We start from the raw sequence: 144,179 nt of genomic DNA on the forward strand, positions 1-144,179 counted from the left end.
GCAAGGGCAGCTAGCTTAGTACTAATCTATGAACCAAACCAATTCAAGATAATCTCAAGAGACTATAATTATTTTGCAATCATTCCAAAAGGACTTTTGATCAACAGTGACAAAGCTGCCATGAGGTCAAGTAGGTCCAATGTGAATAATGTCTTTTATCTCACATTATAGACAAGTTAAAAACCTAGCCAATATCACCAAACAAAGCACATCATAATACTATTTTGAGTCTGAAAACAAGAATAAATAGATAATTGAAACCATGTTCTCAAAAACAGAAGTTTATTTTTAAATTTATTTTGGATCTAAAACTACTGCAGTTTTTTTTCTTTCTTCTTGATCTTTTTGATAAGCCAACTAGACCTTTATTGAACTTCTGCAATTAGTGTAATTCATTTTGCTCATCTTGTATACTTTATACGTCGACTTACTTTATTTCACTCATATACTTAAAGGTTGTGCATGTCATAGGTTTGATTTCTTGCTCTTTAAAGGGGGACAGAACATGTTTAAGGCATTTGTTACTATTCCTCTTAAGTGCATTATTGAATTATATGAACTAGGGAAGTGGCAAAATAACACAAAGTTACAAAACAACACAGCAAGATCTTAAAATAGAAATATTTGATGACCGTTTTACCTTTTATCCCACCCCAGTCATAGTAACTAATAACCAATTCTTAGGTAACAGCAATAACAAGGCACAAAGAAAATAACTTAAGCAGTTATGTTTCAGTTTAATTAACCTAGTAAATACAGATTGCATTAGCCATGACTAAGCTTGCCATTTCTAGCATCTGTAGGTTGACTCAACTCACAAAACCTTAAAGGGAAAATGGTGTGGCTTAAAACAAATGACTTAATAACACCAAACTCTGGCATTACTGCTTGAAACATGTAGGTGTGCCTAGCTCTATACAGCTGATTCATGTAAAATGTAAATATATAGCTTGCACAAATAATGCAGTCTGGTTGCCCAATAAATTGTTTTAATACTATGCTGCAAGGTATAACACTCGACTTTTTAATATTTAGCAATAACATGTATGCTGATGTGCTTCCACTGAATGCCCCTAATTATAGCAGTTCAGTTTCAGTTATTTGCATATACATGGAGCAAGAAATTATGTAACCCAAAACACGAAAGCTAAACTAAAATGCTGAACATGATGACCTTCATTTCACCTCCACTAAAGCATTAAATGTCAGTGACCTGGGTAGGATTTTCATCATCTGGGAATACTTCTAGTAAAGATATGGCAAACATCCGCAAAACACATAACCACTCTGGATGAAGAAATAATCCTTGTTCTTAGCTCTTACTCTTCCATTTCAAATCTGACTCATAAAGGCATATAAAAAACAAAAACAGTATTTACTAACGTCATAGGTTCATAGATTCATAGGTCTGTGGGCGTATACTAGTCTAATGACCACAGGGGCCATTTTAAGCCTCGGCACACATCCCAAACATACCTGACAAGTGTAGCTATTTTAAAATTATTCTAAGCTGTACATGTAGGGCTTTGGTGGTTCCCATTAAAATGGAGATTTGGCCCTGAAAAGATTAAACGTGGTTCCTGTTTTATTGTTTATATGTTACAAATGTGCAATATTAAACAAGGAAGCCTCACCAAACTTAGCTCAGCATTAAAGTAATTGGATATCATGGCAATATCATCTTATCATCAAACGTAACCTTGAGATACTGACAGCTAAAGTATAGGTTTAGCTCCGAATTCCCTGGAACATTTCCAAACACCTAAACTCTGAGACATGGATGTTGTGCAGTAATGACATCTAATTCCCAAGAGAAAATGTAGTGCCACTTGTTTCATTAGCCTCCAGAATCAATTTGAACTCCCTCCCTACCAATGAACAAAGTATACCTAGTTTGGAGTATAGATACCAAGCAGAAGACCCTACTGTCATACTGCTGTCAAACCAAATGGCTACTATTCAGAAATAAAGCTGAACATTGATAGTGCATGCTAATTTGCAAGCCACAGAAAGAAACTATGACTTCTGATGTCTATTGTTTTTTTATACAGATGAAAACACACAACAGTCCTGGTTCAGGTTAACACAGAATGGTCAGCCTCAGTGTACTCAGAATTTGCCTCACAAAGCTGCAATCTTGTTATTATGCATGGCACTGAGGACAGCTGTCCTTTTACGTCTTGGAAAAGTCCACATGTAAAGGCAGAATATGCTCCTCTTCAACTGTCCTCATTTCTCACAATTTCAGAATGCTACCAGCCATAGGCTTGATACTGAGAAAGCAGGAATTTAAAATGTATCATTTTGGGTAAGGCCTTGGTGCTTGTTTGTGTAAACTGCAGTAAGTACAGCCTAGACAATGTTTTATTCACTGCATTATACCATTTAGTAAGTTACCACTTTGTTCTGATTCTGTACATGGATTGTGGATACATAAATACTCTTCATAAAAAACAATTAACAACAATTTTTCTTTTAAAGAATGGTGTTTTGTTGAAATATGTACACTTGATATTAATCTTGTTTGATATATTATCACTTGAATATTAGCTATTCATCTTTCTCTCATTAAATTAATTGCTTGTAAATGGGCAATGGTCATTCTGCTTGTGTGCTGCTATATTAATATGCAGTCTTAAACAGTGCCCTATGAACTTTAATTATGATTTGTTTAATGCACAGCTTGCAAATCCCATTGTTAAAATACAGTTAAGTCTTGTAGCTGCATCTTTGCTTTGCTCTCATGTTGTGAGTGAAGTGTTCATTTTGGATAGCACATTAACGAACATAAATAAATAAATAAATAAATCATTATGCCCTTTTCCCAAAGTTAGTGAACCAGATGCATTCTCTGACTGTAGTAAATTAACAAAACAACTGGCTTTGTGGATGCATTTACATTATAGAGGCATTCTTCTCAACTTCCAACGTATTATAACATGCCTGCACTTGATAAAAAGTAAGAACATTTCATAACTTTGATTTTATCTGAACGCAGTCAACTGAAGATCCAGTTTTCCTGCATGTATACATTTATCTTAGGGGAATGAAGCTGTGTTATAACTGAAGTGATTGTCCTCTGTGGTATTATAAGACTGATTTGTTTCATAATTCCTAGGATCGCTGTCCTCCGCATTCCCTCCATGTGCATGCACACTCAAACGCACATACCTTTATGTTTTATACTTTTTTCTTTCCACTATTGCAAACTGGCATACTAGAACAAAACTATATCAAATGGACAGCTTCACCATTTGCATATTTAATTCTCACACCATCATTACCTATTTGAACATGTAAATTTATTTGAAACATCTCCACATGAAATAACAAAACAACGCATTACATTTCCAAACTGAATAAATAACATATAACATAATAGTGAGTAATAATTATATTCATAGGTGACTGCAGAAAAAAAATAAAGTTATTGTAACCAAATCATAATATCCAAATGGTAATTGAAGTGGCAGTAACAAAGACCAAACAATGTAACAGCCAAGTGAAAAAGGAAAAAGTGAATGACAGGTAGAAGTACAGATGAAATCCTTCCAGGCATCACAAGTACTAGCAGAAAAAGGACTTAGCTCATGAAACAAAAGAAGGAAGACTGGGGGGTTAGGAGAAGTATCAGCTGTGGAAAAATAAAAACAAGAACAATGAAATGGAGTTACTAGGTAAGTGCAAATAAGAGGCAGGTTCCTGCCATGTCTAGGAGACAGAATTACAAGGATAAGATAAAAAGGATTAATGTAAAAGAGTAGTTGTAAAGCTTAATAAAGTATAACATGAAGGTTATTGAAACCCATACAGCTGACAAAAGTGTTTAACACAGTATAAAGACATTTACAAAAGACACATTTTATTTTTATTTTTATTGTTTTAGTTCTGCTTCAAATTACAATTACATAGGACAAATAATATCTCTGATTTTATCAGTTTTCATTTAGTAACTACAATTTTTTTATAGTTTATTTGGTAAGTACTTGACTAACTGCCCTTGCTGGCCATTTAAAGCCTAGTCAGTTTCCCTTGTTGTGCTTGAATTAACCTATCCCAGTGGGTTAGAGATTGTCCTTACCCATTCCATGGTCGATAATCATATATTACCCCTAATGAGAGTAACTGGGATCATACCACAGATAACTGGAGGAGACCCATGCATGGGACAAAGCGCTTATGAGCTGCATCTATACATTAGTAGTTCAAGGAGCAGTCCAGGGGTACATTTTCTGTTTCCCATCCACAGATCCAAGTTGTGCTTGAATATGGACAGGGGTGAACTTTGTTTTAAGTGGATGGGGAGTCTGTTCCAGAGCAGTGGTACCCTGTGCAAGATGCACCTGTCCTTTGACACTGTTCAGTTGTTACAGAAGAAGTTTAGATCCATTGACTGAGTATTTCTGATGTCATTTGACATGCTGATGTGCAGTAAATCCATTAGTATTGGGTCGGTGGATGCCTTGTATGTTAGACACAGGTCTCCTTTTAGTAGTCTATAGGATACCAAATATAGTGACACAGCTTAGAGAATTTTTGATTCTTAGAATTTTTTTCAATATTTACCTTTAATAATGTTTAACTTTAAGTTAAGGATATATGCTTACAGTTGTAGGGCTTTTACAAAAAAGAGAATCAGACATATTTTGATTCATGACAATCTTATTTTGGTCTGTAGGCATTCAGTTTGTTACCCCATTCAAAAGACTTAAACCTTGCCTATGATATAAATGGGACCTCCTGGAGAGACAGGTATGTATTCCAGAGACTACCCCTTCTCTGGCTCAGGCTCCCCATCTGTGTGAAGCAGAGTTCCTTTCTAACCTAATTCAAGTGTCACTTGGACAATCACATGGGGAAGAGGAAATTCATCCATGATTTCATCTCCCAAACCCCTGTTTTCACTTATCAAGGGTACCAGAACATGTTAGAGATTTGGGATTCATGGCTAGGCTTAAAAAGGCTCCAGTGGTTGTTAACCTAGTACACACTTATGACCTATGGAAAAAAACTAAGTACAATACTTTATCTTATTTCAGTCCACAGACACTCACTTTTATTGCAGCACCATGACAAATGAACTACAGTGTTTCAAGTTTTATACAAGAAATGAATTATGGCTTATTTACCAACAATATGAAACTTGTTGAAGGTGCATTCATTTCTCACCTTTCAGAGCACAGAGTGCATAATTAATTAAATAAATAATTCTGACAGCCTGAAGAATGGGAAAAGGGCATGCATTCCTGCATTTAATATCACAGCTGCAAGCTGCAAAACGTTTGCCTTCTTGTTAATGTCTTGCATTACATTTTCAAGTTGTTATCCTTTACTGAGCCTGATGTGTTTCATTCGAGAGGGATTATGGAAGAATCAGGGTGATGTTAAGACATTTTCTTCACAGAGAAAGGTGCATGCCTCAGAAATTTAAGCGTGGCAGTGCAATTCCATTATGTTAAATATTGTAGGTCAGCAGCATTGGTTATATGTATACAATAATGGAAACCACTGCAAAAGTGCTGGTTATGCTTTTCACATCATTTCACAAAACGATAGCAAGAAGTAATAAAAATAGTGCAAAATTCTGTAGTACAGACGCGCAGTTTGCTTCAGCTTGAGATGGTTACTTGTTGATGGTATTACACTAAAGTGTATAAATGTTTGCATACGTTAGAGTTCCATTCTGCTCACTTGCCTTTGGACTGAGATTTTCCCAGAACCTTTTGAGAGTCTAGAAAAAAATAAGCAAAATGTACTCAATCATCAACATCAAAATGACAACAGTTTCACATCCATTTAGCTTTTATTTTCATTCTGTCAGTTTAATTATGCTTAGTTCCCTGCTCATCTTACATTTGTAGAGACATATAGGATTACAAACAATCCATATCAATAATAATAATGAAGACGAGATTGAATGGTGACCCAATAACGAAGGAAGTGAAAAACAACAGGCTTCCCTTCAATTCAAAAAGAGAGGGTGGACTCACTGAAGTAACAAATGGCTGATTCAATACCTGCCACATGAACTCCCTAATCACTGTTTCCTCAAAGAAAATCACTGTTGGTACATTTTTGTAAGTATGTGTGTCACGAGTCATTTCCTTTTTCTGTTTTCTCCATAGTTGTACAAACATGGAATTGGTATAGACTAATACATGGGTATAGAGGGAAAAGTCCACACATGGAGATTCAGGGGAATTGCCATCCTCTGAAAATAAAGCTTTCTGTTAAATGCCCACTAAGTACGTGGCAAGAAAAAGGTAAGGCAATTAAGTGTCTAGTCCAGACAATAAAATTTTGATTCGGTGAACGTATTTCACAAATTACTGTCTTCTAAAAAGTAATGGTGCTAGCAAGAAAAACAAACACATTTGTGTGTGTGTGTGTGTGTGTGTGTGTGCGCATGTATCTCTAGTGTGGAATGTATATTGATACTGTGGATGTGTGGAGACAGCATAGATCAACAGCTGGTGACATCAATGTTATTTTAGAAAGTGGAACTACTTGGCCCTGGAAGATTTTCCCCAAACTTTAATTTTCTCAGACATATTTAATTTTTTGATTTTGTTTGCCTATTTACTTGCCAGAGTAACACTTTATGTCATTATTTAATACATGCTAACACACAGCATGAAACGCATTTATTAAAGTGAGCATTGTTATTTACTTTCAAAATATCTGATTTGGTAATAGAATTTGATTACATCCATAAAACTAAATCTCACAATATCTATTACTGATTTATTCCTTAAATAACATTTTGAAGGGATATATATGATATCATCAGGAAATGTATTTTAGTTTTTGGCCCAAAATGTGTCTCACTAAGCCCTGTAGTGAAAGGGCACATTCTAGCAAGAGAGAACTCAAAAATGATCTTGTCTGTAAAGAATGAAACACACATGTACACACACACACACACACACGCACACACACACACACACACACACACACACACACACACACACACACACACACACACACACACAAAGTAATCTCTGACACATTGTCAGTGCAGCCTAACAATGGTCTGCTGTTCAGAATATGCATGAACCAGTCATTAATTAAAATATCCACACCACACTAAAAACATACATAAAATTGCAATGGCCTCATTTCTGTATATTTCTGTTATAATTAGTTCTCTAAAACTAAAGGAAAAAAGATGTTTGTTTCTTACCTTCGGTGTGGGTTCATCAGATGAATTTTCAAGATATTTTGTAAGACTTGATCTATTTTTCTGTGTCCCAACAAATGCTAATATATGGATTAGAGTATATATTCTGTCAAATAAAAAGAAAAAAGAAATTAAAAATAATAGTTATGCTTCTTTGCATTTGCTAGGCAGGTAAGTATCATGTTTTTCACAAATGTTTTAGTTCACTGCAGTACAGCCTAAATGTCTACAGATGATAAAGTAATAATCTCAAAACCTAAGAAGCATTAACTCCCATGATTCTCTTTGACCGTGAACTATGATGCATCTCCCTGACGTCTTACATTTTTCCCCATAGGATGTCAGCTGCTAACATCATTCTATTATAAATCATCAAAATCTCGACATGTACAAGGCTTTTAAACTATCATGTGACTCTCCCAATGGACAGAATTAAATAATAAAAAAAAACTTATTCTACATTACTGCAAGTTTAACAATAATGAAAGGGGTAATATAAAAAAGTGCTCATGAGTGGTATGCAGTTGAATTGCACCACTGCCATTTTTATTTAATGCACTAATTTATGGTATGGTGGCTTTTCTTACATTAAGGGCTGGATTTCAAGAAAAGTTGGGTATGGAATAATATGCCACATTTTGCAGTTACCCCAAAACTGAGACCAAAACCTAAGGGTCTGCCAATCCTCATTTAGCATATTTTAATGGAGACTGTAGAGCACAATGACAGAAAAGGGGAACCTGGAATTTAATGCCAAAACGCATTAGAGTTACACATTGTCACAAACTGGCAGTGTATAACCCTGAATCAATCAAATAGCCCACTGAATTCAATGGGCTGTTTCTATGAAACAACAGCTTCCCCTGTAAGAGAGACTTGGTGTTCCAAGTATTCCATGATGGAAAGCTGCACTGCTTGCAGTAGCAGGTTAAACATACAGGTGGAGCTGTTCTGCCTAAGTGGGGAGCAGTAGCAGGGAGCAGCTGTGAACTGAATGCACAGTTATTGGTGGAAATGCCTTGTACAGATATATTTAGAAACAGATTTAATTCTGTGGTGGGCTAGTGGCTCCCATGCCAGCCTTGGTCTATGGACAGTGAGGATTCAGGTTTTATGGCCATACTACTTGTCATGCGTGGATTCTCCCATCCATCATGCAGATAGCGCCTTTGTGCAAAATGTCCTGGGCATGGATCCTGCTCGTATTATCAGAGCTGTCGAATAGGTGGAGCTGTGGTGCCCAGCAACTTCAGTCTATCTCAGCAGGTTAGCTGAGACCTTGGGTAGTATTAAGAGTAATGAGAATCATTACCACAGAGTGTTTCAGAATCTCATTACCCACTTCTGGTATTGTGGAACTTCTGTACAATCAGTGCCCCAGCATTGTGAAGTGCTGATTTAAGAGTGTCCCTCCTCCATACCGATGTCATTCCTGGGGGGGAGTGAACTTCAGATCTGCAATAGTGTAGCAGACTGGTTAAATCTCTCCACTATGCTACTTTGAACCTTTCAGAATCTGGCCTTAAGTGGCAATAGCATAACTAAGGTGGGGAAAGAGGGTCAACTGCTGAGAGCACAGAGTTTATTTGAGAGGGCGCAATCGGTCAAAATCTGTAATGCAATGCCAGCTTTTAAAAGGCAGTATTACATTTGTGTTTAAACCTGAGTGCTGTAACACTCTGTGTGTGGTCTAAACTGTAGCAACTGCTTGCTACATGCTTAGTATGCAATTTGCTATAATTTAAAAGTAAAAAAAAAAACTCTTTTTTTAACTAAAACCTGAGAACTGTAGTGCTCCATGCAGGCACAGCAAAAACTGTAACAACTGTTTGCTGCATTTGTAGCAAGCAGTTTGCTACAGTTTCTAAGAATTTTTTTTAATTAAAACATGAACACTGTTAGCTCTCCATGTAGGGAGGGTTTTAAAAGAAGAAGAGATTATTATTATTATTTTTTAATAAACCAGCAGATGGTAGGGGGCAGACCACAGAAATGGGACCTTAGTGGCCGGGCATGAGGGAAGAGGGTGTTTTGTGCTTCTAGCCACCTAGCTTGTGAACCAGTAGAAGGAATGTCCATTTTTTTTTTTGTTTTGCTTTTCAATGGAAGAGCTGGAGGTGGCCTGAAGCTGACCACTACAATGTAGCTGTGAGTTAATACAGTAAACTGCTTTTTTAAGAGCTGACGGGGATGGGGTGCTGGTTCATGGTACATGCTTCTGTTAGGTGGTTAATGTTCATTTGTAAATTTTTATTATGCCCAGAATGGCTTGATAGAATTTGCTGTACTGACATGATTTTGTCCTACAGTTTGTTTTTCTTTTTCCAACAGTATGCTTTGTGTCCTCATAACATGACAAGTCCTAGACAGCAACATTTCAGGTGCTTTATCTGTGCATATACTTATAATAACAGCGGCATGTGTCTGTTAACGGTCTGTCTGTTTTACTGATTTGCTGTGATTTTTTTTTTTTTTTTACTGTAAGCTAATGAAATTAACTTTATTCATCACCTAAATCATTTTTTAAGGTAGCATAGCTAAATTATGGAAATAACTCATCTTATTGCACAACCAGTTAAACAGCTTTGTTCTGCCAAGTTCTGTTCATCAAATGTCCCATTTGTCAGGGCACCCATTTTATAAAAATAGTCTATAAACAAGTTTAATGTGGGAGCAGTCTGCAATGTGACATAGTGATGATTCACAGTGTAATGTGCTGTTTTTGCACCATGTAATTAAATACTAGAATTTCTCTTTTCCCTGGCATCAGACCCCGGTAACTACAGCCCCATTAGCCTGATGAGCCTCGTCTGCAAGGCCATGGAATGTATCATCATGGAACTCATAAACAAAAACATTGGAGATCTCCAAACTCTGGACCCCACACAGTTTGGGTTTGTAAAAGGCAGATCATGTCTCCTAAACCTGATAGACTTCTTTGAAGTAGTCACCAAAGCCATAGATGAGGGTAAGGTGGTTCACACAGCCTATCTAGATCTCGCCAAGGCATTCAACACTAGGTATAAATCCCTATGTCACAAGATGGGTTGCCTACTGGCTTACTGAAAGAACCCACACTGTGAAAGTAGCAGACTCCAAATCAGACTTCAGATCAGTGACAAGTGGAGTACCACAGGGTTCAGTCCTGGGTCCTCTCCTGTTTGGTATCTACTTCTCTGAAGTGCAGACTAACACAGAAGGTCTTTGGCTAACTAAATTCACAGATGACTGCAAACTAGGAGCCATAATTGAAACTCCTAATGATGTGGACATCCTACAAAAGGGCCTCAATGAGACAGATGCCTGGTGCCAAAGACATGGTCTCAAGCTCAATGCCAAAAAGTGCATTGTTCCCCTTTACTCATCACTCATTAGACCCATTATAGAGTACAACGCTCCTTTTGTTATGTACCTCACAAGACATCTACAACTGGAAAGGCTGCAAAAATACCTCACAAAGAGGATTACTGGCCTCAAACAGATGCCTTACACAGACCGTCTCAAAAAACTCCAGCTTTACTCCGTCGCATATCGCCTACTCAGAGGCGATCTCTGCCTAACATACAAAGCTATGTTAAACCCAGAGCTGTTGGACATGCTCCACTTAAAGAAATCCCAATCCCTCTGAGCTACACGCTCTAGGGACCTAAACCTTGTCACCACAATAAACAGAACATGCTGGAGGGATAGATTCCTGTCCCAGAGACTTCCCATACTCTGGAACAGACTACTTATCTATGTCAAACAGAGCTCCTCATTAGTACTCTTCAAGAAAAATCTTGATGATTGGATAGGTAATAGGAAATTCACCCCAGGGATCACTTCTGTGGTTCTGCTTGACAGGGGCACAGGAAAATAATTTTCTTGGGTGACGAAAGCCAGGGTACATGTTTGGCTAGGCTTGTATAGGCCCTAGGGCCAATAGCCTAGTACCTACCTATGAACCTATGAACCTAATCCTGCAGTCCCACAGTTAGTTTATATGAGTCAAATGGATAAGGGCTGCATAGGTTCAACTGTTAGGGGGTTGGGGGAAAAGACCACCTGCAAAATGCTTAAGTATTTTCCATTATTTTAGTTGTCGATATTTTTAGAACTGTCACTGTTATATGACTGAGCGTTTGAGTGCAAACCACTTAAGTTTTGCATTTCTGTTGCAGAGTAATTCAAAGTTTGTAAGCGTACATGTTTATGGTGATGGGAATATTTATGTGTATTTTGCAGTATGTTGCTTTCAGGGACCGTGTTTTGTAATTTCATTTACTTTTGGGGATCATACAATCATGGAAAAATGGAACAGTTGGTTTTATATGATTCCAGCTCTTCTTTCTTTATAGTTGTACAGCTGTATCGTCTTGAAGACAGTATAACATGTTATTGTTTAGTTTTTACGTCTGAAGAGACGTTTCCAAGTTTATCTCTTTTTTTAGGTACGATGGTTTCATTACTTAGGTTGGTATTGCTGAGATTCGTTTCAGTGGGGTGGTCTTGCTGAATTGCCTTAAATGCTGAGTTACAGGTGTACTTATGTATCACATTGTGATCATAATTTACACTAATTTTTATCAGGATTCTCCACAGCATATTGCTAACAATTCAGACTTCACACATCCAGTCTGTTAACCTTTCTTCATGCCTTTAGTATCCATTCTAGACTAGTGACTCAAAAGTGTCATTTCAGTTTCAAAAAATAGAGTAGTAACCTGCTATTACTGCCAGTGATGAAAAATAGATTAATTAAGAGGTAATTAATGAATTGCTGAACAAAACTGTCACTTTAAGAAAACATAGGTCTCTTGGATGACATAAAATGGGGATGGAAGGCTGTAGTTGTCATTTACCAGACCTTTCTAGAGACACCTGTTGCTGCATAGCAAGGCTTTTCCTGTGAAAGGTGTGTTGCGTTTTCCAATCAGCAATATTTTACAGACTTCCAATTTGCCTTTTTAGCTAAAGTATCTTGTAGTATACAAGACATTCCACAAAGGCTCCTATTTTACAAATAAGCCAAATATTAAAATAGATGTGTTTGCTGTTGTGTACAGACACAGTTTGCTATCTGCAACTATCATGTAAGTCAGTAACTTGTTCTGATTAATGTCATTTTATTTCATCTTATACTGCATAAAAGCAAAATCATATAAAATATGAAATCCTATGTTTTAGCAAAGGAGAACGAAATAAACAACAAAACAATTTATAAACATTTTTTTTCTTAAAGTACAAATTGTATAATCTGTGTAAGCGTACAATAAGTATGAGTAATCCTTTTGACTGACCTGTTATAGAGCAGTGCAAAGAACTGAATTACCAGCAGCAGGGCAAATGTAACAAGAAACATGAATCCTAAAGGCTCGACATACAGAGGGTCCTTATAGCTTACGGTTCCATTCAGGTAGACTCTAGGTATCTGGACAGAGAGTGGGGTACCAATAACCTGGAGGAAAAATGTGGCTACAATCCACAAAGCGTTCATCAAGAAGAAGAAAAAGGATACCTAAGGAAGCAAAATAAAATGTTTAGTTCAGGTTTGAATTAAAAGATTTCTATGGCCACAGATTTTATTTCTTTATTTATAGTTTCTTAACTGCGTGTATGGGCTGGTGCAAGAACTTTTTCACCCAATACCTGGGCTATAATGCAGTCCTAGCAATAAGTAAGCACAACATGTAAAACAAAGTACAACAAAGTTTAACAAGATAAAAAAACAAAAAGCCAGACAGTAGGGAATCCATCTACAAGATATACATACACACATAAGTTAAGACATAGACATGCACGATATACAAGTTAGCCAGGTCACAGTATTACACAGAAGGTTTCTTTTCATTCATAATGCACTCTTTGGATGGAAATTAAAAAAAAAACTTTAGAACAGTGAATGCTACAATGAGTGATGTTTATCTGTGAGTTTTTGCCTTTGTTTCATAGTTTAATAACATAAATGACACTCACTGTAATAATTTAATAAAGACATCATTGATAACTCTTAGTACACTGGTTGGAAGAGCAACAGGACAAAGCAGTTCATGGGATAGTCCACATGTTGAATATGTACAAGTTGTAATGCATAGTTACAATTTGTGTGTGTGTGTGTGTGTGTGTGTGTGTGTGTGTGTGTGTTTGTGTGCATGTGTGTGTGTGTGTGTGTGCATATATCTATACCTAACTATATATATATATATATATATATATATATATATATATATATATATATATATATATATATAAAGCCATATGGGTAACAATTTGAAAGTCAGTACCCACTACACTGAGTCCCTAAACATAGGGACTGAATGGTCAAAAGAAAGAATATATATATATATATATATATATATATATATATATATATATATATATACTAAGTCTAGGTGGTCATTTCATAAAACATTCTTTTTTCTCAGAGGTATGGTGATTCTGGAGTTGATGTATATAAGTTTGGGGTGGTGGGGATGCTTCCCCTCGTATTTGGGAGGAATGCAGGGGAAGTTGGTATATATATATATATATATATGTATATATATATATATATATATATATATATATATATATATATATATATATATATATATTTCTCCATATGTATTTAGTACATCAGGCAACAAGCACCCTCCAGCAATCATTGCTTCTTGAGCAGGTACAACTTTTGCAGGGTCAGGTTGCTAGCTCAAGGCCCAACACTCACACCTACGGCCAATTTAGAGTATCCAATTCACCTACTGCATGTCTTTGGAATGTGGGAGGAAACCCACATGAATGCAGGGAAGACATGCAGACTCCACACAGAAGGCACCCCAACCAAAAATCAAACAGGAGAATCTCTTGCTGTGAGGCAACAGTGTTAGCCACTACACCACAGCATTATATATATATATATATATATATATATATATATATATATATATATATATATGGTTCCCCTTCACAATCCCGAATTACTGAATGCTCAAAATTCAGTAACTTGACTGTAAAGTCGAAAATGCAGACGTGTGAATCTGCATAAGAGCCTATTCATATATCTTGAATTCGCGCTTATGCATGTCAGCTACGGGATGGGAAGTGTGTGAGTCGGGATGTATTACGGAAGTAAAGGTGAGAGTATGTGTGTGTTTTGTAAGTTGTACGTGTGGGTTAAGTTAGGGAGGTGAGAGTATGAGTGTGAGTGTTGGATGTGTCTATGTATGAGTGATGTGTTTGTGTGTGAAGCAGCTTAAAATGTCTTGTGTGTTTTTTTTTTTGTGGATTAGTGTGATCTTGGAGTTAGAATATATAAGTAGGGGGGTGTCGGGGGCACAGCTCACCATGTGGTGGGTGCAGGGGGGCTTGCCCCCCTGCATACATGTAGTGTAGGGCTTATAGTTTATGTTATGTGAATCGTATGGTGTGCATGTTGTGTGGTGTATGTGTTCTGTATGTTTGGGGTTTTTTGTTTTCGTGCTTGTGGGTTTCGGGATTTTTGTTGGTTCGACTTTATAATTTCGAGTTACTGAATTTCAAGCATTTAGTAAAGGGGAACCATACATATACATATATATATATATATATATATATATATATATATATATATATATATATATATATATATATATATATATATGTGTGTGTGTGTGTGTGTGTGTGTGTGATATGTATGTAAAGTTCAGGGATGTACAAAGCCCTGCAAAAGGAGAAGAAGAAAGCACAGCAATCTTTAAGATTCACTCTGCCTCTGGATTTCTGAGTCTTCTTTTTCCATTATGTCAACACTTTGCATTTTGAGTACTGACCTTTCAGTAATGAACTTGGTATATGTTGTAGCATATGAGCTGGCAGACTGCAGCTCCTTCCCAACACCATCATTTAGTTTTCTTCAAATGAAAGTCTTTGTAAAAGAGAAAACACTTTCACCTCATGTTCAGAAATATCTGACGAAATGAGCTATTTATATGCCATAACCAAAAACTAGAAATGGCAACAATCCTCTCTTCCTTTGTTTGTCAGATTCTTATCCCCTGCTCCTTCCTTTACAGAAGTGCAGCAAAGTACATACTTTGGGAGTGGGTGAGCTTGCAATAAATACAGCCAGCAGAAAATTGCATGGGTGTAATCCTTGGTTGTGTAATTCTATAGAATTATCTATAGTCTCTTTATAGTCTCTTTATATATAGTTGTTTCTATGATAGAATGGGGATATTAAGCATGCAGTATGCATTATATATTTGCAGTTCTTTCTTTAATAGAATGTTGATATCAAGCATGCATTGTGCATGTAAGGTGCATCAGTGTTTACTTTACCTTCTCAATTTTTGCTAAGTCTTTAGCTTAAACCAAGCAAGTATTGCTGTGATATACAAGAATAAGACCTCCCTAGGGCATACCACTCAGTCTGCAAACATTGAAAACAGGAACAAAAGCCCTTGAAAACTAGCTGCATCTAGCCAAAAATCGGGACATCTAATTAGTATAAAATGTGAATATAAAACAGCACGTAAGTCCTACTTCAAATAGGAATGTGGGATATTAGTCAGAAATATGTTATGTTAATAAAACAGAGAGTGGCAAAAACCAAATCTGTATATTTTAATGAACTGTCCTGCAAAATTGTACTATACAATGTCATTTATTTTTAGTTTTGAAAAGGGAGATGTAGGATATATGCCCTCTTTCTTTACGTTATTGGTGCCACTATTAGGCTGGTTATACATGTGGTTTTCTGGGTAATAGACAGCTTTGAAAAACACGTGATGAGGGGAGAGTCAGAAAACTTTGTGAAGGGGTAAATCAACCCTATAAGCAGGGATGTACCTTCAAAATTAGGGAATCTTATGCAGGGGTAAATCAGGCCTGAAAACAGGAATGTTTCTTCAAAATAAGGACAGATAAGAGGAAATGACAAAATATTTCTAAATTCCTGACCCTTTTAAAGCTTATCCTTGAAGCTTTATAAGGTGGCAATCCTTAAATCAGTGAACCTTTGCTATAACACATCAAAAGATATGTGTTCCAAATTCCACCAGTTGAAATGTTGGAAAGATTGACTGCATAACTTCCAAATCAGTCATGCAGTGTATATGTCCTAATGCTTATCATACTAGGAATTTCATACAAAACCAGGTAAATGCCAGCTACAATAATAATAATATTAAGCAAAACCACAGAAATACGTAAAGCTGAACAATGCAATATCTCCTATCTTTCATGAACATGAAATTCAAAGAAAAAACAAACATGTTTACATTTCTACATCTTTAAAAAATTGTAACTGTTTGAGTGCCTTGATCAGGGCAAGCATATCTTTGATATTTATGTGCTTGTGTCTGTCTTTGGTGTCACACATATCCTGCACTGCTATCCCTCCTAAAACTGCTCCCAAAACAAAACCATAGGTGTTTGAAGTGACTAACTGCTTTGGAGCAAGGAGAGAGAAGGGCAGACCTGGGTTTAAGGATATTTGTTATCTCCACCAAATTATTTTTCTTCTGACAACCCCCAACACTGGGATTTGAAAAGACATAGGAAGTTGGTGCTGGGACTAAAGAGACTTCAGATACCAGGGTTTCTTTTTCATTGCCGGGGTATCATGAGAATCAAAGAAGACATGAGACCCACAATCCTGAATATAGATCTATGTTTGTTTGTGGAAGAAAGAATCTTTGAACTGAGTTGTCTAGGTGACATTCCAGGAGCACAGTCTTGTGCAAAGAAGTAAAAAAAAGACTTTTGAATGTTCTCTTGGATTCCCAGCTTGTGTAAGAAAACTCCCACCCAAGGGAATCTGACACTTTGAAAAAGACTCTGCAAAAGACAAGCAAGTCATCTAAATATGGAAAAATGTGGATACCCTGTAGCCTGCAATGAGCTATTGAGCAATAATAACTAGAACTTGACATTTTGTGATCATGGTTGGTGCAGTGGATAGTGCAAGATAGTGCAGAAAGTGTAAGGCAGAGAACTGATAACATGATCCAGACACACAAAACCATTAGAAGCATCTGAAGTCTGGATGAGTAGGAATGTGACGAGAAGCATCTTTTAAGTTTAGTGTTATCAAAAAACTTGAAAGAGAAGAGGAAACAAGTTCTCAAGTTATATGATTTTCAATGTGGGCACTATCACTAACAGGATTAAGAAAGAATGATTCAGTACTGGTCACCAAGCATTTTCTTTCTTTTGGACTAGGAACATCATTGATTAGAACCCGTTCTCTGTCTGGGAAAGATAAATTATTTCTATTATTCCTTGGGACAGCATGTGATAAAGAACTGGGGGAAACAAAAGAGTCTGACCTGGAAAGGAGGAATTTCCTCCCACTACCATCTGTAACCATAATGAATGATTTTCAGAACCCATTTGTCTGAGTCTATCTGTTGCCAAACTGAAAAAATGGAGATTCAGTCTTTCTGGAAGAAACAAAGGGGCCAAGGTGGGAGGGGGTCACAAGATCCATCGAAAAGTCATTCAGACTTGGAATGTCCTTGGTTTTAGGAGGTCCAAGACTTCTTTTTGGAGCCCCCTTGCCATTTCTTCTTAAACATTTGTTTGGCTATACTTTGTTGAGACTATTTATTCTGCTTTTTGTCAAAATTGTTTGAGGAGTTAGAGCATCCTATAAAAATCTGGAAAAGGAGGGCTGAAAAATCTTAGATATTCCCTGGATCATTTTAACACTTTCATCCCACTTTTTTTCACCTCTGCAGCACAGGGGCCAACAAATAAATCTATATTGAAAGGGAAATTTGAACTATCATTTTTAACATCCTCTGGGAGGTTCAGAAAATGTAGCCATGCAAAACTCCTCAAAACTGTACCAGAAGTATCAACAGAGGCACACACACACACACACACACACACACACACACACGCACGCACGCACACACACACACACTCACACACACACACACACACACACACACACGCACACACACACACACACACACACGCACACACACACACACACACACACACACACACACACACACACACACACACACACGCACACACTGTAAACAATGAGTTGTGACTTGTGCATTAGAAGAAATTAAATACTTTAAAGCAGATTTTTCCTCTCAAGAAGAAAGTACAGATAAAACATTCCTCATACTTTCACAATTAGTCAGAATAAACTTTAACATATGACCATGACAATTCAACACCCTGTAAATCAGAGTTGCAGAATTATATACTTTTTCCCATATGTGAGAATAATTCTTCCATCCCAATCAAAAGGAGTAGGAAGAGAATTGACTAAGTGTTTGGCAGCAGTGGGGTCAACTAAAGCTATATCTGCTGAGTCTGGTTTAAGGATAGTGTATGAAAGGTTAAACGGCTGGCAAACTTTATGCATCCTATGTCCCCTTTTAGGGGCAGCTGGCTAACTATCAGGAAAATTGCAGACAGTAACACATACACATCCTCTAAAGCAGACAGGGGGAATGAGTGTAGGGTATAGAAATCCCTTCTGTAACAACTCACACATTCTGGTAATAGACTCTGAGAAAGAAACAAACACAGGGAGAATCAGAAACTGAGTTTTCCTCTGCGTCTGAATCAGAAATTTGAGGAGAAAACCCTGTATCTGTCTCTTCATCTTCCTATACAGATTCAGAATCTTGAATCTCTTCAGGAAAAGAAGCATCCCTCTTTCTTTTACCACAAAGTGCTTTATAAGAAGGACCAATAGCCTGAGTTAATCCCTGAGCCACACCCAATGAACTACTCCTGTCAAAGGAAATTTGAGGAGTTAATACATGCTCAGTTTTCTGTTTCCTTTTGACAGGAAAAATGGGACCCAGCAGTGTTACTGATGGTAACAGCAGCTTCCCCAGATTTGAACACATCATTCTGACACAACAGGGAAGCCTTCCCTGTTCCCTCTCCCTGGACCAACAACAGTGGCTCTTCCTTGCCCACAGAGGAGACCTCAACAGCCACAGAGGATGTGGCTAACACTTGGTCCATAGTTTCTGTAAGTGTTGCACTAAAGAGATCTGAGGTAAAATATGATTGTTGTGAGGTAAAACAAATGGCCACAGCAGAGTCACCCATCTATGGCTGAGGCAAATTGCTAGCCTGCTATGGTGGAAAAGGCTGTTTGCTTAACCTTTTCTTTTTGTGGCACGAAGAAGGACTGGTTGTGGGACTGGTAGTTTATTCTATGGTCAAGCTGAAAATGGTGTCTCTTTCCTGTGGAAGAAAAGTAGCAAATACTAGTAAAAAATGGGTCTATATTAGTTCACGGAAATCACTTTGCAGTGAACATGGATTAATCGACCCTCATTCAGCAAAAATCAGTTCCACAATTTGCTGAATACTCCCAGGGCAAAGAAATACTTGCCCTGCAGCACAACTTTGCCCTTTTCTTCACTGTTGTACGATGTCAGAGTTGGTATATATAGTTAGGACGGGGTGTGTGGGGCAAAGCCCCCCACTTGGGTGGATTAGATTTAGCTAAATGTTGGTCAGTTGTGCTGCTGGATAAGTATTTCTTTGCCCTGGGAGTATGAATGAATCCATGTTTGTTGCAAAGTAATTTCAGTGAACTAATATAGACCCATAAAAAAACTTCATCTTTAAAAGTCACTTTTTTCCAGAAGAAAATAGTAAAAAGCACTTTAAAACAATTTGCCAGCCCCCAAGAAGTACAAAACTTGTTTGTTCTTCTTTTGGCTTTTCCCGGTTAGGGGTCATCTCGGTTGGAACTCTGGTCTGCTAATGATTGACAGTAGATTTTTATGGTGCTGAGGTGCCAGCCCAACACCCAACCTTCAATGAAGACACGCCCATTCATGCATGTCTTTCAAACACCACTCAGCTGCAGGGAGGACATGCAGACTCCACACAGAAGGTGCTCCAGCCAAATATCGAATAGGATAACCTCTTGTTGTGAGGCGACAACACTACCACTGCACCACTGTGGCTTTTGCACAACTTTTAAACTGATAAGAAGTATCATGCAGTCCATTAAAACACAAAACTCTTAGCTTTAAAATAACTTTCCTAAAAAGAAAAGTGATAAAACACAAATAATACTTAAGTGGAAAGTTTTACCCCAGAGAGAACTTATCTTCCCAGGCAAGGAACAGTACCAAGCTGATCGTTGATCCTCAAAAGCCTTACAGGATTGTACTCTTCAGTGGCAGTAAAGCTCTGAAGAGCTTGTTGCCCAAGTTTGTATTTTAGTCAACTCAACTTGAGCTGCCTGATAGTTTTGGCATGTGAAAGGTGCTCTGAAGCTTTGGAAGCTGCCGGCTGTTATATCCTCGGCAAGATATAATGTATATAGCTAAGGCTACTGCAGCAGTGATCAATATTCTGAACATATAGTGACTTCTTATTCTCAATAGCATTACCGCTAATGCAGTCCTAGTGCTGAAAGGCAACTGGTACATTGTGTGTCTTATATGGAGTCACCTGTGACTAACATACTGAATTGTTTAGAGGTTTGCCTTATGGGTTTTTGATATGAGTCAGTGTGTGACTCTTAGATGCATGTTTCACAGTGGGTGCTGCCTGTGATATGTGTATGTGAGATCGCCGAGAGTAGTTGTTTCTTAGGTTGCATTTAGGATGTTTTTGTGTTTTAGGTAGGTTACTTTTAAGTGCCTCAGCATATGTAGGCCTTTGTGAATGGCCTGAGCTGTGTGTAGTTTTTTTAGTGCTAGTTTGTTTGGTACTGACAACCTGCTTGTTATTTGTTGTGGGTTTCTAAGAGAGCTTTATCTCCAATAACCTTTTGTAACAACACCTCTTGCACACTGTGTCTGCTAAACTTATGAATGGAAATCACTTAGTAAATCAAAATTCACAATTTTTCAATAAACATTTTGTCTTTGAAGTCTAGGTCCCAGATATTCATCTACTTTACAAAATACACAACCTCCATAAAAAGGAATAAATTCTAGTCAAAGAAGCTGTGTACTTACGCATTATAAACATTGACCCATATATTTAACAAAGTACACCAGACATTAAATGTTGTGTAGAAAAGTATGACAATTAACATTGTCCAGGTTTACCATGCAGTGTTGGTGTGATTCCCTAAAAACAAACACTAATAGTTCTGCATCATGAAAAATAACACAATGGACTAATGAAAATTCACATTCAGAATCAGACTTGACATACTCTCTAGTTGTTCTTTTTATGTCAGTCTCTTTCTAGTGCAGAATCATAAAGAAATATTTTAGCAAATAAAAACTGTTTAACTCAATGCAAAGAGTAATAAATACTGTTCTCTTATTTTTTTGTCAAAAAGATACATATATGTTTTTCTCTCCCCTATATCTTTTTATATATATATATATATATATATATATATATGTATATGTTGTAAAGTGTATATATGTGTGTGTGTGTGTGTGTGTGTGTGTGTGTGTGTGTGTGTGTGTGTGTGAGCACGCACAAGCGTATTTCACATTCTCAATACAGAAAACTGTATACCATCTGCAACTGTCCATGACAGTACCACAGGCATTTAGTGGCACATGTAAGTGGCTGTGTAGAAACGCAAATCACTACAATGTTCACCTATGAGTTATATACAGTATATATATATATATATATATATATATATATATATATATATATATAAAACTACAAGGTTAGCTAAGTCAACATAAATTGCATTAGTGATCTGGATAAAAAATCTGCAGTGCTAACAATCCATGTGTACTGTATATCACAAATGAACACTGTTACATTCCCCTTTAACTACTCCAAAAAGTTTGGAGTACACAAGTGTAAGGATTTTTGGTATTCCCACTTGTGCATGTGTATGTATAACCATAATGTAAGCTAAGCCAATATTTACTGCATTAGTCCAGTAAATAATATTCATCCCGTCAATATTACTGTTTCTTTGCATATCAAACATGACTACTATTTATTACTCTCCCCTTTTAATTAAACCATAAAGTTCAATTTAGTTTGGCAAATCCCACCCTGAATCTTTTAAATTAGAAGTTCTTCTTTCATTTAAAACAGCTTGTATACGATAGATGAGAATTAACTGTTAATGTTCTAGGATAATAGCATTTCGTTTAATAGTATCGTTATAGCTGGTCGTGTATAATATTGTGGAATATTTCAAAAAAGAGTATAAAAGGTAAGGTCTGCAGTGGCGTATAGTTTTTACCTTGTTTCTTAGACTTTGTAGGTCTTTTTTAACTTTTTCTTGTTGGGTTTTGTCTTCTGCAATGGGTTCCAAATACTTAGATATTAGGCCAACCCAAAAACACGACTCATCCTGCAGGAATAAAGAAAATATAAATAACCTTATCCAGGTCATTTTTCTCTAATTATTTCAACAAGTGACCAGTTAAAAAAAGAAACATAAACAACACCCCCCATGTGAAGCCTGCTCCATCCCCTCATAATTATATATCCTAACTCCGAGATCGCACAATCCTTGGGAAAGGGAATATTCCCCTACCAGGGAGTTGTCAATCTCGCACTCCTGTTGACTGTCTTTATAGTCGACCAAGTACATTTGGTTAAACAGATATCAGCCAAACCTCCTGTCAACCAGACCCCTGGAAGACAGACTATGCCATTAATAGCTGATGTTCTGTTAAATAAATTGCAGTTTCATTAATGTAGAATGCTGACTACATAAAATATCAGAAAAGATAAGCAAAAGTAAACAAATAACAAAATGAAATACAGCTTCCTTTTGCAATCAATAGATAGACAGACAGATAGATAGATAGATAGATAGATAGATAGATAGATAGATAGATAAAATCACAAAAAACATATTGGGGGCTTTCAAAACTCCCAGCCTTGGGGCTCTGCCCTCACACCACCAGCCTACACTAAATGCAGCTACAAGGGAAACATTAAAAAAGGCAATTACTGTTACACGACTTGCTAGATCCTGCTTTCAATAATGAGTGTGTGTGATAGATTGTGATTGCAAAAACAGCTGTCATCAAAATGAACATTTCACAGAATGCTGAAAAAATCATGTAGTTGTTAGAATATAAGAAAAAAAAACAAATTTAGAAGTGCAGTAAACACATTTTCACAGTGTGATGAAGTTTGTTCTTATTCTGGTTATGTCTAAACTAATACAACTAATTATAATGTTCAAAACATTATAATAAGTTAAAAAAAACATGTAGCTGAGCATTCTTTCTCTGAATCAGACTAGGTGAATTGCAGTTTTGCAAGCATCTTATGATAATCACAAGGCAGCCTGCATGAACGTGCAAGAACAAAAGTGAAGGTATGTAAAGTCAGATGAAGCAAAATCCATACGTGACTGTGTAACTGACTATGCAGGGTCAGGATCTGACCAGTGCCAAAGCATGCTATAGCCAGTGCCTGCAAAAGCCCTAGATGGAAAACACATGCATATGCTTAATCAAGTCAGTAATGAGTGCAACAAGGAAAGGGAGTTTCCCTTGTATCAGTGGCACTACCCAGGAGGGCAGGTCTTTGCTGAGCAGAAGCATGCTGACAAGATGATCAGGTTGGGACAGGGACAGAAGGAACAAGACAGAAGTGAGCATGAAAAGCAGAACACCAGTGAAAAAGTGGCTATAGCCTATGATGTACAAACATGCACAACATAAACTGCTTATGTGGCTTTACCAGAGCAAAAGAACATAAGCAGAGATGAAAGCTTCCTTTAAAGATACTGTAGGACATTTCATGAAAGTCAATCACCAACTTCCAAACTACTTACAGTAAAAAAGTGAAAGTATGAAACAGTAAATGAGTGGATGTATGAAAACTTTATGGATATATTTTGTAGCAATGAAATGCCATTCTCTGTCACAGAAACATATTGCACAGTAAAAAATTATTATAAAATAAGTATTTTTCTAGAGTTTTGTATAGTACAGCAGTTTGTTTTGAACAAAACTGGAAACAGATAACATAGAAATGAACATTTAAGTATAATCCAGTAAGCATGATAGCTTCTAGGTAAGGAATACAGTTGTCATGGTTTTAATGTTTGTTTTATTATGGCATACATTTTAACACTTACATCATCCATTATATCTTCTTGAAGCTGAACATATGATGATTTTTCTTTCATTTGGTTCACCCAGTGTTTTGATATTGAAACTGTAAAAATAAAGGAAATACAGTGAAACTTTACTATAAGTAACTCAAAATGCACTTTCCTGCAAAATAGTCAGATGTTCTGTTTGACAGGATTAGTAACCTTCAACAACGCATGAATACTAAAGTCAGCACCTGATATATGGAATTATTATCTTACATGCCCAGAAGTCAACAGCAGTGAGGTTTCTCTGTATCAGTGCTTGATTTTGGCTTAGACTTAAGAAATATCAACATAAGATAATAATCTCTGTATGACTGCTAAGATGTTGGAATTCTAAGAGAGTTTCAAGCCTTTTTAGTATATAAAATAAATGAATATAAAACAAAGGTTCTTCTTTTGGCTTTTCCCAGTTAGGGGTCACCACAGCAGATGACCTGTCCACTCATGATTGGCAGTGGAGTTTTAGGGTGTCAAGTTGCCAACCCACTGCCCAACCTTCCACGGAAAGCGCACACACATATGCACTCACACCTAGGGCCAGTTTAAGGTATCCAATCCACCTACAGCATGTCTTTGGGAGAAAACTGGAGCACCTGGAGGAAACCCACATGACCACAGGGAGGACATGCAGACTCCACACAGAAGGCACCCCAGCTGAGGGTCGAACTGGAGAACATCTTGCTGTGAGGTGGCAACACTAACCGCTGCACCACTGTGCCTGTCAAATGCTATAGTGCTAAAATATGTACCCACACATGAATTGGTTGAATGGTACTCATTTCTAAGGGGACATGATAAGATAAAGTACTTGGGTGCATGGATTAAATGGGACTCTAGTCATACCTCTCAACCTCTTAACACAAACTATCTGGGCAAAGCATAAGGGGGGAAAAGGCTCAAAAAAAATAAGGATACATATTAAATATTGCTCTTATAAACTTAGAAAGTTGATAGAGTAACATGATTTCTATTAGTATGCTTTTTCCAAAGGATGTGATGTCTGAAACTCAAATGTATATCATTTTTTAGTGACTTTAATCCCCAAATCAACCCAATGATTTGTCAGAAAACTACAAATTTTATGAGGAACAGGACAAAAATATGAGGCAAATATCTGGGCATTCTGTGAAAATCTGGACAGGTGAGAGGTATGACTATTATGCCAGCTATGGGTAAATGGGAAGGGAATAAATGCAATGTAATACAAAAATAGAGAAGCTGGAAGCTGTGGCTTATGGGTATGGATAATAAGATACCAACAGTGAACGTGGTTCTAGTCCCTTTAGTTTTGTATACAGGTGAAGCACTTTTTTGTCAACCAGAGGAAAAGTTGTGGTCCAGTAAAGAATAGAATGAATTTCTTTGGAAATGAATGAGGAAAACAGATAAGTAAGTTAAGCTGAGTTTCCTTAAAGAAAAAGGTGGTTTAACACTATCTGATTTGAAGGGGTATTTTAGAGCTAAACAGTTAAGGCTCATACACCTAACACAAGCAGCAGGTTACCATTCAAAGTGAAATGGTATGATAATCGAACAATGGGGGGGGGGGTTCAAAAAAAATGAGAGAGAGAAGGATTTTGGATGCAGGCCTGTAAGGGGACTATCAACAACCATTCCAAATATTCCATTTCTAATTTATAGAAGAAAGAATTTTAATAATTAAGTCAACATCAGAATTGAAAAAGAAAATTTTCACAGTAGAGATGACTGCAAGTAAGGGGCATACAAAACAGGCGAAAGGGGCTGGAATTTTTAGGAGAAAATTAGCAAAGGAACCGAGGTAGTGGGAGCAGGTAACTAAGGAAGGAAAGCTATAGAGTGGGATGAGACCAAGCAGAAGTTTACCTGTAGGTGTTAGGCTGCTTGTCCTACTGGGGTTTGGTCACAGAGTATAGGCAAACAGAAAGGCATAGGGATGCGCTGAGTGAAAGATAGCCCTGCACAAGTTTGTAGTTGAGTCTAAAAGAAAAGTTGCTGTTAAAAAGTGATAACTATTAAGATATATAAAATGCTGCATGGTGATTAAAAATGAAAAAAAATCAGTTAGAGTTTAGAAAAGATTGCGAAGAGTCGATAGGAGGACAATGAAGAAGGCAGCAGTGGAAGAACGTGTGTACGGCTGCAAAGTATGCAACAATGTCTAATAGGTTTAGGAAATGTCTTTGTATAGGTCATTTTATACCCCATGCAGATTTCAGTCAGAGATATTTTGGAACCTCTTTTTGTGGAATGTGACAAGTTGACAAACATTAAAATTACCTTTTACTTTTTCTTTATCAGAAATGCTGGGAAGCAAATAATTGTAATTAAGCAAATTATTCATTTAAGCTGGGATATAAGATCAGAATTGCTTAAGCATAGCAAGGCCTTGCCATGCTTAATGCTATTGGCTGTCAAAAAAGAAATTACTAGAAACTGGGAATCAAAATCAAAATCTGCTGTAACTGAAGTATGGAATATTGTAAAGGAGAGAAAAGAATTGAATATGAGAATTATAGAAAATGGAAACAGCAAATTGCTCAGAAATAAATGGAATTTCTGAGAACAATACATCCAGAATAATGTTCAGGAAGAGGAGTGAAATTTAAAGGAAAGCAGGATTTGAGCAATTTATATAACATAATCATAATTGTTAAAAAAGAAAACATATATGCAGAGCCAGATTATGGTCAAATGGGGACCTAGGCAGGGTAATGGATCGGTGCCACCCCCATACACAGCCCCTTCAGACTTATTACTTGGCTATTTCAACCCAGTTATTATAAACACTTTTTAAACCTGTCAATGTGCATACTGTTTTCTGCTTTATTTCTACAATGCTTACACATATTTGAATTTAATTTAAAACTTTGTCTTCAAATTTTGTACCACAACCACTGAGAGACATTTACTAAACAAAGCAATACAGGTTCATAATGAAAATGGACTTAGCATTAAAACTTCTCTGCCCTTGAAACTCACATTCATTGACTCAGCATCGAAACCCACATTCAAAGAAAATGCATCTGCCCAGTAGTGGACAAAGTTTACCTTTGGGCTGTTTTCAAACCATAGACTCCTTGCCTACATTTTTAGGGCCATGCAGACATGCATGTTTTCTTTGAACTTCCTTCCTGATTGTATGAAATTGCATTCCTTGTATAATACAGCACCACTTAGTGTGTAGTTTTGAACATTTTTCCAGTAAGCAATGAAACAAAATGTTATGAACCAATAATGACAAAACTGCCCAATTCAGAAGATTTCAACTATAAAAGGCCACTCACACATTTGTCATTACAATCCACCAGTATCAGTCAATATGCAATGCGTGTGTGTGTGTGTGTGTGCGTGTGTGTGCGTGTGTGCGTGCGTGTGTGTGTGTGTGTGTGTGTGTGTGTGTGTGTGTGTGTTTATGCATATGTGTCTGAACATTGTATGAGAAGATGAACAACAGAGCTTTACTTGACTTTTCATGTTACTTATCACAATAGTGCCATCTTACAGTGTGCAGCTAGTGATGTCGACAATAAGATGTCAAAATATTTGTAGACTTAGTGTCCATGTGATTTATGTCTGTCTGCAAGGAAATGAGACAAAAGGAGTGACAATATCTTTCTTTTATTAAAGTTTGTTTAGTGATATCTGGTTCAACCGTAACTTACAAATGTATGAAGAAGACTGCAGTTGGTATAAGTAGGTGGGTGTTAGCATATTTGTTTTTCACTTTCTCTAACTCTGTCTGTTCCTGCTTAGTAAACAATATTGCACATTCTGGCTTGGCTTAACATTGAAAATATGTCACATGATAGCACACAGTAGAACAGTTACAAACTCTTCAAGCACAAGCCTTCTAATTTCAGAGTAATCAGTGGCACCTTTAGTAAGGGAATCCACAATTATAGGTGTGATAAAATTAACAGTAGGTCCACATATGTCATTCAATTTAATACTGAATCAAATAAGATATAGAAATGTGATACTGAATATGTACGGTGCAAGGAGGAATGTATGGAAAGGACCGACTTCTGATTCAGAGACAAGCATACAATAGGGTACTTGAAAAAATCTGTAACTGTACAACAAACAGGCAATCGGTATTCAGCACACATTCAAATGAGATAAAAACCATGAAAAAAATGGCAAATTTAATTCAGATACAGCAAGCCTGTATATCATAGCTGCTTGCAATAATTTAGTTGTAATGCAGCTATATATTGGTAGCATTACATGGGAGTCCAATGTGATGCAAACCCCCCCCCCCACACACACACACACACACACACACACACACTCAAAAAACAGTAGGTCATTGTTTCAGCCACATAAAAGTTGGGACTTCATCAGAACAAAAAAATAATTAATAAATAGTGAAATCACCAAATCACGTATGTCAAAAAATTCTGATGATGTCCCAACGTTTATGTGGATGAAAGAGCTTAACTTTGTGTTGACTTTTCAGGAATTGGAATAAACGGTTTATTAATATTTGGGCTACTGATGTGTTTATTCCTGGGGTTGGCTTGCCACTATCTTAATTTATTGGTTACACCTGTGGAAAGCTCTTGAGGAGGGTCTTATTGCATTTTAAATTGTGCATGTGAAACGTGGAAAGGAACAGAATTGTGTGATGATGATGCAAGCACAGACATAAGTGTGTGTGACCGGACGCAAAGAGCATTCTTAAAGAGAAAAAAAAAACATAATTTTTTTTTTGTTAATCAAAAAGTAAATATGACAGTCCCCTGACCAGTGGGTCTTCTCCCAGCCAGCGGGCCTTAGGTGATTGTTTTGGTCACCTAGTCTATATCCAGCTCTACATATATGTATAATGCATGAAAGCCATTGTATGCATTTTTTTTTCATTTATGTAACTGTATGTGTATCCATGTCATTGTTAAAATACTGGGAATTTAACAAAGGTGTGCATTAAAAAATAAGAATACAGTAGCAGAAATCAAACAAAAATAATAATTTGTATTTGCTTAAGCAGCTTTGACTGGTAACCAATAGTAATGTTGTGACCTGCTAGATCGAGTCCCGAAATAAGTAGACTGAATGGCTGAAAGAGTGGACTTACCTATATACTAAGTCCAAGATGCCATTTCTTAGAATATTCCTTTTCTCCAAGGTTTGGTGATCTTGGAGTTCTTGGAGTTGGTATGTGTATATGTGTGTGTGTGTGTGTGTTTGTGTGTGTGTGTGTGTGTGTGTGTGTGTGTGTGTGTGTGTGTGTGTGTGTGTGTGTGTGTGTGTGTATGGTTCCCCTTCAAAACATCTAAAATCCATAACATCTAAAATCAAAACCTCGAGACCAGAACATCTAAAACCCAAAACATCTAAAATCCATACTATCGAATTTCATAACATGTCCCTGTTGTATAAAACTTTATGTACTATTATCACAAGTATACCCTCCTCTGTCACTTCATCTCCTTTATGATCCTTGTGTCTCCTCCCCTCCTTCCTTTCTTGGGGCCGTACTATTTATCCTATGTGGAGATTTTGATCAAGTCTTTATAGTAACAAACATTTTTAAGTAAAACCTAACAATCTATGCATACCAACGATATTGCACTGCATATACCTAACTGTATTAAAATGATATATTCATGTATAACCCATGTAACCTTTTTAATTGAAACTGTAAATGATGTAACTGATGCCAAAGATGTCTAAATAATATTACTGTTGCTCATGAATGAATCTGACTGTACATGATGTAACAATGCAAATAATGTCCATGATGTTTGTATAATGGAGCTTTTCTCACCAGGCCAGCACTGAAAATGGCACTGCTCATTTGGACCTTCTCAGTAAACAAATGACAAATAAATAAACGCATTTTTAAAATTATTCTTCTGTATAAGGCAGACACTCTTCCTTTGTCTGTTTTTGTTAACTCAGATAAGTGGGGATGGCTCAGAATGTGGATATGCAGCAATATGTATTACTAGCCGCATTTATTTCTAATTCATTATCAGTCCAGATTCTGTATGTGGGATCTCCTGCCTAAAGTGCAGTTCACTTCAGTTAGAGGTAAAGCATAGCACTTGTCCACCAATCTTTGCAATCACTCTGGATGGGTGGATGGGTGTACATTTTCACTAGGAATATGTGAAGTGAGTCTGCTTAATGGGGGTACTGTTGGTTTCCTACCAGTACTGGGTGATGTGGCTAAACTTCTTCATGACTTCTTTTGGACATAAGCTTAGTTACCTATGATCCTATTGTTAATGAATGTCTCCAAACTAATTTGGCAGGACATTAACTAACTCAAGTCTGGGAAATTCTAGGAGTTAAAAACTATAGCCATAATCTAACCTATTAAGTAAACAGCATAATCATCTCCTTTTCATGGATGATTTAAAACTGTATAGTTCATCAGAGAATGATCTGAAAGCATAACTACAAATGGTTAAAAGCATACCTCTCAACATCTAAGAGCAAGAAACCTGAACAAATTCATATATAATGGGGGACAAAGGCCAAAAACTGCAGATGGTTTTAACATATTGATCTTACAAACTTAGAAAATTGATAGAATGACTGATTTTGCATTAACATGAATTTTCTGAAGAGTATGAAGTCTGAAACTCAAACATCTGTGATTATTTTCTGACTTCGATTCTCAATGATTTGCCAGAAAACCAAATTTTATAACAGTCCAAAATATGAGGCAAAAAATCTGGACATGATGTGAAAATTTGGACAACTGAGAGGTATGATAAAGTTTCTCAGATGATATTAAAATGAAATTTGGACTTGATAAACAAAAAAAGCAAAATTTATAAAAAGAAAACTGCAGCACCAAGAAAACATTAGTCTGGGATAGGAATGTAATATAAAATAACATAATCAGAAGGGAATGTATAAATACTTGGGAATTTATTTAACATTTGTTTACTGGGAAAGTCCGACTTGGAACAAGTCAATTTTCAGCACAGGCCTGGGGAGAAACACTCTAGCTGCATGTCTTTATAAAATGGAAGGAAACAGGAGCACCCAGAGAAAACTCACACAAACACAGGGAGGACATGCAGACTCCACACAGAAGGCACCTCAGCCAAGACCGGAGAACCTCTTGCTCTGAGGCGACAAAGTTAACTGCTGTACCAATGCACTGAATAGATGAAAGGTTAGTAATAAAACATGCACAAATGAGAATTCAGCTTAGTAAGGAATACTTCAGAAATCTAAAACTAATGTTGAAAACTGCTTTGACATCTAAATCTAAGTAATAAATCAATTTGTTATTTCTGTTCTAACCTACAGCTTTGGTAACTGGCCACAAAAAGCACTGAATCAGTTAGACAAGAAACAATAAACAAGAAAAATACTTCATGCTTATCAAATAATATATACAAATAGTGCATACCACAATTATACATCCCTCATTCTGAAGGATGTGTGGGCCTCCTCAAAACTACCTGCATGCGTAGAGCTTGCAGTTGTGACACTGCATATACATTTGCTTACCCCAGCAGATGTAAACATACATAAAGTTCTAAAGTATGAAGAGAATGATGGTGTACATCCCATGAAACCACCCGTTAACAACAGTTCAAAAAATAGATACAAGAAAACCAGATCTAGTAATTCAAGATAAAAAGAGAAAATAGCACCGATCATTGAAATCGCTGCACCCAGTAATTACAGTGTCTTATGTAGACAGACAGATGCACGGTCATAAAAATACCAGAATGTCTCAGCAGAATGAAAGCATGTGGAAGAAAAGTACCCAAGTAGGTCCAGTAGAAATAAGAGTAACAGGACGTGTAAAAAAGAATGTACAGTCATACTTAAATATGCTACCAATACATGTAACCCCATATCAATGGCAAAAGGAGGCAGTTCTGGACATATTGCAGTTGTTGAGAAGAGCGGTAGGTGAAGATCGAATAAAGCAAAACAGGCAAAAAAATCCAAAAACCAAGCTACTCGCTACAAACACAGCAGACTGGTACAAACACTACTACTGAAAGATGTATATGTTCAAAACTGTAAAATAATAAATGTAGATGTAAAATATGGGTCTGTAACAGTTCCGCGAAAATCCATTACAGTGAATACCAAAAGAGCGACATGTATTAATCGAACCGTGAATACACTGAAAGCTATGTGATTTATCACTCATTAAAGGATATTATATATTTTATATCTACTTTTATTATTTTATAATTTTGTTCATATATATCTTTCAATAGTAGTGTTCATACTGGTGTGCCATGTTTGCAGATTTGCTATAATTTTGTTTTCACTGCAAGCGAATTATCATTTCTACGAACCGTAAAAATGAAAATCCACTGCAGCGAACAACAAAAATGTCGAACATGGAAGTGTTTAATGTTTGAATTTGACATAATGCTATATTGGATTCGCTGTTGTACATTTCTACATTTTTGCATTCGATCTTCCGATTCTACCAAATGGGCCAGTTTGGACTACTGTGAATTGCACAGAGTCCGGTCGCCCATTTGATAGTAAACTGTGTTTGCATCTAGCAGCTTGGTTTTTGAGTTGTTGAGAAGAGAGATCTTTACTAAAATCACAGATTGGAACAATACTCATTTCATGAGCTCTGATCATTCCCTGACCTATGAATGGGGTCCAGTCTTGTCATAATATTAGAAGCCTAAAACACTTTGAGAAATTAACCCAGTATATTTATATTATTTAATATGCATTTAAACATATGAACTGCATTTTATGAAACCAATTTCATTAAGAATAAGCTGTGAGTCTCTAACTCTGCATTTTTCACTGGTGGTCTCCAAACTACTCACACATATTCAAGTGCAATGTAGTTAGACAAGTAATAGTTATTATTGCATCACTCTGAGCTACAATCTCATTGTCACATACAGCAGCTTTTGTTTTGTACATCTATATCCCCTCATCTGTATGTCAGGGAAAGGAATTTGTGCAAGTGAAGAAGCAGATGCATTACCCATATTTATGTATTAGGAAATGGGTGAAGAAAGACACATGGAAATTTCCATGTTAATATATGGAATTAGTGGATGAAAGACAACAGTAAATTAGAAGGAATGACCACATTCTGAGGAAACATTTTTATATGTGTACCAGTTGTTTGCATTGAGAACTCTTGATACTGTGCCGAGTGATACAAATAGCAGGTAGTGAAATTGCACATTTACCATCAGTACTGAGTACCAATGCATTATCTTTAGAACAAAAACAGCTTCGAAGTGCTACTTGAGTAAAAGGTTTTCTTACCATTTTCATAAGCGGAAGGAGTGTCACATGTTCTTGCAGCTTCTAATGCTTCAGATGTTCTTGCAGCTTCTAATGATTTACTAAAAATTGTAAAATGTTACTAAGCTGCTCATTTTGAAATGAAAGCAGACATCATTAAGTGATACAATTAGTATAACTTTTTGCTGTTTATACAAATCTGCGTTAATAACTATTCAGAGGCTATTCGTTCACATGTTGCTAATACAAGTGGGAAATCATATTATTAAAATGCCATGCCATACATGAAATAACCTTCATTCAAAGGATAAGATGTAAAATTAATCGGCCTAACAGAGTGGAAACATCTATTTTAGTGTATGTCCTACCCAAAGCTGTAAAAACAAATGCTCCCCCACACTAAAATAACAGCGATAGATGGAGGGAGAAAGATAAAAAGCGTTCTACTTCATAGGTTGTTACCATGAACTCTGCAGTGTGGATCACAAACAAATCGGATCTAAACAATTATGTAATGGGGAAGACTTGCATTCTATGCATAAATTACAATTTAAAATGTCACCTCTGTTTCCTAGTAGGATAAAGACCTAACTGTGACCAAGGAGGTCTGGGGTCAATTAGTTATCCTAGCAAAGGCTGGCAGAGGGCGAGAGTAGAATGATGAGGCAATGTCTCCGTACAACTTTCTGGGTGAGAGTGGGGCATGCATACCCAGGGTGTATACTTATTATTAGATTTCCTTGGTGCAAACTGCTGAAACATGGTTTTGCTTGTTGCCAGGGTTGACAAGGACTTTCAGGGTTACATCACTCTCAAAAGTGAGGGGTACACTGGACCATTGTATGTTTACTCCTTGAGTATCTGCAGGCATGAAGTGGCTGAATTTAGTAGCACAAAGTGAAAGCTCCAGTCCTCTGCATGTGGGATACTAGTATCTTTCAGAAGATGAAGACGTTCTTCATTGGTTAAGAATGAAAGTGGTTAATTAAACAGAGCTTGTGTTTATACTTTGGCAGTCTTCAGTTCAGTGCCTTGTGTTTGAATATTTATAAACTAGTATATCCTGAGAGGTAAGAACAGTTTGATCAAGGTACCTAATAAACCATAGCACACCTTAATTTGCTCTGTAAGGATTCCAGGATCTGCAGTTTCAAAATCTGACAAGCAAATAAGTAGGATAACGACAGGTTATTTCTATTAATCTCTCACCTTCCGGAAATCATTAAATACACTAATTAGGGTTATCTCCATAATGTGTCCAGATCAAAAGCTGGGCTGACAAGCATGCAATAAGTCAGGTGATTTTAGATACAAGTACAACTGAATGTCGACCACCTTCTCAATAACCTTTTCAATAAATAGAATGTTCAAACCAAGGTGATAATTGTCCACAAAATCCACATTCAAATCCACATTCATATCCACATTCAGTCATTCTAAACATTTCACAAATCCCTGTGCCTCTTCTCTACATATACACACTACAGTACCTCATCCACAAAAATTATGAAAATGCATATATAGGATGGCTCAATTTTGCAGAAATGGAAGGAGGCATTATCTGTATCATATATGAAACAGAAACATACATTTTAAATGTGAGTAAGGCCCACCAGGTCCAAATCTTATGCCCAAATCAATACCCCTGATATGCTGCAGATTCCTTTTTCTGCCATATCAAATAATCGTCTTCAGTCTATCCCATGAATTAATTCCATCACAATTTTTGATATTACATGTTAACAAAATAGCTAATTCAATTTTCTACTTACCATTACCTTGAAAAAAAATCTCCAGTCTCTTTAGATCCTTTTCTATCCTTCATAATATGCTGTGATATTTTCATGTGTAAGTGTAACTGACTATATAGATCCCCTTAAGATACTTAAATAATCCTGTTGCATCTCGCCTCCACCTATTTTTTCAGGACTGAAAGTTAAGCCCTTGTAGACTTTCCTTATATGAGCTTTGGTAAAACCTACGTGCCTGTCTTTGTAATACACTGTCAGTATGCAGTTATATCCTGGTGAAAATATGACCTGTAGAACTACTCCCAGTATTCCCCATGGAATATTACCAGCTGTCTGTAAAGAGGAAGAAGACGAATGTAATGCTCCCTCCTACGCAGGTCTGTACTATGCTGACTTCTTTTCTGCTTTAGCAAAACATAACATGAAGTATGATGAAATTCAATTCATTACGGCAACGTAAGTTTTGCAATATAGCATTTGTGACTTTGTCTTGCTGTTTGTTTGCCGTTATCATGAACAGGTATCTTTTTACTTTAGATGTTTCTGTCTGCATTACAAAACATACTCTTTTTGCATGATGCTTCTCAGGTGCATTATTTTTCATCTAGAACTTATTTTAAGTAGATATGTCTTAGTCAATTTAACCAAGTTTACAAAGTAATTTCTCATTCCTTTTAACACCTTCTTGCATAGTAAACTTCTTACATATACTTATCAGAAAAATACACACTTTTCCAGTGTTCCTGCTATATTACGTGCATACTGACAATGAAAACAATCTGTGTCCCAGTATTGATTTATGCACAACATAATTCATCTTTGTGTGTCTAGTGTTGTATCCACGCTTTCACTATGTGATGCACTGCAAAGCTGTTTATTTTGTTTCAAAATGTTTTATGCAACTCAGTATTGATGTGTCAGCTTCAAAACATGAAAAGAATATGCTTTGAAATTGCTACTGCATATATAGCGAGACGACAGCCTGATGGGCACGACAGCATGTCAGGCTGTACATACTATATAAATCACAACTGTAGGATGTACATTTGTTGGAGAGTAACTGGCTACTATGGTATGCAGAGGAAGCATAATGCAGACTGTAGGCATGGTAACATACCTTTATTTGTAGTCACAAGCATAGGGTCACTCTACTCCTAGTACACAAATGATACGAAGAAAGTAGCAAACTGCATATAAATATGTGGCAAATCCTGAAGTGTGTACACCTGGCATTATCTCAAAAGCAATCTTACAAACAAATATTATCGTGGCTATGGACAACACACCAGGGATAGGGAGCAAAGACACCAGTGGTTCCTGTAGAAGTCATGGAATTAAACTTCTCCTTTATGAGAAACATGTAGGGGTCACTGAGGAGTTAACATGTAGGGGTCACTGAGGAGTTAACATGTAGGGGTCATGGAGGAGTTAATATGTAGGGGTCACTGAGGAGTTAACGTGTAGGGGTCACTGAGGAGTTAACATGTAGGGGTCATGGAGGAGTTAATATGTAGGGGTCACTGAGGAGTTAACATGTAGGGGTCACTGAGGAGTTAAAAAATAGCACATAAATAAAGCTTATTGCTCCTGGTAATGATAGTTAAGGGACCTGACCAAGCACAGTTTTGAATCCTAAAACAAATCTCAAACTCTTTTGCCATTGTTGCCATGTGGTCCCTAAAGTGGGGTACTCATTTGAGTTCCTCTTCCTTGTTCACCTAGCTGGATGTTGCTGTCAACACACGGGGGTACTGCTATGGGTTTACTGAAAAGCTACCTGACAGCTGTGTGATGAACCTGGTTCTCTCCCTCTTCCACCAGGTGCAGGGGGGAAATACTTAGTCCATAATAGCCAAAATCCTTCTCTGTCTACAGGGATGGGATGCTACTAGAGAAGGTATACACCAGAGTGCCCCCAAGGTGATGACATCAGAGGAAAGGCCTATGGAGGAAGCTGGAGGATCTTACTGGAACAAATAATTGTATTACTCATGGTAGCACATGTGACTCAGTACTGGGCTTCATTCTTCTCAGCACCTGACATCTGATATCATTTTCAAGGCTAGTGGGACAGTAAGTTTGCTGATGGCTGCTCATGGCAATAGTTAGTTCACCCTCTAATAATCACTTCAAAAAGTGCTTAACTATGCCAATTTTTGGTGCATTAACAACAGTCTTAATCTGAATGCTAATAAATGTAATGTGGTTCTGTCTGGTAAAGAAACTTTTCCCACCTTTAGTCATATAAATTATTTACCCCTCCAAAATTATACTGTCATCAGGGGCAGGGGTACCTGTGTTGGAAACTTACTATCCTCTGTCCACCATGACTCTACAGTGGTTACAAATGATTGCATCTAGCCTATTTATTTTCAAAAAGGCATCTCATTTAGTGCTAAAGAATACCTGTTTCCCCTGTACTCATTCTTCATATGCCCCATCATTGAATATAATGATCTTTTCAACATGAACCTTTATAAGCATATAAGAGACTTCAGAAATTCATAACTTAAAAAATCACTAGTCTCAGGTACCTTAGTTACCCAGGTAGACTAGTACCCCTCTCTTTGTACTCAGTATCCTACCAAACCCTTTGTATTGACTTTTACTTTGCTTTTTGAGACATGTAAGACCCTGCTGAACCAATGGCTGCACAATTTCCTGTACTAAGGATTTCAACTTACATCAGGAGTGAAACAAGGCTCATCGGTGGTGGAATAGATACCTAGCCAAATGCATTCCATGCCTCAGGAGAAAGGCCCCATGCATGTCATGTGGACCAGTACACTGAATTCTTTCAGAGTTTAATTTGGCAGCCGGATGGCTTGTCATAAACTTTCCACAGGTATCTTGCTTATACCTGCTATAGAGAGGAGTGAATGCCATTGAATTACATAGTATCAATGTATAGATCTATAAAACTATACACTTTATATACTCAATAGGATCAAAATTTACATCACAGAAAGTTTGTTCATGACTCTATCACTTTCAGAAAGAATGGCACGATATAAAACCTATGAATCTGCAGTGGCAGAAGTTCATTAGTCAGTATCTTTAGAAGATCTGCAAATACCGATCCCTGTGTTCTTTGTCTGTTTCCTGTCAGCACTATAAGCTTTACTGACTTGTTCTTCTCAAGTTCAAATTTGACTTCTCTCTTTATGATAAGGTTGACATCATCCTTCCATTCCAAAGTTCTGCATGTTTTTCAGTGCTTCACTGAAGGATTTGCTTATAACATCATTCACAGCCATCAGTGAATTCCTTGAAATACAATGATGAAGAATGGGCTGCCATTTCTTTAAGGTATAAACTGCCAGTATTCTGATATTGCAATACAATGAGCAGTCACAGGACCATTCCTAACCATGAATAAGATGTCTCCTTGCCTCAGAGGACATTCTGTCCTACTTAACAGCATTCCATTGTCACTATGATTGTGCTGTTCACAGTAGCTCTAGTAGCATGTACAAACATGTCCATCCTGATAGCTGGTTAAATGTCAGACCCATGTTGCTAGCACATCCAACAAAAGGGAACATTTGTTCACTCCTCTGTTGTTATCTTCCTTCCTGATATCTGACAGCTTCATTCACAAATTGCATTTGATTTCCATTAATGTAAGACCATCCCCTTCTCATTATAGAAAATGAATATAATCCACATAACATATTTGCTTGTGCTGTTTTCATTAGTGATCTAGACAAAAACATGGAGCTTGTTCTCCATGGTGAGAATTGTATCAAGTTAAACTGCCATTGCTTTCTCAATACACTCATCATAGCCTTTTCCTAGTTACCAATGTCAAAATAATTCATTTTTATTTTTTTAATGGAAGAGTTTACTTTTAAATGAGAGCATTCTTTTTTCTTGTCAGTTTAAAAGTTGTTTAAAATAACTGAAAACCATTTTTGCTGTGAACATTTTGTATTTATTTTACATAGGGGAGGCAAAGTGTTTTAAAGTGCTTTTTGGTATTTTTATGTGAAAAAAAATTACTTTAAATACTTCTAGGTTTTACTACTTCTAGCTGCTTGTTTTCTCTCGGAAAGAGGCACCGCTTTCAACTTGACCATGGAACAATCTGTCAGTTCCATGGTCTGTCCTTCTTCCAGCCACAAAAAGAAAATATTAAGCAAACAGTCTTTGCCAACACAGCAGGCTAGTGATTGGCCTTAGCCACAGGTGGGTGAGTCTGCTGTGGCCATTAGCTGTATCTGAAAGCACTCATCTTTTACCCCTGATCCCTCTGATATACCACCTACAAACAGTAAGTTCTGGGGGTTAGCCGCATCCTCTGTGGCTGTTGGGGTCCCCTCAGTGGGCAAGGGCAGCCACTCTTGTTAGGCCTGGGAGAAGGAACAGGGAAGACTTCCTTGTTTGACCAGAATGTTGTACTCATTCCATGCTAAATTGCTGCACCAGAGCAAAGGTGTGTGGCAGACAAGCTGAGCAGGACAATGGCAGATGCTCACAAATTCAAAGTAGATCAGGGGGTCTTCCAAGATTTGATCCATCTATCAGAAGTTCCTCAAGCAGATCTATCTTGCTCATCTCTGAGCAATCAGCTGGCAAGACTTTACCCCAGGACTCCATGGAAGAAGACATGAAAGACAGATGCCTTTTCTTTTCCTTGGGCAAGAATGTCCCTATATACCTTCCACCCTTTCCACTGATATCCATGCTACTTCTAAAGATTCAGAAAGAATCCCCAAAGATCATTGTGGTGACTGTCTTCTGGCCCAGGCAAACATGGTTCTGTCTTATTTTGGAAATGGCCAGGATCAGTTCCCACAAGCTTTCTCACACAAGAACAAGGGTGTTTGATACACCTTGACCCCAAATCAACTTTAGTTGACTGCCTGTTCTATAAGGTCTTAATTCACTTTAGGCTCCCATTTACTGACGATGTGCAGTAGGTTTTAAAGGAAGTTATAAAGCCTACTACTAGGCAGTCACATATTAGTAAATGGAAAAGGTTTTCTAGTTGTTGTCAACAAGATAACCAGTACCAATTCAAGGTTAGTTGTTTTTTTGGTTTTGCAATATTTGTGTGAGTAATTATTCTATGGCTTTTCTCACTCCTCCATCAAGGTTTATTTGTTTGGCATTGCAGCATGTATGCCTGTGGATCCTCCTCTTTTAATGAAATCTCATGTCAAAATATTTTTGAAAGGGGTTCTGCATAAGAGGCTTCAAAGAAAACTGATGGCATCTCCTTGGAATTAATTTTGCATTAGAGAAGCTAACACTTGCTCCATTTCAATCAGCCAACATGGCTGACTTAAGATTCTTAACATGAAAAATGATTTTACTGATTGCTCTGACCTGTGCAAGAAGGTTATCTGAGTTGCAAGCTGTTATAGTGAATCAACCCTATCTTGTTTTCTACAGAGACAGGGTTTCTTTGAGAACAAGACTTTCTTTATTGCTTAAAGTTTTATCCAAGTTTTCTTTAAGCCAAACTATCCATCTCTCTGTGTTCCTTCCTGAACCTTAAAATGATGGAGAAAGGATACTCCATATCTTAGATGTCCATAGACAACTGAAGTACTATCTTGACAGAAATACATTTTTCAGATCTTTTTCTTGTGAAGGTAAGAAGAAGGGAGAATCTGTGTCAAAACAGACTATTTCCAAATGGTTGTCTAAGGCTATTAACTTTTGCTACACACATAACAACAAAACTATTTCAAGGAGGGTCAAGACTCACTCTACCAGGGCCTTGGCTTCAACTATGGTTTTTTGGAAAAAGTTGGATTCTAGAAGAACTCTAGAAGCTGCAACTTGATCTTCTGTACATGTATTTACAAAGTGCCACGAGGTTGGTTCCTTTTCTAAGTCTTGATCAGGCTTTGCAAGGACCATTCTCCCGGAGCTTCTGGACTCTTCTCTTTCCACCCCCCAATGTAGTAAACTGGGGTCATCTACCATACAGCTAGGGTTACTGCAGCAGTTATCAATATGATGAACATAGTACAGTTGCGTGAGTAATTTTAACACGACAGTAAATGTTCAAATGATCACTGCTGCAGTAGCCATTTCCACCCTCCATCCCTCTTGTGTTTTTGTGTGTTGTTTATGCCAGGGTGCAGACATTTACTTTTTTATTCCCAGCCTCCCTCTTTCTTTTGGCATGAAAGTTTGGAAGGGCTTTATACCCACAGCTGTCTTTTTAGCCAACTCAGTTCAAGCTTCTTGACAGTTTAAGCATGTGGAAGGTGCCCTGAAGCACTGAAAGCTGGCTGGCTGCTATGCAGGATATAACCCATATAGGTAAGGCTACTGCAGCAGAGATCATTCGAACATCTGCTATTATGATGTTTACCTTTAAAACTTTACTTTCACTCTGAAGGGCAGTTTTGTTTTCAGATCTGGGAAATATACTAATTTTAACATTTCAAAAAGTATCAACCTATTAGTCACTGAGAGAAATTTCAGTCATTTTAACAGGTCGCAAGGATGTTTACAAGAATCAGCTAATAGTACAAATCTACAGATTTTATTTACAGCAAGCAGTCTACTATTCATAATATTAATCAATATCCCACAATGTGCCACATTTATTCAATAAGGCATTCAAATAGGCAAACATGGCTTACCATTCTGACAATGGCTGAGGATGAGGATTTAAGATTACAACTTTCCGATTATCAGTGATTTGAATTCTGCAATCACAGCAAAAAAAGTGGCATTGTTTGTTGAAACACTCGTGTAAATTTGTTGTTTCTTCTTGTTGTTGTCGTTGTTTTGGAGTAGCTGATTCTCGGGTACCCCAAGAAACAATGTTCATGTTCACAATTGAATAAATAGTTAACAGGAGGTAGCCACTTGGACTAGCTATAAAATATATAAATGCATACGACAAAAGGTAGAATTCTTGTGGGTGCAGTAGACCAGAAAATAGATAAAGTGTGCTCATTGATAAGAGGAACATGCCAGATGGAGTTATAAAGGTCTTCTCTGCTATCATCTGACCTAGAAAAGAAATTAAAATGTGTGTTAATGGAAAAGGAGAGCTATGTATTGTACTGAGCTGGTCTATATGCACAAATGCTAAACGCAACCACCATACATGTTTTCCTAACAATAGATGTTGCTAAAGTGTATGTACATATATTTTTTTCTGTTTATCACCAACCCACCTTTGCATCCAAGAACTTGTCATCATTCTACGAATGTCATCAAGTCACTGTAACAAAGTATCATTTATACAAAACTAAAAAAAAGCACTCAACTTCACAAACGCAAACACAAACCTTCACATTGAGGCTCTCACAGACAACAGACACACAGGTATACAGAAAACAGAGACACAAATGCATGTGTGAGTGCATATACACACATATACATATACATACACTCTACAACAGAAGGAGCAAACTGAAGCGCAATAAGGTGAAGTCCCAAGAATGGAAAAACTCCTGTATCAGCCTCAGCAAAAAGTTGAGATCCCTCATCAAATCCTCTAAAGCTAGCTATGAAAACATAATTGCAGCAGATAGTAAAGACAACCACAAGGCCTTCTATAGTTATGTAAAGAATCTCCACAGCAATACCCAGATTTGCTCTGAGCTACTGCACAATGGTACCTCCTATACTGAGCCAAAAGATATTCCCAAAATACTGGCCGACAGATTCAGTGCCAACTTTACCCCCCCCCAAGGACCAATCACCATATCAGTAGATTGCCAGGCACCCAGTGTTACTGCTGCACAAGTTAAAACAGCACTGCTCAAGGCCAAGAATGCAGCTTCTATGGGACCTGACAGTATCCCTGGCTGTGTTCTACATGAACTACAGAGTGAACTGGCACCTCACCTGTGTGCCCTGTTCAATCACAGCCTCACCTCAGGCTTTGTCCCTACAGAATGGCACACTGCTACAGTCATCCCTCTCCACAAATGAGGAGCGACTACCGACCCTGGGAACTATCGCCCCATTAGCCTGACAAGTCTGATATGCAAAGCTATGGAACGCATTATCATGGACCTAATAAACAAGGATATAGGAACTCTCCAAACTCTGGATCCCACACAGTTTGGTTTTGTGAAGGGTAGATCATGCCTGATCAATTTGGTCAACTTCTTTGAGTCAGTCGCCAGAGCTGTGGATGAAGGCAAGGTGGTTCATACAGCCTACCTTGATCTGGCCAAGGCTTTTGATACCATTCCCCACTCAGTATCATTGATAAACTCACCAAACTAGGCATCAATCCTTACATCACTAGGTGAGTTGCAAAGTGGCTCACAGGTAGAACCCACAGTGTGAAAGTTGCTGACTCCAAGTCAGACTGCTGACCAGTCATGAGTGGAGTCCCACAGGGTTTGGTCCTGGGTCCACTCCTGTTTGGTATTTACTTCTCTGAAGTCCAGGCCAACATAAAGGGACTCTGGCTGACAAAGTTCACAGATGATTGCAAGTTGGGAGCTATTATTAACTCCCCAAGTGATGTTGACATCCTACAGAAAGGCCTCACAGAGATCAATGACTGGTGTCAGAATCATGGCCAATGGTTTTGGCTCAATGCCAAAAAATGTGTCATCATTTCCTTTGGGAAAAACCTGTTACCCATGAATTACCACATTGATTGTAGTCAACTGAACACAGAAGGCATTATAAGAGATCTGGGAACACGGGTTGACAGCAACCTGTATTTTGACCACCACATTGCCACTGTGGTCAGAAAGTCCTTCTATGTAGTACATCTCATTACTAAGGGTTTTGCATCCAGGAAGAAAGAGGTCATTGTCTCACCCTACTCATCCCTCATTAGGCCAGTCATTAAGTACAATGCCCCATTTGGCATGTACCTCACTAAACACCTGCAACAACTGGAGAGACTACAAATGTACCTCACAAAGAGGATCCTAGGCCTTAAACGTTTGTCCTATATGGACAGACTCAAAAAACTCCAACTATTCTCTGTCTCATATCGCCTACTTAGAGGTGATCTCTGCTTGACTTACAAAGCCATGTCTGACCCAGCTCTGTTAGAAATGCTACATCTGAAGAGATGCCACACCACATGCTCTAGAGACCTCAACCTCATTACCACAATCAACAGAGCATGCTGGACGGACAGCTTCTTAGCTCAGATACTGCCCATGCTATGGAAGAGACTTCCCATACATGTCAAGCAGAGCACCTCACTGGCCCTCTTCAAGAGAAATCTTGATGAGTGGATGGGCAATAGAAAATTCACTCCAGCGATCACTCCAGTGGCTTTACTATACAGAGACACTGGGAACTAAGGTCGGGTGGCACAATGCCAAGGTAATCCTATGGGCTAGGCTTCTAAAGGCTCCAGGGCCATTAGCCTGGTACACACCTATGAACTTATGAACATATATATTAAAAAAAAAAAAAAAAAGTGGTGAGAAAATAAAGTTGGGTGGTGGGGGCACAGCCTCCTATATTGGTGGGTCTGGGGGCATAGCCCATCATATTTTGCAACTAGTTTTTACTGACATTATATGTTTCAATGTATTTTTAATGGATACCCATGTATATAATAGTGCACACACTGCTGTGCCCCCCACACCCCCCTTATTTTATATTTTCACTCCAGGGTCACACTGCAGTGGAGCAGGGGCTATATTCCATTTTCGACCAACTGGAATTCGACCAAATGGGTTTTCAGTGAAATGCATTTTCAGTGAAGTGAACTGCCTGAAATAATTTTTGACCAAATAATATAGTACACCCACATATATATATATATATATATATATATATATATATATACATACATACATATACAAGCACAAGCATCCATGCATAAATAATGCCTGCACTATAAAACAAGATCATACTAATCAAACAATAACTAACGTTTTAAAACAATTTATTTATTTTTATTTATTTGCACATTTGTGAACAGGTCATTTGAGGTGATCCAAGTACCCCTTTCAATCAAAACCATGGCCAAAGGAACATCAAGGAGTATACCAAAATAATATGAAAAGTAATTTTTCAATCTTTTTTCCAATTAATTTTTTATTGGAAGAATTTTAAATTAAAAACAAATCACAAAGCAAAAACTATCTACAGTAGTTATATAAATAGTTGAGTGAAGTTCATCAACTTGAAAAATGAAACATCCACCAGAAGACAATTTGTTTTTACTGAAATGTTCTGCCAAAATGAAATGAAATGTATTTAGTATGTAGTAAAATATCATTAAGATGTCAAATACTAAAGTGTTCTATGGGTATCCTTACAGAAGTCAACCACACTATCTAGATTTGCCTTGGGATGGCTGCATCCATTATTTTATTAATGAAGTAATGGCCTGCATTTAGGAAGGAGATGGTGGAAAGTAGCAATAACTGGGAGAAGAAGAATTTCTTTAATGTTATGCTGATGAACAGCTATTAAGGTTTTATTCTGTAATGGAAATGGTCTGGCTGCAAATTCTTATTTGTAAGTTTTTTGAGAGGATAACTCTCTCACCCCCACTTAATAGGTGGTTGGGCATTAGAAATGTATTTATTTCATAAAATGTAAGGTGTGGATGTAAGGGGTATTACATTTGATCCCCTATTCACTTATGGTTATTATTTCTGTTGTGTTGTCCCAGAAAGAAATGGATCTGCTCTAATTTGATTTTTCAAGCTTCTTTGTTTTAGCAGGAAGAGAATGTTAAGGTACTGTTCATGTTAGGATTAGATATTTTGATATTAGATATTCCGAATTAGTTTCCACCTTTCTTTGTAATAACAAAAGTAATACTATTGGACGTAGTATGCAGAGAAATTTGAGATAAATATATATTCTGACTGGCTTAGCTTGTTGAGGTAACTGGCTTTTTATGGGGATATAATTCTTATAATGAATGGTGGTTGTGAGGTGGTCATTGGCATTATGTTGGATGCAAGGTTTGTGCATGGCCCTTGAATGCATGAGGCTGAATGCTGTGCATTTTATCTGGCTGGTGGGAGGCTTTGTCAGATATTTAAGGAGACAAAAGTAAAGGGATAGGCAATGATGAATATTAGAGATGTGACTGAACTCACATTGGGAATTATCTTTCTGGGGAAATTCCACTTGGTTAATGTCAGAGTCAGCCTTTTAGTGGGAAAGGTTTGGAGTCTGGTGTTTGATTCACATGTTATTGAATGGTGCTCGGAGGGAATTAGTGTGCATTTAATTATTTGTCCACAACTTTAGAGACAGGGAGTAGAAAGAGAATAATGTGGGTAGAGAGAAGGAATATGGTGAGGAGTGATGTGAAAACAAACCCACTGTGGTTGAATAAAACAGGAGAAAGAAGCCGCGGTGGTACAGCGGCTGCATTGTTGCCTCACAGCAAGATGTTTTCCTGTTCGATTCTCAGCTAGTGTATGGGGAGTGCCTTCTGTGTGGAGTCTGCATGTCCTCCCCAAGGTCGAATGGCCTCTGAAAAACATGCGTGAATGGGCGTGCCTTCGCTGAAGGTTAGGCGTCAGGCGGGCAACTCGGCACCATAAAAATCTGCTGCCAATCATTAGCAGACCAGAGTTCTGCTGTGGCGACCCCTAACTGGGAAAAGCCGAAAAGACAAACAAACATAGAGTAATAGATAAAAACAAACAGCATCAGAGACTGCTTCAGTGGGATATCCTGAAAGAAGAATTCTTAGTACTACTACAATACTTCAGTAAGCATATTAAAGAGTTAATGGTGATTTAGCAATACTTTAACAGGGACAGTTTTTCCTAGAAGTGAAGAAAACTTCTCAAGTTAATATAATAAATATTCGTAACAGCTTGCAGTCAGTAAGAGCAATAAATATTTATAGCAGCTTGCAGTCAGTAAGTTCCTTTTAAAATAAACCCTTACCCTGCAGTTTTAAAGTCCCTTTGTATTGATTATATTTACTCTAATTATTTGCTTTATCAATTGCTTTCATAGGTTCATAGGTTGATACTAGGCTATCTGCCCTATGGCATTTACAAGCCTAGACAGAGTGTGTTTGGCTTTCGCCACCCTTCTTAGATTAGTTGACTGTGCCTCTGTATAGTAGGTCACAGAAGATAGCCCATTTAAGGTTAGTTTACCATGCCTCTGTCTAGCAGTGGCACAGAAGAGATCCCAGGGGTAAATTTACGATCTCCAATCCAAACGTCAAGATTCTTCTTGAAGAGGGTCATTGAGGGGCTCTGTCTGACATGGATTGGGATTTTGTTCCAGAGTGAGGGGAGCCTCTGGGATATGAATCTGTCCCTCCAGCATGTTCTCTTTATTTCTGTGCTGAGGTTTAAGTCACTGGAGCGTGTAGCTCTGATGGATTTGGATTTCTTGAGGTGGAGCATGTCCATTAATTCTGGGTTGGACATGCCTTTATACGTCAGGCACAGATCGCCTCTGAGTAGGCGGTAAGCAACTGAGTAGAGCTGGAGTTTCTTTAGCCTAAATACGTAGGGCATCTGTTTGAGTCCCTTGATCCTCTTGGTGAGGTACTTTTGGGGTCTTTCTAGTTGTAGCAGGTGTCGGGTAAGGTACATCCCAAATGGGGCATTGTATTCAATTATGGGCCTGATGAGTGATGAGTAAAGGGGCACAATGGCCTCTCTTGATCTAGATGTGAACCCCTTCGTTATAAGGTGGGCTATATAGAAGGTCTTTCTAACCACTTTGGCAATGTGATTGTTTTGAGATGCATTCATAAAAATAAGAGCTTTCTGATTCATTTTCAGCCTTCTAATAACACTATGAACTGAAACTGAACAGGACCTTAGCTTTTGTATATGACAGGTCCTGAAATCTTGTACACAGCAGCATTTTAAGTGCATTTAGTGTTACTTATATATTTTAACTAGATCTTGTTATGCATGTCATTGTACAGCTGCAAATCTTTTCTATACTTACCTATAACTGAGCAGATGGTTGCAGTCATAAGAAATGCATAGAGAGCACTCAGGAATGCAGCTATAAAAATCTGTGTATCTGGTTTTAACTTGTAGCACACTATGATGTACAGCACAGGTGGAATGACAGATATCACAATGCTCACATCACCCCTCCATCCAAACACGAAACTGAAGGAGCCTGCAAAATACAACAAAGTACAGAAGATGTACCTTTATATTATTAACACAAATCATATCTCTTTATGGCTGTACATAATCTAAAATATGTGGAAAATACAACTTCATAGTGAATGATGAAAATAGAGTTGTAAGCAAAGACTGCATCTATGGGGTCAGTCAAGGAATCACTTGCTGATGTCCCTGGAACATTTATACTGATTCACAGCGAAGGTGAGACACATATCAAATATGGGCTTCAAGACCTTTATATGAATATGTCTTGGCGATGGGGTCAGAAAGGGATGCAATAATACTAATGTCACACTGTATGAATCAAACTTCTGTCTGGCCTTCAGGAATGAGCTGGAATGAAGGCAGTAAGGTCTTTGTTAACAAAAAACACACAAGTATTTTAGGGTGAAATGCTACTGACATTTCTCAACATAAGTGCAATTTGCTACTGAAGATGTGAGTTATTTACACTATTCTCTGCTGAATCCTGAAAATAACACTTGTACATGATGAATGGATGACTTTTGTAAGTACAAACTAATCATGCCAAACATGGATTGACAGGTCTAGGTATGTGAAAAATGAAAAAATACAGTATCATTCTGTGGCACAAATTTCATAATGACTAGTGTATGCTGTTCCAATAACCAACCTAGCAAAAACAGAGTAACAATAGTGTTAGTGTTAGATGTTAGTGTTAGTGTTACTGTTAAGTGTTAGTGTTACTGTTATTGTTAGCGTTACTGTTAGGTGTTAGTGTTAGTGTTAGGTGTTTCTGTTAGTGTTAGGTGTTAGTGTTACTGTTAGGTGTTGGTGTTAGTGTTAGTGTCAGTGTTGGTGTTAGGTGTTGAGCATAACAAGAATGGAGTGAACACACACTAGGTAGATTTTTGTTTAGATGGATAGCTGTGAATCTTTGAATACAATACGATGATATATTCAGCATGTATTTGTTAAGCTGAGATACTTTAACAGTTCAATTATTTTCTTCACAAATAACAGAACATCATAATACAATAACAGGAAGGTGATATTTTTTTCATCATTTTTATGTAGCTAAGGCAAAAATAAACATTGGTTTGAAAGGAACCTGCTGAGACATATTGTTGTGTGGATGTGAATAGCAAAGCACTGCAATGCAATATCGAATACATCAAAGATGACTGTAGATAAATAAAAGTAGTGAGTGGCTTCATGAAATGTCATTGACATTAAGTGAACAAGAGCTTGGAGACAGCAGTAAATTAAAACAGAAGAGTATTATGCATAGAAAGAGAGTGCTGATAAAACCAATAGTGTACTAGGCCCAATAACTGGCAGAGTATTATCGTCTCTGTCCGATACATGCAACCTAGGCTCGAATCCAGTCTGCCTTTATATTTAAGTGACAGTCCATGGAATTACAATTAGTTAGTTCTTTGAATTACAACTAAATAATTTATAATGATTATCTGAATACTATTTCATTGCATAGTGCATTCAGTTACAGACTTAAAATAATGCAAGTTTTTTTGCTTCTTAAACACCATATCAAAAATGAATTATGTTATTTATTTCAGAATAAACTATGATATTAAAAAGTCTGGCTTCTACAAAATAAAACTGATGAAATAGTCTTTTTTCCTGTTCTTATTCAATGTCAGACCTCATTGTGCACATTACTACTGAGACTGTCAGACTGTCATCTTTCTGTCTATTCTTGTTAAATGTCAGACATGACCATGTACATTACCACTCCGGTTTTACCTACTGACTTTAGACCAGTCATCTTTTTGTCTGTTCTTGTTATTATCAGCAATGATTGTACACATTACCAGTGAGATGGTTTCAACTACTGACTTCCAAACATTTCTCATGAGGATGGCTTTCATTCTGCTAGGAAGATCAGTGCATGAATATCCGAAAAAAAATACTGTCATGAGATGGATTTTAGTGTAATGTTTTCTTCTAGTCAGCCCAGGATGTACTTAGAGTAGGACAGCAACACCCATCAGGCAATATGCAGACATACAAACAGGCTGGACAGTACTCCTGGTCTTTTAGGTAGGTGATTTACTGTTGAACCTCATCCATTCCTTTTAATGTTCCTCCCACAGCAAGCACCCATGAACCCTTCCAATGTTCCTCCCACAGCAAGCACCCATGAACCCTTCCAATGTTCCTTCCACAGCAAGCACCCATGAACCCTTCCAATGTTCTTCCCACAGCAAGCACCCATGAACCCTTCCAATGTTCCTTCCACAGCAAGCACCCATGAACCCTTCCAATGTTCCTTCCACAGCAAGCACCCATGAACCCTTCCAATGTTCTTCCCACAGCAAGCACCCATAAACCCTTCCAATGTTCCTCCCACAGCAAGCACCCATGAACCCTTCCAATGTTCCTTCCACAGCAAGCACCCATGAACCCTTCCAATGTTCTTCCCACAGCAAGCACCCATGAACCCTTCTAATGTTCCTTACACAGCAAGCACCCATGAACCCTTCCAATGTTCCTTCCACAGCAAGCACCCATGAACCCTTCCAATGTTCTTCCCACAGCAAGCACCCATAAACCCTTCCAATGTTCCTCCCACAGCAAGCACCCATGAACTCTTCCAATGTTCCTCCCACAGCAAGCACCCATGAACCCTTCCAATGTTCCTCCCACAGCAAGCACCCATGAACTCTTCCAACGTTCCTCCCACAGCAAGCACCCATGAACCCTTCCAATGTTCCTCCCACAGCAAGCACCCATGAACTCATCTTTTTTCCTGCATTCCACTACTTTTATATTAGTTTGTGATATGCTGTAGTCATTATACTTTTAAAAAGGGATTGCATTTTTGAAATCAGAATTGTCCCCTTCCAGCTCTCATCTGTACCCACTACTTCCACATCTGCCCATTCATTCCTTTTAAGCTGGTCCCTCTTTTAAATGCTGATAACTTGGTGACTCTGTCATTTCTTTTTTCATTCAAGGCACGCATCATTAATGCCATCAGAAATCACTGCATTTTATGCCAGTCATCACTCTTAGCCATTACTGTGACCCTCTCATGTAAGCTGTCATTTCAAATGAATGTCTTTATGGCCCACAGAATTGAATACATTGTACTCTATGCATTGTCATAGCAGAATCCATGTATATTACACTTGCATTTGTTGATTCTACCCTGTCTTCATATAACCCAGCATTGGTTAGCTCTCAGCAAAGCTTATTCATAATGAATGACTAAATTGAATGGTGGCACTGTTTTCCTGCTTCATGTCCCAGGTTTTCATTTCAGATAGGGTAGAGGTATTCAAAGAAGAATTAAAGAATTAGGTATGTGCATTACCTCATTTAGCTGCAGAACTTTCTTTCTTTACCTGATTATTTTTAGTAGACAACATTCTGCTTTTATTTCTCTTTCTCTTTATCACGTTTGACAAACAACATTGAAAAAACAACAACTAAAACTCAAAATGTTAATACTAATTGAGCATACTCCAAGGTATAATGCTTTTTGCAATGGGGTATTCCCTGGACCTTAAACACCACCTTCTACTTATATATACCAACTCCAATATTACAAAATAGCAGGGAAAGGGTATATTCATAACATGGATCTTGCAACTGTATAGAAATCAGCTATAGGTTAATAGGTTCATAGGTAGGTACTAGGCTATTGGCCCTAGGGCCTATATAAGCCTAGCCAAAAAGGTACCCTGGCTTTTGCCACCCAAGAAAATTATTTTCCTGTGCCCCTGTGAAGCAGAGCCACAGAAGTGATCTGCGGGGGAATTTCCTATTTCCCATCCAATCATCAAGATTTTTCTTGAAGAGTGCTAATGAGAAGCTCTGTTTGATATAGATAGGTAGTCTCTTCCAGAGTATGGGAAGTCTCTCCGACAGGAATCTAGCCCTCCAGCATGTTCTCTTTATTGTGGTGACAAGGTTTAGGTCCCTAGAGCATGTAGCTTGGAGGGATTGGGATTTCTTTAAGTGGAGCATGTCTAACACCTCTGGGTTTGACATAGCTTTGTATGTTAGGCAGAGATTGCCTCTGAGTAGGCGATATGTGACAGAGTAAAGCTGGAGTTTTTTGAGATGGTCTGCATAGGGCATCTGTTTGAGGCTGGTAATTCTCTTTGTGAGGTATTTCTGTGGCCTTTCCAGTTGTTGTAGATGTCTTGTGCGGTATATTCCAAAAGGGGCATTGTACTCTATAATGGGTCTAATGAGTGATGAGTAGAGGGGAACAATGACCTCTTTTTTCCTGGATGAGAAACCTTTTGTGATGAGGTGTGCCATGTAGAAGGATTTCCTGACTACTGTGGTGATGTGATTATCAAAGGAGAGACTACTGTCCACCTGTGTCCCAAGGTCTCTTATCACACTTTCAGTGTTAAGTAGACTACCAGCTATGTGGTAGTTCATGGGTACAGAGTTTTTATCAAAAGGGATGACAATGCACTTTTTGGCATTGAGCTTGAGGCCATGGCATGCAACTCTTAGGTATCATTAAAATGCAGCCCTGCCCGCTACAAAGATCATTGCTCCCAGTTAAGGAGGAAACATATCCCCTTATTGATAGCCACAATAAATCAAGCCTAGGGATGTAAATAAATAAAAATAAGAATAATCCCATTGCAGTGCTTGTTTTATATTTTCACAAAGGCAAGACTGAGGTTCTGTTTTTAGTGTATTATTTAGACCACCTTTCCAAAGGGAGAGCTTTGACTATAGCAATTTTGGCTTTGGAAAGAAAAAAAAATGAAGGGATAAAACAACGTCACAATTGGGATTGAATCCTGAGTTTAATATTATGACAACTGCTTAACATTATATTAAGAGTGTTTCATCGAGGACAGTGAATATGTTTAGAATGTTTTCTTATAGTTAAGAAAATAAAAAATGGAGCACTCTACTTTAAATTCTTAATTAATTGAGTAATAGATTGTGCAGTATATTTAATGAAGTAATCAAATTATAGTAACAGATCCAAAGAAGGTGAATGAATGAGGTACCAGGTCTTGCTGAATAATATAGTTCTTCATAGCTGTTCTGGTGTATTTATTATTGTGTTCTTGTTTTTGGAGTTCAGTGTACAATTTTATATTTCTTGTGATCTAAGACAATATCCCTAAATTGTGGTGGACTAAGTTTGGTGGACTAAGTTTACCCATGACTGCAAGCTTGGTTCTGTTATCCAATCATCCACTGAAAATTAATTTCTCCAGAAAGGGCTGGAATATGCGCATACCTGGTGTACTGAAAGTAGTCTGAAGCTAAATGCTAAAAAGTACTGCATAGTAGTATTTCACTAAAAAAAATTCATCTCTCATATGTGATAAGTGGTACTCCTCTTCAAACAGATGCAGTCATTAGAGACCCGGGTACTTATATGGAAAACACTTTCTCTGATTCAATCATCATATTTCTGCCATAGTCAGGAAATCCTTCTATCTGGCCCAATTAATTTCCAGGGGAACATCTTTACAATCTAAAGAAGTCAGCAGCACTCTTCCCTTATCAGACCTATCATTGAATGTAATGTCCCCTTTGATATGTACAAAAACAAGCATATTGCTCAGCTATAAAGGCCTCAATGTATTTAACAAAATAAATAAATAAAGAAATAGAGAGATAAACACATAACTACAAGCTTTACATCATTCAAGCTATCCTGGTAGATTTGCACAACACTACTTACACTCAGTAGCTTGCTGGTTACCCAGAGATGACCTGTGCCTCACATTTCATGCAACAAGAGACCCAATCCTATCTGACCTGGTTATTTCTTCTCAAAACCAATAGCTATACAAACACTTATACAGGGATGAGAATTTGCACTAACAAATAAATAAGATTTGCTGGAGGGATAGATTTCTAACTCTGTTGTTCCAGTCTATGGTATAAGTTACCACTACAGGTCAAAGTTACTACTAGGCAGACAGACATACATTTATATCAGGGGTATCATATACAGCCCTACTTGGTTTGGGAGGTGGGAACTAATAAGTTCTCAGAAATGGTGACAAGAACCCATTAATGAGGTGTGTGTGTGTGTGTGTGTGTGTGTGTGTGTGTGTGTGTGTGTGTGTGTGTGTGTGTGTGCGTGTGTGTGCGTGTGTGTGTTTGTGTGTGTGTGTGTGTGTGTGTGTGTGTCTACTTAAACCTGATATAATGAAATGATTTTACATAATTATATTTTTGGACAGTAAGGCACATCTTATCTCTGAAATCTGTCAGACCCATCACTGAATACAATGCCCCCTTTTGTGTATAGAGATCCAAGTATATCCCTCAGCTAGGAAGGCCACAATGATTTTATAACCTTTGTGCTACCTTAATAAGAATGGATGCAGACAAGAAAATACTAGGAGAGAAAGAGCAATAGCATTGTTCCTTACAATATTGTAGGTTTATGTCTCAACACTATGGGATTGTTAAGCAGCTGTTAGTGATAGTTTCCCTAAGCATGTGTAATGTTATAACATGCGGGAATAGCTACATCTCCACAATGCATCATGTACTTGCTGTATCATTCCTGTTAAACATCTGCAGTGTATCTCATGTAGTTGTTGCACTATTCCTGTTAAATGTCTACAGTGTATTTCATGTAGTTGCAGCACCATTCCTGTTAAATGTCTGGGGTGTACTTTTGATCACACTTCACAGAGACAGCCTGCGTTGTATGCACCACCCAGATATAGAGCAATAGACAAGGAATTCGGTTACATTTTTCACTTCTTTCACCAGTCATCTATTGAAAATGTTTTCAAGTACAGAAAGCAATCTACTGATAACACATTTCCAAAGATATTAAGCATTTCATGACTTTATACACAAGTGTGTATGCATCAGCATTTCATGACTTTATACACAATTGTCTATGCATCCATTTGATGCTTTTGTCATGCAGTATTGCTTGTGCTAGACAATACTCTCTACTTGCATATGCACAAATCAAAATGGGTAACAATAGTTCTGTGTAAAAAGTGTCTCCATTTTCCACACTAATGGCTCACTTTCTGCATAGAAAAATATTTTCTCTGCCATCACCTTATAAGTTGTTCCTCTGTTTCCTAGCTTTTACATGTCTCAAACATGTTTCATCACATGTACATGTGTTACTTATTGGTAGCCTTAGTGTCTTGTCAAGTTATTCGTCTGGCACTGTCAGCCATTTTCAAAGAGCAAGACAATTCAACCTTGCCTATTCATGTTCTATGATATAAAAGTACCAATGCATTGTTTAAAACTTCCTTACTATTTTATATGCTTCCTTTCCTTCACACTACCTAATACTTGCTGTGTCTTCTAAAATGAGTACACATATAACATGATTTCTTCAAATTATTTATATCTGAATGCAGCCTGGAAGCTGAATTTCAAACATCTGTACTTTACTGCAGTTCATTATTGGTTAGCATGTACAAAACATTGTTTTTCTACTGAGCATTGCAGAAGACCATATTCTTACCTGCTATCATGAGAGTCATCGCAGCAGGAATCAAGACTGCAGAGGCAGTTATCATAATCAGATACAATATATATGGTCTTGAAATGGAAGGATTGACCTTAGCTGTGCTTTGGCCATTTTGTAGAATATCAAGAGTATTGGCAAGGGTTGAAGGAACCCAGCGTCGCCTTTGATTATAAAATTCTTTGAATTCTTCAGGTGCATTGGTATATGCTTCTGAGGCAGCATTGTATTCCACACGCCAGCCCTGCTGTAACAACAGAGTACACAACCACCGATCTTCACCTTCAATGAGAAAAGCAATAACCAAAGCAATCAGTAAGCTATGATTAGTTTACTAAAATTTTTAGTAAATTACATGCCCTGTTTCCTTTAATGTTGTTTGTCTTTCAATATAGGAGATATCCAGAAGATCTGTTTTTTTTACATAGATATTCTACAGAGCTTTGTAATATAGTGGACATAATTATCATCAAGTTTTAATTTATACAGTGCAGGCATATATCCAAAAAATAATGAAACTTGATTGATACACTACAATTAAATATAGTACATCTTGGAGATAGATGGTGGTGTGTTACATGAGAATATTTTCATTATATGCAATTCCTAGTATAGAGTCATGCTATACATTAAGCAATATTATCAAAGTGTTAGAATTTAAACAGTGAAGTAACTGATCTTTAAATTCTATCCAACAGAAACCAATGCTTGAATGGTACACTAAAAGTAGAATTATTTGGCAATTGCTTTAGCTGTGCTACAGTAAAGGTTATTATGGAAATCATGAAGAAAATATAACGCATTAAACAAAGCAGAAGATAAATCTATTAATCTCAGAAGATATTGTTATGATGATTAAATCAGACTAAAACAAAGATGGAGAAAATGTACTTTATGGAAGATGAAACAGGATCTTGTGCTGTAAAAGCAGAAAGCAGTAAAACAGATGTGGAAGGTAAATTTGATTTATAATGATGAATAGTGTAGCATTATCCCTGAAGAATGTTATACATATACAGATGAAAGCATAAGAGCAGAAATGTTTAGAATATTGAATGTATTAGAATATGAAAATGCCAATAGAAATAAGAGAAAGTAAAATGGATGTATTAGAAGATCATTTCAGATCAGACCCTCCACTAAGACCCATAGTGTCAGCCGACAGTTCTAAAACACTTCCCATGGCTAAATTGGATCTTAAGAAGAAAACATATTTGCAACAATAATAACAAACACATCTGAGAAGATCATGGGACCTGTTAAAGAGAAACATCCGACCTCTTGACCGAGAACCTTATTTTTTTTTGTTGTCAGAATAGATGGTCACAATCTTTTTCTACCATACCAGCAGGGATGAGAGGATTTGAAGATATGTTTTTATGGTTTTTTGGACAAGACCCTCACTGAAGAAAAAGTTGGAACTAATAGGAACTAACAGACATAGTATTGACATCAATCATCACATACAAAGACCATGGAGAATACACAAAAGGACCAATCAGCTCTAGTTTTAGAATTCAATTTGTTTAATACCAAGGTAAAAAAGAATATTTCAAATTAGTGGGACAAATACACAACCTTTGGATATCTCTAAATATAAGGAAAGGATTCCAAAATAGTCTACAAGACAAATGCACGCATCAAAAAAAAAAAACAACAAACAAAAAAACTAATGACACACTTAACACTCTTGACAACACAGAAACACCCAGAAACAACATCAATGGAATAAATGTGGATGTATTAGAAGATGTAAAAAAGAAAATGTAAATGAAAATAGAATAATGTAAAAATATGTAGTAAAGGAAGATCAAATGAAGATAATGACAAGTATTAATCCAGGAAGTTGAATTTAGAATACGATTAAGAGGAAGATGATAACATAATTGAAAGATAGGATAGACAACATTGTAAAAATATAGATATTTGCAATGAAATGTACAGAGACATTCAAAATGATTTTGTCTACAGACTGAAAAAGCGTAACAGTTTAGAACAAACGGAAACATAATGCAACACAACATTAAAGAAGAGGTAGGATAACAGGGGCAATAATGAACAAACAGTACGTTTACCGAAAGCTACAGATTATACTTCAAAATATTTTGCATTTAAACAGAAAAAAGAAAAAAAGTGGGGATATCAATAAATATGCATATAAGACCAGTGACTGATACAGAAACAAAAACAACTGAGGTGAATGACAAATACAAAGATAATTGATTGCAGAAACATGAAAAAAGACACATGATTTGAAAAAAGTAAAAGAAAGTAAGAGAAGGCAACTGAATGAAATAACTCAAAAGGAGAAGGAAAATGAGGTAAAAACTAAGGCACTGATATGAAGTAGGGCTTATTACATTGTAACACTGGGAATTATAGCAGGAAGAAGAAAGAGTGAATTATGTTGGGAAATCCACAAATGAAAAAGAAGACAATATAGAAAGCAAGCAAGAGGATAGAAATATAAGAGAGGAAGAATAAAGAAAATGAAAATGAGGACAGGTTCTGATACATAATAGAGATACATTGTTAAGTAGAATAAATCATATAGTATGGACGAAGATCAACTTAAAGAGGGCCTAACTTGTCTTAGAAAAAGGTAGCAATGAAAATGTAAAGTTCAATAAAATAAAACTTTACACACAACTATAAGTAGAGTCATTGTACACAAATGAATAAGTGACCTATGACACAAATATTCTAGGTTTCAGAAAAATTGTACAAGTATTACAGTCAGTTGCAAATAAGATATTTTTATCTTTTCTCTCAGACTTGGAAAAAACAAAAGAAAACAACAAATTGTAATTTTTTATACTGCTACTGAAAGCAAAAACCATCTATAGCTACCACAGAAAAAATGGCCAGTGATCCAAAACTTGAACAAACTTTTATTAAAATAACAAATAAAAGGTCATCAAACAATGAATACCTCCACCGCCTCAGCTATTATGCCTTTACAGAGTGTTTTTCTGTGGTTGCTAAACAAATTGTAATTTGTCTGAAAAATAGTGTATAATGAGACCTTTTAAACTGAACAATTGAATTATTTAAAATATTATATTATAAGAATGAATTATTTCTAAGAAGGCATCACATGTTTTAAAATAGTTGATATTACAAAGTAACTAAGAAATAATATAATAATTCAAAATATAGTTTTCATTATGGGATAATAGTAAATGATAACACTAAAATAAGATATGTAAATAATGTAAAAAACATTTAAAAATCATTTATAGCAAAAACAATCATTGTAAGAAGAAGAAAAAGGAATCCTATATAAGTATAATAAGAGAAGCATGGTTAGAAGGTGAGCAATGTGGTTTAAATACAACACTGATGTAAGCATAAATATATTATAAGACAGATAAGATGGAAGAATAACAATATACTTATGCAATAAAATTTGTTTTATAAGTAAATAGTTGAACACTCTTGGTAAACACCAAAGACTGAAGCAGAACTAATTTCATGAACTCTAATTGTACGTTGACTTAGGATTAGGGTTCATTCCTATCACAGTATTTGAAATTCAAAACATTTGTAGAAATAAAAAAGAAATCCTCAAATTAACAGATTGTACACATTATCTGTTTATTTATACAAGATTTTAAGGGGATTATAGTGTCAAACACTCATTTTAGGAACAGCTTGAAATAAATGAACATCTGCCCTTGCTTTTGGCTACATATAGACTCATACTGAGAAGTGATTATAAATAGTTGTTTCCTAATTTGTAACCTAAAATGCATGCCATGTGATCTGCAATGATGCCAAAGCTCTACAACCGTTATTATATTTGAATGGTTTAACTGCCCCTTGACTTTTTCATAAACACTGATAAAGTCTATAAAGTATCCATGATTTACTTTTCCATTAATTGATCACAGAAAGTTACTTTTGATTAATGATGTAGACTATAATGAATACATATCGGTCAAAATGAATACATACCTTGGTCATAACGAATATATACCTTGGTCATAATGAATACATACCTTGGTCATAACAAATACATACCTTGGTCATAACAAATATATACCTTGGTCATAACGAGTACATACCTTGGTTACAACGAGTACATACTTTGCTCATAACAAGTACATACCTTGGTCATAATGAATATATACCTTGGTCATTAGGAGTACATACCTTGGTCATAACGAATATATACCTTGGTCATAACGAATCTATACATTGGTCATAACAAGTGCATACCTTGGTCATAACAAGTACATACCTTGGTCATAACGAGCACATACATACCTTGGTCATACTGGACATAATGTTGGGCCTCAGTAGCCTTCCTTGTGTATGTTTTGATGACATTATCATCCATTAGTGCAGCTGCTCTGAACAGACTGAAGCAACCTGGACTGCAAAGTACTGATCCTAAAACATGTTCTGCTGTCTTCTGTAACCAATGACCCACTGCATATTCGAATTTCTGATACCAGACTATTGGACCTTAAAAACAAGATGGTTTTCATAAGGTGTCAGTTTAAATAGCACCACATAGTAAGAACTATAACCAGTTTTAGTATACTACAATATCTTATTTCAGTGCTTTCATTTAGTATTAAAAGGAATTGCAGGAACCAGTACCCACTTTCATGTACAAATTTGTTTGAATAGATAGCTTTTATTTTGACATAAACTCTTAGAAACTGATTCATTCACTAATCAGTGACCATAACACAAACAGTATAATGCAAATCATAAATGGAGATATTTTTCCCAATGCCCATTTTGGGATATAAGTGATTTTATTCATGGGAATCTTCCTGAAAAATGAATATTGCTCAATCCTGTCCAATGCAATGATTCATAAATTATATCAATGTTTTCTATTGGAACAAAGGCCCACTCAGCAACATCCTTACTTTTATTAGTTTTAACCTACAAATATCACATAACAGGAAAAGGCAATTCCTGTTGATTTGTACAGATGGGAATAGCATGCTAAGCCTTGGAAGGATCTGTGATAGCAAAAAATTTCCCACATCTAACGAGAACAGCTGCATTGTAAAGGTTATCTGCTGAGATGTGGGTCAGAATTCATAGACAAATGGCACATAGTGCAGCTATAATTAGTGACCATAGAAAAGGTGCAGGGATTCAAAAACAATTTGTAATGCAAATCTTCTTAGCTATGAGCTACCCTGCGCAGTGACCATAGAATATCAGCAATGAACAAATGTGTAGCACTCATCTATGAATGCAAATCATGAAGGAGCCAAAAAGTCATCAATTCCAATGGAGTAAGAAGAGAAAAAGGTGGATGATATTTCTGTATGTTCCATCTGACCAAATTCCTCCCTATATTTCTTCCATCATAGTAAGGAAACACTTTAATGGGTGGTCTGCCATTGACAGCTGTCCTCAGTGTTTCAGGTGATTTGTTTCTGACTGCTTAACAGAAGGGTTACAAGGGTCATTGTATTATTATTATTATTATTATTATTATTATTATTATTATTATTATTATTATTATTATTATTAATAATTATAATAAACTATTATAATAAGAAAAAGAAGAAGAAGAAAAAAAGAAAAAGAGGTTGCAAATGTTACTCACAGTTTTGTTTGTTTCTTTCGGCTTTTCCCGGTTAGGGGTCACCACAGCGGAACTCCGGTCCGCTAATGATTGGCAGTTGATTTCTACGTACCGGCTTGCCAGGCCTGATGCACAACCTTCAATGAAGGTACACCCATTCACACATGTCTCCATGCAGAAGACGCTCTAGCTGAGAATCTAACCGGACAGCGTCTTACTGTGAGGTGACAATGCTACCGCAGCACCACCACCACTGCATAATAATGATTATTTCTAAGTGTACTTTCCAACTGTATTGACAATGATGTTAACATGCAGAAAGCATTTACAGGATATTTACTATACATCAAAATTGTTCTGTTGAATATACACCGGAATAGCTATAGTGAGACAAAGATGGGGACTGAGAAGTTAAGTGTATGATGACTGTTGTTTATAATGCATTTAGCTTTCATATTATTCATTCTCCTGCTTATTCTGTCACTGCCATGAGTCTGGACATATGTTCAATCAATGGAAGTCAGATAAAATTAATAACATTGACTTAAACACATGTTCTACCTTTTAAAGTGAATTGGTCAGATTTGTTAGCATCTTATTTTTTTACAATTAATTTAATTTCCTGCTGTAATCCTCATCTAAAAGTTGCAAATTATTTTTTTAAATGAAGATTATAGTGTGTTGTTTTATTTGTTTTTTAATTTTATGATTTACTCATTTTTTCTCTGTAACCACATCCACAAAATGATGTCATGATATTTGACAATTATTTGCATATAAATGAAAAGCAAGATGAAACAGTTAAACCAGCCTACATTTTTTGAGAAGCAGTGTATTACTTACATTGTGGTTTCACTACTACATCACATATGATCATGTTCAAACTGAGCTGCTCCACCTACGAAAACTAGTGGACAAGTTGTCTTTCTAGGATGTAAGGAACATATACTGATGTGTTTAGCATGTGAAAAAGAGTAGACTATACGTTAATTAAGGAAGTGATGCATTTTGGGATTAGTCTTTCATGATTTTATGGCAGGGATTTTCAGCTCTGAGAAAAAAAAAAGTTCGGGGAGGGCATTTTTAACAACAACAAAAAAAAAATGCAAAAACAGACTTTTTGTATCAACAATTAAATAATTCTACATGGTGAGGAAGTTATAGCCAATTCTAAAGATGTGTTACTTATACTTGTTTCAAAACATTACCGATATACTTTAATTACTGTAACACAGTGAGCAATCTGCAAGGGTATGATGTCATATTGGGACCAGATGTTGAGCTTATTAAGGTAACATTAATGAATGTCAGAAGCTGTCCATAGGACTACTATGATTCTTTCAGAATCCTGGAGTATGTTTCTCAGAGTAGCACTGCTGTTATAAAGCTGAATAGACATTTTTTTTCTAAAGCAAGTTCTGAATATTTCCTTCAGTTCTTCTAGTGGAAGATCCAATTCAGACAAATGCAAAGAGAATGCATTTTTACCTACGTTTTCCTTAATTTTGTATCTTTTGGTTCTTGTTTGAATTTTAGCAGTACAGACAGACAGAGGAAACACATATTTTTGTGGTCCAGGAGTCCATTTCTTTATTTCCTTTACTTACCATGAAAACATAAGCTACTTGTAAATCAGTCTGCAGAAGTTAGACTGACTATGTAAATGAATGACGAAGCTTAGCTATATAATGACTTTCTAAATTAATGTTGAAGGCATAAGAATTTAACAAGCAAAAAAAAAACAATAGGAGATCCAGAGCAAGTAGAAATTGGTCCTCAGAGAAAAGTATCCATCTTGAAAATCAACAAAAAATACTAATGTTGATATAATATTAATATCAATGAGGCTAAGCTTCTGTGATTCACTGAATCTAGAATTAATCTTCTTAATGAAAGAATTACTTATTTTAAATGTTGGAAGCAAGTAGGCCTACTGATCCATTCACACTTTGACAGGGTAAATGCAAGTCAAACAAACTCGGAGCTATTGCCCTGTTTTAACACCTGTGCAGCCTCAGAGTAAAGTAAATATAATAAAATAGAGTGGAATGGGAGAATCAAGGATTCACCTATGTGACAAATCTTTTATGACTGAACAGTCGCTGACATTTCCACAGAGAACAAAATGCTTTAAGATCATTTTAGAATTAAAAAGAAATGCTTTACTAGATTAAACATTAAAGTGAAGGAAAGCCGTTAATTCATTAACAATAAAAATGGCGACAGAAACCAAACTGGAATATTCTCTTAACATGTCACGTTTTTAAGATAATAAACCTATGGAATCATACTTATGTATTTATTTGTGTACTCCAAAGACAGCCACAATTTGTATATGATACAACTAATGAAACAATTTCTTCTTTCAAAATGTAATGCCAATGGTGTGATCATTCAGTGTTAAAGATCCAATGCTATAAATTAGAAAGGTTGAGAAGATTTTAAAGTTTATGATTTGAATATGTTTCTAGAATGCTATAATAGCTATACTCTACTTCATTTGCATTCATATTCCTAATCCCCTTCCTGTCAGAATCTCTAGGCCTTATGCATTAGAAAATCTTAGTGGCTAGTATACTTTATGAGTTTTATATGTCAGTGACAAACAAATTATTGTTAAGGCTTGCATATTATTTTTTACCTGTTCCAGTAGGATGGATGCGACCACAGGCAGCTCCCACATGAGGATACATTCTTAAGCGGTCAACTAGAAGCATCAAGGCAGAAGGCTGAAAGTCAGTGTCCCCGTCTAAAGCCAGAATATAGGTGTTCATCCTTTCTTTCTGTGAACAGTTGAAACACAGTATGTAATCACATTCTAAACTATATTCAAGAATATAAAACTATCAACCCCATGTCACTGTGGATTCAATCCTAGTTATAATATCATAGTAGTCTTCTTTTAATACAAAACTTCTATCTATAACAGAATGACTGAATGTTGTCTTACAGGGATTATCTTTGAACATAGGAATTACAAGGCCACCTAGCTGCAATAGCATGGATTCCTATCACGTAGTCGAACGTTTACAAGTTTGAACCTCATATGGTCAAGACCATAAATTCAAATTTGTAAAAATTTGAGCTTTTCAATGGGAAGCTCTATAAGCGGAGGTTTCAATTTTGTTCAATTGGGTGCGATCTCAGAGTTGGTATATTTAAGTAGTAGGGGGTGTAGGGGTTTAAGGGGCTTGCCCCCCTGCTTAAAACAGTTTATTTTGTTTTCTGTTTTTTTTTTTATCCATAGTCAAAGTTTTGTAACTTCAAACATAATGGTTCAAACATTTCAAAGTTATAAGACTTTGACTAAGTGATATAGACCCCAACAGCATTTCTACATTGCTCATACCCACTCTTAGGCCTTGCATCTCTTTTCAAAACATACCAGGCCAGTCACACCAGGGGTAAATTTGTGCATATTCATCCAGTTGTACAGCTTTTTTTAAAGGCAGACATTGTCACACTACCTAATTTGGGGATGGAGAAGGTTCTAGAAAAGGTGTAGCTGCTGTGGATCAAATCTATCCCTCTTCCTAGTATTACAAGTTTATTGGAGTAGATTTAGATTTCTGACTCTAGAGTTAGATGGACTGTTTGATTTATTGAGGTCTAAGAGTTCTTGGACTACTGGATTCCATATAGCCCTATAAACAAGGCATAGGTCAGCCCTAAGGAATCTATATGAAACTGAGTACAGGGACAAATCAACCAGTTTTTCCTGGTATCTAATATCATTTAAGCTCCTGTCATTTTAGTTACATACCTCTGGGTTTTTTTCAATTGCTGGATATGCTTGGTGAGGTACATCCCAAGGGGAGTATTGCACTCAAAGATGAGTCTAATTTGTGTAGAGTACAAGGAGGTGAGGACTTCTTTAGACCTAGAAATGATACTTTAAGCTATGAACTCTGCAAGGTAAAAGGATTTCCTAGTCAATGTTGACCTTTGTAGATGTCAAGCATGCATTCATCCTACTATACATACCTTTGTGATAGAAGAACCTTGACATAGAATTCTCAGATGACATTATTTCCTGTTTCTCTAATTAACTTTTAAACAGACCATTACAGGTCTTTTTGTTAAATTTCTTCCTTACTTACTTAGTTCTAAAGCCAGTTGCTCTTCAAGATTTAGTTATTGACAAAATCTTTTTTCACTGTCCATCAACAAAAATCTCTCACAATTTCCCATATGTAAAAATGTTCTTTTTCATTGACAACATCCTTATTTAAAAGTCAAGAAACCAAGAGAACAATTACAGCAAACTAACATAAAAAGTATTAAAGTATCAATTTAAGAATGTTGCTTCTACTTCAGTAATATGCATCATACATGTGGTGACTACATATTATACTAGAATCATATGTGGAAGGCATACCATGCCTAAAATTCTGTCTCACTTAGCAGGAATACATAGCACTAAATTACATGATTGATATAATAAGAATAGTACTGCTATGTTTCAAAGAAAATTGGGTAATATGCAAATAAATGGAGTGACATCTCTAAGTTGTGTATCAATTGAAAACAGATTATTTTCTTAGAGTGACACTGTTTGGTTGCAACCTTTGTGCACTCACTTGATCTTTACTCCCATGTCAACAGCATGTTACTATAGTATTGCTTCCTGCAAACCACATCACAACAAATTCAGACGAGAATATCTGCGGTACTTACCACCAGGTGTCATGTGCTAGTGGCACACAAAACAACAGCAATACCATAAAGGTATCAATAACATTCTGTTACTGAGCACCTTACAAGGAACATGAAAACATATCAGATCTATGACAAATGACTCAATTAATTACAAGCACATACAAATAAGCAAGGAGACAGCAAATTTGCAAAAAAAAAAAAAATTGCAACCTTTTATTTTAAATATTCATAATATTCACATAAGTGGTTGTTACATTTTGCGTGCAACATAATGCATGTTGAATATATTTTGATTAACCTGTGCATGCCACTTCTGGGACCTACCACATATAACATGTCTTCTGAAGGGACCTTTCCTACAAGTATGCAACAAGTACTCATAGGGTTGCCACCTATCTGTTTTTTTCCAGACTATCCAGAAATAAGATAGATTGTCCTGTTGTCGGGGAAAAAAGTGTACAGACTCATGCATTCTGTTTTTAAAAACAAACAGAGTATTGGAGTTTGTTAAATCTCTAATTCCACTGCATTTTTTCTTAAAAAATAAATGAATAACATGATGCGATTGTGAAAGAAAAAAGGAAAAGAGGACAATCCTCATCCCCCTAATATGCCAGTGACATCATAAACTGGGCTTAAAGTGGGCTAAGAGAGGGGAGGATATAGGCGGAGCTATGGAAGGTGTGAGGGATTTGGCTTTGATCACGTTTTGGGTAAAACAACAGTTTGTAACTCTAAGTACTCATGGTTGACTGGGTAATATGCTAATCACAACTGTTTAGTTCCTTAATGTTTATAAAACTGGCAGATCTTTTTATAACAGTATGATATATTGGTTAGTACAGCTACTGTTACTATTTAGGAGTAGTATGTTTTCATATTGCAACATTTAACTTGTGTGTACTGTAATTGTATCACTAATATGTGAAACATTATCAACTCTTCATTGCACATTGCCTTACATTGTTCGATATTATACATATGCATAGTGATACTGCTCAAACTAGCACATATTGGCAGAGGTCACCTATATGTACTGTATATATTCTGTCTACAACATTCATATATTTATATAACTTTGCTCATTGTCCCTTTTATTGTGCATCATACACATTTATCTGTATGAGGTTTTTTTTTTTTTGTAATGATGCGGTGCTTCTGTGGGATGTGATGACTTCTGTGGAAATGTGGCTCTTCTGAGCCTTCCTCTCTATGATACAACAGTTAAACAGCATCACCCAATTATTAAAACCCTCCATACTAGGTTTACCTACTGCTACAGACTGGTGAGGACAAGATGCAGGAGAAGAGTGAGATGGGGTCCAACCCTGCTGCTCACAGAGGATGGTTTAACACAGTACCAGGAGGCTTAACCACATCTATGCTGGCATCATTCAGAAGGGCACTGTGAGTTGTTTGGGATGAATATCATTTTAGATGAATCCATACCCCCTCCTAAAGTTGTGATCACATGAATCCATACCCCCTCCTAAAGTTGTGATCACATGTTCACCTACTCTGCCCACTGTTGATGGATCTGCTCCTCAATGAGACTTCAGGAATGACCTGCTTCACTGTAGCATGTCATCCCATTGCCTGTGCTGAAGACAGGTGAACAGGTGCAGTCTCATTATTCATCTCTTTGCTCACCAGGTGTTACAGGTGCTTGGGACACTGACTGAAAGCAGCCTGCCTGGTTCATAGCAAAGATGTTCCCTCTGCACCAACATATCTGGCTTCCTTATCAAGACCTTTAGTCTGTGACATATACTTTTGGACTTGACAAGCTTAGGCAGACATTGCTCAAAATTCTGAAACATTATATACTAAATAGATACTTTAATGTTGTATGGTGGTAAAGAAGAAAAAATAGCAGCCAATAAGTCTGTAGTATTCTGAGATGCTCACACACATGGGATTATCTCTCTCTCTCTCTCTATATATATATATATATATATATATATATGAATATAAAATCTGTGTGTGTGTGTGTGTGTGTGTGTGTGTGTGTGTGTGTGTGTGCGTGTGTGTGTGTGTGTGTGTGTGTGTGTGTGTGTGTGTGTGTGTGTGTGTGTGTGTGTGTGTATCTATCTATATATATATATATATATATATATATATATATATATATATATGTATGTGTGTGTGTGTGTGACTGTGTGCGCGAGCGTCTGCGTGTGCTCGTGCGTGTGTGTGTGTGTGTGTGTGTGTGTGTGTGTGTGTGTGTGTGTGTGTAGGTTTACTTGATATAATCAAGTACACCCATTGCTGACAGGTGAAATGTCAACATCAAAATATCAAAAATGTCGATGCTGCCACACCAGTATGTGCCAAAACACAACTCTGGTGCTTAAAAACGTTCCTTTTAAAAAGTGATAAAAACATAATTTGCCCCCCTCATCCCCTGTTAATTATGAGATTACACAAACATGGGATAAGGGCATATGCTCCATCCACAGGAATTATATGGTCTCATGCACCTGTAGTATGTGATTGAATAAGACTAGATACCCTAGACTCCTCACAACACAGCCCCAAAAATTATGGTCCTCCATAAACTCCATCCTCCACCCAGGTAAAGTCAGTACCCCTCCTCCTAACATCCCTCACTCCTCAGAAAATATTGCTACCTCATTCAACACACGCTTCACCCAAACCATACTATCACTAGCTAAACAACACAACCCCCCTCCCCTCCAACCCACACCTTCAACTAGTAATCTCCCCACTGCCTTCTCTTTTTCTCCTGTACCTACCTCCAACATAAAAAACTCTTAACTAAACTTAAACCCACCAAATTAGCAGCAGACAACCTCCTGAGTGAATACCTGCAAATCGCAGCTGATGCTCTGGCCTACCCAGTATCCATCTTGATTAACCAATCTCTGTCAGAAAGTTACGTTCCCACACTGTGGAAAGTATCACATATAATTCCCCTCCACAAAGGCGGACCCTCTGCAGAACTAACCAATTACCGCCCCATAGCTATTCTCCCTCCACTCTCCAAAATACTAGAGAGATGCATACACTCTCAGGTCTCAGACTACCTCCTTACTAACAACCTCCTTTCCAGTACTCAGCATGGTTTCCAACCAAACCATAGCACCACCACTGCCTTAGTCTCCTTTACTAACACTATCCTTCAGCATAAAAACAATGGCTATTTCTCCTCTGCTACTTTCCTAGACCTATCTAAAGCATTTGACATGGTCCCACACAAACAACTTATCTCTGTCCTCAATAACTTATCCTTCTCACAATCAGTCACCAACTGGTTTCAGAGCTACCTGTCTGACCGCCAACAATCTGTTGTATGGCAGAATGACATATCTCCCCAACTACCTGTCTCCATAGGGGTTCCCCAAGGATCCATCCTTGGACCTCTACTCTTCTCTGTTTACATCAATAATCTAGCCTGTGCCACCAAACATGGCACACTCATACAATACGCAGATGACTCGACCATCATCTGCTCAGCCCAGTCCCTATCAAAACTGCAAAAAGTCACACAGGACGCCTTTTCCTCTGTTGAAACATGGTTATCCGATGCCCAATTAATACTCAACCAAAACAAAACTAAACTACTCATCTTCCAACCCACCAAACATACTCAAAGCAACTCTCACTTTAACATCACAGCAAAAGACAACACCACTATATACCCAACTGAACACACCAAATTGCTAGGAGTGAAAATAGACAATAAACTAAAATTTGGCATTCACATATCCATGACCATAAAAAAGTCCACAAAAAACTAGGAGCGTTATATAGAAATAAGCAATTTCTCACCAAAGCAGCAAAGATTTCAGTAACAAATTCCCACCTTATCTCCACCCTACTTTATGCCTCTCCAATATATACCAACCTAAGGCAATGTGATCTAAACAAGCTAGAGACCTGCTACAACAAAATCGCCAAATTCGCCACAGGGGTATCCTACCGTAGTCACCACTGTCTCTCACTTGCTGAACTGGGCTGGCTTGAACTCCCTCACCTCCTTCAGTGGTATCAACTCTCACTCGCCCACAAACTAGTAAACCATCCACTAAATGTCCCATCCCTCCAGAATCTACTCCATCCCTATCGCACCATCAGACCACTAAGATCCAGAAACAAAAATCACTTGCAGATCACTAAAGCCAATAACTCTTCTGGGGAAGCACTATTCTCTTGCGCCATAGCCAAATTATGGAACTCACTCCCACCCACAATTACCTCCGTACCATCATGCACCCACTTCAAAACTTTACTAAAAGCGCACCTAAAACATGCTGGCTATGCCCTTGCAACTCCCACTCTAATATCATCCACCCCATCCAACCACTACCTTTCTTTCCACTTCACTAACTACCTTGATTATAGCAAGCTCAGATGCTCATAAGCCTAGTACTTATTATACAGCAGGAACTTCTCATTGTAACATTTATTAATGTCTGTTATGTACTTCACAGATAAAGATTCTAGTTGTCTACTGATGTACTATGTTCTTCATCTGTAAATATGTTGTAAGTAATTGCTATGCTAAATTGTTAATCACTATGTAATCCAATGTAACTACTGTCTGTTTATTTTACTGTGGAGCTTTTCTCCCCGGGCCTCCGCTGAAAATGGACCTAAGTCCAGTTGGACACTCCCGGTCAACAAATTTAAATAAATAAATAAATAAATAATAAACAGCTGTCGACCATACACATACACACACACACACTATATATATATATATATATATATATATATAATACATACAAACAAACAAACAAACACAGAAACACATAAACAGAAACATAGATAGAAATATGTGTGTGGTGCCTATAATGCATAAATCTGTATTGTCAATGTTACATTTCACATGTGTATTGCACACGAACTCTATTACTTACATTGCCCCTTTAAGTATTCCAAAAATATTACACTTCTCAGAGTAGCTCAGTTTAAGACTTTTGAGAATCCGACCCAATGTGTTTCATATCATTATGAATCATTGTAAGAAGACTACACCTTCAAACCAGTGAAGAATGAAGCTGTAGCTCACCTATAATGCTGCACAGCACAATTACAGCTTACTACCGCCACAGTGAACACATTCCTCTAACCAACTCCTTTCATACGTGAGGGTGGGATCCATAGGACAGATTAGGGCAGTGTTTACCTTTCTGAAGATGGCCTATGTAGTACTGCTCTCCCACTGGACATCAGCTCCTATATTTGCATTATATATTAAAACCTGATGTTGTGCTCTTTGTTTGATTTTCTTTTTTGTTTTGTTCTCAATGGTTTTGTTAGTCAGTTTTCTAAATCTGATTGATAAATGACTGATTAATGGGATCATTTCAAAATCATTAACAAATGAATAGGGAGACTGCTACCCTCATAAAATGACAAGAAAACAGGACTGTGTCTGAGGACTAATATGATCATACTTCACATAGGAGACTTATAGAGTTAGATAGTCCTGGTGCATGACAGCATCACAAGGTAGAACTCTAGCTGGTATCCTCTATTATTAAAGATGGCGAGTTATTTTATTCAGGTCCTTTAACAGTCTTCTTATTCAGGCTTCATCACTAGTCTATAACTGTTTACCTAGTCTCTTATTACTGTCCATAGCATATACTAAGTGACTGCGGCTGCCAGGGGAATGGTTTCCTCATCCCCTTATTAGTCCTTGCTACTATAAGGGGAGCAAACAGGTAGGCTTGATAACTGTCAGGTGCGCGATAATTAAAAAACAAGCTATTGTTTAGTAAGCATTGCAGCTGATTCAGTGAAGTCATTCATTTTTTACAAGGTTGAGATCCGTGAATGGGGAAAATGCTTAGCCACATAATTTTTATTACTATATTGCAAACATAGTGGTAATTTCAATTTTAAAACACAATGACCTTGACTTAAAAGAATTTAAAAGATTTTGTCAATAGAGTGTACTTCAGTTGTTTACCTCCAACTTTTCCGTAATCTTTTCTTTTGATTCTGTTTGTTGGTCCATTTCAATTGCATGTTTGCGATACAATTTCCATCCCAGCAAATAGTAAAGATACATAATCTGAAAAATGAATCAACACAGAGTTACACACTAACTGCATTTATAGCAATGTTTTCATTTTATTTTATTTTATACTTGATATACCAGCAGTGGATATGCTCAGCTACATGGCACCGAGTGTTCCAAAGTGCACTTAAAGTTACTTACTTTTCATCTAAACATACTTTGGTTAACATAGAATATTAGAACTATCAACTGCATCCCTCCTAGCTTATTGCACCGTTCATATTATTTATTGTACTGCAATGCATGTTGGGTATAGTATGTTATGTTAGGTATTCTGTATAGTGTGAAATGTTGGTGTGTATTGCAAACATTAGTATTTACTGTGCTATGCCTTCCTTATGCTAGTTTTCATTTATTGTGGATGTTTTATATATTGTGTTTTTTATAGTGTACTTCTGTATTGTTCATTTTATTGCGGAGCTTTTCTCCCCAAGCCTCCACTGAAAATGGGCTCTTTGTGGTTAGTAGACATTCCCAGTAAACAAATGAAATAAATAAATAAATAAATAAATAAATAAAGATGTTTAATTATAATTCTAATATTTATAATAGTCAGTTGATTAAAAAAAATAACATAGGAAGACAACACAGTTAAGCAATATCATTACTCAACAGAACAAAACACACTTTCAAAAGTAATCGTTTCCAACAACACTTTAAACTATGGTAAACTCATTTGCTTGTTTAATTTAAAATATTTTTCTCACATTTAAATATTACTGTGACTGCCAGTTATAGACCATTGCTGTCCAGCCTGCTACAAATCAAGAATTTGACATTTCATTAGCTGCGTAATAGCAGGTATGTGTTTAGTTTTTATTTTATTATTTCTTAACTGGTTGATTGGCTGGTCTGTTGGTCCTTTTGAGCTGCAGCCAAGGCTCAGAGAGCATTACATAAATAAATAAGTAATAACACAAATTAAATTATGTAGCATTTCAAAAAACAAGAAGCTAGTACACGAGGGTCATAACTGAAAAAAAAAATAAAAGTTAGCATACAATAAACAACAGCTTTGTAGAGTTAAAAATAAAATATTTCTATGAAGAACTTAACATACTAAAAAGTGTATAGTATAGCATGAAGAAGAAAATATAGTGCTACTATCTATTTATATATATATATATATATATATATATATATATATATATATATATATATATATATATATGTATACAGTAGAGGGCTACTATATACATCATATACAATAATTATTACAATGCATGCTGTTGTTCCAATGTTATTTTCAAGGACAGTTGATGGCTACTATCGTAAAGGCATTTGTAACCATTGCCTTTAAAGCACTGGTGCATTGCTTACTCGATGAAGTTATTATGTAGTGTCTTTTAAACTGAAACAGTGAGGTGAGAGATTTGATTTCTGTTGGTATGTTGTTCCAAGTGGCTGGTCTGGATCAAAAGAATGCTTTCTCACCAACTGGAATTTTAAATGGTAGCTAGAAAAGTGTCACAGTGCTTTTCTGGATACACGTCAGAGAGTCTGGTTGTCTTATAGGCACTTTTCTTCTCACATCTTCAGTACTTTGAATTTATAATCATAAACAATAAACAGCTTTCCAGTAGCGTGGGCCTATGTGCAACTGAGAGCCATTTGATGTTATGAATTAAGTCACAGAGGTGGGTGTGTAAGTCTCTGAGGAGCTCAAATCTGACAATGTTGTTTTCTGCATCCTAAATATAACAAGGGACAGGAATGTGAGTTAGTAGCCTACTGGGAATTACATGCATTTTTTTAAAAAATGAGCACTGGGAGACATTTCTGCAGGAGTTTGGTGATGGCTGACAATGCATCCAAATGTGCATGCAGGGATCCTAGATTTCCCTTCCCCTCTGACTAGTGAAACAGACAGGGCACCAACATTTGTATGTGAAATCTGGTGCTGCAACACCCACTGATACACATACATGAAGCCCTGCTTCACTGACACAGCTTAACAGGATTATGATTTTTTGAGCTTGCACATTGTTCACCAGCATCAATGTATGATGCTTGTATAGTTAGGTATAGTGAGACTCATTCCCATTTTGGAATTAGGTTTAGGGCTCCAGCAGTCCCCATTATAGTATGCTAAATGGTGATTGACAGAAACCTACCTTTTGGAGTCATGTGTGGAGGAACTACTTAGTGAGGCATGGAGTAACATGCTACATGCAGTATCATGGTTCTTTATACCCAAGTCCTTCAGGAATGTGGATCTATGTATAGCGCAGTGCATGTGATTACTGTAATTCATAGCTACAGATCATTTTAATTACATGTGGCATGCTACAGGATGGAGCTGTTGTTGTTTGCCACACCGGGACACTTACCTCTGGTAAATGAATCACTGTGTGGCTTGATAGGACAGCACTGCATGGTAAGCAACATCTACTGGGAAAGATATGCCAATATTTGACATGCCTAACACAGATGCTGTTCTATGTTTCACTGCCATGTCAGACAGTAGGCATGACATCAGAGCTTGCAATATTATGGAAATGAAAACATACATTGCTGTGGCAGCTGCCATTGATAGGTGGTTAGGTGGTTAGCAGAATGGTTGTGTGGGGGCAGAGGCAGTGTGGCTGTGGTAGCTTAGTGTAGCACCAATGTTTGATGCTGTGAGGTACTGAACTGGGTTATTCCTGCACCCCATGATGATGTCATCTTAGATAACAGGGTGAAAACATTCACTTTGGATTAGAAGAAAAGGGTGGAGGAGGCTCTCCACTTCTTTACAATCCATCCCACAAGGTGCAGAATATATTTATAATGTCCTACACTGTGTTTAAGAACACTCTGTAATATTTCTACACATTTTTCCTGCAAGGTATACATGGTTGTATAAAAATTATGAATCCACTACTCCCATCACATTACCAATGTAACACTACTTGTTACAACATAAGAGAATTCATTTACATGGTTTAAAGCCCTAACTATCTATTTAATGTCTTTTTGAAACATTAATGAAATGATTATTGCTTTTAACATTTAAGATGCCATACCTGTGACCATCGCTTTTTGTGTCTTATCTGTTGCTTGTCTTTTAGATGGACAATTAAGCTGTTGCCATGAGGTAATGTGTAAGAAAGACGGCCTCCATAAGGTGAATCCATTATTTTCTGTGCTGTGCTTTTCAACTTTGGGTCACTCAAAAGTTGAGACCTCTCTTCAGCTGTGAAAACACTAGAAGCAAACAATTTGTAAGTTGAAAGGACTGTTTTATTATCCTGCTTTTGACTGCAGGTTTACTTCTTCTCCATAGCACTTCACAGACCAGTACGTATTATCAAGACCAGCAGTAATTAGGCATAGTGTTTTGATCTTCACTCATTCTTATCAAAGTAGTTTCAAAACAAGTTACACAAATATTTGTAATACTGTTTCCAATATTTCTAGGGCTTAAAATATAACAATTTAAGCTCTCATATCTATAGATATATATTGATCTTTATATTTCAATTTTTAAGCTCTTGCATTTATAATTATCTATCTATGTACAGTTGTGTAATATGAGTAAATATCTGAGTAAACAGAAGAATGTATTTTTCATACAAAATGCAATTTACATGTTCCTTTCAAAATAAGAAAGAAGCAGCATTATTGTTTCACATGATAGATGTGAAACACAGAAATTTAAAGGCTTGATTATGTTAGCAGTCCTTATGTGTCCTTTAGGTCAACATTCAGTGAAATTATCATTCACTATCAAATGTCGTATCTTGTATCAGGACAATAATCATCTTCTTTTTTATTACCAGGAACAGACCAAGAGGGGGTGGCTAGTGACTTCATAGAAATGAGGACCTACAGGAAGCAAACGAACAAGCTGAGTAAATGGAATGGGGTTCAGAACATTGATGTGGCTCAGTTTTGTTAAATATGGAAATATTGTTAAATAAGCAGTTGGTTATATTCCACCTCATATGTCTTGCTCCAAACACAAACAGAGAAAAGCCAACAAACTCTTTACTCCCTCCAGTTACCACAACTGCACTTGAGGCAGTATACAAGCATGACTGAAGAAGTAATAGAATTCCTGACTGCAATGATTTATTTCAGCTTTTACTAAAACTGAAACTGCACTTCCACCTGCCATCTGATAAACACAGTGTGAGAACTTTGGAAAATTCTTCACAGATCAAATACAACAAATACTGATTAAGTGCAATATATTTTATCTTGTGTGCAAACAGCAGAAATCCTTTCAATAATCACATATGCCCTGCATGTGCTAATGTGTTTTAGTTTGTTTCTAATAATAACTTTTGAAGTCTTAACCCAATGACAAAAGTTCCTTTTACCCCTGTCCAACCATAGTGGCACTGAATATAACAGACATGTTTGCATGGCTAAATAGAGTAATTCCAAAAGAAGATCTAGAAAAATGTTTTCCAAACAAATGTGATGTCTCCCATCATAAAACCCTGAATGGAATAATCCCTGAATGTTTTCATGCACATTTGTTGTACTGCCATATTGCTGTACATGAAAATAAATTGTGCATTCTTGTATGGTGGGTGATCATTGACTTAGCATATCTAAGTTAGAATGAAGTAATGGGGTGAAGATCCCACACAGGGTATGTTTTTATTGATTCTGTGTGTAAACAAATGTAAATTTGATAGAGCTATTTATTTCAGAAACTTTGAGGTATTTTAAGACTCTAAAGCATGCCTACTGTTTGTCTCAACCTCTCTTGTGTTAAGTAAGGCAGACATCTTGAAGTTATGGCACATCCACATAGGTTCATAGGTTCATAGGTTGGTACTAGGCTATTGGCCCTAGGGCCTATACAAGCCTAGCCATAAGAATTCCCTGGCTATTTCTTCCCACAATATTTACTTTGACACTTGAGTCTCTTTCTGCATAAATTCTATATCTCAAGGTGTTTTGGTAATGAGTTCTTACTACTCAGATTTATCACTCACTCCCATCTCCTGTTGTATTTTCATCTATTTCTGCACCTACATGTAATCATCATCATCATCATTAACCACCTTTTTGCCATTTTTCTACATGGGGTCGGGGTGTCTTGTTGACTATCACCAACTCTCTCAATTCAGTGCCACACTCTTGCTATCTTCAACACTCATGCCTGACTGTCACAGATCTTCTTTCATGCAATCCATCCACCTCTTTGCTGGATGTCATCGTATCTTCTTACCTTCTTCCTGTCTGTCCCAAATCTTCTTCACTAGATTCTAGATTGTCTTTTGCTTTTCTGCACATGTGCCCGAACCACCATAATCTGTTTTGTTTGAGCTTTTCTGCAGCTGCAACTGGAGCTACTTTGGCTTCTGCTCTTATGTCCTCATTTCTTCATCTGTCCCACAGTGTGTATCCTACCACCTGTCTCAGGCACTGCATCTCCATCATCACTGGCTTCCTCAACTGTTCTGCCTTTACTGCCCAGGTTTTTGCCCATACAGCAGTACTGATCACACCACTATCTTGTACACCTTACTTTTTAGCTTCATTGACATTCTTCTGTCATATACTATACCTGACACTGTGTGCCAGTTGGCTGCAGCCCCTCTGATTCTAGCTTTGACCTCTTCATTTAGACTACCCTTTTCATCAACCACCCCTCTCAGATAAATGAAGCTATTAACCTGGTCCGCTATCTTCCCTTCTAACTCACTTCTTAGCTTCTTCTGATTTCAACAATTTGCTGCCATTACCACTGTCTTATCTTACTTAGTTTCATCCCATGTGCCGTCGGTTTTGCATTCCATTCTCCTATCTTTTGCTGAAGTTCTTGCTCAGAGTCTGCCTGTAATGCCACATTGTCTACATACAGCAACTTTGTCGATCTGTCCCCTCCGACCTGTTTGCTAATGTACTCTATCACCAGTATGAACAGCAGTGGGCTCAGAGCTGAACCTTGGTGCACACCCACTCCAAGTAGGAACCCCTCTTTGTGACCAAATCCTGTTTATACTTGAGTCATTGGGTCCTTATACATAACCTGCACTAATTCTACCAATGTTTCTAGGACTTAGCACCACCACAGTACTGCCCTAATCAGGTTTCTTGGGACCTTGCCATATGCTTTCTCCAAGTCTAGGAATGTCCAATTGGACTCGTTCATCATCTCTAGCTTCTTCTCAACTATCTGCCTCACCGCAAACATCGGGTCAGTTGTGCTACATCCTGATCTGAATCAGAACCACTCATCTCCCATCTTCCATTCCACTATTCTGCATATCTGATCTCTATGTAGTGGCTGTTGTAAAGCCTATAACTGAGGGCACTATGGCAGAAGGTTCTATCTAGCTAAAGTTATTGGACGTTACACATCTGCTTGGACTTGTACACAAATGTGTTTACATTATAGCTGGATACACAGCTGCTGCACAATGCTCAGCAACAGTTTGCACAAAAAAATAAATAAAAAAATAAAAAACAGCCATGTAGCTGAAACATTGTCATGTCCAAAAGCAGTCATTTGTATATATCTCACAAACCTCTACTACAGAAGGTTTAAAGTTTTATACGGTAAAGACTCTAGATTGGCAGGTCTCTACTGCAGCTTTTACTGAAAGGTTTGTTTATGTGGCCATTTTTACTTTTTGCTTTAGATATTATTTGGCCTATTTTAGGCACCTTAATGTTTATACACATTAGGCATGAGTTAAAGTTCTGTATTTAGCTGAAGTATAGCTAATATACTGATAAGTGCAGAAACAATAAGGTATGAATACATCTAATGGGGGTTTGTTTTTATTGTTCTGAATGTACTCATAATGATTTAGGAAAGTAAAAAAGTTTGCAGCCATTCAAAATCCCATTAACTGAAACACTGTTATTTTTTAAGGGATCATTTGCATGCATCCCATGCACCTCCACCACAGAAACTTAAAGTATTTCACAACTGGGGACTTGTTTGCAGCAGTAGGACTTACATAATGGAAATAATTCAGTTATGGGCTTGTACTGATGAATTTGTTTTTTCAAATAAGACCATAATGGTTCAACAAATGGTTTACAAATTAAGAAAACTCAGCTGATTAATATTTCAAGTCTAGGTTTACCCATAAAGATGGTGTGTACACAGGACAATTGGAAGCAGACACCACTTTATGTGTGTAAGAAATAAGAATAAATGCTCAAGGAGGATATAACTGATACTGAAATGATAAATCTTTGGCAGAGATATACCCAGAGATAGTTCCCTCTCTCGACAAAATTCACTTTTTTTTTAATGCTTCCATACATGGCAGCATTCTCCCAAATTTCATTAGCAAAAATATAAAATTGGAATACCTAAATATTGGTACTGTGATACTCTGGAAGCCAGTTCTTACATATGGTACATTCCAGCAAAGTCCCTTTCACTTTGATTATCAGGGGGTATTTTTTAATACCGCATTTATATATCACATACCCTTTGTTGCTCATGTCTTGATTTTATTTGACTGGAAATGATATGTAGATAAAATGTTAAAATGCGAAATATACCTGTATACTTCATTCATGGCGACGACAAGATCTTCTACGTATTCATTCACTTGGCTCTGTTTCTTTCCAGTGAGTTCATCGATTGTTTCAATAAAGGCATCATCAAAGTAAATGTGAGCTTGAAAATCAAACTCCTCTTTTCTCCCTTTTTTATTCTGATGATACCTGTCTAACCTTTAAAGCAATAAAAGTATTAATGAGACATCTTCTAGAAATTAGATGCAGGTCTTCTAGCACTTTAGCAAAGCAAGCAGAACATGCTGTAGAATTCATGTACAGCATCTGCCAAAAAAAAAGTGAAATGCTAATTAAATATCACATTTTCAATTACTAAGTACTTTCTGCTTTAGCATTATCCTAAAGGCATTCTATTATATTCTTACCTGTATTTTATATTATATTTTATAACAAGAAAATATGTTACACTGGCTGTTTTTGTCTATCCTTCTCAGAGTGACAGACATAACCTGTATTGAATGTAACATCACCACTCTGGGCCAGTAATTGAGCAGCCTGTATGCTCACCACTGACACTGGAGAGGGACATTTACTTGGAACAAAAATGGATACACCCAGTATTTCCAGATGCAGCTCTCTGCATCAACCACAATTTCCCTTAAGAGCACACAGGGAAAACATTCAGTCCAGGGGCTGTTTTTTCTCTCTCACCAGATCCCCAGTAAGACTCTCCACTGGCACAGATATAGAGTTGAGTCCTCAGCCAACTGTCCAAGCCAAGTCCTCCAGCACCCTCTCTGTGAAAACAGTGCTTCAAATCCCTGCTCCACGCATCTGAAACACACACTCTCTCTGAGATTTGATTTTCACACACACACACACACACACACACACACACACACACACACACACACACACACACACACACACACACACACACCTGAAAAAGGCTGGCGCAGATTTGCTAGCTATGCTCCCTCTGCCCAGACTATAGGGTAGTTACTGCCAGACACTCCCAGCTATGCTAAGGCTCTCACAAGGGTAGCCAATTATACTGAGTGAAATTAATATTAGTAGAAATGGCAGTTTTACTAGCAGCAAGGCTTTTGGGAGCAGCCAGAGTTGTCAACCAATATATATATATACAAGTACTCTCAGAGATGAAAATATTCTCTAAAAGATCAGCCACAATGAAAAGTTTAAATGTATTTAATTATGAATAAGAAAAGACCATGGAAATAGTATATATCTATTTATAGTAAACACCATAGTTTCAAACATGGGAAATATTAAAAATAACACAGATGAATAGATTCACACAGATACAGAAAAACGGTACTTAGCTAATCAATACAAGCGGCTTTACAAATACATTTTTCAATACAAGCATCTGTACAAATCAGTTTGATATACAAATGACATATAAAGCTTTATTAAATTCTAGATAGCTATACTGGCATATGTTGCGCATCCACTGGCCTATACCTCTCCTGGCATGGCTGGCAGTACCTCACATCATCATACTGAATGTAGCCAGGAATGTTTTTTCCATATGCCCAGCCCCATATTAGAGATTGTTCTTCCGTTTTGCTGTTCAAAAGACCACACATCATTCATGAATTTTGCCATAATGTAGCCAGGTGTCTTTTCCTGTGGAAAATGATGAGTAGTCTATCACTGGTCTTTCAATCATTTCACAAGCATTCTACTACTCTTGCTTGTATCTGAATTGTGACAGGGAGTACTACCTTGCCTGTGCAGCATGGTATTAGGTAACCTTAAGTTGTATGAACATGGGCAAATCAATAATTAGATGTTTGATAGGCATAGAAGCTTTCACAGAAATGTATCAGCTAGTAAGTTAATGCATAAGTCTGATACAATAGGTTTTAATACCTTAGCCTATCCAACATGCTGGATCAATCCTTACCTTATTTAGAATAGTATTTAAATTAGAAGCAATAAACATTCTTAGATTATGTTTATATTTAATATTGTGGTGTTTCATTTTGGTTACAGAATGTATTTCAGCTTGCAATGTTAGAACAATTTCTGTCTAAAGTTGACTCCTTAAAAGACACAAGTTAATTTTCTTATTTACCTTGTCTTCTTGAAATAAATAGTGAGTAACTTTCTTTTTCATAGGAGTAATAATACTATATTTTTTCTGAATTTTCAAAGTCATTAAGGAGCCATCAGAAAAAAATAGGTTTGGAATTGACTCCTGTTGTTAAAAAAATGAACGATTCTAAAAAATACATGTATTTAAACTGCTGGGTAATAGGCAATGCCATTACTCTTGTGGAACTTTGCCCAGTAAGAGTTGTTAAAAGATAACTTAATAATGATTAATAATTCACTTTGCTTGCTATGATTAAATTTCAGTCCGCCTATCTTACCTAAGCATATATTCACCCCTAAGTCTAGTCTCCCACTTGGTCAAGCAAGTGGTTGTCAAATCTGGCTATGAATTATACTGGTCCAAATATGGGGAATGAGGTATGTGGCACCAGGATAGCAAGTAGACAGGTTAAAATACCCCTGTTTTTTACAAGAGATCATCAGGCAATTAGAGGAATTTTTAGTACTTATTGGCCTATTTTACAGGTTGATCCTGAAATTGGTGGTATTGTTGGAGAGGCTCCCCTATTTTGTTATAGGAACACCAAGAACCTGAAGAGGTTATTATGCAATGAGGGAATTAAGTCTAGTGATTTGGTCGAAGTTGGTATAACCCGACCATGTGGTAAATGTAATTTTTGTGGGTTCATCAATGAATGTAGTTTTTTTGATCACCCAGATCTTAGGAGGAGGTTTGTGTTCAGAGTTAATGCTGATTGTGGAAGTATGAATGTGGTCTATTTAGCAGAGTGCAAATCTTGTGCTTCTTTTTACGTAGGGAAAACTAATAGATCACTAAGGGAACGTATGAGGGAACACATTTACTGTATACGTAGAGGTGCTGAGCACAATGCCCTCTCTAAGCATGTTAACAAATGTGGTGTAGGACATACCTTCACCTTTAGGGTTATTGATGTTGTGACACCAACAATAAGACAAGGGGATATTAGGAATCATACCGAGCATAGAGAAAATAATTGGATGATTAGACTTAGAGCTGATAGGGGTAGGGGACTCAATGAACGTGCTACTATTAAGCCCCTACTAAGAAAAAGGAGGATCCCTAAATAATTTTAAATAGTATTAGCTAATGTATTTTCGTGTTTTAAGATTTGTTTTATACATCACTTTTATTTTCATTCTATTTTATTCAAGTCTGTTATAGTAAGTAAATGTCTGAGTTCAGTACAGTAATATAGAGAATTGTTGAGGTATTTATATATATGGTTTGTTTTATATACACAACTTTTTTATATGTATTTATATATATACTCTTCGTTGTAATGATGTAGAGCTCACGTGATGATATGTATTTATTACTAGTTGAGTTTGATTGGACTGTTTGAATCTGAACTGATATATATAGACCTTGTTGTTATTTTGTGTATTGAAGGTCTGATGAAGCAATTTTTGTGAAAGCGCTTACCTCTTGAATAAACACAGTGTTTGTTTTGCCCTGTTTTACCTCGGAGTTTTCTTTTTTGGTGTATTAGCATACGTTATATGTCGCTTTGGTTGTTCCTTCTCTCTGAGGATTTATTTGACTTATTTTAACATTATGTAAAAATATTGATATCTAGGTATTTGCATTCTGGCAAGACAACATTAAGACTTGTGTTTGACCCCATTATTTAAAAATATACATATTTTTCTCCTGACATGGTTTATGAATAAAAGCCTGCAAACAGAATATGCTAAATAACTTCTGAAATAATTTATACAATTTGATGGTACTTACATAAATATGCCTATGGATGAGAATTTTGCAATATGTAAGTGCTTCAATGTAACACAGTGGTAAAGTCCTGACTACAGCCCAGATTATCTGAATTAAATTAGTGGCAAAGTCAACTGTTGGAGTCAATGTGGGAGAAAAAAAAGAATGATGAGGTGTGGTCTGCAAAGATTTGCTTGGTGGGAGGGATGGGGGTGCATGCCTAGGGTGCTGCACAACATTTCCACAACCTGAAAAACTAATGGGACAGTGGTCTAAGAAATTGGTGAGTCTCATGAGGATATCACTCGCAGGGGCAGTGTGCACCCCCTTATAAGAGTGCATTGCACACTCAATCATTAGTACATGACTACCATGCAAAGTGGACAGATAGGGATCAAAAGCAGCCAAAGTGGTGACTCCCAGGTCTGCTCTTCCACTGTGGCATCTGGCATTAACAGTTATGATTGAGGCTGGCAATGCCTGCCCACAGAGGCTAGATCCAAATGAAGTTGCTTCTGTCTGTATTATCAGGGAATTCAGGGGTTTAGGGGTATCATAATGAAAATAGATAACCCCGAACTCAGACTGTCTGCAAAAAAAAAAAGAAAGAAAGAAAGATAAAAAAGATTTTGCAATACTTGCCTGAATATGGATGTAAGAATTTTTATCATTTCATCAAGTGTTTCATGCCACATTGTTGCACAAAGATAAATCGTCACATGCTCTTTTTCTCTGCAGATAAAGAAGTTGTACAATAGTTGGTTAGCATAATCAGTTAACAACTGTATTACCTGCTTTTGTAACTATACAATCAATTTTTTAGACTTTAAACTTAGCAATGACAGAAATATGTGCCCTCATTTTTTTCTATGTGCAGCAACTTTAATTTAAGCAGATTTATGCCCATGGTGTACAGTCATTAAAAAATCCAGCAGTCACATGCTTCAATAAAGTCACATTTATTTATGGAAATAAACAAAACTCACATGAGAAAATATTTTCCTATAAACTGAATGAAGCTTCCAAATGTAATTTACATTATTATTTCTGCATGGTTCTTCCCTATGGTTGAGACACAGCCATGGTACACCAGTGGCTCTGAATGAGTGTTAACATGTGTATGTGCATACTGCCTTGGCCTTATCAGATTGCATAGGAAGTAAGCACTATTAAATGCTGGAAAAAGGTGGCAAGAACATATGTCTTCTTAAAGGTCCATATGGCTTGGCATCTTATGGTCCCCGTGATCACTCGCCTAGAATGTTCTTATGTTCTTATGCAGTGAAACAAATATTGGCACCATGTAGTACTATTTTAAGTAGGAATACTCTGTTCCACGGGACCTGTATGTCTCTCAAGATGGTATGCATCATGGATTATACTCTGTAATAAAGTCCTTTTGATAGGATGTCACATTTTCATTTTTTAAAGCTGTGTTCCTTCTTTGACTGTCTGCACACCCTATATTCCTACCTGTTTAACAATAGTGTACATTTAACTTAGTGGGTCACGTCATTAATCTATGTGTTACCACTACCTATTTTGCCTCCCCAGTTTCACATGTAGCATTACCAGGCACCTCAAACTTTGTTACATGAGTACTTCTTCAGATGTCTATATGACTGCATGTCACAGCTTGAAATTTCTGATTGACATTATGGTGAATTATAGGAATAAATGACTAGCAAACACTTCCATATAACTTTACCCTGTGCCACAGTGTTGCCTGATCCAGTGACTATTTGCCTGTTTCTACAATGCAGTCTCTTGATTTATTGCCATTCTTATTCCTAAGGGATCATTTTAGAAGATGATTGAGTAATTAAAGAAATAAGGGTAGAAGGGCTATTTTAATTCAGGAATATCATTGTTCAACTTTTTTTTTAATTTCTAAGAAGTGTTCATAGGTTCATAGGTTCATAGGTAGGTACTAGACTATTGGCCCTAGGGCCTATACAAGCTTAGCCAAAAAGGTACCCTGGCTTTCGCCACCCAAGAAAATTATATTCCTGTGTCCATGTCGAGCAGAGCCACAGAGGTGATCCCCAGGGTGAATTTCCTATTTCCCATCCAATCATCAAGATTTTTCTTGAAGAGTGCTAATGAGGAGCTTTGTTTGATATAGATAGTTAGCTTGTTCCAGAGTATGGGAAGTCTCTGGGACAGGAATCTATCCCTCCAGCATGTTCTGTTTATTGTGGTGACAAGGTTTAGGTCCCTAGAGCATGTAGCTTGGAGGGATTGGGATTCCTTTAAGTGGAGCATGTCCATCAGCTCTGAGTTTGACATAGCTTTGTATGTTAGGCAGAGATCACCTCTGAGTAGGCGATATGCGACGGAGTAAAGCTGGAGCTTTTTGAGACGGTCTGCATAGGGCATCTGTTTCAGGCCAGTAATCCTCTTTGTGAGGTATTTCTGCAGCCTTTCCAGTTGTTGTAGATATCTTGTGAAGTACATACCAAAAGGGGCATTGTACTCTATAATAGGTCTAATGAGTGACAAGTAGAGTGGAACAATGACCTCTTTTTTTCCTGGATGAGAAACCTTTTGTGATGAGGTGGGCCACGTAGAAGGATTTCCTGACTACTGTGGCGATGTGACTATCAAAGGAGAGACTACTGCCCATCTGTGTCCCAAGGTCTCTTATCACACTTTTGGTGTTAAGTAGACTACCACCTATGTGGTAGCTCCTGGGTACAGAGTTTTTACCAAAGGGGATGACAATGCACTTTTTGGCATTGAGCTTGAAGCCATGGCCTTGACACCAGGCATCTGTCTCAGTGAGGCCCTTTTGTAGGATGTCCACATTGTTAAGAGTTTCAATTATGGCTCCCAGTTTGCAGTCATCTGTGAACTTCATTAGCCAAAGACCTTCTGTGTCAGCCTGTACTTCAGAAAAGTAGATACCAAACAGAAGAAGACCCAGGACTGAACCCTGAGGTACTCCACTTGTCACTGATCAGAAGTTGGACTTGGAGTCTGCTACTTTCACAGTGTGGGTTCTGTCAGTGAGCCATTTGGCAAACTATCTTGTGACATAGAGATTTATACCTAGTTTACTGAGTTTATCTATAATTCCACAGTGGAGAATGGTGTCAAAAGCCTTGGTGAGATCTAGATAGTGTGTGTGAACCACCTTACCCTTGTCTACAGCTTTGATGACTGCTTCAAAGAAGTCAATCAGATTTAGGAGACATGATCTGCCTCTTACAAACCCAAACTGGGTGGGTCCAGAGTTTATAGATTACCAATGTCTTTGTTTATAAGTTCCATGATGATAAGTTCCATGGCCTTGCAGACCAGGCTCATTCTGCTAATGGGGCGGTAGTTCCCAGGGTCCATGGTGGCTCCCTCTTTGTGGAGTGGGATAACCGTTGCTGTACACCATTCAGTGGGCACAAAGCCTGAGGTGAGGCTATGACTGAACATGGTGCCTAGGTGGAGTGCCAGTTCATTCTGTAGTTCATGTAGAACGCAGCCCGGGATGTTATCAGGTCCCATGGATGCTGTGTTCTTGGCTTTGGAGAGTGTGGTTTTTACCTGTGCAGCCGTGATTACAGGAACTTTGCATTCTTCCGGTATAGAGATGGGCCCTTTAGGGGGTGAGGGGGGACTAAAGTTAGCACTGAACCTATCTGCCAGGATATTGGCAATATCAGTTGGTTCTGTATATTTAGTGCCATTGTGCTGTAACTCAGAGCAGATCTGAGTGTTGCCATTGAGATTCTTGACATAGCTATAGAATGCTTTGTGGTTATATTTAGAATCTGTGTCGATTTTGTTTTCATAACTAGCTTTGGAGGATTTTATGAGGTATCTCAGATTCTTACTGAGGCTAACCAGGGAGTTCTTCCAGTCATGGGATTTTACTCTTTTTTGCAACAGTTTCTTTCTTCTGTTGTAGAGTTTGTTTATGGCAGGTGACCACCAGATTGGCTTCCTTTTTTTTGGAGAATAGCATCTTGGTTCTGTTAGGGATAGCACGATCCATGCACTTGTGTAAGTGCTTATAAAGTGCATTTGTGTATCTCTATACTTTGAATTTATCATAGTCAAAAATATATACAATCTTAGATTTATTGTTTTTTTTCATGTGCTTTATTTCTCTAGTTCTGACAACTATCATGGTTCATATAATCATGCTGTATGCATTCCGTTATTCCCTAATAAGAATTGCTGCCCAGGGGGACCATCATGCAGGCAGACATGAGGGTTGCTTGTGCTCAGGCTGGTTTTCTGACAAAGAGGCTGTTTTTTTATATAAGCCAAACCACAATCTAGGTGGGAGTTGTGCTATCCACATCACAACAGGAAACTACAAGGCCTCTTCTTGTGCATTTTCTAATAAAGGTTACTGCCAGGCAGTAGCTTGGTGAACCACAAGCTATCCACTGTCAGGAAGAACACCTTGATGTGACCCTTACTCTGAGGGCATTAAGACTGTATGCATTCTGTTCTACCCACACCCTCCATCCAGGATGCCACATGCGTCATCCCTTGTCACATCTGTCAAGTGCTCAAGCCACTATTAAAATGCAAGTCACATGGACCATAGTCAGGGCATTATCCCACTATGTCACCAGAGATGCATACAAGCTAATGTTTCAACATGTTCAAACCAACGCCACTTTACTAAAAATTTCCTGCCTCACTGTTCACCTGCTTTGTGATGAGCTTTACATTCACCATCTTCTTTATCTATATCTGGCAATGGGTTTTGCTACTCATTTCAATGTAGGGCAGCACAGTGGAGCAGTTCTATGATTGCTACCTCACAGGGGCCTGGTTCAGTTCACAGTCTTCCTGGTGTATGTCTGTTGATCATTAGACTGCTTGTGTGTGTGTGTGTGTGTGTGTGTGTGTGTGTGTGTGTGTGTGTGTGTGTGTGTGTGTGTGTGCGTGTGTGCGTGTGTGTGTGCGCGCGTGTGTGTGTGTGTGTGTCTGTGAGTGTGTGTGTCTGTGTGTGTCTGTGTCTGTATGTGCTTTTCATGTGATGGTCCAGCTTCCCATCCAGATTCTGTCTGTGCCTTACAGTGATTGCTTCCTGGGATAGATATCAGCTTCCCTATACCCAAAAAGTGCATAAAATAGGTAAGAGAAATTTATAGCATGAATGTACTTCAATGCATTCAGCCTGCTATAAGTTTTTCAGAATGCCATCTTGCAAAATAAGGACTTTGAATGGTGAACATTATTTGGAGACACATTAATGTACCTATTCCAGCATATTTTGCTATACAACCTAGGTAGAAAAAACAGAAGGGAACCCACAAAAAGAGTATATTTCTACTCAGATATTTTAGAGCATAATAGTGTGGCAATGAACAATTTTCTTGAAGTGTTTTTGATAATGGACATAATGTCAGTGCCATGTTTCATCAGGTGAAGGTGCAGTGAATCACAGCAAAGGGGATAAGGGAGTTTTACTTTGTACTCACTACTCTGCATTCGCTGAATTGGTATGAATGCATAATGTGATGAGTGCAGTCCCCCATGTGGAGGGTGCAGGGGATGGTTTCTTCCAAAATCATTAGCTTTGTATTATGTATTTATTTAGTTAGCTAAAGGAAGAACCAATAGTGCAGAAGTAACATTTTATATAGGCTGACTTTTTTTGAACTCTGCCATTAGTACAGTGCTACAAACTTACATTTATCTGTCTATACAGGTATGCATCTGTTTATCTAGATGCATATGCTTGTTTTTATGACCATGGTGATTTTCTGCTCTAGCTCTTATTAGTTTCATAATTCCACCAAAATGTTTTCGGTTAAATTTGCATGAATATCTTGAAGCTGCAAAGTCCTAGACCCAATTAAATCCTTTTGTGAGTAGAGTTACACGGAAGTGCCTCTACCTCTCTGCAACTCTTTATCTGCTCGATATACTGACTTGCCTGATATTTATTAGTATAGGACTACTGTATTTCATCAAGACTCTAAGAGGTATGGAAAGCCCTAAAGTGTGAGAAACAAGCTTTTCATTAACGGGAAGAAAATACAATTATTTAAATTTTGCTTAAATATCTTAAGCTGCACTTATAGTGACCTGTGTGGTGATACCTTTATGTACTTTCTGCTCTTTTCCATCTCTTAGCCCAAACGTTGTTTACATGTTTTTAGTTTGTTCTGGAACCTCGGTCTTGCAGCGTTATTTGTAGCTGTGAGAAGTTTGTGTATTACTGCAAGATTTTAGCATTGCTTATACCATACACTGCACATCTATCTCCCTAAAAACAATTACTTGTAAAAGCTTGCTTATTGTATTTTTACCCTGTCTGGGATGTTACTCTTCATTCACAGATGTGGCAGAACTGTGATCTGCTGCCAGATTTGAGCCTCATTTACACATTGGTTAGAGCATTTTTTCCATAAATAGCATTGCTGGTGAATTTATGCATGATCTAGCATTTTACCTTGACCAAAGATAATATCAAAGTATGAACAAAGATAACTGGCTTCAATAATTGGCTTAGTTTATGGTGTCTTCCCAGGGGATTCATTATAAGCATTATCAGACATGATTAACAAACCACATTGCTTTGCAAGGGCTGCTCTGCACCTCTCCCACTAGGCTTCTGAATTTTGTCTAAACTTTATCCACCCTCCTATTACAGTCTTTTTTAGACAATGCCAAATTGACAAACCTACCAAAATAGCAAGTACAACCAAAAGAAACCTAAAGGTTCTACTGTTCAATGCTAGGACCCTAAACAAGAAACTTCACACCCTGCAAGCTCTCCTTAATTTGGAGAATATAGACATATGTGCCATTACCAAGACATGGTTTAAATCCTCAGAAAATACTCCAGCAATGCAAGGCTTCAGTGCCATCCACACATTTTGACTATAAGCTGCATAGATAGGGAAAAAGGTTGCAGAGTCTCAATTTACATTAGTAATAGCTATACCTCTAGGCTGGTTAAATGGGATGATGCCTTGGAGTTTATCCACATGCAGATCACCATAGATAAAGTCCCATACCACATCGTAGTGAATAATTAGGTCAACCTCTATGTCCCAAGAATCCCATAACTTAAACCTAGACCTACTGTAGACACTCACCATTAAACCAAGTACTCTATTCATGGGACAATTTAATTACCCGTATAGACTGGGAAACATGCAATACCCCAAACTCACAAGCACAATGTTTCTTGGACTTTATTAACACAAATACACTTGACCAGGTAGTGTGCATACTCAGCAGAGGTTCAAGCATTCTGGAACTGGTACTTACCAATATGGGAGAATGCTGCACACCCCCCAGTGTCATGTCCTCACTGGTGAGGTCAGACCACAAAGCTGTCTCCTTCAAAATAAAAATCAGCTTGGTGATCCCAGCAAAACTTGTAATAGTTAGGATCTATTCCAAAGCAAACTATAACCTATTATGTGATATTTTGTCAAAATGCAATGCTCTTCCTAACCCCGAGTTCACAGACGTCTATGCAGAATTGTTCACAGAGACCCAGATCCCGGAAAATCCCTCTTTTGTGGAATAGTCTTCTCTTGGATGTAACACAAAGTAGTCCAGACCCTCTTTAAACACAACCTGGACAAATGGAGGGTCAATCATAAAAATAGCCCAGGTCTGGCCACTCAAGCCCACAATGGAAGGGGTCAAAAAACAAAGCTAGATATCAGTTATTCATCTTGATGTGTACCTACAGTTTAGGATAATGTGGCTAGACAATAATTGATAACCCCGCTACCTTGTGTCATTCAATAAAGCATAAAACAAAAAAAAAATTATGTTTACATACACAGGAAGATTTAATAAGAATTACCACAACAGTTAAGAGCTTTTGTCTTTACACAATCAAAGACTTCATGAGAACAAAGAATTATTGACATTACTTCCTTAAATAACATTCAAATCAACAAATTTGCATTTCAAAACACAGTACACGTAAAAGGATCAGACTTTAAAATACAGCTAATAGAAATAGTTTCATTCAGACCAAGTGAACTGTAAGCATAGGTTTTTAATTGCCCAAGAAGTTCTCTCATTTCTAACAGTTCACTATATACACCACCTCTTGAATTAATTAGCAACCTTTCTATCCCAAAAAATAAAGTATTGGATACTTTCATAATTTATGTAGTGAACTGCTGTCCCCCATGTTCAGTTTTGATTAACCATTCCCCATAAAGGTTCTCTGTGACATTTGTGATTTTTAGAGGTGATTTATATATGTCCTCTTATATATTACTTCAACATGCATTTTATCTACCATGTTCTCGTGGCAATAATCCTATGGACATGTTGATTTTATTTCAGCTAATTCTCATCAGATGCAATCCAGAAAGCCCTGTTCAACCTTAAGACAGTCAAAACTGTTAAAATCGACCATCTTCCTAATAATGTATATAAACTGTCTTACTATCTCCAGTATAAGAAAATAAACTCACTGTTTTGCTGAAATCACATAAGCGGTATTGCTCTAGTAAATGCTTAATGCAAACTGTTTCTTCAGTCTAAGTCACCTGCTCTAATATAACACAAATACTGTTTAATATATTTATAACATAAACACTGCTTACCTTCGTTCATATGTACTGGCATCAGAACAGCTGTGTTGCATTCTTGTATTTAGCAGCATGGACTCATTTATAAAAGCTGCTTCAAACATACGTCGGACAAATAGCTGACTTGTTCTCTGTATTCGGTCGATCTTCATTTTCCAGACGTAAGCAGTAGACAAAATAAAACCCATCCACCAACTGACCACAGCTACTGTTAGCAGTGCAATGGATGTGGCCTGTTGGTCTTGCCACTCAATTGCTGTCTTATTGCATATACTTTGAATGATCCCTGAGAAAATTATTTCCATTTGTTGACTGCTGGTCAAGGAAGGTAAAGTTGAATTGCAGACATCGGCCAAGGTAATTGTCAGATTTGCAGCAAATGAAATGTCCTGAGCAGCTTTATAATTTAATCCAAAAACAATTAAGAATGAGACAAGCACCACGGGTGATGTGAACAACATGGGGAGGATAAAACTGCTTCGTATAGTATGCATTTTGCAAGCTATAACCCCAAACCAGTGACAAAGGGCAGATGTACCAACCTGAATAGCAAAGAGGCTAAGGGCTAATTTTACATCTTCTATATCAGTTGTGGTGATATCATTCCACTTCATATTAGCAAGAGGCACATACCCGCCTACAACAGCTGCAATAACTACTATTCGAGTAATACTAGTACATATGTTGGTGATATTTCTAGAGTGCATTAGTTGCTTTCGGATACTTTGTATGGTTTCACTCTTACTAAGGGAAGTGAAATTCTCCCACCAGTTCAAAGAACTCAAAACAATTGCACCAGCAGCAAGCCCTATGTACAGATTCTTGTCTGAGAAGTCTTTTCCGTGGGATAATGAATTCACTACTCCAAAACACACAAATCCAAGAATAACGAAGACAAGGGACAGCAGTGGCCTCACAATAACTGCGGACAGGCTTCTAATTTGGAAGGCCAGTTGTAGAACTGAGGGTAGGAAGCAGACACTGCTCAGAATGAAGGTGTTAGTTATAATATCAAAGTAAGGCATGGTAGCTATGGTGAGCAGTGCAGTACCAAATGCTATGAGTCCTTCGATAACACACACCTAGGAAAATTAAACAGAAAGGCATTAGGAGAGCTATGCTTTTTATTTTTTTACGCTAAGTCAGTCCTCTGTGTTGTGGCTACTCACATGACTCAGGAAACTCACCACTCTGAATGCCAATTTTAAAAATGGTAGAAGTGTGATATATATATATATGTATGTATGTATGTATGCAAACATATTTAACCATTCATTCACTCATTCATTTATTCCATTCTTTCATTCCTTCACTTATTTACTTATTTTGATGAGTACAAAGTCCAAAGTGATAGAGCTTATCTGCAAATGAAGGCCAATGAAAAAAGCTTCAGAAATATTTATTTTATTAACAAAAAGTCACAACACCCTAAAAATCTTATAGACACATAAATGAATATACAAATCTGAGTATGCAGTCAGTACAAACACAATGAATATGGTAGGCACATGTGAATGGCAAATAACAGCTAGAGAAATTTATAAATACATTATATATAATGGCAACAACTGAAGTGTGATACTTCATGTACCTTTTAAGATTTCTGATCTAAACTCAATTTGCAGATGTTGGTGTGGCTATTTCACTTGAGAGTTACAGAGAATCTGCTACATCCAAAGCCACCTGTGCTTAAAAAATGAAAATAAATATAATTTTGCTCTTCTGCTCATTATTTTTACTGTACTTCATAAGAATCCTGCATTAATTGTAAAATTTCAGTTTCAAATTTAACTGTTTTGACTGCCGTTGTAGTCCTTAATTACATTGTGCCTGCAAGTTTTTTCAAGGCAGTAGTATCTAGATTGTGTGGTTTCCCTGCACTTGAGCTCTAAAACCAACATGTTTACGTTAAGAGGGTTTTCTGACTGCATTCCTGTGCCAGAAGTGTGCTGTAGTAAACCGATCTGAGTTGGGGCTGCTGACTGAAAGCTTATTGCCTGTAGGCCTTGCTGCTGTAAAACTTCTTTTTCTGATTCTATCTAAGCCCAATATTTGTGCTAGGTTCCTCTCCATGCTGCAATGGTTAGTAATCCCCAAATGCTTTCAAGTTAAGTATTCCCTTACAATAACTATCTCTGCAACCTTCTTCAGTCCCTCTGTTGCTCTAGGAGTATCAGAGTTGCATGCAGAACAGCATTGCCCTGTTGGATAGCTACAGTTCACACTGAGTATAGCACACATTCTTTGTCTGTGTGCTATTATCCAAGTCCAGCTGAATGTCACCACTCTTCTCCCTGGTTAAACCCACAGTAAAAACCTGAAACCATGGATAGGCACTTTTCTGCTATATCTATGGCCAGCCTGGTAAACATGGACATCCTGAGGCAATGTAGCAATTGTCTCATGTATACTGACAGACACCTAATTCTGAAACAAACATACACAGTATGTGAGAGATGCAGTTACACTATGAAAATTGAGACATGAGTCTCACATACAGACAAATCAAATGACAAATTGGGTATCAGCACAAGCACATCATTTCCCTCACTAATAAAATCTCAAGACATAAACCCACATATGCAGAGGTACTCAGAAGTAACTTACAAAACCTCAGAGGCCTCCCATACACTGTCCTCAGAATCCACAAGCAAACAAAACCATTTCAACACCAACCACTACACAGAAAAATACACATCACAGTGTCTCCACAAGCAAGCCCCTAAGGGAAAACACCACACATTCAAACATCTTGGTCATAAAAGACTCCATTGTGAGACATATGGATGCCCCCTCACCAATTTGGATAAACAGAGGGTTACAGTCAGTTGTCTGTCAGGAGCCAGGATTCACTAGAGCATGCAGTCATTGAGGTCACTAAACACCTAAGTACCAGTATGACTCAGTCATTGTTCATGTGGGTGTGAATGACCTGAGATGTTCCTCCCTGGACTACATATGAAAAGAGACATGATGGACCTCTCTGAATATGTGTCACAGGCTGCTATGACCCCTGCAATAAGCAGCATTCTAACCTCGCCAAGAATTATATCACAATACAAACAGAAAATAATTGACTTCAATAACTGGCTTAGCTACTGGTGTCATCTCAATAAGATCCACTATTTGGTAGCTTGGGATGACATTACTGAAAGACCATGCTGCTTTGCCAGAATTTGCCTGAATCTGTTGCTGCTAGGTTTTGAATACTGGCCAAGGCATAAGCACTCCCATAGTGTGTTTTTTAGGCAATGCCAAGCCAACAGACCTACCAATGCAGCAGATTCTTCTAATGCCACTTGACAGTACTACTGCTCAGTGCTAAGAGTTTTAACAAGAATCTGCACTGCTAGGAAGCTCTTCTCACCATGGAATGCGGATATCTATGCAGTTACAGAGATGTGGTTCAAGGCGGCTGTGGAAAGCACCCCAGCAGTGCAAGGCTACAATACTTATCACACATTCAGACCACCCTCCGAAAAGGAAAAAAATGAAAGGAAGAGGTGTTTCCATTTATATAACAAAAAAAAAATCACATGATGACTCACTTGAACTACTCCATGTCCAGCTCACCATAGGAAAACTCTCCTACCCAATCATCACTAGCTACAGGAACCATGAAAACCACTCCGCATGCTTGGAGTTACTAGTCACTTACCATTCAGCCCAGCACAATACTCATGGGTAAATTTAACTGCCTCTCCATAAACTGGGAAACATACTTGACCACTGACATGCAGGCTCAGAGATTCCTAGACTTTGTCAATGCAAATGTTCTGGGACAGCTGGTCTGCACTCCCACAAGAAGCTCAAATATCCTTTGTATAATAGTAAAAAACAGCGGAGTATTGCACCCCTCAGCACATTGTCCTCATTGGTAAACTGAATCATAAATTGGTCTCCTTTGAAATAATCATTAGTCTCAACAAGCAAATTAGGGAACTAGTCAATTTTTCAAAAGCAAAATATGAGGCTAAAATAGCCTCCCAAGCAATGCATAACCACAAAGCATTTTTAGTTATGTCTGAAATCTTAAGGGAAACACTCAACAATGTGCTGAGTTGGCTGTAGATGGCACTACCTTATACTCAGCCAGAAAAAAATAGTAAACTTGCTGGCCAATAAATTCAGCTCAAATTTCACCCCTTCAGCACCACCGATCACTCCATATGAAATACTCCCTAACATTTCTTTGCCTGTTATAAAATTTTGTCACTTTACTCTCTAAAGCTAGAAACAAGGCAACAATGGGTGCAGATAGAATCCCAGGGTGCCTATTAAATAGCCTGAAACATACCTAGCAAACCCACTCAGATCTCTATTTAAACACAGTCTCTAACAACCTTTGCCCCAGCAGAGTGGGGGACAGCCACAGTCATCCTTCTGCTCAAAGTGCAACCATCAACAGACCCAGGAAACTACCAACCTATAAGTTTGACTAGCCTCATATGCAAGGCTATGGAAAGGATAATCATAGATCTGACTAACAACAATATATGAAATCTCCAGACTCTAGACCCAATCCAGTTCGACTTTGTCAAGGGCAGGTCCTGCTTGCTCAATCTGGTGGATTTCTTTGAAAAGTGCACCAATGCCATAGATTAGGGTAAGGCAGTGCATACACCCTACCAAGACCAGGCCAAGGCATTTGACACAATACTTCAATATGGTATTATAGATAAACTCACAAAATTAGCCAAATAGTTCACTGATATGACATGTTGTTAGATGGTGGAATCGACATCCACCAAGGGTCCAGTCACCAGTGGAGTACCACAGTGCTCAGTGCTGAGCCCCCTCCTGTTTGGGACATACTTCTCAGATGTCAATGCAAATGTAGATGGCCTGAAACTAAATGTTAACAAGTGCATAATAATCAAATACCCCTGCAAATTACAGCATTGACAGCACCCACCTAAGACTGGACTCAGTAGTGAGAGCTCTAGGTACTTAGATAGATAGATAGTAATCTGAACTTTGACCACCATGTGTCCACAGTGGTGAGGAAATTATTCTATGTGGTTCAGCTTATAAGTAATGTCATGGGCATGGCATCCAGATCTGAGGATGTCATCAAACTAGTGTACTTGGCCCACATTAGACCAATAATCAATTACAATGCACCCTTTGGTATGTACGTCACCAGGTACCTGCAACAGCTGGAGCACCTTCATTGGTTTATCACCAAAAAATACAGGGTATAACCAACATGCTCATATGTGGACCAATTAAAAGCCTTATCACTTTATTCAGTTTCCTACCAATTACTGAGGACTGATCTGTTCCTGACCTATGAGGCAGTCTCAGACCCAACCCTGATGGAAATGTTTCATATTTACAAAACTAACTGCATGAGGGTTACCTGCTCTAAAGATCTAAACCTGATCTTTGACATGATTAGATCATGCTGGAGAGACAGATATGTGTCCCAGAGATTGCCCCTTCTATTCACATGAAGCAGATCCCATCCCTGACTATCTTCATAGAGCAATGGATGGGAAATAGCAAATTCATTCCTGGGGTGGTGTCTATGTCCCTTATGGACAGAGGTAGCCTGTAAAAATTGTCAAAACCCTGCTTGCTGACCCTTGTTAACTTTCCCTAGGGATATAAAACTGGGTAAAATCTGGTTAAAACTGTATAAGCTTGTAAGGCCTCTTGAGCCATTAGCCTAGTAATTTTCTATGAACCTATAAGCAAAAACAATAGCAACACTGTAGTATGTGTATTGAGACAGTGAATGCAGATAATGAGCTCATAGCAATAGAATATACAAACAATAGTAGAGGAGTGAGCAACAACTTTGTTTTTGGCAAATGCAAGTAAAACACATAATTTAGACAATGACAGCTGTGCAGTGATCTGTAGTTTATTGTGAAAGGTATTTCATTTTAAGCAAGCAAAAAATGATCAGCATAAAACAGAAGGTGTAGTGATAGTAAAAGTGATGTTTTTCTTGGTAAATGCAAGAAAATTAAAAACATATAGTATGTCCAGTGACACTGGGTAAGCTGAAATAGTACTAGACAATGGCTGTAAGATGGTTTAGCTGGCTTCAACAACAGAAATGATATAGAAAAGCAAGGCAGAAAAACCATGGATAAATATGTAATGAACTTTTATGGAAGAACATGCAGTAAAAGAAGATGAATAGGAAACAGGGGTTAGTAATTACATGGACTGTGATAATGGCAGTGATAGAGGAAGCAAGACTGAAGATGCAAAAAATGAAGGAATGTAGGAGAGGGGCCTAGCAAGAAGTGAATGAATGTAGGAGAGGGGCCTAGCAAGAAGTGAATGAATGTAGGAGAGGGGCCTATCAAGAATGTAAAGAATGTAGGGGAGGGGCCTAGAATAATGACAGAAGAAAATGGAAAGAATTGTAAAGAGAAGGATGAAAGTTAATGTAAAGTTGCAGAGAGACTGGAAAGCTAAAGAGGGGTTGTGATATGTGGTCATACAGTGGTTATATTATGAATAAACTGAAATACATCTACAGGAATTTTAAATCCTGACTCTTTACACCATAAACATCTTGAAATGAAGGAAGAAAAAAGGCATCTGGGACACACTTCATTAAACAGGGTATGCTGATAAATATAGATTAAGTCATATCAATAAGCCCAATTAAAAACTGGTAATCAGCGATAACTAAAATCAGACACAACAGATGCTTTCACTGAGAACAGAAATAGCAGGAAGCTGTGAACATAACTATGAGAGGATATTGCAAAGAAGCTTTAGAACATAATACAGGTCAGATCATTTCAATCAAGACACATTTATTTAAAGCTTGCATTGTTTCAAGTTCCAAGGAGTCCACATTGTTTTGCTATATGCACTGCATTTGACTCAAAGATGCAGTTGTTCATGAAAAAGTGCACTGGTGCATGGAAATCAGGGATTCTAGTGGCTCTATCCCAAGAGAGATGTTGCACTAGTGCATGTACTGCTATACAAAATGACAATCTGTAGTCAAACAACTCCTGCTGATTCCATTATCAGCAGTCAGATTAGCTGTCAATGTTCCCTCAATCATATAATGACCACTTATTCATGCGTCATGAATCTTGAACAACAAAGCAGATTTGTCCAGTTTTCTGGGGTTTTCCTTACTAATATTAATGGACATTTCCATACTGGAGTAATACCTTGTACAACTGACTCATTGTTTTTCTGATTTTACTAATTTCTCTTTTACCAAAATCCACTGATTTTATGCAGGGGCCAATTTCATGAATGCATAACACTGGAGAAGGGGCATATTCCATCTTCAGCATTCTGTGCTACAGCCATAATGAGTGACAGCTTGGTAATTCATTAGGAGATGAATATTACAGAACTTCATTAATTCAGTGTTGTTGGATCACATATGAGTCTTACAGGGTCATCATCAACAGCTGACACAAGCCCTTAATTTTTATTGGCAAATAAGGAATGGAGGTAGATTGCAAGGCCTTTCTTTAATATCACATACACACACACAAACACACACACTCACACATACATGCACACCTACAGCCAGCTTCGAGTTGACAATCTACCCACCATATATCATTGAAATGCATAAGGGATACAATTATCCATGAACAAAAAAGAACTTGCATGAACACAGGAAGGACGTGCAGGAGCCACATAAAGGCATCCCTGCCAAGAACCAAACATATGAACCTCCTACTGTTAGGTGACACTGATACCTGCACTGAGACCAACACTGGGCATTTGTGATCAGTGTTCTAACCCTGTTAACAAATTTAAATAAATAAGTGTTCAGTGCAACACTTTGGCATCCATATATCATACATGCACACATATGCATATTCAGTATGCACAGTGAAATTATGTTAAGCATGCATCAGAATCAATAAACTGTCAATATTTTTAAAAGGCATTGTTTGCAGGGCTTTTCATTTGCATGCCTCTTGTGCCATTTATGGAGGCTTTTCCTGTATACACATGCCTCTAAATAAACATACTTTAATTTTGCTTGAATACAGGAAAGTGCGCAAAAGCACTGCTGAAAAAGGCCTTTGATGGAGTAGTTCACTAACATAGTTAAATATCTGTAAATCATCCTAAAATCCTCAAGTAGCAACCTAACATCCTAATAACCTCCTGTAAGCTTGATGGCTATTTCACCAAACTAAAACCTGCCCATTCCCATGCCCATGTTTTCCTCAAACCGTCTTTAAATGTGTAAACGGACTGGTATTGACTTTAAATGTGTAAACGGACTGGTATTGACTTGTTTTTTTTTTAAAGTCATAGCAGCTAATGGCTCATAAATCTGCTGTATTTGATACTAGTGTTAACATACATTATGGCTGATTATCTCTCTGTACGTACTGGCTATACCATCAGTATGGTTCATGTAGAGTGTCAACAAAGACAGGATCTCTCATGGCCCAGAGAATATGGTATAGATCCCCCTCAGGAGGTGGTGAGATGGAGACAGGGCAAGCAGCTTTTAAAGAGTAACCAGGTTGCCAATCATCCTTACTCTTTTAATGAGGAACATTTCAACCATCTAGTGCTGAAACCTGATAATTAAAGGTTGGATTCCAATATATTACTGCATCAGGGACCTTTGTGGAAGAATCTATATTAAGTAGTTTGTTCCCTGTAACCACATGCTTTCCAAATGTTACTTTGCTACGTGTGCTACTTATGTTGATATTAAAGACCAAGGCAATATTTCATTTCCTGGAATTGGATAGGCCAATCCCTTTCTGGGAAAATATTTTATCAGGGAGAGTGCAATGCTACCCATTTTGAATGCTCAGAAAATTTAGTGATGTGGAGGCTAATGTTATCAAGTCATGTGTCTGAAAAAGAACCGAAAAACAGATGTTGAAAAGAAGTTAACTAAGAACTGCGTCCTGTGGCATCCATTTAGGAATTTTAAATGGTAGGGAGCATTGACCTCTATCAAATAAGTGCCACTGGAAAGATAGTTGACTAACTAACAGAACAGATGCACTGAAAATAAATTCATTAACACTGTTTAGAACATGTTCCCAGGGCATTATGTTGGTCCCAGTATCAGAATACTTTATGTGAACACTTAAACCCTCCTCTAGGGCAGTTTTAACCTCCCCTGAAATGGTGATATATATTATTCTCTTACTGAACCCTTATTATTTCACACCTATAAGCAAGCAATCACCTCTGACCCTCTGACCATGTCCTATTCTTACACTGTAGAGGCAATCTCTGGGCCATAATCATCAAGCCAATGTCCATTCTCATTATGCATCTCCGGTCAGTAGGACTGCAGAAAGGCAAAGTAAGTCAGGACTAGGATGAATTTATGGCCACCCAGACAATGGTCAATGTTTGCTGCAAAGGGGATAAGGGTATTACTCTGTTCTTTATGCAATATAAGATTATTTCAGAAATGGGGGAAGCTCTGAGCAATAAATGTACCCCTCCAGTATGTGTTATTTATTAACCGATGGAGTTTAAATGCTCATATATGCTAGGTTATATAAATACTATTTGATGGCATCATTATTATTTGTTGAGGTGATGGAATGTTTGTGTGTTTCTGAAGCCATTTATTTTCTGGAATTGTAAATGATTTAATATCATAGAATGTCAGACATAAAGCACCTTACAGTAGTTTGTAAGAGATATAGTATAGGGATATAGCTTCAAGCTTGTCTTGGTAGTTGAGAATCTTTAGTTCAGTCATCTTTTTAGGACCAGAGAGTCTGTGTAGTTGTGTAATATGATTGGATAGATATATACTAAATGGGCATTTATATTATATTGTTTCTCTGATCAGAGCATAGTATAGAGGAACAATAACTTACATTGTCTTGGATGAAATATCTTTAGATATTAATTGTGCAAGACAGTCTTTCCTGACAACTGTTACTGCATGGTCGTCGAAGTATAAAATATTGTCTTTGAAGGTATCAAGACCTCTGGTATTTGCATCTCTGTGGAATAAGGTGTCCATATACTGTAAGCTGCTGCTGATCATTTTTTTTCATATGATGCAACTCTGTACTTCTTCCATTTAATTTAAACTCATTTCTAATTCAACACTGATTTATGTGGTTTAGCCCTTTCTGTAGTAACATGTTATAGGATACTGTCCAAATAACAACATTCTGGTTACAGTCATCAAATATTTAGTTAGTCACATATTTATTTAGCTTATTGGTTTTAAGATCCCAGAAGTAGATGCCAAATAGAAATGGTCCCAATGCTGAGCCTTTAAGAGCACCAATAGTCAAGATTTGGCTTTCTAAGGTGACCCTTACTACATTAGGTACTTGGGTTCTATCTGCCCATTTGCCATCTATCTTCCTCCTTAACAGTCTACACTTAGTCTTTTAAGCTTATTTTTAACTCTAGCATGGGCAACAGTGGTCTTGTGCATTTTTAGGTATGCTACATGAGCTGCACTGCTGCTATTGATAGCTTTAGTGACTTTGTTGAAGAAATTTATTAAAGTAAATAACCATACTTTACCTTTGACAAAACTATGTTATTGTAAGGAGTCCCACACAATAAGATTTTTATATCAGATACATAAAGGATTATTGGGATTTACTACTTAAGGCAATATCAGTTTGTTAGAGATGGAAAGTTCATGGTTAGCATTAATGAGCCATAAAGAAAGGCATATCAAATAACTAAAAAATCACTATGGGCAAATCAGAATTAGTTACAATATTTGGTAAAAATTCAACTTTGGCAAACAAGAAATATAAAACTGTCAAATACATTTCAGAAGTACTTAAAACAATTATTAATTAGCCCACATCTGCAACAAACAAACCAATAGATATGCATCCATGTCGATTATATAAATGATGTAGCTCGACTGACCATGGACCCATGTTAAATCTATAGTGTCAGAATAAAACTTTTGGGGTTAGACAGCATTACACATACAATAGTGTTTTTGTGGTGTATTTTGCAAGATGTGTTACAAGTAATAGCTTCAATGTGAGTAAAACCTCACAGGAGCTGTCATATGTAATAAATTACAGCAATAATGCCCTTTATGGACACAGCACTGATTGCTCACACTTGTGTGTTCTTTGACATTGATCCTGCTGATTATAACTGTAGAGGGGTGATTGCAATAATGCTTTTGAAATTAAATAATTACTCTGGTGATTGCTGTTAGCAGCACGTACATTTTCATTGTCCTAATGAAGTCTTTAACATCAAATGCTATCTGGAAATATTAGCTGCACAGTAAATATGATGGCATTTTATATTCATTTGAGACATTTCAGTGATGATTTGTTTTTTTATTTGGGAGGGTTCTGAAAAAGAACTCTTAGATTTTATTAAACATGAATGAATCCACAAGTTACCTTCGATTGACATTTAATTATAGGAAGGACAACATTAATTTTTGGACCCGAATGTGTATAGATCCAGCAATGCTTTAAAAGTTAAAATTAATAAAAAGGAAGTGCAAGTTAACAGCTATCTCCACTACAATAGTATGCATAGGTTTAGCCTAAAAAAACATAGTGATGGGGCAATTCAATAGAATAAGCAGGTTAACAGATGAGGCAGTATTTTTTGAAAAAGAATGTGAAGAACTTGAAAGGAAATTTCAAGAAAGAAGGTACCCCAAGGACATTATTAACAATTCTTGGATGGAAGTAAAAAATGTAAGGGAACATACGGTTAGCAAATACAAATAGCAAGTCAAAAGAACATGAAAAGGATTTTTCCCTAGCATGTGTTTTAGACAATTCAGTAAAATCAAAGGAATCAAGAAATTAAAAATGTTATGGGGGAGATCCTGTCTTTGTCTCTAAAAGAGGAAAAAGTTTAAAAGACTTTTTTAAGAAAAGGAATTTATACTCAAGTATGCCTGATGTTTGGAAACATGTAACAGTTGTAAGTTATGTCAATATATGAAAGAAGTTAAGACTTTTTTAGTGACAGCCAGACATTTTGAAATTAGGTTGAATAATTTGTACAATTGCAGGTCCAAATATGTGGTATACATGGCTCTGTGTAAATTATGTCCAGCATTCTATATAGGAAGAACCATTAGAGAATTGTACATGTGAGTGAATGAACATATAACAGCAGTAGACAAGATTGATGTAAGCAATGTCTTGGCAAAACATGTTAAGCAAAAACATTTTTTAGAAAAAAAATAAGACGTTTCAAATTTGTAATAATTGATGAAGTTAATGGTTTTGATCATAGGTTTGATACAGAAGATGAATTGGACTAAAAAGAATATTTCTGGCAAATCAGGCTGAATGCATGTGTATGCCCTGGTTTAAACGATAGGGAGAACTTTAAAGCTGTTCTTAGAAGGAAAGGGTTAAGGCATTAAGTGCTTTGGGTCACGTTATTGTTATTAAGTATTTAAATAGGTGTGTTCATTATACAACTTGGTCTGAAGAAGTTCCATGAAGGGAATGAATGTGCTTACCAGTTGGATTTTTAATGTCAATTTGTGTTTTTAGTTCTTTTTTATTATTTTTTTATTATATTCATTTGCATTGCATTTATTTGTAAGGTTTTTATGGTTGTTTTGTGACAATTTTTTGTCATATGTTTTACAGTGATGTAAGTTGTATTCTACTTTACTGGCTGCTTGAAAATGTTTTTTTTTTAATTATGATGAAGTTCTTAATATTTGGAGAAAGAAAGTGCTAAAGTTTTTATTAAACAGAGTTTCCACAATTATGACCTTCTTTCTTTCAGTTTGTTTCAGTAATATTTCTTGTTTTTTGTCTGGCAGTTACATCAGGGTGTCTTCTCTTGTAAGGGCAGCACCTCATGTAGTATATTAGCCTTTCCTACATCAGAAAGGACTATGGTCTGAGTACCAATATAATGCTTCATCTCCCATGGAGTGGAATGTACACTATATGATTTATCACCATAGAAACAATGGATAGGCCAGACCTGTTCCTAATACTATGTACACTTTTTGTGTCCCTCATTTTGGGCCTGTATAAACAGGTGATCATAAATTGTTCCCTGTCCAACTTAGTACAAAACTGTATGTCAAATTACTGAATTGCCACAACGACACTGCTATTTGAGAAAGTCTGTAGTGCTAACCTTCACTGCTAGCAGATCCTGAGAATAGTTTTGTGCACTGCCATTGCCCTTTTAGGAGTCAGGCAAATAGAGCTCTGAGAGGGTCCATTTATAGAACTATGTACCTGAGGTTCTGTTCTTGCTTACTAAGATGTCATCATTGGTAAGTCTTTCAGAACCACAAGATAAGAACTAGGAAAAGTTGGGTGCTAACTAATGTCTTCAAATCACACCTCTCAACCACTTTGCACAAGAAATCTAGACAAAGCCTAAAATAATGGGGGGGATAAAGGCCCAGTGTCATATTAATCCATGTTTGAGAAAGTCAGAGAAAGAGATATTTTAAAATGGCTTCATGCCTTCTGACTAAGGACTTGCTAGTCAGTAGAAATCAGGATTTTTATATGATATGGTTATGGGATGTTTGCATGCTATTTTATATAGTACAAGGTGAACAAATAATGTTATAAATTCAGTTAACTGTTATGCTTTTCTTACATAAGCTGTGAGCAAATGGAGTATGCTTCACGGAATGGCCACACAATGCTGCCATTAACTACAGGAATGCTATTAACACACAATGTTTTAATAATATTTGCATTGTTGAAGTAAATCTTAAACCTAATCATGTAAAAATACAGAGTTAACTCAGTTAAAGTAATTTTATTTAATTCTCTTATCCGTCATCCCATCTCAAAATCTATTTAGTATTAGACTATTTTTTGACAAGAAAATATAAACATTTCTACTTACCATGATTAGAACCAGGATTGGTGGTGACTGTGATGGTTTGAATAGGATCTTCCATATTGACTTAAGAAAAGTTAGTATGGATGGTACAACTAGTAAACATCCAATAATGAGGACACCAAATGGCTTACTGTTAATTCCTGTAGAGTCTGTGTTTGTAAAAGTAATTAGCAGTAAGAGAGAAGTCTGAAAAAAAAATCAGTACATTATTTGAGAAAATACATGTAATGATATTCTGTGTATTGTCTTATAAAGGCACAACTGAAAGTAACATTAGTAATACACTAAAACATCGTGTGCTGCTGCATTACAAATAATAATTATTGATTTAAATGTTTAAATTCAATGACTTGGAGGATACAAAGATACCAGCATCACTTCCCATAATACAATTGTTTAGTATTTTCCCAGATTTTTTATGACCTCTTAATCTGTTTCATAAAACTTTAAGAAAATTGGAATTTAGGTAACAGATCATTTTAACCATCAGAAGAGATTCACAGGAAAATTTCACACCTTGTGAAATGATGGCAATTTAGTCTTGAGCTGAATAAGTTACTGTTAAGTAAAGCAAGCAGCTAGACAGACAGACAGGCAGACATATACAAAGGAAGATAGGCTGACAGATAGGCAATCAAATAAAAATTAAATGAATGCAGGGCAGATAGGCAAATAAACAGGCTAACAAATATATAAGTGAACAACTACATAAATAGATGCATACATAAAAGACTGTTGGGAAAGAAGAAAGTAAAATATATACCCTATCAGCTACCCACATGTATCTACCTGCATGCATGTAAGGTAAGTACCTTAACCATTATGCCAACCTCACACATATTCATGCACAATTAGGTTATTGTTAAGATAGTAGTTCAGGTTTGGGTTGTGCAGCTCTTTTTTCAGGCATTGTTTTGTCCTAGAATGTCTTAATTATCTGTTTGAATGAAGACTGAGACTATTAATGAAGGAATTTCTCAGGACTGGTATTACTGCTAGCATAGGCATTTCACCTTTCTATGTTAAATAAATGACACCTAAATGATCTGTTTGTCTAATCGTATACAACACATATAGTACTCTGGTCTACTTAGTTAAAACAGCTCAATGGCATTACACTGGGCAGAACAGACTTTTGACAACAAAATGCATATGTTCAGCATTGGTCAACTTTCATGATCCCTCCAATATGTATGCAAGGACAAATATCGGTCTACCATTCCATGGCTAGGAGGTAATTCACATTGATCCTCCTAAATAAGAGGCTAGACTATTGGATAGTTATCCTCTAAGGACCAACCCAGTCTTAATATTTTCCAAGGAGACTGAGTACTGTACCCTCTGTATAACTGGAACAAACCCTCAGCCCCCTTTTTAAAAATGGGACTACTACTGTTTCAGTTTGGTAGTCTAGAGGCTCTATTTTTGTCTTCACTCTGGATTGTCTAATTTACTGCTGTAGGTCTTTCTGGGTCACTTTAGATTTCTTGCTGATGTCTGTTTTGTTATATTTTTGTACTGGCTGATGCATGCCTGATTAATTGTTTGTGCAGATGCATTTGTTTTTTGCTGCTTTCTGGATGTAGCCACAATTTTGTATGCAATGTTTTTGTTTCTGGTTTGAATTTCTTTCAGTGTAGAATGGGATGCACTCCTATAAACCTAGGACTTAACACTTTGTGAAGCAGCGGCACCTAGCTTGAGACAAGTTGCATTGTGTGTATAAAAGTAAAAAGATCTATTAGATGAAAATGGAAATAAAAAACAAATAAGTGTTACCAATAGATTTTGCCTATAAGATCAAGATTCATGCTGGCCTTTGTGGTGGCTAGTTTTGGCTAGAGAAGCAGGTGTTTTTGATGTTGACTAGTGAAGGCCTTAATACTAGGAGAATGAAGAATGTCGGCAGGCTTTTTGAGAAAGGGGCAATGTCAAGACCAGGGTTATACTCAGTGAGTCTACATTTGTGGTAAAGGGTTTTGCAGTGGCAACATCATATGATTGTCAGGAAGTCTGACATGTTTACTGTAATACCTACACAGGCAGCTTTCACATGATAATAGAAGAGAGTTTATAAACATCCTGTTGGGTAATATGACAGAATACATTTTTAATGTGAGCATATGGACAATGGTTAGGGCAGAAATCACAACAGGTATCCTAGGTGAGCATATGCACAATGGTGTGGTATCCTAGGTGAGCATATGCACAATGGTTAGGGTAGAAATCACAACAGGTATCCTAGGTGAGCATATGCACAATGGTTAGGGTAGAAATCACAACAGGTATCCTAGGTGAACATATGCAGAATGGTTAGGGTAGAAATCACAACAGATATCCTAGGTGAGCAGGACTTGTGATTACATCAGTTAGTGCTGAGGCACTGAAAATGACTTGTTATGGGCATTAATAGTTTACCTTTGTTAAAGTGCAAAACCAAAGTTTGCACAGAATTATACTGAGTGGAGGAAGGGACTGATGTTTATGTTCTGTAAAATTAATGAATGGATGAACTCAGATAATAGCAGAGTGATTGATATATCTTTGATATGTAACAGTCTGCTGCATTTTTATAATAGTTTGGGGTGCTTTTAAATTAGGTTAAATATCTATTAGGTTGTGTTATTGGGGTAAAGCTGTAGTGAATAAAGAGAGAAACTTCAAGAAGAATAAACTGAAGTGTCTGATCCTGGATACAAAGGGAAGGGGTGAACCATCCAGAGGACAAAACTAAAAGGAACACAAAAGATGGATAGAGATGATGTCTTAGAGAAACTTACAAGAGTCCAAAAAAGGCAGCCTGAAAGGGAAGGATAAGGATGGAAAACTGGAGTGAAAGTTGCAAAGAGAGCAGAAGGTGGGTGACACACAGAAGGAAAAGAAACCAGCTTACTATTCTAAAGGTGACACAGAGGAAAGTATATATTTAACCATAAAAATGTTAAATTCAAAACACCCTCATTCTGTCCTCATCCATGTATATGGTGACTACTGTTTTATCTGCTCTGTCAGTTTTGGAAAGCCCCTCTAAATCTTATACCCTCCTGATGACAACTTTATCTTTTTTTTTTTTTCAAATTTCTTGGATTGCCTATTTAAAAAGTATGCATAATCTGTTGACCAATAAATAATTTTACTCAGAATAATCATACACAGCTAATTATACACTATTTCTCCATTAAAGGCAAGGCTATAATTAAAGTGTGTGGAGTTAGGGAAACAGAGCCATTGTGATACATAAACACAGTCATCACAGAAGCAATGATTCAAAGCCTGAGGCTATTATGCAAGCCTTATAAAGGAACAAGTGAGTAGTTTTCCAATGAGATGGTTTTAAATGTAATGGAAAACATAAGTTACATAATATGAGGAAGCAGCGAAGGAAGGAGAAAATGAGGTAAACAGAGTAAAACACAAAGAAACAGGCAGGGTGATGAAAGTAAAGGCCTGAGAAGAAGAAGACATATTCTACTAATAGGGGATGTTAGTATATATATAACATATACATGTTAGGGAAAACGAAAAGAAAGAAAGGACAGAAAAATAGAGATGTGTGCAAAAATTGTGGTGATAACTGCTGACTTTTGGGCAGTATTTAGTAAGGAAGAAAAAGGTAAGAAAGAAAGACGGAAAAAGGGAGATTTGTCCTATTTAACTGGTGATAATAAGTTGGTCTTGTTCTTTTTATACCAGATGCTGGAAATGGTAATGAAGAACTCAAACAAAACTCAATGTTCATATTCAATGAAACATGAAGGGATTCAGTCAGTATTTAATTATCTTAGTAAAACAGAAGGATTATCAGTGATTCAGCATTATTAACAACTCAGAGTCTTTATGGCAGAAAGATGACAGATGTCATTATTCTTCACAACAGAGGGATCAAAATAGTTTGGGGGAAATTACAACTACTTGGTGTAATTTAAATTGTAGGCAAATCTAAGGAATGACATCTGTCAGTCGATCTCTATCACACACTACTATCCAAATACTAGTAAGTAGTTTAGCTAAAGCTCAGGACAGTCCTGTGACACCTTGGCAGATTCCCTTGTAATGTTTCCAAACTTGCTTTCCTGCATCTGCTTTCAGATTAGGAGGGTTTAGATGACAACGTTTTACTGCAGTTGTGGTGGTCAAATTCTAGCTAGCTCTGGCTTTATGGAAAAAAAGGTGCTAGGGGGTACGTGGGTGCCACTAACAGATGGTAGTGCAGATAGAAGGTTAATTTCTAAATTATAATGTGGTAACTTAAATATCTGGATTCTGTGAAATAAGCTCTACCTAATGTATTAATGGTATTCTTTGCAAATAATTATTCAGTTTGCTTTCACCTCTCAAATGAGATTGCATGCCTTACCTGCTATAGATTTCTCGCAAAATTCATCACATTACCCATTTCTTTAAAAGCATGCATAAGTTCTCCTTCATTTAAAAATATATATGTGGAGAGGTAAATCTTAAAAATCTATGCAGACTGTCTAAAGGTCTTTTCTCTTTCCTCTGTATCATACAGGCTACTAAGAGGCAACCTCTGCCTTACCTGTAGAGTTTCAACAGACTCTGTTCTGTCAGACCTATTATACATTCACAAATCCAATGTTATCATAAGCATCACAGGATCTAATACCCCAAATTCAATACAAATTGTTTAAAAATCCAAATAATGGTAAGCGCTTTCGGCAGGTTCAAATAACCCGCCTTCATCAGACCTGATGAAGGCAGGTTATTTGAACCTGCCGAAAGCGCTTACCATTATTTGGATTTTTAAACAATTTGTATTGAATTTGGGGTATTAAAACTGTGTTTTCCAGCTCTCCTATCGTGTGCAGTCCGTTCTTTCAGCAGTTTCTGTTTTTCGTTGTTTGGCATTTGATCACAGGATCTAAGTCTCTTGAAAAATAGGATAGGCTTGCATCAACAAGAAAACGGCTTCTATGGAACCATCTTCCATTCCCATAAAGCAAAGTACTTCTGTTACTCTGTTCAAAGTCAGTAGAATGAATGGATGGGTAACCACAAATTTACTCTTGCATTATCATCCCTGTCCATCATGGACAGGAGAAGCATGTATATGTCTCAAGTCATCCTTGTTTGGTCTGTCTTTAGGTTTTTTGTCTGCAGAATATAAGGGCCAAAAACAATCTTTGGAATGTAAGGCTAGGCTTCATAAGATCCTCACGGATCAATAGTCTAGGAAGTACCTATGAACCAATGAACTCATGAAACCAGAGAGGGGAAATAATTCTGTGATCCATGGTGCAAGCTGTTGTAATATGCATGTCTATATTAGTCAGTGTTGTACTGAATTTGTAGGAAAAGTGCAGATAGTACACTCGGTTATGTGGTACTGTTGTGTGGATGTGCACCATCAGTTACTTGAAGACGACATGCATACTGTGTTAGATATAAATATATATATATATATATATATATATATATATATATATATATATATTAGACAATGATGTACTGAACATGTACGCAATATGCAGATGGTACAGTCAGTTATGAAGGGTATTACAGTGTGGCACTGTTGTGTGGATGTGCACCATTGCTTGAAGACGACATGCATACTATGCTGATTATACAAATATACTGAGCTTTGAGGAGTGGTTTAAAACACAAGACATTCACAATATGATATTGCGCTGGTGCATTCTCATTTGTGATGGTTTACATGGTTTAACAAATTTATTTTCTGTGATGTCTGTTGGTTTGGCTTGGTTCTACATAACATGGACTTCTGTTATTTGATTCAGCTTAGTATAGTTTTCTATAACTCCTAAATATGTGAATTTTGCACCTCAGGGTATACCTATCAAGTTTTGCTGATACCTCAGGGTATACCTATCAAGTTTTGCTGATCTAGTCAGTCGTTTTGCAAGAGTAGGTACCTCTCAGTTACTCATTAGCTAACTGAAATTTCAGTCCTGAGTCCCCACACTATCATCCACACTATGAAAAGTGGTCAGGCGTAGGTTTTTAATCCAAGGCATAGAGTAACGTTGTCAGACTGAATTCTCCACACTAGTTAAGGTAAAACATGAAGCATATGCCAGAATTTCCATGCAGTAAATGAACTGAAGTTTCTTGCTAACATTTCTGCTTTACAAAATACCTATTTTTAACTGCATAAATTATTGGTGTTCGCGACAGATTACTAGGTTGAAACTATATGTGAGAAAATGTGGAAATGTGTGACAAGTATTTTAATGAGTGAAAATATGCAGCACCTTCAAGCAAAAAAAATATATATATGTATATATTAAATAGAAATAAGCTATTGCTAGCACTGGTTCAGAGGGAATTAAAGTTGCATACATTCACTCCAAAGGTGTTCAATTGACAAAGATGAGGCAATGGATATAAGCATACCATTCTTTAGGAAAACAACGTGCGAGGCAAGAGATAAGACAGGTGTCATTAAGGACAGTGAGTGTAGACTAAGGGGAACAAAGATGCATGCTTTGTGTAATGATAGCCAGACTCAATTTTAAAAGCTTTTTTTCTTCTGAGGGGGTTGCACTAAAATCTCAGGGACAGAGAACAGCACTGAAATTAGTCACATATTTTCTTAAAATGACAGTGTTTCAAATGACAACTTTTCATATCTTATCTGTATTCTGCTTCTGTTATTCAGTAATACATTTTTCTACCCTGCTGTTGTAGCATAAAATAAGTGGTTTATAAAGAGTTTGACATACATACTATTAGTGGTGTGTTGCAAATAATATTATTATCAATTATTGTTTTATGTTGGCATCATATGGTTACAGTGATAATTATATCTAGAAACACAGGTCTTTAGATCATCTAGTCAGCAAATCACAGCTGTAAATGTATAAAAGGTGTAAGCTGTTTTTTTTCTGTATGACTATTTATAAATTTGCAAAGTTCTGGCAAATATTTCATTTGTCTGAGTTCTAGAACTAGAGATATAGCATATATCAAAGTCATCCTGAGTTTAAAAGTCTATAGTTTGGTGTGGGCTCACAAAATACTGACTAACAGCTCAGACAGCAATGTATTCTTCCAATTTCTCATAGTATGATTAGAACATTTTCATAGTCGTTTGCAGTATTAACAGTCAAATGGCTCTTAGACAATATGTTTTATGTATCCAACATGGGATTAGCAGGTTAGTTTTTATAAACTGGCTTTTGTAACTGTTTGCCACCACTGTGTACAGTGGCCATTAACTTTATAAATTAAATCAGGGATATAACAACAAATTCTTGATTAATATGTACATACAAACTCTGTCCATAAACATGTTTGATACTAAATAGAGAAAAGAACTGAGTAATTACAGTCCACAATGCATATTTATGCTTTATTATTGAAATACTTCGTTTTTCTGCACAGAAAGAATAGTTTTCTGGGATAATTCATATTTCACTCTTCAGTGAATGAAAAAAATATATAGGACATCCTCAAAATCCCAGCACACTGAACTACTAAAACAACTTTAACTTGCATGCTTTTGGGGAATGTCTCCTTCTCCCCCATGAGGGTGCACCTCAAAACACTTCTTCTAACTGATATGTTAGTTGCTAAGCAGAGTACTCTGTTACAAAACGCAATTCAATTTAAATTAAATAAACAATCTCCTAATGACTTTTAAAATGAATGTTGCATTGGCAGGGTGAACTTCTGAGATCACAGTTCAGGTCATGTAGTCATGTGACACATGCTTCATTCACTAAATCTTATGCAAGCACTGACATTTTCATTTGCTTTCAGAGTGTAACAGAGGAAATAAAAATTACTTAAGAGGAATTATGAGGAGTGTTGCACTTGCTATTTTTTTTCATCATACTGTGGAAGTTTATAAATCTGTCCTGAGGCGCTGATTGCAGAATAAGGCGCCTGCTGAGGCAATGATGTCATGCTATCAGTAGGACATGACTAACTCTGATATTGGAACTGTTGACAAAGTACAAAGAGCATGTCATGGTTAGTGGGCTACCTTGCACTTGTTTTTTTTTTTCCTTTTATACCTTGGTTTTAAACATTCTGTTGCAATGAGCTGCATGTTTCCTTCGTTTTACGTAATGAAGTAAAGAAATATATGCAAGCTGGTAATGACTTATTACAAGTTTCTGATGCGTCTGTTTTAATTTGGACAATGTTTATTTGTTTGTCGTTAGGCTTTTCCCGGTTAGCGGTCGCCACAGCGGAACTCCTGTCCGCTAATGATTGGCAGTTGTTTTTTTATGGTGTCGAGTTGCCAGCCCGACGCCCAACCTTCATCGAAGTTACGCCCATTCAACGCATGTCTTTCAACACCCAGTTGACCGCGGGGAGGACATGCAGACTCCACACAGAAGGCGCTCCCAACCCAAGCCGAGAATCGAACGGGAGAACCTCTTGCTGTGAGTCAACAACGCCACCGCTGCGCCTTCGTGGTAAATAAGGAAGCTTAATGAATCTGTATTCTGATTAAGTTGTCACTGGTTGAAGTAGAGACCAAATCTATTCACTCAGTTTCACTTGATAGTGCCTCAAGCATAGTTTATATAAGAAAAAGGACTATGGAGTGACCCACCCATATTTTAGTGCTTGAGATACAGACCCCCCCCCCCCCTATAAAAAAACTTGTATTTTACAAATGTTGGAGGGCTGAATATCAGTGAATAACATTTTAATGAATTCTGCTTATAATAACCTGACATAGTGTTTGTGTAAAAGACAACAGTTGTACACATTTTGGGTTTTAAAATTGATTTTTAGATATTGATGGCAAGCCATTGTCTTTAGACTGTTTCAGAAGAATAAACATGTTACACAAAGAGCCATGACTGGCAAGCAAACATACCCCGGTACACAAAAATTAGGAAGGATTGCCAAACATACCCTGGTACAAATATTGGGAAGGAGAGGGATGGTATAAACAGAGGATGAGATATAGAACTCTACATAAAGGAAGGGATTAGAACAAAGCAAAGCAACAAACAAACAGCAAAGAGTGTTATGGGTAATTGTGGAAACTGAAAAGACAGCACAATGTACACAAATGCTTTAGGCAGACCTATATCTCACGCTGCAGAAACATATAAGAAAATGGTAGCTGGTATCTTTTTAATTACAGAAAAATGAGAGCTACTGCTGATGGGTGATTTATTGTGTACAATGTAAAACTGAGCATTTTTGCTGTAGCCATCTTAAAAACATAGTCATTCCTGCCTCTTTTGCAGGGGCTGGATTAGACAGAAAGTGCAATAGCCAACTAAGAAAAAGCAGACATAAATGTGGTTTGCTTATGGAGAAAGGGAGAGATCTCAGAACAGGAAATGAATAGGAGCAAGTGATCAGCAGGATTACTTAAAGAGAATATCTCAGATAAGAAAGTGAGTGATCACCACAGGTATCAAATTGTTCATAATCCATTTCATTTCAGAGGAATGAATCACAACTGGTTTCTTGTTTTAAGGATGGTGAACTTTGACAAAGTGGATCGGTACCTAAGGAAAGCTAGAAAGCAAAGAAAAAAGTAGTACAGAAGAATGCTGCGGACAGATAAAAACTGCCATCATTGGGTTCTATGTGAAACAAACAGGCCAGTTATAAACAAGGGAAATGTGCTTACCAAATATGGTAGCATATGTCACACGGAAAACAGAGGACAATACAGCAAATGGAGTAAAGCAGAAAACAAGATCAGTTAAAAGATGACAAAAGTAAGAACTTGAACCAAGCTGCATAAGATTCTACAGCTGATACAAGACAACTGAAAAAAAGTTTTACAGATGCATAACCGAGCAAAGAAAGGCAAAAAGATGGGTTGTAAAGCTTTATAAAACAGAAAAGGGATGGTAAAGAATGCTATGAAAAAGCAGGGCTACCAAGCACATCTTTCAACCCAGAACTCAAATTGGTAGAATGGAGAGGTGTGCTATATAAATTGGCGCAGCCTAGTCTGCTATGGCCTAATCCTTACAAACACACACACAAACACATGTGCACATGCACACTTACAAGCACACAAACAAGGATATATCCACTCACTCATACATATACCCCCATACGCACAGATTCACACACACATAAGTGCACATATGCACATGCACACTCATAACCACACAAAGATACACCCATTCACACATACATACACACCAAAAAGCATAGATTCACACATGCACAAACACACACACACACACACACACACACACACACACACACACACACACACACACACAGAATAATAAGGTTGGAAAGAAATTAGGTCTACTGTGATCAGCCTATGATTCAGCGAAAATATTAGTGAAAGGAGAATTCAAGAAGAGAGTAAGATTCCTGAAGACTGGAAAAGAGCTGGCATGATTCCCCTTCACAGAATCTGAGGCAGAACAGACACAGGAAATGTGGGCCTGTCAGTCTGACCTCAGCTAAATGGAATACATAGAACGACTGCTGAAGTAATTTGTTTTGGAATATTTATGTGCTCAAAACAATATGACTTTGCATATATCAACTCATGTCATAGGTTCATAGGTTGTTACTAGGCTAGTGAGTACTAGGGACATTAAAAACCTAGCCATGCACCTCAAACCCCTCTGGTCCCAAGTACCATGGGAGCAGGGGACATGTTAGCAGGCAGGTGACTAAGGATTTGTAGGAAGGGGTTTAGTTAGTACCATATGTTTCTTACTGACAGCCTCTGTCCACAAGAGGCATAGGGGCCAGACCAGAGGTAATTTTACGATTTTCCATCCAATTGTCAAGGTTTTGTATGAATGGGGTCAGGAATGAACTCTGTTTTACATGGACAGGGAGCCTATTCCACATTGCAGGGATCTTTAAAGACACATATCTGTAGTACGTTCTGTTTATGTCACAAGCAAAGTTCAGATCTTTGGATCTAGTATTTCTGGCACTGTTTTTTTTTTTTGCACATGTGCAAAAGAATCAATCCGGGCTGCGTCTGAGTAAGACCCTGTAAGCCAGGTAAAGATCTCCTCTCAGCAGTCTATAGGAGATGGAATACAGAGACAGAGCCTTTAGACGATCAGTACAGGACAAGGTATTCATGCCCTAAACTCTCCTGGTGAGAAGCCTTTGTGAGTGTTCCAACTGTTGCAAGTGTCTGGCTAGATACATGAAATAGGGCATTGTACTCAATGATAGGTCTGACAAGGGCCAAGTAGTATCGTACTATATGAAAAGCAGCATAAAACTGCCAAAAATTTACTATGGTACTACACGAAAAACAACATAAAACTGCCAAAAAATGACTATGGTACTACATGAAAAACAACATAAAACTGCCAAAAAGTCAAAACCTTCCCAAGTCAGCAACCACAATCATTGAGGAGAACAAATGTTCAGCCCTTCTGCAAAGAGATTTGGAGGCATGGACTAGAAAAGCCAACAAACAGAGAAATTACTATCTTGGCCAAAACATTAAATAAATGCTTTAAAAATGCTCAAAAACAGTAGTGATCACTTAAGTATAAGTGCAGTTAATCCAGAAAATATTCTTATCTTAGCTCGGATGAGTCTGGATGAGTTGAAACACTAGAAAAGTGTTGCAGAGCTCTTTGTAAGTGAACAAAGAGCCTTGCAACTTGCCTGATTTATAGTAGAGAAAAAAGCATGTCAGCTGACTCTTATGCCCTCTAGCCAGTAACCAACCATGTCAGACAAAACCATCAGCATTTCTTTGGCTAGGTAACTGGAACAGTACACCTGACAAGGGCTGTAGATGGGGTTTACTTAGGCTAGAAACAGCACTGGACTAAAGTACAGGAAAAGTTACAGAACAAATTAGTCACATTTGACATAGGATGTAAGATGGCAGCATAAGGAATCTAATAGCTAGAGGAAAGGATGAAAAAGGTTAACAAAAAAAGAGTCTACTCAAATGAAAGGCTCTTTATTGATGAAGCATCAAAAAAGCATGTATTGAATCTAGTACTTTCCATTGTCTGTTTAATGATGCCTCCAAAGCTCTGGAAGAAATGGAGCCCAGTTTTACTTATAACTTAAAAATGCAACAGTGTGGATATGCAAAATTGATAAAAATGGTCTTGAGAATTGGAAATATGGCAGTTAGAATTCAGTGTAAAAAATCTTGGAAAATAATACATCTGAAAGGTGGTAAACATAGAAGTATATACACAACTGAAGAAGAACTAACAAAAATATACTGTGATGGGCCAGGAGGAAGGCCTAATCGATGATGTAAAAGTAAGAAGCTCATGTGACAAAAGAAGAAGGAAGGCCTGTTGAATACTTGGCTAGTAAAAGTTGTCATCTGTCTTTATGAACTTTAAGCAATAGAACTGTGTGTACTTTTGAAGATGTGTCTGTGAAGTTGGACTGGTCTGCCATAGAATGGAATATCCTATGTGATTCCTGCATTCAGTGGGTAAGACTTTATACAGAGTGTCACACAGCTTGGTAGCCATGGTACCCCATGTATGGACTACACAGGCAAATGGCCCTCTCCAGTCATAAATGATCACAAACTCAACATAATCTTAATACAGGTTGCCTCTAATAGAGTGACTACAGTGTTTGAACTCTCTCCATTCAGATGGTGTTTTATTGCCTGGCAGTGATTTCTTTCCCCTTCTGATATAGTGGTCAGGATATACAGGTGGGCAGCATATCAGTACTACAGTAACAAAAAAAAAAAAAAAATAGAGGCATCAGATTTTTTTGTGAAGAGGGTAACACTACTACCACAGCTACACCTTGCCCCACCCCGATCTTGTGATGTTGTCAAAGTCTCCTGAAAGGGAACACCAGATCCCCTCATTACCATAGCATACTAAAGACATTAGCCCAGTATCCTGCCTAACAACTGAAACGCTTTCATATATCACTCGTAAATGTGATGGTATAGCACAATGCAACTGGGAAAAACATCTTAGTAAGTTATGATATACCTTATTAAGTAACCACTAATTCGGTGTTACCCACTAGGCTGTGTACTACTGTCATGTTACTGAATAACTCCCAGTCAAGACTAGCTGTGCAGACAGCACACCACTGTGTACCTGCAGTGTAGAACTGTGCACCATTCACCCAAGCTGACTCACTTTTGTACACCAAGAGCCATATCTGAGAACTGTGTCCATTGATAAGCCAGTAGTAAACAGTGTGCTGAACGAATTTATGCAACCGCATACTATATTTATAAAAAGATCAGCCTATTTTCTTAAGCATACAGACAAGACATCCGGACAACATGGGGTGGGCGTAGGGGAATAAAAGTCCTACACATGTTTCAAAAGAGGACACGTAATAATGAATTGGAAGAGCCATAAATGTACAGTCTTAAAGAAAGGAGGTAGAGAAATAGTATAAACCTTTAAGCACATCAAGTGAGTCCAGAGAGTCTATCTGGGGGCTGCATAAAGACACGCATGCAAGAAAAGGACACCATTTGAAGACACAAAGTGGACAAATTGTAGAAGATATGTGGATTTGTTTCATAAAAGGGATGGTGGATGATTAAAATATCCTTATAGAAATGACTGGGGATCAGAAACTGTGACTGAATATGAGAATGCCTGAAATGGCATAAGAAAACTAAATTGTGATAAGTGGGCAAAAACGACAATGAGTAGCATACGCAGGAGCTGTAGCTGAAGCTGATTAGCTAATTAAGCCATTTTATTCACCACAAAACCTAATGTTTCAGTGATCTGCTCAGCTGTTTAAGACATCTCCAAATATACTTCACATTGCTAAAAATGGTGTGTCATTTCTGAATTTTCTGTTTCAGCAACATGTTTTGTTTCCATGTAAATAACATTATTTTACTGATGTTACGTAATGGCTACATTATAGCTTAGGTGTGTTTGGGCTCATCAAAATGACATCATCTTAATAATAGCTGTACATTAGGTTACTACAAGTGGGTGTACTTCCATATAATAGGAATTAATTATATGTTATTCTCAAAGAGACATGTCTTGATTGTGCTCAGGGCAATCTAACAGCTATAATAATAAAACATTAATCACAATTAAATATTTTAACAACAAAGGTATCCACTAAAAAGAGTTAATTATTTACTAAAGCAGTAAATTATTTTTAGTGAAATGTGATCTTACCTTACTGAAGAAACCACACGCTAGCACAAGAATGCCCAGGAGGATACATAAAACTGAACGCAAGAACTTGAGAAATCTCCCAGGTTTTTCTTCTTCATCATGTATTGCTTTAGTCTGTTTAAAAGGATCCCATGCTTTCCTGTACAGATAAGACAATGAAATTAAAAGAAAAATAGAATTCTGTGAATGTGAACACTTTTACACTGTGTAATGACCACAAAGCATAAACATTTCAAAAACACGAATCAGGCATAGTATTAAGATTATCATTTTCTTGAAAGTACTTTGTTTTTGTAGTAGTCACGAGTGGATACACAATCATATGTATTTATTTTTATTTTGTTATAACTGAAAAACATCTATGTTTACCTTCATTGCAAGGTACTTTGAAAATTATTCAGATTTCTCATGAAAAGTAACTCTTTCAGTAACCAGTAGCTGGTACATAGTATAATATGGTATAGTATAGTATAATATAATATAATATAGTATAGTATAGTATAGTATAGTATTATATAGTATAGTATAGTATAGTATAACAATCTAGAACTACATTTTACAATTAGACATAGTATAGTATAGTATAACAATCTAGAACTACATTTTACTATTAGACACAGGTATATGTTCACTTTAACAGTGTATCTCAGTTTCTCTACTTACACCTGACATCAGTGAATACACACCCCATGCTACATACTGGCATTGGTTGTAATATGTATTTTATTTTTTTTTACAATTCAGAAACTAGGTAGAAAAGGTGGCGTACTGAACCTTTTCATTCACAAGCTGGTACAAGAGTACTATAGTAACAGCAAACAATAAATGGCAATATCTACAGGAAAGAGTAACAACATTTGTATAATGGTAAGGCTATCAGCTAAACATAGGCGGTCATAAGACACAGGAAGAATAACTAACAAAGTTGGAAATAATAGCATAAGTGCCACTGCATACACATTGCAAATGCTACTGTTAATGAAAATGATATGAGACATAGATATGTAAAGTCTGTGCAGTTTAGGTAACAGTTCCTGTTCAGTTGTGTTGAGCAAAGTACTGCCTGTAGTATGGATGTCTGGAAATAGGTATGAGCTGCAATAGATAGCCAGTATCATGGAGGCAAGTGCACCTCAGAGAGCTTTTGTTTTTATTTTGTCTTTTACTTTGTTTTGAAAGTCTCAGATGTGTAATTGTTTGTTACATTATTAAACAGGTTGTTCCAAATGGTTGGTCCTACTCCAGAGAAGGCATTTCCAAATGAAAAGTTTAAATCAAGGTCTGGCAAGTGAAAGAGTATGGCTGCTTCTAGGGGAGTAGTTTTGTTGTCTAAGGCATTCAATTAAGGGGGTTAATAATCTAAGCAAAAAAATTTAAATTAGCAAATAAATGCAGTATTTGTGAGATCTCTGCAGATAAATGGAATTGATGCAAGTGCCTTCCAGCCATTAACTAATAAATGCAGTGAGTATCCTGAGTAACCTGCAGTCATTAACAGATAAATGCAGTATTTGTGATTGTCCTGCAGCTGTTAATAGATAAATGCAGTGTTTGTCAGTGCCCTGCAGCCATTAACAGATAAATGCAGTGTTTGTGAGTATCATGCAGCCATTAATAAATAAATGCAGTGTTTGTAAGTGCCCTGCAGCCATTAACAGATAAACAGTGTTTGTGAGTATCCTGCCACCATTAACAGGTAAATGTAGTGTTTGTGAGTATTCTACAGCCATTAACAGATACATGCAGTAAGAACACTGCAGCCATTAAAAGAAAAATGCAGTGCTTGTTAGTGCTCTGCAGCCATTAACAGATAAATGCAGTATTCGTGAGTATCCTGCAGGCAGTAACTAATAAATGCAGTGTTTATGAGTATCCTGCAGCCATTAACAGATAAATGCAGGGTTTGTGAGTGCTCTGCAGCCATTAATAGATAAATGCAGTGTTTGTGAGTATCCTGCAGCCATTAACAGATAAATGCAGTGCCTGTGAGTATCCTGCAGCCATTAATAGATAAATGCAGTGTCTGTGAGTATCCTGCAGCCATTAATAGATAAATGCAATGTTTGTGAATGCCCTGCAACTATTAACTGATAAGTGTAGTATTCGTGAGAGCTATGAAGCCATTAACAGATAAATGCTGTGAATGTGAGTGTTCTGCAACCATTAGTAGATAAATGCAGTGAATGTGAGTTCCCTGCAGCCATTATCAGATAAATGCAGTGATGTGAGTGCTCTACAGCCATTATCAGATAAATGCAGTGAATGTGAGTGCCCTACAGCCATTATCAGATAAATGCAGTGAATGTGAGTGCCCTGCAGACATTACCAGATAAATGCAGTGAATGTGAGTGCCCTGCAGCCATTATCAGATAAATGCAGTGAATGTGAGTGCCTTACAGCCATTACCAGATAAATGAAGTGAATGTGAGTGCCCTGCAGCCATTACCAGATAAATGCAGTGAATGTGAGTGCTCTGCAGCCATTACCAGATAAATGGAGTGATGTGAGTGCCCTGCAGCCATTATCAGATACATGCAGTGATGTGAGTGCCCTGCAGCCATTGCAAGATAAATGCAGTGAATATGAGTGCTCTGGAACTATTAGCCAATAAGTCTCAGGCCAGCTGCAGAGCTTTCATCCCTCTCCTGTGCTAAATCCCAGCATTCTTACTTGTATCCAATATCTAGTCATGCTGCTGTAATATTTGTCTCGAACTTCCAGGACTTCATAATGATAATGTACTTATATACTTGGTCATAGATATCATGTGTGATATGGAGCTATTGTTTCCAGTACAAATGCACTTTTAGAAGTCGACTAAATCTTTTGATTAGACATAAAAAACATTTTGGAAGTATCACTTGTTTTATAGCAGTTGGGTTGAACAGATTAAAAACAATGTATTTTTATTTTCAAAGGATTTTGGGAAAATGCCTTAGAATAGCACAGATCATGCAAATCTTTAATATTTCTCAGGATCAAATACTAGGATGCACAGAGAAGTGATCTCCAGGCTACTGATAACTGACTTGCATAATTATGGGCCAATTGCTTGCCAGTATTATCGACAGTAGTTCATATTTTAGCCCAGTTAAAAATAAATGATGCACAGAGGTTTGAGTTCCAGCACCTCCATAAATTATGTCACATAACCTGTCTGTACAAACTGCTAACACCTACTGTAAGGATGACCCCAGTCCTGTCCTGTCCATGCCCCTAAGTTAAAGGGTAGCTATACTTTTATTTGCTTCCCTTAATTCCGTAACAAACAGAGGAGCCAGATCATCTCACCTGACACTATAATTCCTAGCTTTTCAGTTTTTCAAGTAAGCAGCTTATGAAAATAATCAGTTTATAAGTGACACCTATTCACAGCTTTCAAATTGAACAAACACCTGGTAGAAAAGAAGGAAAAGCTCTGTAACAAAACAATAGTAATAATAATAATAATAATAATAATAATAATAATAATAATAATAATAATAGTCTCTTAACTAGGTAAGTCCACTGGACAACAGGTCCTCTTTTTATGGGTGATACAGAAAGAATATCTGTTTAACTGATTTATTCTGAGTTACCCAATAAGCAAGTATAAGCTGTTAGAATCAGTCCTTGAATTACTGCAGGCATTAGATCCAGCACAGAATATTACATATTTACATCAGTTTAACACCTTAAAAGTAGCAGTTCAAGTACAGGAATTGCTGCTTGATGCCATTAATCACAGAAGGAGATTCAGCCTTAGGCAGATATCCACCCATCTGCTCTTGCATTCTTTCCCCACTTACTGAAGACATCAGTAAAGGAGACGAGCAAGCAGTCCCATCTTTATTTTTATTTATTTTTGTGAAATGACAGAAAAGAGAGAGTATTCTCATCAAGAGATTCCAGAGAATAGCAGATGTGACTTTTCGTATAGGCACAGAGAATATTGTTGGTCAGATCTCTTTTTTACCAACAGTGATGCCTCTAGAGTTGATTAAAAATAAATAAATGAAAGACATCCCCTTAAAGCTTAGGAGCTGAAGAGAAGGCAGTATGAGGGGTTTAGAGGCTGAAAGTCTGTACTGCATCAGTGACCCTATATTTGAACAATGACATCTATTGAGTGTTTATCACACAGCTGTATTATGTTCCTCAAATTGATTATTGCTACAGCATTAAGTATTATAGAAGAGGAGAGTACAAAGCAGCAATTAGCCTTAAAAAAGGCCTAGAGTAGGGCAGCAAATGCACACCACAGATATGTGGTGGTGAGTCCATCTTGTAGTGTTTATGAAGAGTATGTATGTAAATCCAAGTAACTGTCTCACACTCTAATTCCAGCTGTTCCAGAAAAATGGACTCTCACTTCCTGCTGTTATGATTTTCCATGGTAGTTATAGAAGAAAATAATAAAACTTGTCAGCCACTTGAACAGCATGTATTTGTACGGTGGTCTTCTTTGCTTCCTAATTTAAAGGAAACATAAAAGTTGGTCTAACTTTGTAAAGTTTTTGGCACTGTCTAAAAATGATCTGATCTGTCTCTGTGAATCAAAAAAAAAAAAAGAAAAACACTATCCCATGTGTTATGAGGTTTTGGAAAGAGTATAGACAGACTAGTGTACACCCTAGATCACAACTATTCCTTCTTCCACTTACGGTGTAAAGGAGGGATTAGTTCTTAGACACTGGTTTGATAAAAAAAACAGAGCAATGCTCTATTGCTATATGTATTTGTAGCGCCAACATTCTGCATGCAGAAGTGATCGTCACCAAGAAGATAGTTTCTAAGATATAAATTTTGAAGTACTGTCACTGACTGGTTTAAAATGAGGTTAGGTTCTAAGTGGAGAACACTGGTTTCATAAGGGAGGCACTCATGGATAAAGTAGCCTCTTGAGAAAACACTGGACCATAGGCAGGCAGAAAGAGAAAAATGCTTGTATAAGCTGAAATAAATATTTGAGAGGTATGCTTTTACAGATGAGTATGACAGATCTCCATTAAATAGTGTCCAGCTAGCTGAACATCTACTCTAGTTAGAATTTCTCTAGAATAATCTGGAACATTTACACCAGAATGGAACCTTGTTCAATTTTTCATTGATTTTGGTTTCTGTGCCTGTTGCATTATGAGACGTTTGTCTGCTGGGCACAAGCCCCATGAAGGATCAGGATGTAGCTTTCAATCAAGTTAAGGCTGCTAAGACTGGAATATACAAAGGCACCCCATTTTATGTCAGTAGGGCAGGAGGCATAGAAAATATGATGAATTGCTTAGTCTCCAACTGAAAAAGAAAGGAAATCTAGAGCTTGCTTAGAGAGAGAAGATTATATGAATCAGACTTTTGTTTTTTTTCCTTGCTTTTCACAAATCTTTAGGGAAAAGTGGATAGAATAGAAGGTGTGCATCAGGCCTTCTGTCAATCCAGGGAGAAGGCAGTCAGTCTTGTTTACTATAAGAAGACCATCATTTTATAGAAAGAGTTCTGACATTCTGGTGAGGGAAATAGTTGCTTTGTTGTTTACATACTTTCCTGATTTTTTCCCACGTTTTATGCCTTCTTGTAACAGAAAACCCAACTAACAGGTACTTATCTAGAAGCTCACTGAGGATTTTGCAGTTAACATCTTTAGGCAAATGCTGAATCTTTCATCAAATATTCCTCTTAACAACAGTGCTAAAGGCAATCAGCCTAGCAAATGTGTGTGTGTGTGTGTGTGTGTGTGTGTGTGTGTGTGTGTGTGTGTGTGTATATATATATATATATATATTTATATGTATATACACACACACACACACACACACACACACACACACACACACACACACACACACACACACACACATACACACCCATTACCACATTTTACAGTGTTTTTCCCTACTTCAGGTATTGCTTGGATCAGTTTAGATGATCTTTACCTTACGGGTGTCATTGATAGCTTCTGCTAATTTTTCCATTTTATTCTAAACACCTCCTTGTTATTGCAGCATATTTGTTTGCCAGTAGAGAGATCTAATCCATAAGGTGGCTCACTTATAAACTTACCTGCCAATCTTATCAACTTAACTGTTTTATTTTTAATTAAGGAGGGATTTATTTGAAAAGCGACACTTTAGATCTCATAACTGCATCCAAGGAGAGACCAGTAGTATTACAAAAGGATTCTTGTAAAGGTTCTTCAGTCTGTCTTCCACCAAGTAAAGCCTATCGGCCTTTTTGGGACTCTGGTTCAAAAGAAGCATTTTCAAAAGCATCCACAAATGCTTAAAACAAAGGTAAAATAGCAGCTAGTGGAGGCTCTTCTATCTAAAATATGTAAAATAAACCTTTGTAGGAATTGGGGAGCTTCTTTGATCCCCACTTGAAATGTTCCACCATCAAACTGAGTATTTCATCAAAAATAACATCTTTGAGAGAAAAGCCCAACGTGGGAGACTCTTCCTCCTGTCTCTCATATCCTAAAGAGGAATCTAGCTGTGAAGATGATGGTAAGTCCTGGTTCACCTCCTCATTATTTTCTCAGAAAGATGAAGAACCCAGTGAAAGATCTAGATTCATTTTGTCCAGAGACAAGGTACTGAAGTATCAGGCTCAATAGTAGCGTGGAAAGGGTAGCAGCCCTTTACCAAACAACCATGCATTCCTCTATGAATTTTTTGTGATTAAAGTACATTGGGTATGCATCTGGGGAACAGAGTTTCTTGGGACACTCATCCATTCTGAAGAAACATGGATCGTAAGTTCTGGCAACTTAAAGGTTTGCATGAACTCAGAATGTATTGCTGAGTTACCTAGTGCTGAAGATTACTGCAAAAATGGTGGAAGGATAGTCTAGCAGGGAAGTGCCTTTCACTGGAGTCCGTACCATGTGATGGTCAATGACTAGGGAGTTTGCTGAGGAGTGAAAGATAACTGCATTATGTGCTGTTAAAGGATAGCATTTTTAGAGCTGGAAAATTTAAGGCTACATGAGAGATGTGGAGTGGAAGTTTACTTAAGGATTTTGTAAACTAGACACTGTAAAACTCCACTGCCAATCATGAGTGGACAGGTGATCCATTGTGGTGACCCCTAACTGGGAAAACCCGAAAGAAGAAGAATGAGGAATAAAATGTATCCGTTTTGCTTTTGCCAGGCAATGATACTCACATGCTGCAGAAAGCAGAGTGATTCTGCATGTATGGTTTTTGAGAATGTATATGTCAGATCCTTTTTAAAAGAGTGGGCTAGGGTAACTGGCCACATTCTGATTGAGAGCAGGGTAACTGGCCACATTCTGATTGCGACTAGGGTAACTGGCCACATTCTGATTGAGAGTAGGGTAACTGGCACATTCTGATTGGGAGTAGGGTAACTGGCAACATTCTGATTGAGAGTAGGGTAACTGGCAACATTCTGATTGAGAGTAGGGTAACTGGCCACATTCTGATTGAGAATAGGGTAACTGGCACATTCTGATTGAGAGTAGGGTAACTGGCCACATTCTGATTGAGTGTAGGGTAACTGGCACATTCTGATTGAGAGTAGGGTCACTGGCCACATTCTGATTGAGAGTAGGGTCACTGGCCACATTCAGATTGAGAGTAGGGTAACTGGCACATTCTGATTGAGAGTAGGGTAACTGTCACATTCTGATTGAGAGTAGGGTAACTGGCCACATTCTGATTGAGAGTAGGGTAACTGGCAACATTCTGATTGAGAGTAGGGTAACTGGCCACATTCTGATTGAGAGTAGGGTAACTGGCGCATTCTGATTGAGAGTAGGGTAACTGGCCACATTCTGATTGAGTGTAGGGTAACTGGCACATTCTGATTGAGAGTAGGGTAACTGGCACATTCTGATTGAGAGTAGGGTAACTGGCACATTCTGATTGAGAGTAGGGTAACTGGCCACATTCTGATTGAGAGTAGGGTAACTGGCCACATTCTGATTGAGAGTAGGGTAACTGGCACATTCTGATTGAGAGTAGGGTAACTGGCCACATTCTGATTGAGAGTAGGGTAACTGGCACATTCTGATTGAGAGTAGGGTAACTGGCCACATTCTGATTGAGAGCAGGGTAACTGGCCACATTCTGATTGAGAGTAGGGTAACTGGCCACATTCTGATTGAGAGTAGGGTAACTGGCACATTCTGATTGAGAGTAGGGTAACTGGCCACATTCTGATTGAGAGTAGGGTAACTGGCGCATTCTGATTGAGAGTAGGGTAACTGGCCACATTCTGATTGAGTGTAGGGTAACTGGCACATTCTGATTGAGAGTAGGGTAACTGGCACATTCTGATTGAGAGTAGGGTAACTGGCACATTCTGATTGAGAGTAGGGTAACTGGCCACATTCTGATTGAGAGTAGGGTAACTGGCCACATTCTGATTGAGAGTAGGGTAACTGGCACATTCTGATTGAGAGTAGGGTAACTGGCCACATTCTGATTGAGAGTAGGGTAACTGGCACATTCTGATTGAGAGTAGAGTAACTGGCACATTCTGATTGAGAGCAGGGTAACTGGCCACATTCTGATTGACAGTGTAGGATTCCTTTGCCATTGTCAGTTCTACTTTTGGGTGTATTGAATCTACAGATTTGAAAGCAACCATTGATTGTTTGTCTATGTTTAGTATTGATCAGACTAATGTTGTCATTCATAGATAGGTAAGGGGTCTAAAGTGATTTCTAGACTTTTGAATGAAGTTATAGGTTCAGTTGTGGAGTTGTTTAAGCAGGGTGTATGAAAATGGAGACTGCTATTGAGCTGTATATTGGGATGTGGAAGTATCTGTACCTCACAAGAAACTACAATTTAAGTTATGTGTGTGGCTGTGCTTTCACATTTTCAAAATACATTTTTGTGTGTTTCTTTGTTTAAATCAGCAGATATGAATTCACACAATTACCTTTCACAGAAATAAAGATGACTACATCTCTTAATAATACGATTGATACTTTGTTATTAATGGTAAGCAAGTATTGTACATGCAGCGAATGTCATAAAACACCAGACAAATTTAGGAAGAACAAGTTATACTTTCACATATGCAAGCCATGATAGGAATGGACACTGAACTGCATTGCAGATTTTAGGTGTCCCTTCATAAGTCAAGGTCAGCGAAGAGGTGCTCAAGCAGCTTCCAAAATAAGATATTAGTTTATTAATTCCTTTGATAAATCATAACTGATGTTTGCTGTTATGGAGAGGTGGCTAGCAAGAGAAAGGAGATGATAAAATTTCTCAAGGATACACTCCCTGATGTTAAATTATGATAAACTGTTCTTATGAATTTGAGCACTCCAGTCAGGATAGATTTTGCTCAGGTTCTACAAGTAAACCCACTTTTGTCGATCAGAACTGAGTAGTTCATACTGTATGGAGGAATGGCCCAATCATCAACTTACAGCTGGCATTGGAGGATGCCTCAAAAACTTTGCTCACTATGTATTTTACAAGATTTCCACTGGGAATTAATTGATTATGATAATTAAAATGTCTGGTAGAAAGAAAATTGTTTCAGTAGAAGTAATTTCTTGCTTGACTCTAATCAAAATGAGAAATAGCCTTCCCTCTTAGACAGCCTTCAAAATAAAAACAATTAGTTTCTTTAAACAGAAGTCTTGTAAGACTTGTAGAAATGTAGAGGCAATTAGGCTTTAGTAATAAATTAACCAGACTTCAGAAATTATGTAGCCAAATATCTTGTCAAAAGGAAGTATTGGATCAAACAATAAGAACAATAATTGTCCTTGTGATGGAGTATGAGCTAAATCAACAATAATTTCCATACGGTAATTTATTTATCTTCTGGAAGATTATAACAATACTACCATATCTGAGTTTCTCCCAAATTCTCATTTTTTATGTCAAAATAAAAATGAAGCAGATTCTTATGTCTTGTCTTTCACAGCTTCATAGTAACTATTTATTTCTCGGAGAGTGGAAGAAAGATGAAGCAGAGAAAGGAGAAGGAGAAAAAGAAACCAGAACATAGAGTGACACTGGTTACAATCTAGTATGTAAAATGTTAGCACGAAATGTTAAAAGAACCGCACATGACAGTTTCTTTAAGTTCAAGAAGGTTGGTGAATGTTTCTGAGCGTAATTTTAAACATCTCGCTTATCAAAATGTAATAATCTACAGGAATAGTGTGTGTGTGTGTGTGTGTGTGTGTGTGTGTGTGTGTGTGTGTGTGTGTGTGTGTGTATGTGTGTGTATACATGAATGGATATAGAAACAATAACCAAACGGATGATGTAATACCTGTTTAAAGTAAGACATCATTAGGTTTACACTGCAGAAAATAATGATCTCAATGAATGAATTAAGAGTACTTGTTTGTAAAAGTTGTTGATGGATGGAGGAGTGAAGATAAATGTTTTAAACAAATGCACATGAAATTGATTTTACTATGCTGATCTTGACGCCAATCTAGTGTGCAAGGTTCACAGATAAATCAGGAAAGAATTAACTTGATTTAATTCTGAAAAAAAAAACAGTTGCAGAATTAATTCTGATTTTGGAAGGTGCCCTGATTTTTAAATTTATTTTATAATCAAATGATGTGATGTACTTAACTTATGCAATGTTTAAAATGCTGAGGAACTCTGACAGTTTAAACTTGTATTTTGTACAAAAGGTATAAAATGAATGTGTTAAACATTGATTGATAAAATTACAGTCTGTTGATTAAATGCATCAAGTGCATTTGTTTGCCTAATTCCTATTTATGGTTTGCTGTGTTATGGAAGTAAAAGTTAAGATATTGGTTGAAAACATTTGTTCTAAGAGATGGGAATTTAATAAGATGGATGAAGGCTTTGGTACAGCTAAATTTGTTTAAGATGATTTGGTTTTGCTAAATAGTGAAAATAATTTCACATTTAGTAGTAATTAGATGTGTCAAACAGTATTTAGTCATCTGCAAAGTGAGCTAGCCTTATGGAAGAAAATCAGATCAGTATAAGTCACAACATGACCTTTTTGTTTCAGAGTTTATTTCCATCATAGTAAAAGTGGTAGGAAATGGTTTTCTTCAGTGAAAAAGGTTGGATTGTCTTATTTCTTTTACGAGTTAAAATTATATAACTATGATTATATAAGTAAATCTGTTTGGGGCATTGTAATTTCTAAGGCCAAAAAAGTCGCATCTGTTCTGGAAAGTAATTGACTATCATTCACTTATCTCCTAAGGTACAATTTTTTTTAGCCATCTTAAAAGCATGCCTTATGCGTTTTATGCTAACAAGGTCAGTGGGAAATTCACCCTCATTGTTTTCAAACAGGTTTGATATGTACAATATATCAGAGATGAATTATTGTTTAGAAGTGTATCAGTGTACTGATTTTATTCAGTTTGAATGAGGAACCCCTGCCGACCTTGGAATTAGAGGGGCATCAAAGACAAAGAAGTTTGGACAAAACTAGTTATGATTACTCAGATGCCCAGGTTTTTATTAGTTGACTAAGACCAATGACAAAAATTCATGACTCTTCTTTCATGATTTTGGTTCCATTACAGGCATTTGTTCCTAGGTAAAGAATAACAGTTGGCTTCACCTTCTGTCTGACTAATCCAACAACCTAAGAATTCAGCTGTGATATCTGTCAGCCATTTTACTGACCACATACATTTGTATTCAGTCTACCTATCTCTGTATTTCTATAACGGTGTCTGTGTGTATGCATTTTGTCTGACTCTGTCTCTTTCTATCTCCCTACTACCTAATACATGGCCCTCTGTCTGTCTGTCTCCCTACTACCTAATACATGGCCCTCTGTCTATCTGTCTCCCTACTTCCTAATACATGGCCCTCTAGTTCCATCACCATACTTTTGTCTAGCACAAATAATGCTTCTATTCTGGTTGCCCTCATAGAGCATCATTGTTGTGTCACAATAGTGAAAGAAATGTGAAAATCTCAGCAGGACGACCTCATCTTCTTTCATCCCTCCCAACCTTGCTAAGCTTACTGTATTCAGTTGGTCCCTAATTTGGCAATAATGGTGGACGAGTGTCAGTTTCTAGGGACACTTTCACTGAATGTGTACCAAATCAGTACAAAACAAAACAACAACAAAAAAACATAATTACAGAGCTGAATTGTATCATTCAAATGGTCATTAATGCTGGTGCCATGCAATTTCGCAAATATATTTTGAAGCCTTTTCTTGACATTATACATCTCTGTCTACATTCTTGTTTAAGGGCCTTTTAAGCATGTGCATGTTTGTGAATGGCTCTGCCATTTTTGTGTTATGATTATGTCATGTAAATTAAAAGGTGTGTATCATTTCTACTCTTAAAACTATATTTAAGAATGCATATGCTAACAGAAAGCTTGCATCTCACATTAAGAAAGAGAAAGAGTGATAGCTAGAATTACATCTTCATTTTCTGGAAACAGCTGAATTTATGCCAGTAGGTTTTCAATCCCAAATATCTATAAATAACTGCTGCCAGTTATATTTCCAGAGCACTAACTTTGGTATACTTTCAGATGACCTCCTTTAACTATTCAGGAAGTATGATAATTTCCTCTGTCTTTATATGCAATAACCTTGCACAATCTCAGCAACATACAGGTGACCTTCACTTAAGACAATTGGTATTTAATAATAATTTTATATATTTTTTTATGGCGACTACTTCAAGCAAGTTAGAGGGGTAGCTATGGGCTCCCCAGTGGGCCCATTATATGCCAATGCAGTTATGGCATACTGGAAAATTAATTACTTGTTTAAATCAAAGTATATGGAATATATAAAACTTTATACCCGCTTTTTAGATGACTTGTTCCTAGCATGGTGTGGTCCACAACAACTGCTACATACGTTTTTTTGAATTTTTGAATGAATCAACTGAGTTTTTATCCTTCTCTTATATTATGGAACCAAATAGTGCTGTATATTTGGATGTTTGTTTAACCCAGGATGTATTAGTGGGCCATGCAAAATCTTCCATTCATAGGAAGAAAACCTATTCCAACAAGTTCCTTCATTATACCAGTAAACATCCTATGCATATTAAAAAAGTAGTCATCAAAGGGCAGATGGTAAGGGCTGCCAGGATGGTCACACTGGACAATGAATTTTTAGATGAAATTAAATTTATAGGTACTGTGTTTTTGAATAGAGACTATCCCAAATCATTAGTTGATGCAGTTTCGGGGAAGTTATAATGAAAAGAGTATCAGGTATGTATAGCCCTTTATTGAAGAAAAGTAATTACCGTGATGAATTAAACACAAATCTGGATATTGATGGAACATCAGTAATAGTTAATATGGAAGGGCATGCTAATATTGTTGATACTGATATAAATGAGGTAAAAGAAAAGAAAGGATATTTATTCGAGCAATAGTTTCATTAGGACTTTTTATGGAACATTGTGCTAATATAGCTAGGATAATGAATAAAAATTGGGAAATGATTTCAATGGACAAGGATATAAGCCATGTGGTAGGTATCCAACCAAATATTATATATGAAAAGGATAAAAACCTGAAGGACTGGTTTAATTGTTTTACAAAAAGTGGAAAATGGCAATCTGGGGAGATGAAAAAATGTGGTATGTGCAATCAGTGTAGATTTATTTTAGAATGTGATAATGTTTTATTGGGTAGCAAAAATGTTTCCATAAAAGGCTGGTTCAACTGCAATTACTAGAGGGGTAGTTTATGCTGCTAAGTGCTTGGATTGCACAGCATATTATACAGGAAAACAAAATGAAAATTAAGGCAGCATATATATGAACATTATTATGACATTGGAAAGGTTAAGTGTACCAATGCCCTGGCTAGGCATATACAGGAAAATGACAGCCATAAATTTGGATTTGTTATTTCAGAACAGGTAAAACATGGTCCAAAGGATGGTCCTTGGAAAACATTATTAGAAAATAGAGAATATTGGTGGCAGATTTATTTAAATGCCACCTTAGTACCTGGTATTAATGCTGTAGTAGCTTTGTCTTGTGTTTTAAATCTCAAAAGATTTTATACATAATATGTAGTAGTATTATTATAGTCAATTATATATTAGGGGGGCTTATATGTCTTATATGTGTTTTATATGTACTTTATGCAATTTATGTATTGATAGTTATGTAGTATATATGCTTTAGAAGTTTAAGTGCTATGTTTTAGACCTATGATATGGTTATTTTAGCTTTAAGACAGTAATTGAATTATTGATTGATTGATACTATAGGTGTATTTAATGAGTGTTTTTACTGTGATTACTTTGCCTGAAGGTTGGAGGGTCAAACCGAAAGCGATTACCATATTACAGCTCGTTGGTGTATTGCCCTGGTACTTCTGGTATTTTTCTTCACTGAATGTGTATCAAATCAGTACAAAACAAAACAACAAAAATATCATATCACACAGCTGAATTGTATCATCCAAATGGTCATCAATGCTGGTGCCATGCAGTTTCACAAATATATTTTGAAGCCTTTTCTTTACATTATACATCTCTGTCTACATTCTTGTTTAAGGGCCTTTTAAGCATGCACATGTTTGTGAATGGCTCTGCCATTTTTTGTGTTATGATTACGTCATGAAAATTAAAAGGTGTGTATCATTTTACTCTTAAAACTATATTTAAGAATGCATATGCTAACAGAAAGCTTGCATCTCACATGAAGAAAGAGTGATAGCTAGAATTACATCTTCATTTTCTGGAAACAAACAGCTGAATTATGCCAGTAGGTTTTCAATCCCAAATATCTATAAATAACTGCTGCCAGTTACATTTCCAGAGTATTAACTTTTGGTATACTTTCAGATGACGACCTTTAACTATTCAGGAAGTATGATTATTCCCTCTGTCTTTATATGCAATAACCTTGCACTATCCCAGCAACATACAGGTGACCTTCACTTAAGACTTAAGTGCAGAGTGGAGCTCATATCTTAGGTAGATTAATATTTTAAGTACATCTGTAATCATAAGTGCAGTTTGGGTTTGGTTACTCATTATCCGCTTAGCCTTTTGGTGTGTATAGAATTTATTTACTCATTAAGGTAATTAAAACTGTTTGACATGACGATGCATAACATTTCTGTGAGGATACAGCTTAATGACTGTTCCCACTTTTTGCATTTATAATGGAACAGTTTAACTTACTGAGTGAATCGTGATTTTTGCTGTAACCAGTTTGCGTTTGTTATACAGCTTTGTTATTGTTTGACCACTTATACCTGTGTAAAAATATTTTCCATACTGGAACTACATACAGGAACATGAGAGGATCTACATATAAGATATATCATATAGTACAGGGACGTGTGTTTTAAGGAGACTTAAGAAAACCATACTCTGTTTATGAGTTAAGCAATAAAGGAGTGTTCTTTAATCTGCAAGGAGTGAAAATGTGGCTTACTTGGCCTGAATTGTAGCTATACTTCTGAGAACATCTGTTTGCTGAATATGCTTTTATAACTTACATAGTTTATCTGTCATTCCCATGGCAGGGCTACTAAATCCGCATTTCAATAATTCTGAGGAGCAAAATGCTGCCTGGTACAAAGGTATGTAAGCGCACACTGACCACACTTCCTTTCTTAATCCCTTTAGATACAGTAGATACAGTGCCTATAGCCTTTAAGTTGTAAGTGATGGCAAAACCTAGTGCAGCCTGCCTTATTGCTTTAGGAACATATACAGGCAATTTTATATCACTTTCTGTAACTGCAGGTGATGATAAAAAGGTTGAATGTGAATCAGTTCATAATTACTCTACAAAAACATTTTTACATTAGTTCAAAAATATCTTGGCTTTTCCAGATCTGTCTAATTGAAATGACATATTATTAGACAAAGAGATAAATGAAAAGGTGGAATGATAACAAAATATGTGATTCTTCTATTTCTCAGCACATCCTAAACATGCATTTATAAGAAGCAAGTTCTGTTTGATAGAACTTGCCCCTGTGATTCAGAAAAGGTTAACACTGTGTAGAAGCCTTAGCTCAGAGGTCATTCTGCTGCTAAGGTTTCCCCTCCCAGGGGCCTCTGTGAATAGCATGTTACGTACTTTATTCTCAATCTATGGAGCTAGTGCCTGATACAGACAGTTTATATAACTACTTTCACTGGTTATGCTATAATGACTTGACAATAAACTGTGTCAATGCATATAAATACTGCATGTCATATAAACTGGAGTTACAGCTGATGAAACTCTGTTAAAGGCGAAAGTGTTCATCCATTTATTATCATTTATTTTTTTAATAAACAAACATTGATTTTCTAAACAAGTTCTAAGTGGTTAATTACTTTCAAGTCTCAGCTGAGCTTGGCTACAGTTTGTGGTTCTTTTTTCCTGACTTAAGGAGACTCAGCCAGTAACTTTGAGTTTCTAAAAACTTGAACACCATAAAACAATACAAAAAACACAAAATCTACCTGCAAATTATATATATCAACTTCGAAATCGCACTACAGTGAGGAAAAGGGTAAATTTCCCAATCCACACTGTACCGCAATCTCCATTCAAAAGCTTCAGGTTTTGAAAAACTCAGTCATATGGTCTCAACCATATGAATGTTGAGTTTCTGAAAACTCAATCAACTGATATATATAATATGTACACACACATACACACACACACACACACACACACACACACACACACACACACACACACACACACACACACACACACATATATATTTGTACATAAATGTATACATGTATTTTTTTAAATAATGATAGATACATAGGTGACTCCACATTAGGACACATAAATGCATCACTCACAAGGCTGAGCAAAGGCAGAGTGATGGTTATCTGGCTCTAAGGTGCCAGGATCTGCATTGGCACTAAGAACCTCAAGTCTCTTAACTTTAAGAACATTTGAGAAATACCTACTTGGATCTTATGGAGGGGGATATGATAAGAGTTCTCAAAATATGCATCTAAAATTGGTGTGCAAACTAGTATGGAGTAGTATCTTACCTTTGCAAAGAGTGATGCCACAGTATAAACAAGTGATAACTAGCATAAGTTATTGGTTTAGGGTTGTTGCCATTCTAAGGAAATCTAGAACATTTCAGCCTGGGAGGAGATGATCAACAACACTAGCAGGTTTTAAAAGAAGAGACTGCACCCCCTCTTCTTATAGTTTCCATAGATTTGCCAAGAACTATTCATCCCCCTAGTGCCTAGCTTAGGCAAGGGCAATCACCTCAAATTACCAATTAGACTAATCAAAAATAAAACTGTTTATAAAGATAGCACTGGTCAGTGCTAGAAAGCTAAAGCAGAAGATGCATTCTTTACAAGCACGCTCAATATTTGAAAATATAAATATCTGAAACATGGTTTCAGAACAGTGAGAGTTTCTCATTGTTCAGGGCTTCATCGACTACCACTCTTTCAGAGCCAGGGCAGAAAAGGATGGCATTATTGGGGACGTCATTTCTGTATTTATAAGAAACCATCTCACATTCAGACTCATAAGCCAGGCAAATGAACCTGAACGTCTCCATATCCTTTTCACAGAAAATAGACCTCCGCACCGTATCATAGCCAGCTACCATATCCCCTCCATGTCACCTGCAGCCAATGAGTATAACTAAAGAAATTGACATCCCTTCCTATCAAGCCTAACACTATTCTCTTTGGAGATTTCAACTGTCCCTCTATTAACTGTGAAGCCTACACCACCTCAAATAAAGATGCAGATTGACTCCTGGTCTACATTAATGCTAGCTCCATAGATGAACTGGTTTAAGTCCCAACAGACTTTCAGAAATATTGGACCTGGCTCTCACCAATATTGACACACTATGCTCAACACCTACTGTTATCATATCACTTGTCAAATCTGATCACCATTCAGTAGCACTCACAATGAGAGTAAAACCTGACTTACTACAAAAACTATGTCTTTGTAGACTACTCTAAGGCAAATGTAATCCAGCTAAATGATGACTCGATGAAACGTTAAGCGACCTCTTCACCTCAGTGACCACTTCTTACATACTGCAACACTTCTGGATAATTTCTATGCTCCTACAAAACAGGCATCAATGAATCTGTCCCCAAAAGACACAAATTCAATGCCAAATTCATGAATAAAACCCCATGGTGGAACCCTAGTATATACAGACCACACTATAACAGGAAGAAATGCATAGTCTGAAAAAGCAAACTTATTACCCCATCATCTAGAGATGAACTCGAAAAGACCAACAAAGATCTCAGAAACAAAATCAAATCCTCCAAAAAGACATATGAATTGAGAATTGCTACCTCTGTTAAGGACAATTGGAAAGTTGTCTTCAGTTACGTCAGAAATCTTAGAGGTAAAGCCCAGAAATTCTCTGAGATAATACAGAACAACAGCACTTACTCATCCCCTGAGGACATATTCAATAAATTAGCAAACAAATTCAGGTCTAACTTTGCTCCCCTATATACCCTTAACATTCACCAACTTATTAATACACCCACACAACCCATTCGGATCACCTCATGACAGGTTTTGAATACTTCCTCCAAGGGCAGAAACACTTCCTCCATGGATAATGTGCCAGACTGTCTTCTTGTCCAGCACCAGACATTGTCTGGAAGACTCACTATCTCAGCCTCTCCAGTGGATTCTTGCCAGTGGAATGTAGAACTGTAGTAGTCATCCAGAGAGATCCATTATTAATCCAGGAAACTATACATCTATGTGCCTCATCACCCTTATCCACAAAGCATTTGAATCCTGAACCTGGTGGAGTTCTTTGAACATGTAACTGATGCATTAGACTCAGGCAAATCAGTTAACACTACCTACCTAAACCTAGCCAAGGCCTTTGTTACCGTACCATTCTTTGGCATTATCAACAAGATAATCAAACTAAATATAACCCCTTAGCAAACTGGCAAAACTGAATCTATTAGTGTATGAGGCACAGTCTCTTGGGAAAGAGTAATTACCAATGTTGTCCACTAGGGATCAGTCCCAGCATCACTTCTGTTTGGTATTTACTTGTCTGATGTCAAGGCTGACAGCATGGCCTATAGCTGACTAAGTTTGCAGATAACTGCAGACATGTTGTTTTCATTAACTCCCCAACTGTCTTCAAAATTCTTCAGGAGGGACTAACACCACCAATAAGTGGGCCTGCACATCAACTTAAAACTAAATGACAAGAAATGCAGACTTTTGTCCTCAGACAAACATGATCCCCATGCACGCACCATATAGGTGACTCTCCTTTCAAAATTGATAGCACCATTAGGGACCTGGGTACTGTCACTAACATTGAACTATCCTTTGATCACTAAGTATCCACCACTATTAAAAATCCTTTTTTCTTGCCAGATTAATTGCCATGGGTGTTTATTCCAGATCTAAAAAAGTTATAATTCCTCTCTACTCTTCACTTATCAGGTTAATCATAAAATATAATGACCCCTTTTATACATACCTGCCTATGCGTACAACCTACCTTGACAGAATGCTGCATTTCCTCACTAAAATAATCAAAAACATGCCTTCCCTGAGCTATCTAGACTGTAGCAAGCTGCTCTTTCTCTCTCTCTCTCTCTCTCTCTCTCTGTATTTCCACCAGAGTCTTGAGAACTGATCTCTGTCTCATTTATAGAGTCTCAAAGGATCCAATCCTGTGTGAAATCCTGCACATCACCTATGACAATTTAAGCAGACATGCGATTCTCTGACATGCCCTGCATTGTAAATCAGGTCCACTGGCATTTCAGGGGAGCACCCATGGCTGATTAGAACTAGCCGCTCCCCTAGACTGACTCATAGCCATATAGCTCAGCCAGTGGGATGCTCTTCATGGTGATGATCTTGTTACCTGGAATCCTCAATGATAGGACAGTCTAGGAATTGGGAAGGGCCACTGCAAAGGCTTCCTGCTTTTGGTAATCCTTTCTGAATCCCACGGTTAGTTTTGGTAATATATCTCTACTATACTGTATTATACACAAGCAGTAACAAAGCACTTTTCCATCACCCATCATAACATTGCACACCCTGCATTTCAATAACACTTAACTCTGACTGTAACTATGAAGACCTGAATAATAACAAGTTACAAACAGTAAGTAGATGACATCCTAACTTATAGTGTCTTTTGCTATTTATACTTTTCTGTTTCTTATGCAGCCTGTTATTAGTTGTTTAATCATTTAATTAAGGAAGGCAATCTTAACAAATGTAAGAACACCACAAATACCTTTTGTGTGCTAACTACAAGTACACAAAATGGCTCTACAAACATGATGCAGTTAAATATTGCTCTAATACTCTTAAAAAGTTTGTAGAAAACAAGTTTTTCATTAACATGAATTTTCAGAACAAAAGGAAGTATGAGACTCTATCGTCCGGTCTGTATCTACCTTTCAGTAATTTTCCAGAAAAGTAAAACTTTTAAGAGGAACAGAGAAATGTGAGATAAAATCAGGCAATTCCACAAAATAAGACATAAAAAAAATGCAGTTTTGCCGAATGAATATACTAGCCAGTAATGTAAGTCTTCTCCAGGATAAGCCAACACAATAGCTCTTCAAAGGATAGATTCAAACAATGTGAAAAAGAGCAAAGACACAAATTCAAATCAAGTGCAACTAAATCGTATATTGCCAGGCTGCAAATAACATTCAAAAGCTATTTGTATTAATTCTGGGAACATAAGTCAATGATATTGATTAACAAGACCGTACCACAATCAATGTAGTAGGCAGAAAACAGCGCTTTAACATCAATAGGCTTTCAGGCTGTGCAAATTTAACTTCATTAATAAGCCTAATTATACTCCTTTTCTGCCTTCATTTGGCTATGATTTGCAGTGCATTGAGTCAGAAAGTTCATAAGGAACTATTTTATTTAAATATATAATTAGCTTAAGTCCAGCTGCATGGCTGTAGTTATTCATTTTATTATGGCATTTCGTGCGTTATTTTAATTTGGTAGGTTGCTGTCCTTCTTTTGTCATTTCAAAAGAGAATAAGAAAATACAAGACAGAGAGAGAGCGAAGAAAGATGAAAACTGCTAAGTAGTATCTGAAATGCAAAAGTGTTGCAGCCAGCAGCGCAAAGTGAGTACAGATGTTTTTTTTTTTTTTTTCTTTATCTATATGGATTTTGTACACATCTTATTATTTATTTATTTTATTTATTTAACATTTGTTTACCGGGAAAGTCCGACTGGGTCAGGAACCCATTTTCAGCAGAGGCCCAGGGAGAAGTGCTCCAAATGATACATGAAAGTTAAAACATTATACATAAACAAGACAATAGCAAGTAATAAAGCACACATTAAATATGTTGTGAATACTAAATAAGTACAGAGAGGTAGATATTAAACAATAATAAAACATACTAGATAGGCAATACTAAATAAAAGTAATGTGCTAGATCACAACCTTTTTTTATCAGGTAGGATTAAGGTAAAGAATGAGGGTCAGGCAGTTGGTCAGAATATTGGAAGCAAGCATATGCTTAGAAGAATTGTGGTGTAGGATGGGAATAGTTAAGGGTGTACAAATACATAAAGTTTCTTAGTTCAATATGGTAATGGTTAGTGGATGGAATTCATGGTCTAGGGACCTCCAAATGTAGAAAGGAAAGGCCCTAGAGATTGGATGGAGTTCACCTGTTAGGGAAGGAGCAGGGCAGGTCTGATTACAAAGAAATATTTTTTTAGTGTGTGTTTGAAGTTGTTAAAACACTTAATGATAGTAATGTCTGTTGGCACAGAGTTTCAGAGCTTGGCGGTAGCATAACAGAATAGGTGCCGTCCAGTTCTTTTGTTGGGAATGTAGACGGTTAGAAGTTGTTTGTTTTCAGAGTGGAGGGCTCTGCTAGGAATGTAGGGTTTTAGGACAGATTTGATGGCTGGGCAACTATCAGGTATATAATGTATATGTATATATATATATATATATATATATATATATATATATATATAATTTTATGTGCAGAAGACAGCTGAACTAGGTTGGGTTTTGTGTGAGTTTGAGCCAGTTTAGTTTTTTAGAGCTAGGCACTCAGTATTTAAGCTGATAAAAACAAATTTTGGTAGGTGAAAATATACTCCTTATGTTACAGTAGTGGATTATCAGAGGTACATATTACAAACCTGCATTTGGTTGCAGTTCTTTTCAGCCACACATTGTGTGCCATTAAGCATATCACATAACCACTTTTTTTTAGTTTTTAGCCACATGTAAGACATTAAAAGGTACATTGCATACCTTGTCCAGTTGCCAGAAAAGTCATTGAAGTTTTGACATAGCTATGAAAATAAATTCTTAAACCAATGCTTAAGTAAGAACAAGCATTATTGAAGAAAATTAATAACAATCTTATCTGTGACAGTGGTTTCTGAATGCCCAGTTATGGCTCCCTTAACAAGAATGTTTACATTCACTCTGTCACGTATTTTGGTTAGATGTGTTATATTTAAGTAGCAAGCAGAACAAGTGTATATCACGGCAGTGTCAGCAAAGACATAAGCCAGAACACCATTGTTTCCACTTTCAAATACTATTTCTCCAACATACAGACATTTTCTGAAGGGCATCTAGTTTTATTTGCTATGTCACATTTAGGAAAACACTAAGTATAAGATTATAAAAACAGAGATTTATGTTTCTCTGTGAACTTTTGTTAATAACAAAGGCCAGGAACACATGAAATACTTTGTAGAGGCAGCACTGTCCCTTAGTGACTGAGCAATCTAGCAAGCTAACATTTATGATAACCACTAAATTCTGCCTATTCCAGGACACAGTATGAGGGAATTAATCTATCAACACTTGCATCATTGCCTGCAATGCACTTTCTTCAAAGGGTTACTCTGAAAAGTAGTCGTAGGGATATGAGTGATCAGTTCTAACAGTATATCATTTAAATGCATAGACATTGTCTTCCTCTTTGTGATCTTTTGTCATGCATTTGTACATTTATTTTTGACTAGTAGATATAATTACAACATTCATTTTTCAACAGTTTTTATTATTTTTTTTTTATTATTTCCAGCAACTTACAATATTGAAAACATTGCAAAGTTATACAACAGGAAAGTTTTAAGCCACCAGGTAGCGTGCTGTCATTTTTAACTATAGTCTTCAGTAAAGCAGAAGAGAGACAGTGATGTATGTTAGGTGTATGGGGCTACAAGATCATTACATGCTCAACTACTATGTGAGAAGAAGTAGATGATTGTACTTGTTCATGAAAGTGAGGTGGCATATCTGAATCAAGATCTAAGGGTTCTAAATTTGTCAATACGTAGCACTTATGTTACAGACTTGATTTTATAAGCACTAAAAGAAATGATGACTTAAATTCCAGAAGAAACAGCAAACAAACTGCATTGGAAGGTTACAGGAATGTATCTTGTTTTTATTTATTATTGAAAATCTAAATAAAATTATACAAAGAGAAGGAGCAATAACAATTATTTACCAAAATTAAAACATAGCAAAACTCATCCCAAAAATGAAGACTATTGGCAAAGTAAATTGAAAGAAACTTTGGTCTGAAAATGGAAAAATAGGATCATCTGTAGACATGAAGTTGCATAACATTTATGCTTCTACAGCTAAATCAAATGTTAGCTAACCTGATGTGGAGTTGGCCTGCCTTTCCAAATTTCTCATCTTGTACTGCCTTAGAATATTAACACAATAATCTTGCATATAAAGGTCATCTCCATCTAAGATAACCAACCAGGTCAAAGTAAAGGCAAGATGTCTGCTGTCCCTTTAAAAAATATGAGAATTATGACTAAGGTAAAATAATTACTTTTGGGTGGTCCTGCTTAGCAATGTTTATCTGTTATGGAGTTTAGTGCAGACAAGATGCTAAAGAACAAAAATATGCCCAAATTTGCATCTGATTTTGCTGCTACTATAGAAGTTGTCATTCTGGTGCAAGGCTTTATCACCTGTGCAGTCGGTTGTATGCAACAGTAGCGTCCATTCTGTGTATGAATTGCTCTGTTTTTCCACAGCAGAACTAAGTATATGGCATGCTACGTATACCCAAATATGGAGGTATGTTTCCCTGGAGTGAGGAACTCCTGCCATCAACACTACTGCTTTCCAGGCCTGATAAATGAATCTTGATAATGCATGTTCCTCATAGGATTGTAGAGATTTCATGCACAGAAGGGTCATGCCAGGTGGAATCTAGGTAACAGGTATAATCAATACAACCAGTAGGAATCACTGGATAGTGGGTGACCCCACCACCAACACAGAACAATATAACAGATGGTGTGGAAAATTATTTGGTGCAGGAATGAGATATTTCTGAAAAAAAAGATGTTTCATATTGCATTGACATTTTGCCAACATAAGCTTGCATAATATTTGGTTCTTCACCATATCTCTATCATCTAAAATTAATGTGAATAAGTGTTTTATTTTTGGATGGGGCAGTAAATATTTATTCTTTCTTTATCTCTTTTCAGTGGCCTCAAAAAAGAGTATCATAACTGACTATTGTACTAGCCCTCCATGTATAACCAATGCCTATGAAATAATTAGAAATGACTACCTGTGTTTCACCAGCGTACCAATGCAAACAGTTATAACGGTATTCTCATTTCCATTTTGTGGCATACGCTAAGTAAGTGCAGATTAAGAAAACTTTTTCTTTCCAAGTACCCGTATAAAATAAAGAGGCTT

The 144,179-nt window shown here is 37.0% G+C and overlaps 1 protein-coding gene across 1 annotated transcript; it reads right to left on the reverse strand.

Annotated features, from left to right (window-relative positions):
- Positions 1-4,904: 4,904 nt before the first annotated feature.
- On the reverse strand, positions 4,905-105,546 carry LOC122805586 (chitin synthase chs-2-like). The gene is made up of 17 exons (XM_044075855.1): positions 105,466-105,546; positions 91,700-92,750; positions 83,780-83,867; positions 79,342-79,515; positions 74,883-75,063; positions 71,764-71,868; positions 63,805-63,946; positions 59,873-60,073; positions 55,601-55,885; positions 47,978-48,157; positions 41,728-42,103; positions 33,393-33,472; positions 24,153-24,232; positions 22,293-22,403; positions 12,460-12,677; positions 7,184-7,286; positions 4,905-5,731 (listed from the first exon to the last, which is right to left on the reverse strand). The coding sequence occupies exons 1-17, from the start codon at positions 105,466-105,468 to the stop codon at positions 5,645-5,647; spliced, it is 3,465 nt and encodes a 1,154-aa protein (XP_043931790.1). The 5' UTR covers positions 105,469-105,546; the 3' UTR covers positions 4,905-5,644.
- Positions 105,547-144,179: the final 38,633 nt, after the last annotated feature.

The sequence above is a fragment of the Protopterus annectens genome, chromosome 1.part0, assembly GCF_019279795.1.
Source record: "Protopterus annectens isolate FY-2018-M chromosome 1.part0, PAN1.0, whole genome shotgun sequence".
Taxonomy (NCBI): Eukaryota; Metazoa; Chordata; order Ceratodontiformes; family Protopteridae; genus Protopterus; species Protopterus annectens.

Bases quoted from the DNA above. Each gene is read 5' to 3' on its own strand.
- LOC122805586 (XM_044075855.1), bottom strand. The intron at 60,074-63,804 runs GTAAAAAATAAT...CTTGTTTTTAAG, and splicing joins CATCCATCCTACTGGAACAG to GTCCAATAGTCTGGTATCAG. The intron at 22,404-24,152 runs GTAAGTGTTAAA...TTATTCCTGCAG, and splicing joins AAGAAGATATAATGGATGAT to GATGAGTCGTGTTTTTGGGT.